The 144,179-nt window shown below is 40.0% G+C and overlaps 1 protein-coding gene and 1 long non-coding RNA gene across 3 annotated transcripts; one reads left to right on the forward strand and one right to left on the reverse strand.

Moving 5' to 3' along the window:
• Positions 1–19,993: 19,993 nt before the first annotated feature.
• Positions 19,994–73,372, reverse strand: LOC127563959 (uncharacterized). Of its 2 annotated transcripts, XR_007954161.1 has the most exons (3): positions 72,907–73,357; positions 20,424–20,535; positions 19,994–20,297 (listed from the first exon to the last, which is right to left on the reverse strand). It is a non-coding gene; the product is annotated as an uncharacterized LOC127563959 (long non-coding RNA). The 2 variants fall into 2 exon arrangements; XR_007954160.1 differs by lacking the exon at positions 19,994–20,297 and having other exon boundaries at positions 20,356–20,535; positions 72,907–73,372.
• KRT80 (keratin 80) lies at positions 70,323–104,686 on the forward strand. The gene is made up of 10 exons (XM_052000144.1): positions 70,323–70,528; positions 70,626–71,490; positions 85,440–85,648; positions 92,975–93,035; positions 93,680–93,775; positions 96,470–96,634; positions 99,750–99,875; positions 100,769–100,989; positions 101,710–101,765; positions 102,478–104,686. The coding sequence occupies exons 2-10, from the start codon at positions 71,188–71,190 to the stop codon at positions 102,597–102,599; spliced, it is 1,359 nt and encodes a 452-aa protein (XP_051856104.1). The 5' UTR covers positions 70,323–70,528; positions 70,626–71,187; the 3' UTR covers positions 102,600–104,686.
• The last annotated feature ends 39,493 nt before the right edge of the window (positions 104,687–144,179 follow it).

Below are 144,179 nucleotides of genomic sequence, written 5' to 3' on the forward strand. Positions count from 1 at the left end.
TATGTCAATAGAACTATCCAATCCCTAGGCAAAAGGGGTCTAGTGAAAAAAACCATAGATTCTTCCTAAAAGGGAATTTAGAGATCATTCAGATCAATCTTTACTTTAGGAATGCTAACTTGAGTCGTGTAAGTAGCAAAGATAGGAAGACAGATCTGGAGTCAATAAGATTGAGGTGAAATGGGCATAGGAATGAAGGAATGGTGAATAGCAGAGCCTGGCAGCTAGATAAACAGAGGACTAGAAATAGAGTCAAAAAGACAAGTTCAACTCTAGCACTAGGTACTCACTAGCTCTGTGATTCTAGTCAGTTAAGCCATTTAATCTCCACCTTCCTCAGTTTCCTCATCTATAAAATGGGATTAATAATAGCACCTTCCTCTTAATGTTATGAGAATTAAGTGAGATAATACTCGTAAAACATTTTGCAAAGTTTCAAGTTCTATAAATTCTAGCAACTATTATTATATATTGGAGGGAAGTTGCCAGAGGAAAATTTAGGGGAAAAAGTTAGGAAACAAATGAGGAATAGGGGTCTCAGGTTGGAGGAACAAGTTTTGTGAATAACAGACAAAGTCATTTTCCTCTTTGGTGGGGAGTTGGAACAAGAGAGATTAAAAAATCAAAATGTTGAAAGAGGGTTCTTGGGAGATATCTACTCCAATTCCCTCATTTTCTTTTTTTAATTTTATTTTTATTATAGCTTTTTATTTACAAGTTATATGCATGGGTAATTTTACAGCATTGACAATTGCCAAACTTTTTGTTCCAATTTTTCCCTTCCTTCTCCCCATCCCCTCCCCTCAATGGCAGGTTGACCAATACATGTTAAATATGTTAACGTATAAATTAAATACAATATAAGTATACATGTCCTAACAGTTATTTTGCTGTACAAAAAGAATTGGATTTTGAAATAATATACTATTAGCCTGTGAAGGCAATTCCCTCATTTTCTAGATGAATATACTAAAGCCCATGCTCATAGTAGCAAAGTAGCAAATGGTAGAGCCAGGATTCAAATCCAGGTCATCTTACTTCTACTGTACTACAGGATGGTCCCAAAGTCTTAGAGTTGCTTTAGCTTAGTATAGCCTAAAACTACATAAAGCCATCTGCAACAGCTGGTATTTTGAGGTACATTCCAGCTTGAGTGAGGGAAGCTACTTTCTCCTAGCTGCTTCCTGAGACAGTAGAGTGGGTATGACATTTCCTCAGTCAAGCTCTTCAGTTTGAGATGGAGGCAGTGGGGATAGAGGAAGGGAGAGGGGCAGTGCAGAAGAAAGGAAGAATGAGCTTCTGTAATCTGGTGAAAAAAGAGGAAAATTTGTCCAAGATTAATACCTCAAAGAGGATTTTTCACCTTCTATTTCCCAAACTTCCTTTTGCCAAAACAATACTGATTCATTCATTTGTGTCTAACAGGAGGAGAAACAAGATGATGAGAAGAAAGAGGTTGGAAATCTCTGAACTAAAGTCATTGGCTGTTTAATTTAAGGATTCTTCATGAAACTCTTTGAGCCTCAAATTGTCCACAGTGGCACTTAACATTGTAGTGGAAGAAAGACTGAATTTAATGACAAAATCCATACATTCAGATTTTAGTTCTACAATTTAACCGTTGTGTAATCTTGAGCATTTTATTTCTCTCTTTCCTGGATCCCATAAATGGGAATGGAGAGAAGGTAGACCAGAGATCTAAAGTCCGTTCTGGCTTATTCTATGAGCCTATCATTGGTATGCAAAGGGGATTAGGCAGCAGACCTAGCAACAGGATTTACCAGTCAGCCCCTTTCCCTGTGTCTTAGAAGGCTTTAAGCTATGATTGCCTTAATTTGTTTAGAGTCTGGTTTATAGTTTCTATGATCTTTCTTATGGTTTGAATAAGAATAAAGTTGCGTCTTAGAATTTTGGAACCATAAATACCATCTCTCTAAAGTCATGTAAAGGTAAAGGAATTGATATTGCTTGCCAGGGAGGAAATAAGTATTATTAAGTAGCTACTGTGTGCCAGGTATTATGCTAAGTGTTTTACAAATATTAACTCATTGATTCTCACAAGAGTTCTGAAAGGTAGATGCTATTATTATTTATCATTATGTTATTATTATTTACAGTTGGGGAAACTAAAGCAAAGACTTATTCAAGGTCACACAATAAATGTCTGAGGAGAGATTTTTAACTCGTCTTTCTGACTCCAAGCCCAGTGCTCTATTTCTTGTGCCTTTTGAATGTTTTACTAGAAATCATTTACATACATATATACATATTTAGAAATGACTATATTAGTAATTGAGACCCTTATCCCATTTTGGTATATTAGGAATCTTTCTTTTAGTCAAAGACTGCTTTGGACTATATGGCTAGCAGAGGATTCTCTGGGTAAGGGTGTGAACCATCATAGTTACTTTATTTGAAGAATTCCAAATTGCTCTGCAGAAGGGTTGTGCTAATTCACAAATGTGCCAATGATGCGCCAATATATCTATCTTTTCACAATCCCTCCAAAATTGACTTTTCCTATCTTCAATTATCTTGGCTCATTTGCCAGGCATGAAGTAAAATGCCAGGGTTGTTTAGATATGGATTTTTTTTTCTTTCATTGTGTTAATAATTTGTAAATCTTCTTTTGAGACTTCTGCTTTTACCTCTAAAGTTAACAGAGAAGGTTCTTCTTGGTTTCTCCAATTATTGCTTCATAGATAAGTGTCCACCTTGGCCCAAACAGCTGCTCGAATCATAGATAAGATCCTTCATTCCCCTCAGCCAAACTTGAGTAAACTGGAAAACATTCCAAACCCATAGACTCATCCCCTTCGACCAGTTTCAATGCTTAAAAAATCCTCAAGTCTAGCTTATTGAAACAAAGATCATAGATAACATCTTTCCTCCTACTCATCAAAGTCATACTTTCTAAAATAGTAACATTTCAGTACTTTTAAGAATCTTGACATTTTATCCATGTGGACCTTCCTTTACTGACACAAATTATACTCTAGATTTTCTTAAATAGGTTTATGAACTACTGTGAGGGAAAAATATCTATCAAGTTTCCAAATGATAAGCCTCTTCGATTTATTTAATTGAGGTTTTGATGACAGTCTACTGATAGATCCATAATGAAAACTTTTCCAGTTTGATAGGATTCATAAGAATCTGCTTAGATTTTACTGACATGACTATTGAAAGCCTTCCACAACACAATGAGACATCACAGGAGGACTTTTAATTGAGGATTAATAATACTAATGATTTGTAGTAGTAAAATACTTTCAGATTTAAGTTCACATTTAAGTTCACAGATATTATCTGGGTTATAGGGATCTCAAAAATCAGCTGATGTAAGCTCATTTTACAAAAAAATAATAATAATAGCTAGCATCTATATAACATTTTATGCCTTACAAAGTCTTTTGCATATTTTATGTCATTTTAAGGGGGGAAATGAAGAAAGTGAACACAGAGAAATGAAATAATTTGTCCCAGAGCAAATTAAGAATCTAAGAGAATATGAATACTGGGCCTGAACTTAAATAGATTTGAGGTAGAAAGAGCCATACAAAGAGAGAGAAAGAATTATGAAGACTGAATGTGGATCAAAGTATAGTATTTTTACCTTTTTGATCTGATTTTTCTTACATAGCATGTTAAATATGGAAATATATTTAGAAGAATTGCACATTTATCCTACATTGGATTGCTTGCTGCCTTGGGGTTGAAGGAAAGCGGAAGATAGGGAGAAAAATTTGGGACAAAAGTTCTTGTGAAGGTGAATGTTGAAAACTATATTTGCATGTATTTGCAAAAAGAAAATACTATTAAAAAAACATTTAAAATGCCCAGTCCTAGGTAGACAAGTTCAAATATAACTTCAGCCACTGGGTGAATTCTGGACAAGTCATTCAAATATAACGTCAGCCACTGGGTGAATTCTGGGCAAGTCATTTAACTTCTGTCTGCCTCAATTCCCCCAACTGTGAAAAGGGAATAATAAAAGAACCGACCTCCTATTTTTGTTGAAAAACTCAAATGAGACAATATTTGTAAAGCACTTAGCACAGTATTTGGCACAGAGTAGGTGCTTAATAAATGCTTGTTCTTTTCAACCTTAGAACTCAAATGATCTGGCTCCATATGCAGTGTTCCTTCCATTACACATCTCTGGAATTTCCTCATTTAATCCTAATAACAACTGCATGAGGTCACTGGTCAATGAACAGCTAGATGACACATCATATAGACCATTTGAATGGTTTCTTCCCTGAATCAAAGCTAAAACAGAGAGAGAAGGAGGTGAAGCTCAGACTCCAACATTCATTATATGGCAGCTATACTTGGCCTCTAGAAGATGGTAAGGGGAACAGCCCAGAAAAAAAACTGCAAAAGGATGGTTAGTCTTTGGCATCCCTTCAATTTCTTTTTTTTTTTTCATCACTCCTTTATGGAGTCTGTCTGGTGTAGGGGAAAGAATGTTAAATTTAGAGTAAAACTGGGTTCATATCCCAGCACTGTCATCTACCTGTGTGACCCTATGTCATTTACCTGGGTAATCCTTAACCCCTTTGGGCTTTTGATCTACATAAGGAAGGAAAGGACATGTTGATTGAATTAGATGACTTTTCTTATGATCAAGAACTATTATTTTCATCTTTGTAGCTGGTATCATTTCATAAATGGTGAACTGAACTGAATGCTATTCAATCACAAACTGGGTAGTGCTAAAGGGTTAACAAAACATTAACTGATAATATAGTGCTATGATTCACACATACACACACACACACACACACACACACACACACACACACCCCTCCATTTCTTTTTTGCTTGTGGCTTCTGGATTTGGATCATTTGTTAGCACTGATCTGTGGTTTGGGAATTGAGGCGACTATGGTTTGGATAGTTGAACAGACTCAGAAGACCATGAAATTAAGAATGGGAAGAGACCTCATCATTATCACTGAGATCATCTATTCAACCCCATTATTTTACACATAAGAGAAAACTCAGGTCCAAAAAAGGAGTTCTTGATTAAGGTCAAGTGATTGGTAAGATATCAATAAAATAACAATAGTGCTTTTGTATAGTATCTACTATATAGCACTTACATATATTTTTTATATAGCCTCTATTATATATAGCACTTAAATAGTTATTATGCATAATATCTACTACATAGCACTTAAATTATTTATATAATATTTATTATATAGTGCTTATATATTTTATATATAGCATCTACTATATATATATATTTTATATAGCCTTTACTACATACCAAGTATGTTGGGTTAAGTGCTTTATAAATATTATCTTATGTGATTCCCACAACAACCTGGGAAGATAGGTGTTATTATTACATCTATTTCATAGATGATCTGAGGACAATTGAAATTGTGAGTTGTCCAACGTTATATAGCTAGTAAGTAGTGTCTAAGGGAAGATTTGCACTCAGATCTTCTTGACTCCAAACATAGTGCTCTATCCATTGCACCACCTAAATGAAATATGATATAATGAAATATGCTCTGATTTATTAGAAGACTGGAGTACTGATCCATGGGACACTGGACCTTTCTGAGTTAACTCAGTTAACTCCTCTATAAATACAGGGATTGAGATAGATTATGATGAAACACTAACAAAAGAAGAGATCAATATAATAATAACTCATATATATATATATAGCATTTTTGAAGAATTGTCCTCAGACTGAGGCTCTACAAACTTAAATGACTTGACTGTGATCAAGTGTTTGAGGTGGGAACTGAACTCAGAAAATCTCCAGGAAGTAGAGGGAACACACTCCCTCCTGAGGCAGCCCATTCCATCCAGGGACAGCACCAGGGCTTACAACTTCTCACTTACACCCAACTGACATCTCCCATGTTCTCTCTTCTAAGAGCAAACAGTACATGTCTCATCCCTCTTGCACCAGATAGTCCTTCAAGTATTCAAAGAGAGTTATTTGGTCCTCTGGCAAGTATGGAGACTCCTTATTCAGGCTCTGTTACAATCATCTGAGCTCACATTTGATAAATATTGACTCACATTAGCACAAAACATGTGCAGCTGTGTCTTAGTGCACGCTGAAGGCTGACCCCATCATACTAGCCCCAGCTGCAGGAGTTCTTATGGAAGATGGGGAGGGGATAATTGAATTCACAAATATTCTAAGTCTTGACCCAGCCAAAGTTTATCTAAACCAAACTTTCCATCTTCATTTCCCTTCTCTGATTTAGTGCCTTAGAATTTTACTTCGTTCCTACTTGGTTTTTATCTTATCTTTTATCTTCCTATAACTAGCCCCTGTAGCAAGATAGAAAGTAGGAGTGGAGTGATTCTACAACATTGATTTATGTTCTTTTTATGTCCAAATAGAACCCTTCTGACACATTATTGTCATTGAATAATAACAACTAGCATTTCTATAGTGCTTCAAGATTTACAAAGCACTTTATAAATAATATTTAATTTTATCCTCTCAACAATCCTAGGTGGGAGTAACATCTATTATAATTCCCATTTTACAGTAGAGGGGACTGAAATAAAAGTGAGTTGCACAAAATTATACAAATCCAAAGTGTCTAAGAGCAGATTGGAATTCAGCTCTTCCTGATTCCCAGGTGAACACTATCCATTGCACCACCTAGAGTGGAATGATTGGAAAATTGATCCACCAGTTGCTATCCTAATGGAGTCTCCTGACATTATCAAAGGGAAGCATACTAGTGAGAGCTAACAAATTACAGTCTAATGGTCAGTCAGTCTATAAACATTTATTGTTCTACTACAAGCAAGGCATAGTGCTAAGGGCTGGGCTTACATAGAAAAACAAAAGATAATTCCTGTCCTTGAGGAACTCACAATATAATGGGGAATATAAGGTGGATGCCTCTCTTGGATAGATACCTCCTCCCCTCCCTTAACTCACTTAACCCTGATTGCCTCAGTTTTCTCATAAGTAAAATGAGTTGACAAAGGAAATGGCAAACCACTGCAATATCTTTGACAAGAAAATCCAAACGGTGTCACAGAGAGCCAATGCAACTGAAAACTGACTTAATTTTTATATGTGTGTATGTATAAAATATATAGCATATACACACATAGAGAGGAGTTGGAAGGTTTTAAGGAATGTCCCTTTAGATGGAGATGACTGATGTCTCTCTTCCTTTTGTCCTTCTGTTATAAATTTGCAAACTTCTGTATGGATGGAGAACTCTTTGGAGTCTACATATATGTTCATTTCTCTTATAATTAACCTGGTTTTCACATAAGTTTTGGGAAGTTGTAATTGCTTGTTGACAATGATCAGCAGGGAAGAATTTAATTAAAGGGGAAGACTTTGTACTTTTATCTCCCCACTGCATCCCTAACAAGCACAGTTTCCAGCACATTTATTGTTATTCAGTCATTCAGTTACAGCAGACTCCTTATGATCCCATTTACCATTCTGTCCATGTTGTTTTCTTACAAAGATGCTGGAGTAGTTTGCCATTTCTTTCTCTAGCTTCTGGCACATAGTAGAAGCTTAATATATATGTACTGATTGACTTATTAAATGAAGGCACTCACTAGCAGTCCCGGAAAAGCTTCCTACAGAGGGTAGTATTTGACCTAAGTGAAAGCATTGCAAACATGGGGAAGGTCAACCAGTGCTGAAATTCAGAAACCACAGGTGTAGTAGTGTGTGGGAAGAAACAGGGAGTTAAGAATTTAAACTACTAGGAGCCCAGCAGGCTGTGAAGTATGTGTAAAAGTATTCACATACTTTAAGTATCAAACAAAGGGAGGGAACAAACATTTATTAAGTGCCTGCTATGTGCCAAAATACTTAATATATGTTATATAATTTGATCCTCACAAGCTAGAAGGAAAATTCTATGATTATTCCCCCATTTTACAATTGAGGAAACTGAAGCATTTAGAATTTTTAAGTGACAAGTCCAGAGTTACACAGCTAGTAACTGTTTAGACCCATCTTTGAACTCAAGACCTACCCATTGGACCACCTTAGCTCCATCTAACAAAGAAATTTACATTTAGTTCTAAGGATAATAGGGAGCCACTGGAATTTATTGAGTAAAAAAGGAATCTACCTGCATTTTAGGAAAATCATTTTGGCTCCTGTGAAAAATGGATTCTAATGGGGAGAGACTTGAGACAGGGAAATTCAATAAGACATTATTTACATTCCAAGGCTTAAATTATTTGAAGTTTTTGTTTGTTTATTTGTTTTCTTAGCAATAGGCATTTTATTTTATAGAGCCCCAAGTACATCCTAGACCTATCTAGGTAGCAATTGTTTGGTCCAGTTAGACATTTCATGCTTGATTTATATGGCTGACAAAAGAGGGCTGGAAAAACTAAAGCAAGCCAAATTCTCTGAGGGGAGCTTGCCACAAATGCAGGCACACATCTCCATGGGCCTCACATGAGTGGATATGCTTTTAATTAAATGGGAAACCTCAGAGGAAAGATTACAGCCTTCAAAGTTCAAGGTGCAGTTTAGGATAACTGAAAAAAAGACTGTAACCAGTTACTTCAGAGCCCCAGAATCACATTTAAATTTCATTTTTCCTGAGCTGTTGTCTCAGAGTTCATGGTCTATACTTATCTCCACTCTGACTAGGTTTCAGTGAGTTTGACAAAGTTTGCTGGCCTCATTGAGCCATTTTTCAATAATGTCTGACTTTTCATGAGCCCATTCTGGGTTTTCTTGAAAAAGATACTGGAGTGGTTTTCCATTTCCTTCTCTGGATCATTTTACAGATGAGGAAACTGAGGCAAACAGGATTAAGTGACTTGCCCAGTCACATAGCTAGTGATTGTCTGAGGCTGAATTTGAATCCCAGAGCTAGCACTCTATCCAGCTTGCCATCTACACTATAACAACCAAAACAACCAAGTGATTTAAGCCTATATCTCCACACCTAACTTTATGGACCAAACCAACAGGATCAATGCCATTGAACTCTGGTCAATTTGATGAGAAAAAAAGAGGCAACTAGTTGTCTGACTGAATTCATTAGGTGGAATCAGGCAAACAGCAGATGACACCATGTGTTTTGGTTTGTTTGTTTGTTTTTCCAACTGAATTGACCAGTTGGGCAGTATGCCCAGATTGGAAAAAACCCTAATTTAATTTGATAAGACACGTTGTTTGCCAACTGACTATTGTACTTAACTGACAGGGAACTTAGAGACTATTTAGCACTTAGCATAGAGCCTGACACTATGCAACAGGGGTTGGCAAATTATAGCCTTTGGGCCAAATGCAGTCCATAGAGTATTTCTGTATAGCTCTAGAGCTTGAGAAAGATTTTGAAATACAATTAAACTTTACAAATCTAGAGGTAGCTAGGTGGTGCAGTGGGTAGAGCACCAGCCCTAAAGTCAGGAGGACATGAGTTCAAATCTAGCCTCAGGCACTTAACACTTCCTAGCTGTGTGACCCTGGGCAAGTCACTTAACCCCAATTGCCTCAGCAAATATATATATATTTACAAATCTAAAAATAATTCTTAGTTTAGACTGTACAAAAACAGATGGCAGACATGATTTGGCCCAGAATTTGCTTAACCTTGCTATATAGTGGATTAATGATGAGTAGAAGTAAAATTCAGATCTTGATTTGCATGCTCTTTACAGCAAAATAAAAGTCCATGAATACTCATAAATGGCTTGTCTAACTGAGCTGAATTTCTACCACATGACACAATCATTGGATAGCATTCAATAGTTTTCTCTGCTCCAACCATCTGCTTCCATGTGGATGTCCAAATCAATTACATGTATGGCTATAGACTGGCTCTGTACTGGCCTCTCAAATACTTGAAAATAGATGGTTAGATATAGGTAGTAAAGGATAATGATTTGAGAGTCAGTCCATGAATCAGAGAAAAATAGATTCAAGTTCTAACTCTGACACACGTCAGCCTGGATAAGTCATCCTGATATTTCACAGTCCTAGACAAGTCTCTGAGAAGATGAATTGTCAGTCTACATTGGTAGTATAACTATTTTTTATTGGGGAATTCCCTAGTACTGATGAATTATACATCTGGATAATTTAATAGAGAGATCAAGAAGAGAAAGGAGGAGATAGAAACAGAGAAATGGAAATATAGGTGATATATTTACATATATTTCTATATTATATAGATGATATATTGATCTATGAATACATAGATATAGTTATATAAACAGAGTAATGGGGTTGGAATCCTGACTCTGATTCTGCCTGTATGACTCTGGGCAAATCATTTATTCTTTTTAGTCCTTAGTTCCTTTATCCATAAAATTAAGAAAATGTAATTGATGAACTCTGAGGTCTAATTCATGGCTAATGTCTCTTAAAAGCACTTTTATGCTTTTATCTATTTATTGAGGAGTTGAGGAAACAAAAGGAGGGATAATAGAGATATATTCTAAGATATTGATACCTCTGTCAGAAAAAGAAAAGAAAGAAGAAGAAAAGAGGAGAAAGCATTTTAAGGTTTGAAAAACTTTTGACACGAATTATGTGTAATAATTTAATTTACAATTAATAAACAAAATAAATAATTTTCCTCTTTCCTGCCATCTCCTCAGAAATAGTTTTTCTATCCACAGCTGATCAAAATCCACAAGGGTAGAGAGGAAGTAATTTCACATGACAAGAGCAGAAGAGAAGAATCTTCATTTTCAGAGAGGACCAATGACATCACAGGGCAATGTCTTGACTTGCATATGAATTGGATATAAGGCAAAGTTGTGCAAAGTCATCAGACTCATTCTCTCTTCCTGAGTCACTGAAGTCCAGGGGCAGGACAAAAGTCAAGAGGACTGGTGATGACCCGGAGTGCATTCGGTCACTTGGTGTCTTTAATGGCTAACCAAGCTCTAAGCAATCCGCAATGCTTGTTTTGGCCCCTTCACAATTGTACACTGAAGAAGGAATCCAGACCTTGGATGGGAAGTGGAGGATAGGGAAAGAAAATAAAGGTAATGAGTTTTATAGAATTAGAGAAAAGGAGGGAAGGCCAGAATATTCTAGAAAACAGAATCAGTGATCCAATGGCCAGCAAAATTCCCAAATATGTGTAACAGCATTGAGCAATGATAGATAGCCCTGCAACTCTACTGTCTGTAATTCCTAATTGCCTGAGAATGTGGAGCATGCATGCTTTATATCTGCATGAAGAGAAAAGGGATTTCATCATATAACTGGAGGACAAAACTTAGAAAAGGAGCTGGGGGAAGGCTCGTGGAAACTTTGGAATGGTAGGCTGAAGCTCTGAAGTTGAAGATAAATGGGAAGCAGGTTCTCAGTTTGTCGCTGGACTTCCAAATACCTGCGGTCCTGTAAAATGCTGAAAGCAAACTGCTCTTGGTTGAAATAGTTCCCTCTTTTCTTCCTCAGGCGGAGATACTTTATCTTACTCCCCCTGCCAAAGAACTCCTTCAGGATTATTCTTTAGTCTCATCTAATCTGTATGATTGCGCTAACTCTGGTTAAAGTTTTGCTTAGATAAATGGCTATTTGTGAAAGTCTTCTGTGTAATAAGCATTTGATGTGGGAAGGAATTGTTATTACTTTTTTCTTAGATTAGTCAGAGAAAGCTCTTTTCATTCTGAATCAATTATACCCCTACCTGGGGGGGATGGGAGGGAATTCATATAATTCTATTCCAAGATCCTTCTTGGTAATGGGCAAGAGAAAGGGTATCTGCCCAACACAGCCTCCCTCCTGCTCCCTGAAAAGGTGGAATCAAATTCTCTTTTGGAGAGGAACAGGCCAGATCTCATATCAGATATCTTTATCCATACTGCATGCAAGCTACGCTATCTTTATATTCAGACAGCAACCAGACATATATATCTTACCTATTTGGGGAAATATATTGCATTTCAGGCTTGGCCAAACCCACATGCTCCACCTTTATCTCACTGAAAGCAGAGGCTTTAGCCAGTGAATTGACCAAACCTGTTGGGCCTGCCTGCCTTCCAGCCCAGAGCTGACTGATGAAAGTAAGTGGCAGAGCATTGCAAATGCAGGTCTCTGCTGCCAACAGAGCTGGTGGCTATGAAAGGCTTGAATGTAAATGCTTAATACTTAGGCTTATGGGACTCAATAGAATCTCTAAGCACTTGGGTTTCAGTCTCCATCTTAAGTATATCCCTCTTTGCTACAGGTAGGAAAAAGAAAGGAGTCAGACTGGTTTTAATCCACAATCCTAACCATGTCCCCAGATATCTGGGGATTTGGAGAGGGATGCAAGAATGAAATAGACCAATGAATTCAACAACATGAAAGCTCTCTCCACCTATGCAAAACATCACTTTCTCTTCAGTATTAATAGTTTTAGAAAGTTGTCCTAAAATCCTGAAATGTTAAATGACTCATCATGTGAAATGATCAGACAGTGTATATCAGAAGTGAAACTTGAAGGTAGGTTCTCCTAACTTCAAGGTTGAATCTTTCCCTATCAGAGAAGTAGGGAGTGAAAAAGTTGAGAAGACAGAAATCATGTAGTATTAGAAGTATCATCTAACTGGAATATTAGGAGTAGCTAATTCTAATTAGAAGTATTATCTAATGCAACTTTTCCTTATTTTGCATATGGGTAAACTGAGTCCAAGGGAGATAAAGTAACTTGTTTCCAATATGCTGTCCCTGATTGTAATGTCAGCTTTCTCCCCCCAATAAATGCTTGTTACACAGAAGACTATGAGAAAAAACAGCAAACACATTTATCTAAGCAAAAATTGTAAATAGAATCAGGGAAGACACAAAGTCAGGGTCATGTATTCTCTGGAAACAGTGAAAGTGGAGAATTAGAATGTTAGTTCTTTCTAGTTCTCAATGAGAAAGGGAGAACTAGTGTTCATTCTTCCAGTCCTCAATTATTTGGGAGAATAATTTTACAGAGAAGCCAAGAGAAGTGCATAAAAAAAGCTAGACAAACTACCAAAGAGTAATCCTAAGAACTTTGTTCTAAGGAAGTAACTACCCAGACAGATGGCAAATTGTTGCTTCTCCATATGAAGTCATGGAATGTTGCTAACAATACTGCATCAAGGAGAATGAGGCAGTTACAAATATGAATGACATCCAATGGAGCATGAACTGGCTGAGGGTCGCCAAGATCTAATAGGCAAAAGTTCTTTGTGCCATCTGCCCTTTAGCTCCATAAAAACCAAAAAAAAAGCTTTTTCCCATTGCCTATCTGATTGCATCTCATTACTCCTCTGCTTTTAGAAGCAGACTCTAGGGAAGAAAGCAAAGAAGTCCCTGTATATAGTCCCTACAGCCTGCAATGGAACGGCTGGTCCCTTTAATGTTTTTTTTTCTTTATGGCTGTGCTATTCAGTACTGTAACATTAACCAAAAACCATATTTGTTTGCTATAATTAGTGTCCACATTCTTGAATATAAAGTTTTAGAGTGAGAATAGGTACCCATTCCTTAAACATATAGGAATCCCAGGGAGCCTGATGGTGGAAGCCAGATACAAAAGAAAGAACGTTTATTAAAATTAATTATCTTCCAGATTTTGTATGAAGAATACTTAAATAATGTGTGTAATAAATATAATTGGGTCTTTTCCCTTTCAGCTCAATAGGAGAAATGTTTATAACTATAGGGCATATAAAAAGGGATTTGGTGGCTTGAGCTTACCTAGTAAACGGGGAGGTAACAACTCAGAGCTTACCTCTTAGCCCTAGAAAACATCTCTGCTACTATATTACATTTAACCACACTAATTGAAGCACAATACAGGACACACTATGGATCTCCATTGGAAATTGAGCAAGCTGCAATTTGAGTTCATTCGTTACAGTCTCATATCAAGGCATTTTCATTACAGAGGCACAAAGGAGAAGAAGTAAGTAGAGTGAGAAAGAAAGAGGAAAAATAGAATTTGGGATAGAAAGGCTGTGTGATCTTGGACCAGACATTCTTGATTTTCTTATCTGTAAAATTACAGTTCCTGGCATTTCTAAAACATGAACTTATGAAACAGGAAGGAATGGATGAAAGGAGAGATTATTGGAGAAGTGAAAGGGAAAAAAGAGAGAATGAAGGAGGGAAAAGGGAAAAGGAAGAAAAAAGCAGAGCAAGGTAGGGGAAGGATGAGAAAATCAAGAAAAGGGAAATAAAGAAAAGGAAAAGGAGGGAGACTTTCAGGTGTACTCTCTAATATTCCAGAGTGGGTATAAATAAAGCACTTGAGGAAACAATGATCATGGGTGTGCCTTGGGACATCCAGAGTCCAATCTATTCCATCTCCCAGTTGTCTTTGTGGCAAGAGCACAAATATGATATACAAGACAGCTAAAGGATGAGATAAAATAGTCTCCCGGGGGGACAAGGACCTGACAGCTAGGCAAAATGTGGCCAGTTCTACAAGGGGTTGAGTAGTTCCAGATGGATCCCTCTTGCTCCAAATTCCCCTTCAGCCCTGAGATGGGCATTCCATAACTCTGAGTCAGTGGCATTATCGAATCTGTAAGAACCTAGTATCTCTGAGAAGCATGTTATTTAATCCTCAAAAGATTTCATGATTTTTCAATGTTATTGCTGCTTGATTTCTCTGTGTATGTGTGCATGTATATGTGTGAAGAAGTTTGATAGCTGTTCCAAGAAGGATTTATAAAGGAAATTGGTGTGATTCTATTATGAGGGTGGGTATAATAATGGTGGTAGTGGTAATGGGTGGGAAGGAGGGCAGAGAGGATGCTACTGGGAAATGATTGTGGTTTAAAAACCAATGCAGTAGAATTTTTTTAAAAGAAAAAGACTGGTTTGAGTATCTCTGTGGAGACTTCTATTTTCAAGGAACCAATTGAAATCAACAAGCTTAGAGTTTTATCTCAGTGGGCATCTATCATTCAAGACCATAGTATATGAGTTCTAGAAGTTGGATTTGGAAAGCAATAATGAGATTAGTGATAATAATCAATAAATAAATATTTTAAAGTCTCTACTATGTACCAAGAATTGTGCTAACTACTAGATATAATAGCAATAACAACAATAACGTTTATGTGGTGTTTTATACATTGTCTTTTTTTATCCTCACAACAATCTTGGAAGTAGTTTTATTATTATCCCATTTTACAGATGAGAAAATTGAGGATGAAAGCAGTTAAGTGACTTATCTAGGATCACACAGCTAGTAAATATCTGATGTTGCATTTAAACTCGTTTTCTTAACTTTAGGCTCAAAACTCTAGATCAAAATTCCAAAAATATGTTCATGACATAAATTGGGTCTGCTTAAGGGAAATGGAACCATTTTTGGCATGTATATCCTAAATGGGAGAGTCAAGTATCTGGAGGTTCAACTATCCCCTATTTTCTCCTTGGATGCAACAAAGAAATCATACCAGAGAAAAAGGAAAGCTTTGTTCTGCTTTTCCTGGGTCACTGAAAGAGTGAGAGTAGCTTGTTTTAAATAAGTACAGGAAACTAATTACTCACTCTACAGCAGACATGGGAAAATAATCGTAACCTTGCTATATGTGATCCCCATGAGAGGCACACTTGAGACTTCATCCCTGGATGTTAAGTTGTTCCTATCCTGGTTCTCCTCTCACCCAGAAGATGATGGGAGTGAACCCTGGGCCTTGATCTTCATGCCCAGACTATAATAATCATAACTCCCATGTATGCTTGGGATTTGTAAAGTGCCTGATTTACATTCTCTCATTTAATTCTCATAACAAGGTAGGTTTTAGAATCCTCATTTTACAGATGAGAAAACTGATATATCCAGCAGATGTCTGAGCCAGATCTGCACCTACCTATTCCAGAGTCTATTGACTTCCTGCCTTGACTCTATCTCTTGAGATTTTGTGATTGGTCAGGATCACTTTAATAAAGAGAACAACTAGAAGTACCAGTCTGTTGGGATCTGACTACCCCGACTTTCTAGAATCATAGATTCAAAGTTAGAAAGGATCTTAGAGACCATGAAGCCTATTACAAATGAGGACACTGATACACGAGGGATTAACTAATTTGAACAAGATCACACAGGTATTAAGTATCTGAGACAGGATTTTAATTCAGGTCTCCCTGATTCCAATTTAAAGCATCTATCAACTAATTCTATCTACCTTCATTTTAAAGTATCTGTCAACTATCTATTTACCTCCTATGGTAACTTCCTTAATTGTGAGTCAAAATAATGATAAATATTATATATATATACATATATGTATGTATGTGTATATATATATATGTATATATATATATATATGTATGTATATATGTGTGTATAAAGATGACAAAACTGAGGTCCACAGAGGCAAAGTGATTTTCTCAACATCACACAGGAAACAGAACTTGGGTTTTCAATCAGGCTCTTCTTTTTATAGGGCAAGAACAGAAGGAGATAAAGAGTCTGACACTAGAACATGGAAACTGGGAATCTCTCAAGCTCACTCTTAACAAAAATGAGGGTCAGTGGGCAGTTTTGCTCTATATTGATGAACAGGGATATAAACTACTGCATTTGAATCATCACTACTAGATACCTAGTCTATCACCACAGGCACCTTATCTATCTTTGTATTCCTATTCTCAATATCCCAATTCATCTGACCAATAGTCTTTCTTATAGATAGATAAAGGATAGATAGATGGAGACAGAGGAAGATAGATTATGTTTGGATAAATTGATGAATGAGTGGATGAATGGATGGATGGATGGATGTATAATAGATGAATAGAGAATAAAATAGTCAGTAGATAGGTGATAGGTAGATAGGTGGATAAAGAGAGAGAGAAAGAGAGAGAGAAGGATAGATAGTTAGATGGATAAATAGGTGATAATTGGTAGATAAATAATAAGTAGATGAAAGATGGATAAATAGGTGATGGTAGATAAATAATAAATAGATGGATAGATGAAATATGGATAAATAGATGATGGTAGGTAGATAATAAATAGATGATACAGAGATATGTAGATAGTAGATGATAAATAACACATGGGGGAAAGAGAGAGAGATAGATGAAAGATGGATAGAGATGGTTAGATAAAGATGGATAGGTAGATGGATGGAATGAAAGATAGATAGTGGGTGGAAAATATATAGATGAAGAGAGAGATGGATAGACAGAAGTATTTTTAAGCACTTATTGTGTAAAGCACTAAAAATATAAATGTAAAAAAGTAAGATAGTGCCTGCCCTCAAGAAATTTATTTTCCAATGGGAAATCTAGCACATAAAGTGGGGGAGGAGAAAAAATAGTGAGGGTGGCATACAATGGCATGCTTAGGAAATGATCAGAGAGTAGCATAGTTCCCTGGAAAATAAATAAAAAACTCCCCTATCAGGGATAGGGAGAAACCCAGTCTAAGTTTGTTTTAGGGGGTCAGGGGAAGGGGCAGATGAGGAAGTCTGCTGTAATATAGACAACATAGTGAGAAAATGGCTAAGAAGATCTGTTCATTTTACTCCTCTGCTCTAGTACCTCCAATGGCCCCTAGTCACTGCCTAAATAAAGTTTAAAGAGGATTCCCTGGTATTGCAAGCCCTTTGGCTATTTAAAGCAATCTGGCGCCACTCTCAGTTTTTTCTTTTCTCTCTCTTTTTAATTTTTTTTTTTGTTAAAGCTGTTTATTTTCAAAATATATGCATGGATAATTTTTCAACATTTGCAAAACCTTGTGTTCCAGTTTCACCCCTCTTTCTCCCATCCCCTCCTACCCCTCAGTTTTTACTTTTTTTCTCATATCACTCCTGTTATGCTCTAGCCAAGCTACATTACTATCCCTAGATACTCTTCCCTCTCCTTCCCTTTGTTCACAATTTCTACTCAGCCTTCAAAGTTTAACTCAAAAGTGAAGAAACTGAGGCAAACAGGTTTAAGGGACTTGCCCAGGATCACAAAGCTAGCAAGTGTTTAAGGACAGATTTGAATTCAAGTCTTCCTGACTCAGGACCTAGCCTTCTGTGAACTATCGCATCTCCTAGCTGCACCTCCAACAACAACACATATTTATAGAGAGAGCTATAGATAGATAGATAGATAGATAGATAGATAGATAGATAGATAGATAGATAGAGATAGTTAAAGCTATATATCTCTACTTGTTCTTGCCTTTAGGAAAATGTGATATCTAAACTTTTATTTCATCTAGTGCTAAGCATAATGTTATGTATACACTATGTTCTTAATATTTGTATTTTGAACCTAATAAAGGAGTGTTGAATTTGAGTTTGGATTTAGAAAAATCCCGGGCAGGTTTCTGCTAAGTGTATATGTGTGTTGAAAATAAAGAATGACATCACTATTCTCTCACCTAATCTTTTGGGGCCCCAAGGCAAGCAGAGGAGGTAGGGAAGGAAGAAGGGATGGAGAAAAGAAAGGAGGAGCAGGAGAGAAGAAAGAAGGAGTGGGAGAACAGAAAGAAGGGGAGGGAGAAAAGAAAGGAGGGGAAGGAAAAATAATGGAGGGAAGGTGGGAGGGGAGGAAGAGAAGAAAAAAAGGAGGGAGAGACAAAGAGAGGGAGGGAAGGAAGGAAGGAGGGAGGGAGAGAGGGAGCCAGGTGGTAGATGCTGCCATCTTCCAGTCCAGTGACTGCAGGTGCAAGGGCTAATGTCAAGCCCAAATAAAGCGTGGGATCCACAAGTCAGCGTCTCTTTGCTTTGTCAGGAAATACTGACATTTTTAAAAGCTTGTAAAATCACTAAACATTTCCCTTTTCAGGGAAGTCAAAACCTCACCCAGTTACCGACTTCCGAGGACACATGCTTCCACACGTACACATGCATCCTTTCTTCCAGTTCAGTCTACTACACATGTGTTTCTGTCCACATGCCCACACTCACTTAAGGGAACATATACCTATGTATCCCCACATTTCTCATATATATGTTGACACATGTCTCCATGTGTCACTGAGTTAGAAATATAAAAGCAAAGGGAAATACTCAAGTAGATATACAAATATACTATATCCAGCACATACATAGAGCACCCTCAAACGTACAAATATGCCTTCATCTGTCACTCCCAGAGTCACCAACATGGACACCTGGTTACAAAAAGCAGTTACAACAAACATATGTCATTTTCCCCAAAACCTACCTAGAAGTATACACATAACCATTCATCTTTGTTCCAAAGGAACTCTGGCATGTTGAATAAAGGTGGCTAAGTGGTCTTGTGGATAAGGGCACTGGGTCTGGAGCCAGGAAGACGTGAATTTAAATCTGGCCTCAGACACTTCCCAGCTGTGTATTTCCTGGGCAAGTCAACCTCTGCTTGTCTCAGTTTCCTCATCTGTACAACAGGGGTAATAGTAGCATCTACTTCCCTGGGTTGTTGTGAGGAAGAATTGAAATAATAATTATAAAGTATTTTGTGAATCTTAAAGCTCAATATAGATGTTTTTGTCATTTATTGTTCACTCATTTTTCAGTCATGTCTGACTCTTGTGTCCCCATCTGGGATTTTCTTCACAAAAATACTGGAGTAGTTGTTTTCTCCAGCTCAATTTACAGATGAGGAAACTAAAGCAAAAAAGGGTGAAATGGCTTGTCCATGGTAACACAGTTAGTGACTAAAGCCAGGTTTAAACTCATAATTTCCTGACTTCAAGCCTAGCAATCTAATCACTATCCCAGCTAGTTGCCTTTATATAAGTTGTGTGTGTGTGTGTGTGTGTATGTACACACACATATATACACCTGCATGTATATATGCATATAAGTATGCATACAAATATATGCATATGCATAAATGTGCATATAAATACGTGTGCATTGACTATATACACATGTGTGCATTGTACATATATACATATATGCATATGTGCCTGCAATCTATATCATACTTACAATACATATATAGCAACATGCATGTACATGCATATAGGATATATTATATACTACATATATTATATATACATACACAATACATATATACATGTGTATATAACACATATAACAACATACGTGTGCACACATATATTTTATTTCCAAATAGCTGATGTACTTAGTATTATATAGATATATGTTATATATTATATGTATTCTTTATCTTCTATATACACATCTATTGCAGAAACCTGAGAACAAATAGGAACCTGGATTATTTCTTCCCAGAATATCTATACTAACAGAGGCAGGGAGATGAGCAGCATGGTTTCTGGAGGCCCCTTGGATCAATGCTTGCCTTATTGGTCAAAATAAAGAGATGAATCTCATCATGACAGTCCAGGCAGGGGATTCTTCACCTTCCCTGTATCCCGGATCCCTCTGACAGTCTAGTAAAGCACCAGGTCCTTTCTCTGGATGTTTTTAAATGTTGAAAATAAAATATACAGAATTACAAAAGGAAACTAAAGATTAATAAAAACAAAGATTTAATTTTTCCCCATCCATGTTACCAAAATTCCTTTTTAAAAAAAATCTACCCATGAATCCTTTCAATTCTGTGGTTGACTTCCAGGTTGAAACTCCCACAGCTTCGTGGGCCATGATGGCCAGTCCTCTGGACTTTTGTCTTGCCACTGGACGGTGATGGCTCTGAAAGAGAGAGTAAGGCTGATGATTTTGTGCAGTTCTGCCTCACTTCACCCCAATTCATGTAAGTCATCACGATCTATGATGTCATCAGTCCTCTTCAAAAACCGGGACAAACCACAACAGGTTAAGAAACCCTGCTGTAACGTACATGTACACATACAAGCACACGGCCCAAAGAAACCTCTCGTGCCCACAGAGAAGTAGCAGCAGGGTAGGAGACTCAAAGCTGATCCAATTATCAGCTCTGTTTCGGGGGCAGCTCCAGGGATAGCAGGGGAAAAGCAGAGGCGGCAGCAGCAGCAATCTGCATAGACAGAAGTCAGCTTGGTCCAGAGCCCGAGGCAAAGTCAGCCTGGGGCAGCAGGTGGCACCATAGGGCTGCCAAGTTGGGGCCACCAGAGCAGAGGACAGGGGAGCGGAGTCCTCCAGTCCTTAGACCTGGGCATACCAGCTTTATTATCCTTATGTAACTATTACCATTGTATATGACAGGACTTGGGGTTCCAGAGGAAGAAGCTGAGATGGATGAAATAGGGAGGCAGGAGGAGATTGAAAAATGATCGATCAGGAAAAAAAAAGGAGGATATAGGAGAAGATTGAGATGGAAAGAGGGGGAGATTAGAAGAGAAGAGAAGGAAGACTGGCGTAGGAAAGAAGGGGAGAGAAAAAGAAGGAAAGAAAAGGAAGTAAATGCAAAAGGAGAAAGGGAAGGGAAGAGGGGGAAATGGGGTGGGGAAACGAGAAGAGGAAGATGACAAGAAAAGGGAGAAACTAAGAAGAAGGGGAGGTTGAGGTGAAGAAGACATTGAAAAGAAAGGAGAGATGGGATATGGAAGAATTGAAGGGGCTAAAGGGAGACAAGAAGGGGCTAAAGGGGGCAAGGGGACAGAATGACAAGAATGAGATGGAAATGAAAAGGGAGAAAAAGAAAGACAGAGTAGAAGAAAAGAAGAGAAGAGTGAGGGAAAAGGGCAGGGGAAAAGATTGGAGAGAAGGAAGAAGAAAAGAAAAAATGTACGGAAAAGGAGGAAAGAGAATAAAGGGACCCAGGTCTAATTAGGGATTGAGGAGACAAAAGGAAATGTAGAAAGAGATCTGATTCTCTACATCTCTCTTCTGCTAGGGTTCTCTAAGATGCGGAGCACAGCTACAATTCCAAAGATGGAGGCTGATTGGCCTGGGACCAATGCCTTTATTAGAGTTGGAATACATAGAGCAATTGTATGTAAATTTTTATGAATGAGCATGCAAATATATATTCCCTTGATCATCCCAGAGAGATGGAAGGAGCATTCCTCCTCCAGTGGCAGCCCCTAACTTAGCTCAGGCTTGGCAAACAAACCAAGTCCCCACATGCAGTTGTCAATCTCACCAACATGGAAACGCCCTACCAGACACCCACATGGGAAAAACAATTCCCAGCAAGAGCCAGGTGACAGCAAGGCGAGGGAATCCTGGGAAGGACAGAAGGGAGTCCAGACACTAAGCACAGAATCAAATAGGGCAGAAGCTACTTGGTCCAGTCTTGTCGTGGACAAGGACCTCTAGTTTTCCCCGGAGGAAGAGGAAGACAAAACCATTAGCTGGACCTACTCTAGAAAAGTGGCCTCCCTGAGGTGGAGACTAGTTAATTGTTTTCCTAGGCTGGGTCAGCTCAGCACTGAGACAGTAAGACAACAAGGTCAAGGAAACAAGGGCAGGGAGGTACCTTAGTTTCCCACTTTGGAAGCCACTTCCTTTAATTTGTAGACCAATGAGTCAAAGTATCCTCCTTCTCTGAGTAAAAGTCATATGCTAAGAATTTTAGAACAAACCCAGTTAGGAAGGTTAAGCTCATTCCCTGCTACATCAAGTAACTCCTTTTTATGTTTCCTAAATAGATTCATCTTAAGCTTCACATACTAATCTAGTATATTCTGATTCCCACTTTGAACTTCACTTTCCTCATGTGAAAAATGAGACAGTTGAACTAAGCAACTGAAATCCCATGGTTCTTTTGTGACCAAGACATAAAACCAAAGAATGTTAGAGTTAGAAAAGATCTTAGAGATCCAACTCTTTCATTTAACAGATGAGTAAACTGAGGCTCAGAAAGGGAAAATAATACACATAGGGAATTTGTACCCCTTCTCTAGATGAAAACACCATGATCCTTCTTTCTAGTTTGTTCTGTCTTCTTCCTTAACCTTTTCATCATCTTTCAGCCCTGTCTGCTTTCCTAATATTTCTTTCCTAATAGAAGACCCACAATAAATGACAACCCTTTGATTAGTTTTCTTTTGTCCCTAATCCAATATTCTTATTGTGTTTTCAACAAAGTTCACTCTTTCTTCTCTTCCTTCTCATACACTTAATTGTACAAAGATCTCCCACCTGGCCATTGTAAAGCATTGCTCTTCTCCAAGGCTAGAAAATTCACTTGCTCACATGGGCCCTGCCCCCCTCACCCTTCCTACTCAGAACCCTACTCCAGCAGGAAGTTTTCCCTAATTTCCCATTCTGCTGGCCCCCATTGCCTCTCCATACTCCCCTCCATAGTATTAGTCTCTAGAGCCTTATGCAGCTTCTCCAATTTCTAACATATCTACCTATCTTTCACTGAATCTACAGCCTGGTATATGTGTCTCATTCCCTTTCTATCAGACCTGCAAGTTTCTGGGAGTATTTTCTCTTACCTTTGGGTCTCTACCTCACCAGTGCATAGGTCAGAGTAGGATCTAGGATATGAGCTACCCACTCAAATTTATCTCAGCCCTACCTGATTCCTCAGACCAGCTCCTATTGCCATTTGGGAAATGGAGCTTCAGCAGAGCCTCTGGCTGGCATGCAGAGACAGGTAATTGGCAATGGTGGCTGAACAGCCCCAGAGGAAATATTCATGGGGAGGGCTGGCTTGATAGTCCAATGATAAAGAAACACTGTGTTGACATGCATTTCCCAAAGTATCTTTAATCCCCCTTACACACCAGGCAGGGCTGGGAGGGGCAGAAACTCCTGGACTGATGATGTCAGGGTCTAAACCCTCCTTGTGGGGTCCTCTGGGAAGCCCCAAGGCCAAAGCATAGAGCAGAAAATCTAGATTTGGAGTCAGGAGACCTGGATTTGAATTCAGTCTTTGGCCTTCCTAGCTATGTGACCCTAGACTCAGATTACTCATCTATAAAATGGCAGACTAGAAAACATCTTATGTCCAATTCTTCCCTAAATCCTATGGTCTTTGGAAAGACAGTGAACAACTAGAATAGGTCTATATGTTGTTATTGTTGTTATTCAGTTGTTTTCAGTCATGACCAATTCTTCATGATCCCATTTGGAGTTTTCTTGGCAGAGACACTGGAATGCTTTGCCATTTTCTCCTTCAGCTCATTTTATAATTGAAAAAAACTGAGGCAAATAGGATGACTTAAGTGACTTGCCCAGCTAGTGTCTGACAACAGTTTTGAACTCACAAAAATGAGTCTTCCCAACTCTAGACCCAGCATTCTACCAGCCATTTAGCTAGTCAATATAGAAATATAAAAAAGTATTAAATTGTACATCACAAATTCTTATATAATAGTCCTGGTGTTGGTACAAAGAAGGGCTGATGATTGTGGGTTGAAAAGTAACTTAAGAGTTAGTAAAGAGCTCAGTGAGAACTAATATTGAGAGTAGGGGAATGAGGGCTCAATGGGGGTAGATGAGGGGCAGTGCAGGCATTGGAAACAGAATATGGAACAGAGACAGCATAGCCAAAGTCAAGAGTGGAAATTGAGGCAGGGAGGGTGGGGGGGAGAGGAATGGCAACGTATCAGAGACAAGGCTCCCTAGAAAAGGGAACTGAGTCTCTTCTTGTCTGTCCCAAAAAAGATCATAAAAAGGAGAAAAGCACCCACATGTGCAAAAAAGTTTGTAGCAGCCCTTTTGTAGTGACAAAGAACTGGAAACTGAGTGGATGCCCATCAAGTGGAGAATGGCTGAACAAGTTAGGAGATATGAGTGTAATGGAATGTTATTGTTCTATAAGAAACAATCAGCAGGATGATTTCAGAAAGGCTTGGAGAAATTTGTATGAATTGATGTTAAATGAAGTAGGTAGAACCAAGAGAACATTGTACATACCAACAAGATTATGTGATGATCAACTCTGATGAATGTGGCTCTTTTCAACAATTCCAATAGACTTGGAATGAAAGAGCCATCTGGATCCAGAAATGGGACTGTGGGGACTGAATGTAATTCACAGCATAGTATTTTCACCTTTTTGTGGCAGGCTTGTTTTTTTTTTTTTACTTTCTCATTTTTTTTCCTTTTTCATTTGATTTTTGTTGTCCATGATAAATGTGGAAATGTGTTTAGAAGAATTGTACATGTCTAACATATAATGTTGATATTATTTTATTGTTTAACATATAATGTTAATATTAATATAATATAATTAACATGAACATATAATGTTTAACATAATATAATCACTCACTGTCTGGGGAAAAGGGGGAAGGGAGGGAGAAAAAATTTGGAACACAAGGTTTTGCAAGGGTGAATGCTGAAAGCTATCTTTGCATGTATTTTGAAAAATAAAAAGCTATTATTTTGAAAAAGAAAGAAAGACTATGAAAAGAATCCTCCATTTGAAGTCACAAAAAACTTCATTCAAATCCTACCCTTAATACAAATTAGCTGTATGACCACAAACAAGTTCCCAAAAGTGGGAACACTGATATGTTGTAGTATCTGCCTTCAAGGCTAGAGATAATATATGCATGGAGATAAGTAAATAATTAGAAAAGTTTAAGTGCTATTAAACATCAGCTACTGATATTATCATCTTCTTCATGAATTGCTGTATGGAGTCTAGTAATTTTTATTTTTTTGACCACTTTTGTGATTTCATCAGTATACCAAGCTCCCAGTGAGGAACTTTCTCACTCAAGCCAGAAGAGGTCATTTTTCTGCAATTTAGTCTTATAAAGTGCCTTGGCGCATGGAAAAATTAAATGGTTTGCCCAGAATCCCACAAACATGTCCAGACTTCAAGAATGGCTCTCAGTCTATTATTGCCCCTGTGTCTGTCACAGACTATTGGGTAGTGGGGTGTCAACTGATGACTTTGCTATTTTATCCTTCCCAGGATCCTCCCTCCTGAGGAATACCTCCCAGTAGGCCTTCTTCCTGCAATAGTCAGTTTCAAGCAGTAAAGATTTATAGACCTCTTACAATGTGGCCAGAATTAGACTAAGCAATGAGAGGGAGCCAAACAATATTAAACTTGAAGAGCTTGCTATTGAGTTAAGGAGATAACATTTATTATAAACGTCCTAAGAATGGCCTCTATCCCCTTTTGCCCTCATCCTGCCCCCACGTATAATTTTATTTAGTTTGTAACAATATTCTAGCCTATTGAGTTATATAGTGTCACCCAGTTTCCATGTCCAGTGCAGGAACATTTTTTCAGAACTTGGCTCAAAGCATGCTACTGTTTCCATGAGCCTGAGGAATGTTGCCCAGATCCCTCTGGTTCAGTTGGGTTTGCTATGATTTCTGTGGGTTCTTTGCTTTATATACTTTGCTGGCACATCTCTTGTCTAAATAGAATTCAGTTTTCTCCTGAGCAGACACTCCTTCAGTTTTCAGAAAAACTATGTGTTAGACCTTAGCCCAGACTCCAAGATGCCAGAAAGCCCTTGTTTTCCTTCTTTGCCTACTGAATTCATACACTTCCTTTACATTTTCAAGGCTTCCCTGGTCTCTCCTGAAATACTCTTCTCCCTCAGATCTCATTCACTGTTTTCTTTGCTCCTAATGCATTTATCAAGCCATATTGCATGTTATAGTCACTTATATATGTCAGTTAATTGGTGCAGTGGATTGAACTCTAGGTCTGGAGTCAAGAATATTCACATTAAATTTAGCTTCATGGGGCAGCTAGGTAGTGCAGTGGTTAGAGCACCAGCCCTGAAGTCAGGAGGACCTAAGATCAAATCTGGTCTGAGACACTTAACACTTCCTAGCTGGGTGACTCTGGGCAAGTCACTTAACCCCAATTGCCTCAGAAAAAAAAAATTAGCTTCATACCTACTAACTGTGTAAACATGGAAAAGTCGATTATACTTTGCCAACCTCAGTTTCCTCAGCTGTAAAATGAGGATGATAATAGCATCTACTTGTGAGGGTAATTGTGAGGAACAAATGAAATAATATTTGTAAAGTACTTAACTGGGCAATAATAGATGCTTAATAATGTTTGTTTCCTTCCTTCCCCCATCATTGTTTAGTCATTTTAGTCATGTCCAACTCTCCATGACTCCATTTGGGGTTTTCTTGGCAGAGATACTGGAGTAGTTTGCCATTTTACTCCAGCTCATTTTATAGGGGAAGAAACTGAGTGCAAACAGGGTTAAGTGACTTACACAGGAGCAGATGGCTAGAAAGTGTCCAACACCTGCTTCAAATTCAGGTCTTCTTGACTTCAGGCCTTGTTGCTCTTTTCACTATGCTTGTTAGCTACCCCTTTTCTTTTCCCCTACTAGACTGTAAGCTCCATGAGATCAGGGATTGGATCTTATTCTCCCTTTTTTTTTTTTTTTTTTTTGCTGAGGCAATTGGGGGTTAAGTGACTTGCCCAGGGTCACCCAGCTAGAAAGTGTTAAGTGTCTAAGGTCGAATTTGAACTCAGATCCTCCTTACTTCAGGACTGGTGCTCTATCCATTGCATCATCCAGTTGCCCCTTGGATCTTCTTTAAAGTCTGTATCTACCCCAGCCCTTTGAAGAGTGCTCAACATACAGTAGGTGCTTAACATTTATGAAATTGAATTCTTTAATGATGCACGTGAAATAGGCAGCTAGCACAACGGATAGAACTCCAGATCTGAAGCCAGGAAGAGTTGAAATCTGTCCCACACATTTACCAACTGCGTGGCTCTGAGCAAATCCCTTAACTCCATTTTTCTCAGTTTCTTCATTTGTCAAATGAGGTGGAGAAGGAAATGGCAAACTACTCCATTATCTTTGCTGAGAAAACTCCAAGTGGGGTCACAGAAAGTCAGATAATAATTGAAATAACTGAACAACATCACTACCACATGAAATAATTAAGACTCAGAATAGGTTATTATAACTGCATAATAAAGTGCAAAGTTATGCATTACAAATCCCCAGAGAGGAAATCCAGCTGAGTATGGTCAGTCATTAGAAAGTGAGTAAAGAGCTCAGTGCTGGTGTGTTGGACTGGCTCTTTGGAGGAAACTGAGCTCAGATCAGCAGAGAAGGGGAAAAGCTACTTCAGGCAGGAGGAAAAATAGGGACCCAGGTGTGGAGCATGGAACCAGGGAGTGGCTTCATAATAACAGCTCACATTCATACAAGATTTTAAGCGTCACAAAGAAGTTTTCTCATGACAGCCCCATGAGGTTGGGAGAGCTAGACAGCCTCGGAGATGAAAAGAAAGTGTCAGAACAAGACCCTAACTCAAGATAGCCAGTAAGTCTTCCACTTCATGATTCAGGAGAAAAACTGCAGGCACAAAGAGCAGGAGACAGAAGGTTTCTAATGAGATTTTGGGGACTTCTACTCATTAGTGTATCCTCTCCCCTCTTGAATACAGGGACACACCTAAAGTCCTTTCCAGCTCTGGCTTTCTGTGACTTTCTGACCAATGCAAGCTGATGCTTCTGTAAATTGAGAATTCTCCAAACAATTGCAGGTCCTGACTCTGGGGGATTCTATCTCAGCAGGACATGCTACCATTTAGACAGAAGCTGAGGTAACACCCAAAAGGCAACCAACCTGTTTAAACCCTGAAGCACTGAAGCATTAATATCTCTGTCAGGTTGAAGGGAATATGGATTGGGAGGAGAGCAAAGGTAAGGTGCTTCTTTGTACAATCCCTGGCACACAGCACGCAGTTAATCCCTATTGGTTGTACTGAATTAAACAGAATGGAATTAAAACATTGATGGGAGAAGCAAGAGGGTTGGAGACTCACAGAGAAACTGTAGATTGTCCTTTGACCAGTCCAGAAAGTCTTCTTAGCACCACAGTATTTCAAAAGCCGAAAATGATGGGAGAGGCGTATTTGTTTAGCAAGTGTGAGGAAGGCAGAAGACACACTGCACATTCAATAGATACTCAAAGAAGGGAAATGAAAAAGTAGCTAATAGCCACATCAGGTCCCCAAATTTGAAGTAGAAGACCCAAACTTTAATCCCACCTCTCTTCCCCTGTCCAGTTTTTAATTTTTTCTGTTGGAAAATGAGGGGTTTGGACTAGATCAACTCTAAAGTCCTTCCACCTCTTCTTTTAAACACTAATTTAACAGTGATAGAACCTCAGCCAAGTTTCTTCATAGGGTTGAGCATCCTCATCTGTAAAATGAAGGGTTTTAAACAGGCAGGATGATCTCAAAGATCCTAAATCTAAATCTGAAATCATATAATCCTATGACTTTGTGACATCTCTGCCTTCCCTGACACACCCCTGCCTCCAGGAAGGATGATGGTAACTCCCTTCACGCTTTTCTTAGAACTCCACTGGAGGGCAAGAACCATGGTTTACTTACCTTTTTATACCTTTCCCCCTCCCACGCACCCCAATGACACTTCTCAATGGTTTGCACATTTGTTTTTGTTGTTTTGTCAATTAGTCATGTCCAATTCGTTATGATGTTTTCTTGGCCATTATGTGAGAGTAGTTTGCCATTCCCTTCTCCATTTCATTTTACAGATAAGGAAACTGAGGCAAACAGAATTAAGTGATTTGCCCAGTGTCACACAGCTATTAAGTATCTGCAGTTAGAGTTAAAACCAGGCTTTCCTGACTTCAGGTCCAGTACTCTATTCACTGAACCATCTAGTCACCCAAGTTGCACATAGTAGGTATTTAATAAATGTTTATTGAATGAATGGATGGATGGATGAATGAATGAGTGAGTGAGTGAATGAATGAATGAATGAATGACAAAAGAAAGGAAGACCTTCTAATGGGGAATGCTCCTCCTGTTCTAGTTCCTTTGGCCCATCACATTGTGTTGAGCACCTTGCACCCCCGGGGACCTATGGCCTTGGTGGTCAAGAGAGATTTCTATGACATCCTCACTTCACTATAATCCCAGTCCATTCCTACCCATTTCCAGAAATGGAAAAGTGATGTTTACTTGCTTTCTTCTGTTCAACCACAGAACAGACCACAATTATTAGCTGTGTCTTATTCACAATGTTATACATAGAATGAATGACAGCTTTTTCAATGCATGCATGAATTAATAGATGAATGTGTGAAAGTGAATGAATGACTAAGTGAATGAGAAGGTCTGATCCTATAAGTGCTTCCTTCCTCCAAAAATTATTTTGTAACTTTGCATTTTCTTTTTATTTACATGTGTACATATTGTACACATATTGTAACCCTCCTCTTTCCCTTCCCCACACTGGTTCAGAATATAAGTACCTTAAAAACAAGAATTATTTTGTTATTTTTGTGTCCCTACCACCTAACACGGTTCTTTCCACATTTTAAGTGCTTGATAAATGTCTTTGGGGTTGCAGATCAGTGCTCATGTCAGAACTACATTCTTCAAAGCTCTCCCCTCTCTGGACCCTTAATTTCCAATTAAGTCAAATGAGAGATAGCTTGCGCAAAGTTTGCAAACCTTAACATGTGCTATCTATTGTTATCTTTGGTCATTCTCATCACAATCATTCCTATACAATCATAACTTCTCCCAGGACTGGATTGAACCTTAAAACCTTACTGCATTCATCTGAGGCTGGCAAGGGCTGGACTAGCTGGTTTCAAAGGTCTCCTTCTTTGCTATCAGACTTCTCCTCACTTAGATGAATCTCAATTCTCAGAGAAGGAAGATCTGCCCCATACCACCCAATGTCTACTCTTAGGAATAGGAAACATTTCCTTAAATTTAATCTCAGTCTCTCATATCCTAGCATCAGCCAATTTCCTCTGATTTCATATTCTCTTCAGGAAACAGAGGAAAATGAGGAATATGAGGAAGCGGTGGCTGCTTTTGAGGATCCTCCTTCTATGTGAGATCAGAGCCAGGAGGGATTAAAAAGGCTCCTGTTCCAGGTTTCTGCCATACACCTGCCACAGATCTTAGCAGGGTTAGAGGGCCTGCCAGCTTACTCCTCCCCATGAGCTCATGGGTCACATTTGCCAAGTTGCTGGCTCAGAGATCAGGTGCAGACAGCAATGTCTGGGCAGAGAGCCGAAGAGGAGAAGAAGGTGGCGAAAAGCTATGGAGCCCAGAGGGATGGGAGGGGAGGGGCAACATGGCGGTGGTTAGGAGGGGTTCACTGAATCCTGCTCTTTGTAAATGCACATTTTTCCTTGGAGAAAATCTCACTCACCATGACATGAACATATATGTATATGTATACATATATATATAAGTATATATGTGTGTGTGTTTTATTATTCATTTATTATATATCTTATTATAAGCCAGGACTCTCAGTTAAAGGCTCAAAGGCTCCAATGCTCAATAACAAGATGGGTAGGTTCCATCCTAGAACATTAGACATTCACTGGAGTCTCTTTTAACTCCTTTAACTCTTTCCATGATTCTGCAAATCTTCCATCACCTCAAAAGCTAAACAGCATCTTATTGGACGGTCTCTGACTAGTGGCTGACCTTTTCTGTCCCTTCTGAGATCATGAGATCATCGATCTAGACTTGGGGAAACCCTCCAAGATCATCCCATCTCTTCATTTTGCAGATGAAGAAACTGCAGATAAAGAAGATGCCCAAAAGAGTGAAGGGACCTTGCCAAAAGTCACTAATCCAGTAAATTGCAGGGATAATTTTAAAACTCCAATCCTGGGACTTTAGATCCTCTTACCTAGTAAGTTCAATTTAATACTGCTTTCAATTCTCATCAAGAGCAATCCTATGGGAAGAGAAGACTGCTTGGTGGCCATTGTGCTTATCTCTGTTGCTCTTCTTCTTTTTACCAAGAACTTACATTTGTATAGCACTCAAGCTTTTACAAATCACTTTCCTCACAATAATTCTTTAAGGTAGGTCATGCAAGTCTTTGGGTTTGAGAGTTTTTTGTGGGGGATTTTTTAGCAGATGAGAAAATTGAGGCACAAAGTATCTAAGGTAACTTTCCCCAGCTAGTAAATGATATAGATGAGATTCAAACCAAATGTCTTGACTCTAAATCCAATGTCCTTTTTACCATAACATGATGCTTATCTTAAGGGCCTCGATTTTCTCCCTTTCCAAAGAGGAAGATGGAATTTTCACATTGTCACACTGCTAGTCCAGAACTCAATGACAAGTTGGAAAATTTTTTTTAAATCAGGTTAAGCTTGTTGAGCATGAAGCTTTAGGGGAAATGGCTAAAGATAGTCATTACTGAACCTTTATACACTGAGACCCAAAGTGCCACTTATGATGTGAGCATCACCTAGGAATAGGGACTGGAGCAGAAGAGCAAATGATCAAATGAGATAACATATATGACATGCATTGCAAAGTGTGAAGTGCTAGAAAATGCCAGTTATCATAAATATTATTATTTCATCGGTTTAAAGAATATTTGTAAAAGGTTTTGAAAATCTTTTAAAACTTCTTCTTGTTCAAATACTTTCAGCTGTGTACAACTCTTTGTGATCCATTTTTTTTCTTGTTACAGATACTAGAGTGTATTGTCATTTCCTTCTCTAACTCATTTTTCAGATGAGGAAACTGGGGTAAACAAGTTTAAGTGATTTGCCCAGAGTGACACAGCTAGTAAATATCTGAGGCCAGATTTAAACTCAGGATGATGAATATTCCTTATTCCAGGCCCAGCATTCTATCCACTGTACCACCCTACAAAGTATATGAATACCATTATCATTATTATTATCATTACTTCATTTATTTAAGGAACTCCCAGATAGAAAAATTCCTCTACCAGTACAGATTGGCATCCTCTCTGTTGCTCAGAGCAGTTACTACCTAGAGCACTGAGAGGTGGAATTTTTTGGCCAAAGTCACACAACCATCAAGTACAGGGACAGGACCAGAACACAGTTCTTCCTGGTTTTTGAGTTGAGTATTTTTACATCATACCATCTCCCATTACATAAGCATCAATATATACAAGAGTTGCTTTTATGTGAGTTTAAGGGTGAGCTCCCTCGGAAGGAGCTATTCAGTTTGATCTAAAGTGACTTCTCCCATCAGCTCAATGATACTTCAGCATTCTCTCTCACTGTCCCCAGATCAAAAGTTGCCAGAACCATTCCACAGTCTTTGCCCATTGTTTTGACAACAGTTGACATCCTGAGAAATATCATCACCAAAAGTCCACAGGGAAGAAAGGAAGGAAGGAAGGAAGGAAGGAAGGAAGGAAGGAAGGAAGGAAGGAAGGAAGGAAGGAAGGAAGGAAGGAAGGAAGGAAGGAAGGAAGGAAGGAAAAGAGAGAAAGGAGAAAGGAATTCTTTCCACCCTCCCTTCACCAGCTACCTTTCCTCTGTCCTAGGGAATCTAGAAATTGATCTCTAAGTCACACTGCCATCATGTCAGATTCATGCACCCCCACATTCTCCAGGGTAAAGTTTACCTGATTAGGCCATTAGGAAGATCCTGGGACAGAGGATTATATCTGCGTTCTGTGGTTTTCTTCAAAGGTTCTGTTCTATCTCCCAAGCTCGCAAGTGTCTCTCTTTCCTCAAGTGCAGCCCCTCAATTTGGTAATGTTGGAAATCTGCTAGAGCTAAAATAGTCTTTAGTGAACATTTAGTTCCAGGAGTGTGCTAGTATATATTTAACAGCCAGCTTTGGGTGTGGGGTGGAGGTATATATGCAGGACACACTTTAAATTTAAACCTGCACTATAACAATTTCTCCCATGGCTTTCTTAATTCTAGACAATCAACAAAATATTTAACCAAACCCTAACTGTAGTATTTGGCAATTTCCAAGGAGTAAATAAATGTTCATACTGAAAATTTAACTATCAGCTTTTGTGACCCCTTAGAGCTGGCCCCAGAACATCATTACAATTGGTTCAAACCCCTAATTTTATAGATGAAGAAATGGGGGCCAAAAAGGGAAAAAAGATTTACTAAGATCACAAAGCAAGTCAATAATAACTAAAGTAAAATTTGAATGATCAAATTTGGCCTCAGTTACTTATTAGTTGTATAACTTTGAACAAGTCACTTAGCTTATTTGCCTTAGTTTCCCTTTGTAAAATGGGGATAAGTAATAGAACCCACCTCCCAGAGTTGTGAGGATCATATGAGACAATATTTATAAAATATTTAGTGCTGTGCTTGGCAATTAGTAGGTATTTAATAAATGCCTCTTCCCTTCCCTTTCCCCTTCCTTTCTTCCATCCCATGGGTATACAGCATGGCCCAGTGGAAAGTGTCCTATATTTAGAATCAGAAGACCTAATTTCAGTCACACTACTCCTGTGATCTTAGGTCACATTTATAAGAAAAGGAAGATGGATAAGATGTCCTGCAAGGTTCCTTCTAGTTCTCAATCTATGATCCTATATTTTTATGGAGTCTCCTCTTCTCTCTCCGCCTCTTCCAACTCTAGTAGGCTACTCCTAATTTGGTTCTTGTCTTTCAGCCCTGGGCCTGTGTCCATTGCTTGCCATCAAACTAAAACTTTGAGTTCTTTCCTCTGAATCTCTCCCCAGTCTGTGAATCAGATCAGGCTTGCAGTATAAAAAGGTTTGGGACAAATGTGGAGACTTACAATTGACCGACCCTGGGAGAAGTGTTCCTCCCTCTGTGTTAAGGAACCCAAGAGGCCCCAGGCAAAAAGATAATTGGGGAAAGTATCATTATTATGAGTATCATTACCTCCCAGACTCTTTATGTGCCTCCACTCCACCTGGATGGATCTTTAAAGTGAATCTAGCTACTCTCTCCAGCTATTTCCATAGAGAGAAACATGGAATGTGTCAAGAGGCCTCATTTGGGGTCAGTACACTAATGGAAAGAATTCTGGATTTGATCACCTGGTTCTTAAAGTCATCCTTAAAGGGAGAAATTACTGTGACAAAAGGCCCACATTCCTAGACACCACCAAAACCAACCACTAACCAGCTCCCAGTGATGGGCAGATAAGCCCTGGAGCTAAAGCAAGGCTAGTGCCCCCCACTTCACCCCAGAACACTGGCCCAAACCCTCAAGATATCATCTGAGGAAGTAACTACTGTGAAGAAGAAGCCAATGTTCCTCATTGACTGCAAATCAGCTGCTACCCACAGGACAGGTAAACTAGCCCAGCTACAAAAAGATAACCTGAGGGAAAGAAAGAAATATCACCAGATGAGTCAAACTACAGCTCTCATCCACTTCTCAGACCCTGATGGACTCATGCAGCACTCAATTTTAGAGGCTGGGAATAAGAGCACACGCCACACATACCTACCCAGAGAACCAGGACTCTTCTAGCTTTTTCCCTTCAACCATTATTGAAGGGAGCAATCCCCTTTGGAAAAATTCTCCACTAACTTACCCTTGTGAAAATCAACCATTGACCAGAGACTGCCAATAGTGAGGCAAACTCAAGAGTCCTGGGAATACCAGTGTCCTCTAGACCACCTAGCCTCTGTAGTCACCAAACAAGCTCCCTGGGGATGGAACCTGGGAACTGCCTCCATGCATTGCTGCAAATTCTTCCTCCTCAACAACCACAGCTACTGACGACTTAGAAAAGAAAGTTCTCACAACTGAGCCACTGTCAAGTGGCTCAAAATCAGAAATAGAACTTTATCAGTGGAAACAAATTTTTAAAAGAGATGTTAGCATTTGCTTTGTTGCTACGTGGATGGGATCTTTCCAACTAACTGCGCAACTGAAACTTCCTCTATGTATTGTCTATCCTGTAAGAATGTGAATTCTTTGAGAGCAAGGATTGCCTCTGCTGTATTATTTTTATCCCCAATGTTAGCATAGTTCTTTGGACATAGTAAATAATAAATGCTTTTTCATTGTTTCAGTTAGTCATTCATTCATTCAGTTGGATTTTAGGAATCGGGGTGCAATCCCAGTAGGTTTACTAATTCATATGATTAGGCTACTTCTTTAGACAAGGTACTCCATCTCTCCCTCCTTCTTTCTCTCTCTCTCCCTCTTTCCCTCTCTTTCTCTTTTCACTCTCTCCCTTTTCCTCTTTCTCTCCTTCTCTCCCTCCCTCCCCCACCTCTCTTTTTCTCTCAATCTCTTTCTCCCTCTTTTCCTCCCTCTCTCTCTTTGTCTCTCTGTCTCTGTCTCTCTCTTTCCCCTTTTTCCTTCCTCCCTCCCTCCCTCTCTCTGACTGTCTCTTTGTCTGTCTCTGTCTTTGCCTGTCTCTGTCTCTCTGTCTCTCTCTCTTTCTATCTATGTTTCTTAAACTTAGTTTTCTCATCTGGAAAAATGAAGATATTAAAGTAGATAACTTGAAGTTCTCTTTACACCTCTAGATGGAAGAGAGGGAAATAGTTAAAAGAACATTTATCTGCATATAATTTGTACTTTGATTGCATTGGGTCTCACATGGATAGAAATAGTTTGGATGGGGCTTTACAAATTTCTCTCAGGATATGAAAGCCTAAGCAAGGCTGGTCCTCCTCAAACATCTTTGAATGATGTCACGGATACAGACTGGTGGGAGTATTTGGCCTCTGGTATCCACTGTTTCTTTTGCTGCCTATTTTCACTCTATCCCTATGAACAACTTATCTCTCTCCTCTTTCTAAATCCTTTTACAAACAAGGTACTACACTGGTATTTTCATTAAATTGTTATGGTGCCATCACTCTGATAATCATACATGTACAGTAGTTCTCTTCCACTGGCCCCTCATGATTTGAAATCATTCACAGGAGAAGCCTGACACTGAAGATTCTCACATTGAATCAATAAACTTTTACTCATAGGAGGCTTCTTTCAAGTTCACTGCTTCACAAAAAGAGAAGTAAATGAGTACACGATTCAAATTGGGACTCATACACTGGCAGAGCTTAAATGGAATAATATCAGTCTTGTCTCTGCTTCTCTGACTCTGTGTTTCGGAGCTTTCCTATGGTCCAGTCTCCAGCTCAGCTTTCCTGAGGAAATAAATAGTTCCAATCTTTGAAAGGGGAAAGCTTTCTCCTTATCTCTATCTGCACATTCAATCACACAACAAACACCTTGAGTTTTGTTGGCCAAAAAGTTTTATCAAATTTTAAATAGCTTGGAAATGATAACAACTGTTTAAGAAAAGAATAAAATTCCCACTGTTAGTCAGATGGTCTAAAGAAGGATCATGGAAAGGATCAGGAAGCCTGGATTAAAGTAGATTGACTAGCAGAAAAATTCATTTTGGGGGGGATGGGATGGAAAGGGACAATAAGATCACTCTCTTATAGCTCATACTTAAATCATTGATCTGTATCTGGTTTCCACAACTCCTTACCTACCCTATCAAATCCAGTAGCCAGAACCCCTTTCCACCTCAAATTCAGATACAAACCCCTTACATGCCAGACATGATGGATAAATTGCCCAGTAAGCAGGTCTGTTCCCTACCCTCCCCTCCCCCCCAAGGCCTCCAAATACAATGTTCCTATGGGTGGGGCCAAAAGACAGGTTACTCCAGACTTAACCCCACCCAAAGCTCACAGCTCTATTATCCTATATCCCCTTAGCATTCATGTCTCCATATTTCATTATGCTCATTCCTATTCATTTATTTACATACTGTTTGTAAATATTCTTACAAAGCTTGACTTTTCCCATTACCTCATTACACTGGGGATTCTCCACTATTTACTAAGCCCAATGAGCTGGGGGATTAGCTTGACAGAAACACAGTCCCTGCCCTCAAGGAGCATCTGGTCAGAATTTGTGTCTATACTCAATCTATCTTGCTACCAGCAACTGGCCTTGGACAACTCAGCTACTTGACAGTAACCATTCTGTCAATGAAATTCATGGCTCTGAGCCAATTTCTGCCTAAATTTTAGCTACTCCCTATTTGTCATGTCAAGGAAGCCTGGATTAAAGGGAGTTTAACTCTATTGCAGTCCAATACACATTGGCTCGGATCAGATCAAAAGAGATAAAACTGTGACAGAGCTGTGACAAGCCCCCTCTTTTGACTTTGGTTTACTAGGCTGGAAACTAAGGCATTGCACTAGATCTCAAAGTTTCCCTCCTATACTAAAATCTTCTGCTTTTGGAGTAATGGAAGGCACTGAGGAGTAATAGCTTTCTGATGATGAGTCAGTTCCTCCTGCTTTCCTTTTGAAATTACTTAGTATTAATTGCTTATAAATTGAATTTACCTATCAGAAGTATATTATATTCCCCCAGCTGAATGTTACCTTCTTGAAGGCAGGATTGTATCATGTTGTATCTTTCGAATAACATTTTTTTAAAAATACCTAGTGTTGTTGATGCGGGTAAACTCTGTAAAAATTGTGTAAAATAATCACTGTAACCATGTCCCCTTTGATCTGCAAAAGAAGAGAGATCAGGGTCTCCAGGGCTCCAAAGTCTAGAAAGGCACATCCTCTCAGGATGAGATAAGCAGCATTATTCAAGGGCAAATCAACAACTCCCATTGATCTTTTGGGGAATCACATCCTCATTCAGGAAATTTTAAAACCTTCAAGGTAATTTTCATTTAATTGAGAAATCCTGGTCTGATTATCAATTCAAACTGCCCCAGATTTGCTCATAAAGTGGGTCTTTTCCAATCATTCTTTGCAAAATTTTCTTCATTAAGAAAATATGCCCACCAAAGGAAAGCCTGTTAATGAAAAATAAAACTTCCTCTTTTTTGCCACAGAGTTGGGGGTTATCAAATTCTTGAATTCTTTTGCTTCTGAACCTGCATCTCCATCTCCAAGCAGAAAAGATCTCATTTATTCACACATCATCACTGTGGCTTGCACATAGTGGGTGCTTTACAAATATTTGTTGAATTGAACTTTCTTTTCCAGTATTTCACTGTAAATGCTGTAGTAATAAATTCTGGCCATTGGGAGCCAGTCCATGTACTGAAATTGTCGCTCTGTCATTTAGTGACTAGATAGTTTGACATATAGAAAGAACCCAAGTCTCAGAGTCCAGTATTTGAATTTGGGTATTAGATGTGTAACTGTGAGCAAAGCATTTAATTTCTCTGAGCTTCAGTTTCTTCCTCCATAGAATGGATTCTAGCACTGCCTATCTCATAGGGTTGTTGTGAGTTACCAAATACTTGTAAAGTGTTATCTAAGTATGAATTATTATCATCATTCCATGAATCTTAAGGTAAAAGCTCTGACAGACATCTATCTCCTACCCCTCAAATCACACACATTTATGCCTTTGGCATGGGCTGAATGTCCTTCAAGAAAAGAAAATTAACTCTAGGTATAGTATTTCTTGCCTTAACAATGAGGGGGAGAGAGGTAGAAAAAACAGATTATAAAATGAAAAATTTTAAATTAAATAATATTTTGTATTATGTATAATTTATTATGTATATGTATAATTATGTATAAATTATGTATAAAAACAATTTTAAACTTTTTTTGGTTTTGAGTTCTATCTCTTCTTCTTCCCTTTCCCCTTCTCTGAAATAGTAAGCAACTTGATATAGATTATTTATGTACAATCTTGCAAGATATATAAGAAAAGAAAATTAACCTTATGGGCTTTTAAGCTAGGGCAGATCTACCAGGACCTGTTTGATGTTGGCAAGATGGAGCCTAGGAAGACATTTATGAACACAGGAATAGATTCACTCAACCATATGCCATCTTCCATTTCTGCCTCATAGAGTATAAAAGACTTCTAATTCCTTCTACCCCAAACCCAAATAGGGTTTGTTCCAAATAGAAAAGTCTTTCCATTCTTTAAACATCTTCTATAATCCTGTCTCCTCTGGGAAGCCTACCTAGATTCATCAGAAGGAAAGTGACCACACTTTGACCAAACTTTATGTTATCTAAGAGGAATCATAGAATTCAGAGCTAAAAAGGACCTTAGCAAACTCATCAACCCACAACCATTTATTAAGTACTTACGCATGGAAATAACAAACATAAACTTGGACAGACTTCAAAAGATAGTGGAAGATAGAAGGGCCTGGCATTCTGTTCCATGGGGTCACAAAGAGTCATACAGAATTAAACAACAACAACAAATATTCCTTGGATAGTGATAAGACCTGAAGATTAAAACCCCAAAAGTAAAAAAGTCCCCTGTCCTTAAAGTGCTAACTACCTGGGAGGGGAAAATAGGCATGGACATATACAGGAATAGAGAAGATATTTTTCAAAATAGATACAAAGGCATTTGAGGAGGGAAGGAAATAGTGAATGGGAAGTTCAGAAAAGGTTTCCCATCGAAAGTTGAGGTGAGCCTTAAATGGAATTCTAAAAGGCAGAGGGTATTCTGGAAGAAGGGCTTTCCAGGCATGGAGAGACAGGAAATGTTTGAGCTTAAAAAAGGGGGATAAAGAACAGTGACACAGTCAGTTTGGATGCACTGTATTTTGTGTGAAATGGGAGAAATGCACAATTCAACTGGAATGGTAAGCTAGAGCCAGTTGACAAAGGGCTTACATGACAGAGAAAATTATATTGAGCCCTGGATTTGTCAGCCCCAATAAAGAGATAAAGGACAAAATGTCTCTGAAGGGTTCAAGTAGAATCTCAAAGATCAGTAGTTGGTGGCATCTTTTGAACTTGACTTTCTGGAATTTTGTGTTTTGGAGAATACTAGGAAAGAGGAGCCAAAAGAAAAGAGATCATTCTCTATATTGGGATGCTCAAGCAAAGAAGAGTGGAATCTCCATTCTCCAGCTGCCACATCACTCCAGTCTCCAGGTACCAACTCCCTAGACTCTATTTTTCTAAAATGGGCAGAGAGGTTGGAGTTTGCAAGGTGGCAAAAATATTGCTGAGAGCACAGAGTGCTGACTGGTGAGCTAATTCAAGTACATGGAGATATTTCCCTCCCCTCCTTCCATTCTGGGTAAGAAAGCAGCTCTCCATTTACTGCCCAATTCATCAAAGTTCTGTCCCCTTTCCGATGGTGGGGAGGGTTTCAAATGAGGAGAATCAGATTCTTCCTCTACAGCCAGAAACATGAATCACCAACTCCTTCCTATACAACAAGCTATCCCCACTTCACCCCCATTATCCTTTCATTGTTATCATCTTATTCCCCTTTATAAAGAAAATCTGGCAGTCATTATGTCCCCTGATGCAGATAAATATTAAGGTCACTAGTGACTCAAAATGAGATTCAATCCAGAGCTGATTATATCATGATAAGTCCAGGGGGACCAGGAATGATTAATAGGAGCCACTTCCAGTCTATACTTTCCTTTGTGTAGCTCAGTTCAATAGGACTTTGGACTCAATAGAGGCTTAAAAGATGAAAGGAGAACTATCTTCATTCCTGGCTGCACTTTCTTGACTACATTTTAAACTGGAGTGAAGGAAAGAGTTGGGGTCAGGAAGGCTCAGAACCCAAAGGACTTTCAAAAACAAATCCTAGAGGAAAAGGTTATCAAGCAAGTTCAGGGAAAGTGTATCAGTGGAATCTTGACCTGGAGAAAACAGTCCAAGTGAAGGTTGGGTGTGGGACCTTCCCAAGTTGGCTACCCTCTGCTCTGTGTTCCTACATTAACTTTAAAGAGAGATAGTCTTGGGAGAGAATAGGTGACTCAAGTCACCTACAAGGTATCTCTGGAGCTCAGGATAGGAGCCATATGCCCTCCTCATCCATGCTGATGGCAAACTTGTGAAAAAGTGACTTTTATTATTGGGGAAACACTTGTGTGGAAAGGTGAAGAACTTACAGACTAAGCACATATTAATCAGAGACTGTTAACTAAAGTAGATTTTAGATGAGACCTGGACTGCATTCCATTGTCCAAAGAAAGAATTAGGTGCCGAAGCTGTACATCACCTTTTTCACTGCATTCCACTGACCAAATAGGGAGATAAAGGTTTATGTAACCAATCACAGCCTGTAAAGGGTGGGATTTTGGGGGTTCTTTGTTTAAAATGTATAAAAGTTGTAAGCATCTTCAAGTGAATGATTCTTCTGTTTGCTATCCTTTTGGGCCCACAGGCCAGGACGGTCCGCTTCTCGAGATTCTAACAAATTCTTTCAGGACATCATTTGGAGCGACTCGTGAGTAATCAGTTTGGGTAGGTGCAATTGCCCCAAACACACTGGAAAACATGATGTCCATGTCTCTAAATCCCTGAAAGCTTATTGTTTAGAAGAGAAATTAGACCTGGTCAGCTGGACCTGCATAGGTCAGAACTAAGTTATATGAGCTTAAAGATAAATAAAAGAGGGATTTAAGAGAAAGTCTTCTAACAATTAGGGCTGTGTAGAAGATGGATGTATGGACTACTTGCAGGGCAACTATCCCTCCTTCTTTGAAGATACTCAAGTGAAACTATATTAACTATTGCAGAGAATCCTGGTTAGCTATGAGAGTCTGGGAATTGATGGCTCCAAATCCAAGGGTCTTTCAAGTACTTTACAAATTGTCATGTTTTGTCCCCAACTCCTCTACAGGTCTACTGGCATTTGTGCCCACAGATTGGCATTTGATGAAGGCTTTGTTCAGTGGCTCCCTATTGCCTCTGGGATACAGAGATATATAAGCTCCTTAGTGTGGCATTTTGTAAGGAATACATTAGCCAAATGAAGAAGCCCAGAGGGCGCTGAGTCACTCTGCTGGAGTTGTTGTTGTTGTTATTAAGTCGTGCCTGACTTTTCCTGACCCTATTAGGGGTTTTCTTGGCAGATACTGGAGTGGTTTGCCATGTCCTTCTCCATCTCGTTTTACGGATGAGGAAACTGAGGCAAAGAGGGCTCAGTGACTTACCCAGGGTCATATAGCTAGCAAATGTCTAAGGCTGGATTTGAACTCAGGCCTGGCTCTCTTTGTACTGCACCATCTAGCTGTCCTCTTTGTAAGTAAGATTAGCAGTAACAAAGCCCCTTTTGCAGCTTATGGAAAATCTGAATATCAGTTCCCCAGGAGTCTTTCTTTTCCCTTCGAATATGAATCGGCACAGTCCCCTAGTTGAGGCTCCTGGCTCTGATACCCCTATGCATAGTCCTGATGAGGTTCAGCTCCCTTCGATTCCCAGTCAGGGAACCAAAAATGCAGAGAGTTGTAGGAACCCCCTTCTGGTAGGTGCAAGTCCTTCAAAACTGAATTTATGAACCCGAAAAGTTAAACTGGCAAAAGAAGTTTATTGGCACTGAGAAGTCAGCTTTTGCAGGCTAACTTCCTTAGTGGCAAGGTCCCAACAGAGAAGTAAAGGTCTAGCAGAGAAATCCTGACAGAGAGATAGAAAGTTCTTAAGAGAGAAAACCCAACAGAGGTTTACAACAGAGAGGTAAAGAGCGGTATGGTCCTGTTAGGGAAATGTATGAGAGAGACAAAGAGAGGTTAACACTGAAAAGAGAATGTCATTTTAGTAGGCAGAGAGTCCCTCACGGACAACTACACCAAGGGAGGTCCCTTGGCCTGGCACGATTCCTGCTTTGGTCCTCTTCAAGGTATTGAGCCCAATTGCCCAGTTTTATCATTGAATTTGGCTAGAGGTGGGGGCAGTTTGAATTGAAATCAGAATAGAGAATCTCCAAATTGAATAAGTAAGCCTAGAGTAATCTTCAACTCATTGGAGGGCGTAATCAATAGTGAGTGTTATCAATGGGGGTATGCATGTCTAACAGAATGAAACTACTTGTTTTGATTCCCTGGGGTGCATCTTTTGCAAAGGGAAAGGTTGGAAAAGAGTCTCAAGGAGTTTCTACCTCATGGCCCCCTCCAAATCAGAGAGAGTTTCGGGGCTCCCCTCAGCAGTCCTGTTAGATCCAGATAAAGGATCCTCTCAACCCAGACTTTACTGATTTGATAAGAAGGTGCCACCTTCCCTCCAGAGTCCCAGTAGAGTGCTCAGTTCTACCCAGGGACTCAGTGGATCTCTCCAGTTTCCATCATCTTCCTTGACTGCTCTTCATACATAAAGCATTTCCTTTTCAATAAAGCAGGCTGCTATACTGCCTTTTTGTGAGCTCCATGTTGCCTTATGCTGAACTTTGGTCTTCCAAACCTTCCTAAATCTATATTAAAACACATATAAAGCTCTTCATCATATGGTTTCAGTCTCCACTTCCAAGCTTATTGCAATTCATTATTCTCTTTCATGGACTCTATTTCCTAACCAAACAGGCACATTTGCTTTGTCCCTAATTCAGAATTTCTACTCCTACTTCTGTGATTTTGCATGTCACTCCACTTGCTTGGAAGGCACCCTCTCTTCAGCTCTTAACAATCCCCAGCTTCCTCCAGTTCTCAGTTACCATTCTATCTCCTATCCAGAAAGTCTATCCTGTCTCTTCAGTTTTTTACTCTCTCTTCCTCCTCCTCAAATTATCACATATGCATTATACATGGTGTTCCCCAGTAGGCTCCTTGAAGGCATGATTCTTTTCATGTTGTCTTTGTACCTTCAAGACCCAGAAAAAAGATCTTGAATGCTGTAGGTGGTTGATAACTGGTTGTTAGATTGGAGGAGAAGAGAAGGGCAAGAGGAGGAAGAAGAGAGAAAAAGGAGAAGAGAAAGAGGAGGGGGAGAGAGCAAGGAGGAAAAGGAAAACAAGATGAGAAGAGAAAGAGGACAAAAAAGAGAAGAAGAAGGAAAGGGTGAGGAGGAGAGGATAAAAAGGCAAAGAGGAGGAAGAAAGAAGGAAGAGGAGAAAAAGAAGAAAAGGAGGAGAGAACAAAGTATAGAACCTAGCTTCTTAAACTGTAGCTTGCGAGCCCATATAATATCTCATAGCTGAATGTGAGGATCACAAAATTATGATTTATTATCAATAAATGTTTGATTTTTATACATGTGTGTGTGTTATCCAGGCTCACATAAAAATTTCTCAGGCAAAACGGATCACAAGTGGAAAAAGTTTAAGAAGCTCTTGCATAGAGCATATAGTTGGTCAGTCCTGCGATATTCACATTGTAGAGCCCTCTCTTAGGTTAGGGAAGTGGGTCATAGTGAGCTTTCCAGAGGAAGAGATTTGGTCTTTGCCTTTGGGGAGCTTCCATTTCAATGAGAGATGAGGCAGATGAGGCACACACCCAGGACAGATATATGCATAGGTTCATGTCTAAGCAAGTACTTCTGCATGGGAATATATGCAAGAGTCCTCAGAGGATGAAGAAGGATTCCTTAACACTGTCTGTCCCAAATCATTGTAGTTGATTAGACTACAATGATTCTTAGACCAAGAAAGACTTCCTAGAGAAAGGGAATGGAGTTTGTTTGGATGGAGAAAAGGAGAAAGATTGGGCTTAGAAAGTGTGAAGCAGTGGCTTATGGAAAGGCTCCAGGGTGGGAGAAATTTTGGTGAGAGCTACAAGAGGTAGAACTCTAGGTGTGAGAGATACAGAGGGTAGGGATCCAGGTGTGAGAGGGTAGAGATAATAAAGGTACAGGTATAAAGGGCAACGATACAGGATACAGAGGATAGGGACACAGATGTAAGGAGTAGGGAGGAGGGCAAACTGGTTCATCTGTTTCTAAATGAGAATTACCAGAGATGGGAGTTTTTGAGACTGGGTGGCTACACACAACTGGTAAGTACGTAGGGCTCTCCTTGCCATGCAGTGGATCCTAAGTTTCTTTCAAAGTTCCACCCAGGCACCACATCTGGTGGAACCTACCCTGATCCTCCAAGTTGTTGGCATCCTCTAATCATTTTGTATTTACTGAACTGTGGACACATTCCATCTTCCAATAGAATGTAAGCTTCTTGAGGATAGGAGTCCCTCGTTTGTAGCCCCCATGTTTCACTACTATAGATGCCATGCATCTATTGACAGAACTGATGGACTCAGGGTAAAGAATGAGACAAATCCTTCTGGACAAGAGTTGTAAATGCCTAGGGAATGATTGGTTGGTTGGTTGGCTGTTGTCCTACATTCTTGAAGAGGACCAAGATGACATCACTCTCTTAAAGTCAAGTTACAGGGTGTCCAACTGTGACTGATCATACCAATATAAGCTCAGAATACTCTGCCACAAGTCAGGTACTTTCAGATTCTCTAACTCTTGCTTACATTTCTTCTGAGCTACTTCAGTTCTGTTTTTCGCATAAAGCACAGCACCTTCCCTGATGAGAGAATGCTGTGTGGACCGGTCCTGTGCCAGTGTCTCCCATATTGTGAAATCATTTCTAAAGTTCTTAAGAGAAACCTTCAACTCCAGTGGATGAAGTAGTTTAAGATAATCACTTGCTTTCTGGGATCAGTGTTACTCTGAAAGATTAAATAAGGGGAAGTAGATAATAGTGGGAAATAAAGGTGGAGCACCTGGGGATTGAGGGCACACTGTTGAGTGGTGCTCAAAAAGACTCACCAGAGAGCAATGGAGCCCTTGGTGTCAGTGTTTGAATGAATCTGCCCATCTAGCAACAAACACCTGTCTTTCCCCTTCTCTGCAACCATCCTTTTCTTTCCTTTCCTCTTCAAGGTCAACCTTTGTTCTGTTTTCACCCACCTCACAATGCATGATGAAGTATTCTCTATCCATCTTCTAGCAAAGGAAATGGACTCAGGTTGCAGGAGGAGACATGCATTTTGGTCATGGCCAATGCAAAATTTTCTTTTTGCTTGACCAGCCATATTTGTTTCAAGAATTTTGTTCTTCTTTCTCTATTTTTTCCTAGTGAAGGGTGAAATGAGAGGAAGAGAAAATGGTTATTTATTGATTGAAAATTTAATTGTTTAAGTGGACAGAAGGAGGGGTTTTGGCATTCACTAGATTATTAGCCCCAGGATTCTCAAAAGCCAGGGGACATGCAAGATCCTTCGCTAATTTAGGGAAGACAGATTGCAGAATGCTGAATGGAGCTGGATGGAAGAGGCATTAGATGAGACCTAATCTAAAACTTTCATTTTACCATTGAAGAAACTGAAATGATTCATCTAAGTTTACAAACCATTAAGTTGAAGTGCAAGGACTCTGACCCTTATCTGCAGATTTTTGAGGAGATTTTATTGTTGTCCAGTCATTTTTCAGTCATATCTGACTCTTGTAGCTTCTTTGGGGGTTTTCTTGGCAAAGATATCAGAGTGGTATCTCTGGCTCATTTTGCAGATGAGGAAACTGAAGTAAACCAAGTTAACTGACTTGCCTATGGTCACACAGCTACTGTGTGTCTGAGATCAAATTTGAACTCAGGAAAAGGAATCTTTCTGATTCCAAGATAGAGAAAGCTTTGTTTATTATGGAGGGGGACACAAAGGAGAGCAAGAGGATGGGAATAGGGAGAAATAACCCAGACACCAGACACAGGCAGTGGGCCTCCCAGGAGACAGAAGGCAGGGCATCCAAAGGTTCCTCAATTCCCACCCAGGAATGGAATTAGCCTGGTTTACCTCCCAGTGCACAATGAAAGAGCTTAAGAGTTATTCTTCTGCTACCACCCCCACCCCACCAGGCACTAATGTCTTGAGCTTGTCAACATCTCTCCGGGCTGCCTGAGTGCCAGGCAGCAGCTCTCCAAATGAAGGGGAAGGAGCGGGTCATTAGCCACAAGAGAATGTATCATTAGGGAAGATATGTTGCCATCTCTCAGACAATGGCAAACAGTCATTAAGGACTGTGTCATTAGGATGAGGCAATGTTGGGCCAGCCACAGAACCCACCCAGGGAGCTGCCCCAGCTAGCACTGCTCTCCCTCTCTCCCCCTCCCCCCGGAAGCCTGCCACATAAAGACCCAGCTCTCCACCCTCTCCCAAGATCTCAGACATACAGACTGACACAATATCCCCAAGATCTACCCTCCCTCCGACTCCAGAGGCCCAACATACAGTCACTCTGCCTAAGAACACAAACCCTATCCCAAAAGAGACCAAACACACAATCTCCTCACCCTGCACCATATACAGATAGCCCGCAGAAGGCACACAGCCATCATCCCCAAGTCCCCAGACACAGCGACTTCCATCTAGAGACTCAGATACATGATTATACATCTCCCCAGGGTCCCAGACACCACCAGCCCACATCATTAATTCATACATCTGCACTCCTAGAAAGCTCAGACATACAAATACTTCCACCAAAGGACCCTAACACAGAGACCCTCTCCAGAAGGACAGCAAGCAAGCACCGACTTTCTCCCAAACAATTCAGATATACAGACATCACTACCTCAAGGGTCTAGACACACAGACTCCTTCTCAAGGTTTGCAAGGACCTCTTATTTCTAGAGCCAAAGGAAGGTTCTAGGAACCAGTCTGAAATAAAGGCTAAATAAACTCAAGAGGTTAAAGGGAATAGAGGAAGATTTTACCAGCTTTCCTTGCCTAGAACAGAAAAAGACACAGCCATGACTTTAGTCCCTGGACACCCTGCCCCATAGCTTGGCCTCCCAGGGTGTGGCCTCCAGGAAACATTAGAGCTTTACCTTTGTCCATATAGGGAATTAAAGCATCCCAGAACTGGAAAGTACCTTCCAAGGCATCTGATCCAACCTCCTACTTTTAAGGAGGAAAAAATGTAGCACTCCTTAGCACGGGACTTGGAGTCATTACACCTAAATCAATAAATTAACAAACATTTATTAATAATCACTACATGGCAAGCATTATGTTGGATCTCACTGGTACTGAGGAGACCAAAACAAAAGTGAAAATGTTCTGCCCTCAAGAGCCTTACCACATTCTGTGCCCATCCATACCCTCTCATCTTGTTCAACTCTTATCTATCCACCATACTGCAGATGGTCCTCTCAATGTGTTTCTTCTCATCCTTCATTTTTGTCATATGACCAAAGTAAATATAAAGGCGTTAAGGGGAGAGGTGCTAGCCCTTGTGGGGAGGGGTCAGAAAGGACATCAAATAGAAGATGGTGAGTAAGACTTGAAAAAAATTCGGATTTTACGACATAAAAATGAATAGGAAATATATTTTATGCATGTGCAACAGCTATACAAAGGACCAGAGAGGGGAAGTGGAGAAATAGTACAAACTATACTGTGGTTGAACTGTATATATGTGTGTGTATGTGTGGTGTGTGTGTGTGTGTGTGTGTGTGTGTGTGTGTGTGTAGGGGAGTACTATCTTCTAAGACTGGAAATGCAAACTGGATCAAATGGGGTCACCAAGAGTCAAACACTACTGAATAACAACAACCGCCAGTGCCTATCTACTAAGACTGGAAATGCAGACTGCTCTGGGTTTTGAAGGGTTTTAAAAAGAAAACAGAGGATTTTTTTTTTCTGTTCCTAAAGCTAATGGAGAGACATTTATCTTTTCCCCAAAATTTTCCCCATTTCACTTGAGAGTACCATCATCCTTCTAATGACCCAGTTTGACAATATTTACTGGCTCCACATCACCCATCAGTTTCCAAATTTTGTGGATTCTACCTCTAAAGCAATCCAGGAGTCTGTCCCCTTCTCTCCACCCACACAGCCACTCCCAATTCAGGCCCTCATTACATCTCTCCTTGACTATTGTAATAATCTTCTCAGTGGCCTCCTGGCCTCAGATCTCTCATCATGCCAATCTACCCTCTGCACAGTCACCCAAAGGATTTTTCTAAAGTGAAGTTCTGACCCCTACTTAGTAAACTTCCCTTAGCTCCCAATTATCTCTAGAAGCAAATATAAGATCCATGAGTTGCCATTCAAAAAGCTCTTCATGATAGGACCCCATCTTAGCCAAATTAGCCTCTTACTCTTCCTCATGAACCGCTTTCCATTTCCTCTCTCCATACTTTTATACTGACTGGAATGTTCTTCTTCCTCATCTTTTCCCTTTGAAATCCCTAATTTTTCTTTCCTTCTTTCTTTCTTTCCCTTTTTTTCCTTCCTCACCCCCTCCTTCCTTCCTTTCTTTCTTTCTTTCTTCTTTTTTTTTCTTTCTTTCTTTCTTTCTTTCTTTCTTTCTTTCTTTGATCCTAAGTCCTTTATTAGTTTTTTCCAATAGAAAGATAAATAAAAAGATTTCTTCTAAGCATTAGCTCAAGCTCCTTCTGTATGGGGCTATTCCTGGCTTTCCCAGCCTTCTCCTCCGAAGTTACCTTGTATCTGCTTTATATGTGGTTTACACCTAGGTCTATGTGTTTATGTTCAATCTTTAGGACAGTGATTGTTTCCATTTTGTCTTTGTATTCCCCAATACCTGGCAACTATGTGTCAAAGTAGATACAGTGCTGGGCCTGGAGTCAGCAGGATCTGAGTTTAAATTCAGCCTCAGACATTTACTATCTGTATCCCTAGGCAAGTCACTTAACATGTTTGCCTTAGTTTCTTCATCTGTAAAATGAGTTACAAAAGGAAATGGAGAATCACTCTAGTATCTTTGCCAAGAAAACCTCAAATAGGTCACCAAGAGTCAAACACCACTGAATAGCAACAATCCTCAGTACCTTGTGCAGTGCCTAATTAATTGAGGTTTGATTTGGTTGATTGATTGACTGGCTGGTTGGTTGGTTGATTGATGGATCTAGAGAAGTAGGGCCTGGAAAGGTGAGTCAGGGAAGGCTTTCTGAAACAAAGACCTACATCTCAGTCTTGGGGAGGGAAAAAGAGCCAAGATTTCTGGGGAAAGAGATTGGGAAAATAAACTGAGTAAAAGTCAAATTTCTTCCACTGAACAGAAGAATTGAAACTGAAGAATTCCAGAAGACAATAAAGAAAATGAATGGAGAAGCCATGAAGTCTGACTTGAAGACATCATCTCCAGGGCAAAGGATACGTCATTTAGTTTCCTTATCTGAGAATGATTTCTCTCTAAGCTCCTGAGAATCTTTGCTATTGCCACGCTCTATTTTGTATTAAATGTGTGTGTATGTGTATAAACACATATATTTATACATGTATGGCTATAAACATATATATTTACTCATTTACATGCATATATATGTGTACATATATATGTATGTGTATATATATGTATATGTAGGTACATATATATGTGTGTACATATATCTATGAATGTGTATGTGCATATGTGTATGTACTTATATGTATACCTCTATAAATGTGTGTGTGTATGTGTGTGTGTGTGTATGTGTGTGTGCGTGTGTGTGTGTGTGTGTGTGTGTCTTGTATATACATATTCAGATTCTCCCCCAAACTCCTTAAAGACTGAAACCGGGTTATTTCATTTTTATATCTCCAGTGCCTAGCACGCAATAATGACTTAATCACTGTTTGTAGAATTGGATGGTATTGCATTGAAGTATGTGTGTTAGCTTTGGGGGCCGGGCCTGGCCCTTGTCCCCAAGATGGGAGTGAGACTCTTATTTTTTTCCTCCTTTGTTTATATTGCCCTGAGCTTACTACCCACGACCCAGTGAGCTGCTATTAGCCTTCAGTAAGTGCAGGCTGTACAATCGATGACCTGGGAAGATAAACTCCCTGAATAGAGGAATCTGTCCCATTGAAAACAATCATTAGATCCCCAATCTGGCCCTGGTGTTTGTTTGCTTTCCTGGCAGACCTGCCCTCAGATGGCAGATCAGAGAGAAGCTGAGGTCATCAGATTCCTACCAGTGCCCGCCCAGCCTCCCATGAAACACCCCCTCACAGATATCTCCGTGACCACCTGCTCTAGCCTCCCCCTCCATGGCAACTCTCTGCACCTCCATTCCTCTCCACCTCCATATTAGTCTGAGTCCACACATCTGTCCTCCCATTCATATTGGTTACACCCACATAAACCATGCTTTCCCCAATAGATTACCATTGCCCTCATACCTGTTTTTAAAGCTTCTTCTGATTCTTTCCAGCTGCACACATCTATTCTCCCACCCAACTTTCATACCCAGCATGCCTCACTTAGTGCTTAAGTCTTTAGTTCTCAGCATTGATCAGTCCAGATAGTCCCCACTGCTGCTCAATTATCCTAGCCTCAACTCTCACCATGGTCAAAGTTCTAAAGTCAGTTCTATTTCCATTCCCACTGACCAAAACAATCAGATATCTTCCACAAGAAATTAAAGGAAATGAGAAAGGGGGAGGATCAGACCCTAAGGGAGACTTCCTGTTCCTGCTCTGACCCTCCCCAATCCCATCCCATCTGCTCATGTCACTTTTTCCTTTTCTTCCCCCCCAACCTGCTCCCAGCAATAACTTCCTCTTATAAACCCCACATGTCTTAGTTCTTCACCACTTATATCAGATTATACTTATCCACTATACTGCAACATATTTAACATATATAGGACTGCTTGCCATCCGGGGGGGGGGGGGGGGAGGAGGGAGGGAGGGGAAAAAACGAAACATAAGTGATTGCAAGGGATAATGTCGTGTAAAAATTATCCTGGCATGGATTCTGTCAATACAAAGTTATTATTAAATAAAATAAAATTTAAAAAAAAAAGATTATACTTATCCACATTGACATCTTATTTCCCAGATAAACTACTGGTCCAAACAGCAGGGACTATGCCTTAATCTAAATTTTACATCATGCCCCTCAATGCCCAAGCACAGGGCTCCACATGCAGCAGTCTCTAAACAAAGGTTTGGTGAGGGAAAGATTCTTCTCCCAGCCAGTGCTCCAAGCTGCACCCCTCTCCTAGAAGTAGAAAAGGCCGAGGCCATTGCATTATGGGGATTCTTCTAAAGTCACATACTCAGCACTTAAAACAGTGCTCAGTACATAGTAGGTGCTTAATCAATGTTTATTGCCTGACAGATGACAGGTCACTAGCAAGGCTAAATGATAAGTATTTATCTCTTCAATCCCAGATCAGTGTCCTTTCCACTACCTGGAATATAATAGGTTCTTGAATGAATAAATGTGTTTGTTGATCATTAATTCAACATTCATCTCAGATCCCCCTTCCTACATGAAACCTGTCATGATTTCCCCACCCTTTCGCTCAGTGATTTCTCCCTTCTCAAATTTTCCTCAAACTATTCATTTAATTTCTCCTTTGCCCTATAATGTTTTCCTTGACATCATATTTGTGTGTGAGAGAGAGAGTATGTGTACATCAAATACATTTCCCTATAGACAATAAGTTCCACTAGGACCCTTGGATCCTTAGTACAAAGCACAATGCCCTCCTCCCTCCTCGCACACACAAGCATTCATACTTATATAAGTAGGTGATTTTGTTGTTGTTGCTTAACAAATTCATATTAAACTGCATTGAGTCACAGATCCTCACATTTGGAAAAGAAATTAGATGCCTTCTGTTCTAACCCACAACTGTACAGGGATCCCCGATTAGTGACACTCACCCTTAAGGTTAAAGATATCCAGGTAAGAGGAACCCACAGTGTGGTGACAAGGAACAAGTGATGGATCACAGGTTAAAGAATTCAAGACCTAACTCTATCCCGGATTGAACTCTCCCCTATGATATTTACTACCTATGGGACCTTGGACAAATAATTTACCCTTTCTCTACCTCAATCTTCTCACCTCTAAAGTGAGAAACTAGACTTGAGGCAGCTATATGGTATATTGGACTAATTCTAAACCTGGTCAGTAAATCCTAAATTCAAATCCATCTTCAGGCACTTACTAGCTGTGTGACCTTGAATAAGCTATTTAACCTCTGTTTGCCTCAGTTTCCTTAACTGTAAAATGAGAATAATAATAGAACCTACCTTCAGGGGTTGTTGGGAGGATCAAATGAGATTAATTGAAAAGAGTTTAGCACAGTGCCTGGCATATAATAAATGCTATATAAGTTATTATTATTACTATAAGGTCCCTTCCAGTTCTAAAGCAATGATTCTTCTATCCATTACTCCCAACTCTTCCTGCCAGTCACATAGAACAAATTTAGTTCCTTTTCCACATTTGAATACCTAAAAATAACCATCAGACATATTTTCCTCTAAATCTTCTCTTGTTCCAGTAAAATATTCCCAGTTTTTCAACCAGTTCTCCTGTCACAATCTCCAGATCCTGCCATCCAGGTTAAGTTAAATTGATAATGAAGATGATTTTATTTATTTATTTGTTTTGTTTTGTTTTTATTTGTTATATATAGCACTTTATGATTTGAAAAATGTTTTTCACACCCTAGATTTGGAATCCCATCCTAATTTTGTCACTGCGTGAGTTTGAACAAGTTCCTTGTTCACTATTCCTACTCTGTGTCCTACTCTGATTCAATTTCTTTATATGTAAAATGAGGAATTTGGATCAGATGATCTCTAAAATTCCTCCAGCTCTAAATCTGTCATCTTCAAATGGTCTTAAGATTTTGGAGACCACCAAATGAGGCAAATACAATAGGTCTTACTATTCTCATTTTACAAATGAGACTGAGGTTCAGAAGTTATGACTTCATAGAATCATAAATGTAGTACTGGGAAGGATATCAGAGGCCAATTCCCTCACTTTACAGATGAAGAAACGGAGACCCAGAGAAGTTCTCACAGGGAGTATATATCAGATGGGGAGATTTAAATGCAGATCCTTTGACTTACTGTTATCTCGCTCATGGTTAAATAGTTATTAAGTATTGCAGTTGGAATTTAAAATCAATTTTTTCTTAACTAAAAGTATAACAATATTTTCTATTATAACAATGGAATTTAATTGATTTGAATTTAATTTAGAACTACTGTTTGGCTGACTACAAGATGGCTGGCTGGCAGACTGGATGGATGGATGGATAGGTGGCCCCAGGAGCAAAAGATCTCAACTCACCCTTAGAGCTTCCTCCCAGCTTCTGCAAAGTTGCATTAACTGATGAGACAACTACAGTAGGACCTGACAGAGAGATTGGCACCATTGTTGGAGTCTAGGCTGGGTGTGAAGCTGAAGCTCCCTAGCTACAGAGCAGAAACAGCTCTAGCTGTGGTTTCGGTCCATTATCAGGGCAGATAAAAGAAATGTCAGATTGCTAGTGAAGGAGCGGTTGTTAGTTATTCCCTTATTATTCATTGGCATCTACCCTACCACTCCCCTGGCCTCCTTTTGACAAATTACTGCATTTTGAAGCTTTCTTTGTGCCTTTTCTGAGAAGAACTGGGAGGGACTGGAACCAGCACTGCTTTTTGTCATTTGTTGTAGAAGGAAAAGGAGGTGAGATGGGTCAGGTATTATTGTCTAGTGTAAAGGCAAGAGACTTGATGAACTAGGTTCAAGATAGGGGTATTGTGAGGGAGAGGGGATAATTGCATGGGTTTCTGATCCCTAGTAGAAGACTCAAGATCCAGCTCATATATTACCTCCTAAATGAAGCCTTCCCTCACCCACCACCTACCCCCAGCTAAAAGTGATCACCTCCCTCCTTAAATTTTTCTAGATATCTTTAGCTACATTTCTCCTTGGCCCCCATCACTCTCTACCTTGTATTATATTTATCTGTAGACATTTCATATTTCCTGATGGATTGTAGTCCCCTTAAGGGGAGGGTTTATATTAAAAAAGGATCATAGATTACAGGCAGCTATGTGCTATAGTGAATAATGTGAAACTCTAACATTAGGAATATCTGAGTTTGAATCCTGCCTCAGATATTACCTGTGTGATCCATTCACTTCACTTCTCTCAGCTTCAGTTTCTTTATCTGGAAAATGGGTATAATGTAATAACACCTATTTTACAGAGATATTTCAAATGAGATAATATATGTAAAGTGCCTTTTAAACCTTAAAGTACTCTATAAAATTGCCAATTATAATTATTATCTAGTCCAATCCCTTTATATGACTACTCAGAAAACTGAGATCCAGAAGTGACTTGCCCATTGCCACACAGGTAGTAAACAGTAGAACTGGGATCTCAACCCAAGGTCTTTGAAGCCAAATCCTGTTTGCCAAACCATTCTGCCTTCCTCTAAAAATATTGTTTTTGTCTGGAAAGACTTATGTGAACCAATGCTAAGTGATAGAAGCAGAACCAAGAGAACATTGTCCACAGCAACAAGAAGATTATATGATGATCAACTGTGATGGAGTTGGCTCTTTTCAACAATGAGGTGATTCAAGACAGTTTCAATAGCTTTGTGATGGAGAGAGCCATTAATATCCAGAGAGAACTATTGAGAATGAATGTGGATCAAAGCATAGTACTTTCACCTTTTTTATTATTGTTGTTGCTTTTTTTTTTACTTTCTCACGTTTTTTTTTCTCTTTTGATCTGATTTTTCTTGTGCAGAAAGATAAATGTGGAAATATGTTTAGAAGAAATGCACATTTCTTTAACATATCAGATTGCTTGCTGTTTTGGGGAGAGGGAGAAAAATTGGAAAGCAATGTCTTGCAAAGGTGAATGTTGAAAACTGTTTTTGCATGTATTTGGAAAATAAAAAACTATTTAAAAAGAAAAAAATTAAAATGTTGGTTGTTATCTTTGTATACTCAGTACTGGAAATCAGGCATATAGGAGGCATTTTATTATTCATTTATTAAGTTTGTTGCACATTGAGTTGAATTTTAATCAACAGTAAGTGTTCCATGCAGTTTCTGGTGTTGGTTTTGTTGGGGAGAAGAAAGGAGAAGAGAAATAAGAAGAAGGAAAGAGAGCAGTACCTGCCCTTGGAGAACTCCCATACTGAAGGATGGATGACACAGGACACACACCCAAGGAATAGACAGCAAACTGGTGATATATGACAAGAATGTAGATTACGTATGGAAAAGCTAGAAGAAAAAAGTTGAACTGGGTGAAGTCAGTCAGGGAAGTCTTCCTGGACAACAAGCAAGATTAGAGGGAAGAAGAGTTCTAATGTTGCAGGGCACTAGCCTGGTGCTGGTTCCATTGCGACTAATCTCACTGGGGATCCTGAGAACTGAGGAGGCTGCAGAACAGGAGGCGGTGAGTGGGGAGATGGGCCAAGAAGGATAAGCTAAGAAGTGAGGAGAGCAGGTTCCAAGGCAGACTGAGGTGAGAAGACAACCTCCTCTGTGGCCTGGCATTTCCTGCAGGGGAGTAAAAACAAGAGGATGGAAGTATTTCCCAGGGAAACAAAGAAGGTTTTGGCTACCTCCTCAGAGTCTTGATTTCTTCTTCTCCCTTTTCCCTCCCCATGGAACCAGACATAATAGTGTTGGAGTGGGAGGGAGAGAGGAAGCTAGCCAGCCACCCTGCCCCCAGTTTCCCCCTTGTGCAATCCCTTTTCCTGCTCCTCTCCACCCAACAGCAGGCAGGGCCCACATGCCTGAAGTGCCATTGGCATGAACCCAACACCCACATTCCAGAACTGGTGATGGCAGTGCCTAGGTTGGGGCTCTTGAAGGAGTGATGGAGCCAGGGCCAAGGACTGCTCTCTGTAAACTTCCTGACTGTGGCCTCAGTTCCTTGACCTGATCTCCTGGGGACTTTCCAAAAGAAGCTGGCTCATGGTATCTATCTTAGTTATCTTCTATTCACAGTGACAATTCCAAGGATTTGATTTATGAGGAGGAGGGAGGAAAACAAGCATTTATTGAGCACCTATTATCTGCTTGGCACTGTGCAGAGCACTCTGCAATATTTTCTCATCTTATCCTCACAACAACCTATGAAATAAGTACTACCTACAAACAAAACTGGAAATTTAGAGTTTAGGGGAATAGCAGTAATCTATGACAGTTCTTAAACTTTTTCTACTTGCAACCCCTTTTCATCCAAGAAATTTTTACACAACCCCAGGTATATAGGTATCTAAAATAGGTAAACAGATAAAACATATATTGATAATAAATCGTCATTTCATGGCCCCCATATTCAGTTATGTGACTCTACATGGGGTTGCAACTCACAGGTTAAGAAGCTTTAATCTATGAGATATCATAAGAATAGGTAGGGGGATTAAAATGTGATGAAATTGGAAATGCCCTCCTACATCAATCCTATGGTCAAGCCAACCCAAGATTATATTTACAATGAAGGTACTAAAAAACAATATGGTCCAATATGAGAAAGAACACTGGATTTGAAGTTGGGTATATTCCAACTGTATGATACTGGTTATGTAACCTAGAACAAGACCACATCTCTATGATGCTCCATGTTTTCTACCCAGAATATAAAAAGGCTGAGCTAAATGATTTCTAAGGTTTCCTTATGACCTAACTCCTATCCATGGGACAGCACATAGAATAGATTGTCCCACCCTTTACTGCTAATCTAAAATTTAAGAATGTACTCCTAACTTTTCATTTAATAACTCATTCTCAACTGGTCAGACAGGAATTTATCTCAATCCTTCTTGATCCTAGAAACATTCTCATAATAACAAATATCTACCTCACTGGTCATTTAAAGCTTGCAAAGCTTTTTCCTCATATCAGCCCTGGTATGTGAATAGTGTAATTTATAGCCATTTCACAGGAGAGGAAACAGAAACCCAGAAAGCAATGAAGTGACTTGCCTAGCATCACTGAGCTAGTAAATATCTGAGCCAGAGCTTGAACTTAGATATTAGAAGGTTGGAAAGGGAAAGGAACCTGTGGATACTCCGTCAGGTTTGCAGATGTAAAGACTGGGGTCTGGAGAAGGAAGGTGACCTAACCAAAGTAACTTAAACATCAAGGGACAGTGTCTCCTAGCTACCAATCCCTTGAGTCACTCGACTATATGAGCTGCCTCCAAATCTTTATCCATCCCTTTAATATCTTCTTCCCTAATAGATTTTTCATGTAGAATGAAGCATCCAAGCAGGTTTCCCTCCATCCCAGGATATTTCCTTTTCATATATTTGTCTGACTAAAAGAACTCAAAGTAGTTGTCACATTCATTCCCCTAAACCTAGGGATGACTGTGACCACAAGGCCTTGGGTAGTTAAAATTGTCCTTGTGTTGAAGATTCCAAAAGTTCCCTTATTCACAACATTGCTCTGTTTCACACTTCTTTCCAAAGTCTAAAAAGTCTAGAACTAGAAAATTTATCCCATTTCTGCTTGATTTAGCTTCCCCTTGAGGTAATAGAGAAGAGTAGAACTTCTGTGCTATTATCTTCAGAAGATTGTGACTCTTAATCCAACCCAATTTTCTCCATCCCTGGAACTTAATCCCCTACTTCTTACATAGTACAATAGAAAGAGGACTGGACTTGGTGTCTACAGATCCAAGTTTGAACCCTAGATTTCAGATTTCATACATCATAGTTGTATGAATGTAAGCAAGATCCTTACTTTTTTGAGCCATAATTTCTTTACCTATCTGTACTTCCTTGAGCTCAATTCTTCATCTTAAATTGGTCTCTGGGTGCCCAGAGGTGGGACTTGCTACCTCAAGTTCTAGTGAGAATCTAACTAATCAGGTTCTGTGATTAATACTTAATACTAGCAAGTCCCCACCAGTGTGTTTCCTATTAATAATCAGTCAGTTGACTCAGTTCTTAGAAATCTCATTTATACAAATAGCATGATAAGAGCAATAGTTACAAAACATTCTCCCCAGATCCTGGAGTATATTGTGTCATAAATACATTCAGATACCATGGAGAAGAGTGCACATAATCATAAATTACAACATATGGATGACATCGATGGCTAAGACAACTCACAACTCTGGAACTTCAGAGCTTTGATGTAAATTCTCCAGAGTTCTCATGAGGTTCACTGTAGAGCAAAGTATAGGTGATGCTTTATTTGTTCTTAAGATTAGCTGGTTCTTTGAAGGGCACAGCATCTCAGTTGGGTGAACAGATCAACTGAGCTTTCTTCACAGAGGACACAGAATGTCTCATGGATAAAACAATCCACTCCTGGGCTGGACTGAGAGGGTTAATCAGCTCTTCATAATTCCTGCTAAGATAGTTCTTCAGAGGATACAATCTCTCTAAGGAAGGGTCAATTGCCTGGACTTCCTAACCTCACTTTTAAATGGCAAGCTATCATCTCCACTATATCCAATTATTGGTTTAACTGGGTATTACAGTATCCAGTGAGTATAGTTTTTAGTTCCAGCTAGAATACAATTATAAATTTTGAAAGATAAAGAGAACTTTAATTTTTAGTCTTTAGACTCTCTCAGGTGGGAGAGATATAGTCTGCCCTGTTTTGATTGTTTTTCCTGGTTCATAGAAGGGTTTCCTCAGTAAAGGACTACACCCTTATTTAGAGTTTACATTTCCTAGATTCTTGTAGGGGTCCTATGGAAACCAAATAATTAGAGGCAATCTGTGCTTTGAGGCAAGTTTATTGTTGCCTGGATTTTTCATCTGCAATCTATTCAAAGCCTCTGATCCCTTCTGAGATTTTTTGTTTATATCTGAAGTGACCTTACCTTTCTATTTTATCATTGTTTTCATCCCTTTAGAACTTTTAACTTTGCTGAAGTCTAAGCATGTCATACTTTCATACTAAAATGGGAGCAATTATATTTGCCTGCATGTCTGTATGTTGTTTTGAGGAAACTAAAAAGCACCATACATACAGAAGCTTTTGAATTAGTACCAATTCTGACCCTCAGACTTCCATGCATTTATTCCCCCACCCCAACTATCCTTGGGAATTTTTGTCTATCCCTTGAAAATTGGCATCCATTCCCCCATTCTTGGCATTGTATTATTAAAAACAAATAAACTCCTAAATCTGACGTTTAATCTTCTTACTCATGGACTCCTCTAATACCTTAGTTTGTAAGCCCTTGGGAATATTCCTTACCAAGCTGAGCTGATTTTCATAAGAAAAACTTTTCTCGTTAGAAAGTTCTCATCACTTAGCTCATCTCCAAATCATTGATGACCATAGACTCAATGTATCCCTAATATGTAGTTTTTTGGGGGAAAAAAGACATAATTCCTGCTCTCCAGGAAGTTTCCAATATAATCATTCTATAGAATGTAAGCTCCTTAAGGACAATTTCTTTCTTCCATCTTTATATTCCTTCACAATGCCTGAAAAACAGTAGGTACTTGACAAAAGTTCATGAAATTTGAATTTGTTGGTTCATAGGGATCTAACTCTGGTAGTTATGAGAATTATTCAGATGTGAACAATGAAAGAAAGGATCCAGTATTGTTCTGGGACTTGGAGGCAGGGGACAAGGTAAAGATTGAGTGAGATTAATCTGCAAAGACTTCCTGCAGGTGGTACCTGGATTTCCCTATCAATTAATGAAGGAATTTTTAACCTTTCTTTGTGTCCTAGACCTTTTTGGCACTCTGATGAAATCTATGGAGCTGTATTCAGAATTGTAAGCTGTTGGTTTTTAATTTATAACAGAAGAAAATGTTCATTTCAGTTAAAGGTCAATTTCCCATGATCTTCTGAAATTTAATTATGATCTCCAGTTAATAAGCTCTGATTTAATGAATCACAGCCAAAATTTTTCTCCCTCTCCTTCTGAAACCTTTATTTTACTCCATGGGCTCCTTTTCTTTCCCCCACCCAAATGACAGTCTCCATACATTTTAGTTCCCTCTCACTTTGGAAACTCATCCTAAACTGTGTTATGCCCAATCATCACACAAATATTTACTGAGTGCCTACTGTGTGCAAGATACTGGTTTTGCTTTTATGAGCTAGATCTCTGCCCAGCTGAGGAAGCAATGTAAGGAGGAGAAGCTGAAACTATGACATAAGGAAATAACTTTTCCATTCACTCCTCAATCCTGATGAAGGAGCCACCTTCTCCACCCCCAGACTGTTAAATCTGTGAGACTCCTGTCTATAATATCTAGGTGGCCATGACTGAGAAAGAGAGGAAGTAAAAAAATTATAGAAAAATCTAGAGGCAGAAAGAGGAGGGGTGTGGAAGAAAGGAAGAAAAGGAGAAAGAGAAAAAGGAAGAGGAAGGGGAAAGGAGATAGACAAAAGAGGGGGGAAGGGGAAGAGAAGAGGAGAGAGAATAGGAATCAGAAGACCTGAGTTCAAATCCTACATCTCCCTAAACTTAGATCTTCTTCTCATCTGTAAAATGAGATCATTGGATTAGATGACTGATAAACTACTTTCTAATTCTATCAATCTATACACTGAATAGACTTTGACAACAGTAACTTGGTATGGCTTATAATGGAGGCATATCTCTTCCCAGATTGTAAACTCTGTGAAGCGGGGAACCATATTAATCTTGTGTGTGTGTGTGTGTGTGTGTGTGTGTGTGTGTGTGTGTTTCTCCGTTTCTATCTCTGTGTGTCTCTTTCACACACACACACAATGCTCAGTACTCTGGTGGGAATATAGAAGGATCATGTCTAAGCTAAACTCTATATTAAGGGCCTAGCATAGTGCTCTTCACACTCTAGTCCCTTACTAAATATTTACTGGTTCAACAATTACAGTGATCAACTTTGAATGACTTAGCTCTTCTCAGCAATACAAAAATTCAAGATAATTTCAAAAGATTCATGATAGAAAATGATATTCACATCCAGAGAAAGAATTGATGGAATCTCAATGCAGGTCAAAGAATACTAATTTCATTTTATTTTATTTCATGGGTTGGTTTTTTTTTTCCCCTTTGGACCTGTCTCCTCTTTCACAATATGACTAATATAGAAATATGTTTTGCATGATTATACATATATAACCTATATCAAATTGCTTATCATTTTAGGTGGTGAGAGAGAGAGGGAGAAAATTTGGAATTCAAAAATTTTAAATGAATATTAAAAATTTTTCTTTACATGTAATTAGAAAAATAAAAATATCATTATAAATAAAATAAATGTTTACTGTATTGCATTATAGCTATTAGATTCAACTAAATTAATTATTAATAATTCATTAAATTATTTATTTAATATTTATAATTATAAATATTGTGTGTTGTTATAATATTAATATTATATATTATTATAATATTTCTATTTATTAAAGGGCATTTATTAAGCCCTTTGCTGGGGCAACAAAGACAAAAGCAAAGTAGTTCTTATCCTCAAGGAACTCATGTTACATTGGAAGGGTTAGGCTCTATGATTCCCTTAAAAACATAATCTATTTAAATTATTTCTTCCATTTCATGACTTTCCTCATTGGATTTTAATATATCACAGGTCAGCACATTTAAAAAATTAAATGGGAATTTTGGAGAGATTTGTGGAAACTACAAATGACATATGAAGGCCAGCAGATGACAGAGAGCCTATGAACAAATACTTAACCCAAATTTAAAATAAGGAACTATAAACACTCCCCAAAAGGAAAAAAATCAGATTTCTTCTCTGGTACAAAGGAAAAGGCAAAAAAAAAAAAAATGGGTGGACTTTCTGGATCATAGGGGCATGTTCCTAACCCCTACAATGTGAAAGGGATAACTGTAGTTTCCTTTATCTTGATATTCTTGGTTGCTAGCTAACTCAGTGAAAGAAGGCAAGCAGACCCAGGGACTAATGCTGGCTTTGTGTGGCCCTAGGCAACCTCTCAATTATCTAGGCAGCTCCCTAAGAGCTTACCTTGCTTAGCAGTGGTTCTCAAACTTTTGTTCTCAGTATCTTTATGTTGTTAAAAAAAAAAAAAAACTATCAAGGATCTGTTCAAAGAGTTTTTGTCCACATGGGTTATATTTATAGCTATTTACTATATTAGAAATAAAAAATAATTTTGAATTTATAGACCCTCTGAAAGAGTTTCAGAGACCCCAACAATTCTTTGGATTACACTTTGAGGACCACTGTGCCTACCTGCAAAGGTGGAGGAAGTTTACTCCTCTGGGAGTTCCCTATATCAATTAAATCAGAAATCTAGACCCAATTTTGTAAACCCAATGCCTTCCAAAGAACCTTGAAAATACTATGCTTGGACTGAAATTCCATCCCTAATGTTCTATGTGTTTCTGTAAGGGGAGGAGAGGGGACAAGTCCTCAGGATTTGGTAGGCTTTTGTTTATTTTGGGCTTTTCCTCCTGCTGTTCCTGTTTAGCAGCTAGAACAGGCCAGTGCAACACCTTCCTTAACAGCATCCAAAGAGGACTCCACCAACCTTGAAGAGAAAGCCACAAACATTGGACTCTGGTGTTAACTCCATATGGCCCAGAATCATGGCTCTAAGGTCCACTTGTAAACACCCTTCGCCAAGCCCAGGACTGGGACTTGGAAAGGTGGGCAAGTCACAGACCTAACAGGGCACTGGCAACAGAACTATATCAGCAATCAACCAGGAAGAGGGAATGATGGGGATTGGGCATAATAACCAATGGAAATCAGATATCAGAACAGCTAGAAGTCACATAAAATGGAATTTAAGAGACAAATCTAAGTCCTATCCCTAAGTTTATAAAAATCAACTTTATAAGATAAAATAGAAGTTGCATTGTCTTCTGATGAAAAAGATGGACTGCAAACTCATGAATAAATCAAAAAGCTTTTAAGTGCTTATTATGTGCCAAGCTTGATGTTGTGATGGATGGAACACTGGGCCCAGACTCAGAAGGACTGATTTTCCTGAGCTCAAATCCAGCTTCAGACACTTAGCAGCTGTGTCATCCTAGGCAAGACATTTAACTTCTTCTGTCAATCTCAGTTCCCTCAACTATAAAAGAGGGATAAAATAACACCTACCTGGGTTGTTTTGAGAATCTGAGGATCAAATGAGATCCTCATATAGATCAACTATCTATAAAGAGAAAATTCCCAGAGCTAAGAGGTAGAGTGTCTTGTTCACAGAACAGCCAATGTCACTAGATTGAAGAGCACCTATAGGGAAATAAGGAATAAGAAAACTGGAAAAAAAAAAAAAGGAGCAGGGCTAGGTTATAAAGGGGTTTGAATGCCAAACAGATCATTTTTGCATTTGACCATGGAGGCCATGAGGAGTCACTGTAGTTTACTGATGGAGGTGGGAAGGTAGTGAAATGATCAGTCATGAACTGTAAGAAAATTACTTTATTATCAAACTGTGCATCCTTTGACCCAGCAGTGTTACTACCCCAAAGAGATACTAAAGAAGGGAAAGGGACCTGTATGTGCAAAAATGTTTGTGGCAGCCCTGTTTGTAGTGGCCAGAAACTGGAAACTGAGTGGATGCCCATCGATTGGAGAATGGCTGAATAAATTGTGGCATATGAATATTATGGAATATTATTGTTCTGTAAGAAATGACCAGCAGGAAGATTTCAGAGAGGCTTGGAGAGACTTACATGAACTGATGCTGAGTGAAATGAGCAGGACCAGGAGATCATTATATACTTCAACAACAATACTATATGATGATCAATTCTGATGGAAGCGGTTCTTTTCAACAATGAGATGATTCAAACCAGTTCTACTTGTGTGGTAATGAAGAGAGCCATCTATACCCAGAGAGAGAACCATAGGAACAGAGCATTGAATACAACATAGCATTCTCACTCTCTCTGTTATTATTTGCTTGCATTTTGGTTCTTTTTTCTCAGTTTTTCTTTTTCTTCCTTCTTGATCTGATTTTTCTTGTGCAACCAGATGGCTGTGTGACTATGTATACACATATTGGATCTGGCATGTATTTCGGTATATTTGACATGTATTGGACTGCCTGCCAGGTAGGGGAGGGGATGGGGGGGAAGAAGGGGAAAATTTGTGGCAGGGGATTATGCAGGGATCAATGTTGGAAAAATTACCCATGCATATGCTTTGTGAATAAAAAGCTTTAATTTAAAAAAAAAGAAAGAAAACTACTTTAGTGGCTGAATGGAATTTAAATTGGAGGAGGGAGAGACAAGGAAGACAGACTCCCCAGCAGTAATCAAGACATGAGGTTATGGGTGTACATTACAGTGATAGCGATATCAAAGGACAGAAGGGAACATATTGGAGAAATATTGCAAAGATGAAATCAATAAGACGTGGCAACAGTTTGGATAAAGGAAGTGAGGGAAAGATAGTAAGAAATCCAGGCTCTTTGGATGTGATTCTGATGGACTGGGAGGATGGTGTTGCCCTCAATAGTAATAGAGAGAGTAGGAGGTAGTAGGGTTTAGAGGGAAATATAATGAGTTTTTTTTGAGATATTGAGTTTAAGATATCTGCTGGACATCCAGAGTGTGGCATTTAAAAGGCAATTGGAGATGAGAGATTGGAGGTCAGCAAAGAAACTGGGGTAGATTTGGGAATCATCAATGTAGAGGTGGTAATTAAATCTATGGGATCCAGAATTCTGAAGAAGTTAAAAGGCATAATCTGGAGGAGGATTTAGCAAAGGAGAGAGAGAAGAAGCTGTTAGGTAAAAGGAGAACCAGGAGAAAGTAGTGTCCTGAAATCCTAGAGAGAAGAAAGCATCATAGAGAACAGAATGAGCCACAAAAGCTACATGCAAAGAGATCAAGGATCTTTTGGCATTTGGCAACTAAGAGATCACTGGTAACTTTGGAGAGAATACATTCAATGGAATGGCAAACTGAGAAGTCAGATTGTAAGGGTTTGAGAAGAGAGAGGAAAGGAAGTGGAGACACTTATTATCAATGGCCTCTTTGAAGAGTTTACCTACAAAGGGCTGAAGAGAGGATTATAGTAAGTGGGAATGGAAACAAGTGGCAAGTGGGAAAAAACAAGTGTGAGGTTTTTTTTTTCAAGATAAGAGAGAGATGGGAATATTTTCAGGCAATAAAGAATGAGCCAGTGGAGAGGGAGAGATTTTTAAAAAGTGAAAAAAATTGGGATGAGAGAAGGAGAAATCTCTTGAAGGAGATGGAATGGAATGAAATCACTTGAATAGGTAGAGAGATTAGCTTTAATAAAGAGTAGACTACTTCAGCATGTGAAATGGTGTGATGGAGAAGAAAGTGGCAGAAAGTATCTGAATGATAGGAGATGATAAAGAAAGGAGAAGAGGGAATTCATAAAAAATAGCCTCATTTTGGGGGTAAAGAATGAGGTAAAGTGGGGCAGCTAGGTAGCACAGTAGACAGAGCACCAGCTCTGAAGTCAAGACAACCTGAGTTCAAATCTTGTCTCAGACACTTAACACATCCCAGCTGTGTGACCCTGGACAAGTCACTTAACCCAATTGCCTCAGGGGAAAAAAGAATGAGGCAAAATTCTCAGCTGAAAGAATAGAAAGATGATAAGCTATGGGAAGTAGAAAGATGAAGTAGACCAAGATGGGAGGTTGCGGGGCTTAGATGAATATAATCTGCATGATAAAGAATGATAAAGAATTTGAGGGAAAAGAACTATGTAGGGTTGAATTGGGGAGAAGAGAAAAGAGTGGCTGGTGCAGGAAAGCTAGCCTGGAAGAGAATCGAAGGGTCAAAGGACGTGAGATCACAGAATAGTTTTGAAAGGGAAGGCAAAGGGAGACGTTACAACCCGATGTATTATGTGTCCCTTTTATCAATAAAGACAAAAGTATGAGTTATCAAAAGGGACTTTACCAACAACAAAGAGAAATGAAATAATTTTTAAAATTGTAACTGCATAACAGAATTATTAAGTGCTAGGTAACAGCCCATGCAAAGACCAGAGGAATATAAAAGATGAACAGAGCAAATTTACCTTAAGATGTCCCAATATTGCCTCACAGTCTCATACTAACTATTGCCTGAACTAACTAAAGGAAGAGGGAGAGAAGGTCTTTTTGCATCTCTCATTGCTACAATCTATAGCTCAGCAAAGTTGTCCCATGTATCCCTTTTAATCACTGAAGACAAAGATGGAATTATCAAAGAGACGTCACTAGCAGGTAGGGGTTGCTGGTAAACTCCCAGTCCCATATAGCAAGACACAGGACCATAACATTTTAATCGGAAAGAGATTTTAAAAGATCATTTTAGTCCCATCAAGATCAAATGATATGCTTAGTATAGTACCCGATACATATATGATAGGTGCATTTATTAAGTGTATGCTTAATAAATGCTTATTCCATGCTTCCCTCATTTTATACAGCAGGAAACTTGGGCCCAGATACATCCAATGACTTGTCCAAATTCAATCACTTCAAAATCTCCACTCATACTCATTAAAAGTCTTCAATAATTTAGTCCTATTTTTTCTGGATCTCTTTGGCAGTCTGGTGAAAGAAATGGACCAACCTTCTTCAAAGAATAATGCTTTTAAAGTCCACGTATTCTAAGTTCAGAGCCACTGCTCTCGGAGGGTCAATTAAATTTAATTCCATAAACATTTTGTGAAGGCTGTAACCTACAACTTGAAAGTTCTGTAATGTGTTAAGATTTGTTAAGTCCTTCCTATGTGACAGGCACTGTGCTAAAAACGAGGGATACAAATAAGAAAAAAAAAGTCTATACTCTCAAAAAGTTTTCAATCTAATAAGATGATCTTCTCAAGTTTTAGCAGTCATGTTGGTACTGAGACTCTCTGAGTTCACCTGGACTTAACCTCAGAAGAAGACCTACAAGAGGACTTGCTGGAGCTCTCACTCAGCTTTCGGAATCTGTGCAAACTCTACATCACCTCTGGGCCATAGGGAGACTATGGAACAGGAAGGACATCAGCAGAGTTCCCAAGGCCAGGATATAAGCTTAGGTGTTACAAATCTGGTGCCATTCCTACCATGCTATTCTGCTTCACTGTTGAGTTAAGCTGAAACCAGATATAGGGCTATAGGCTTGAGGCATCATGGCAGGTGGCCAAGTCTAAAGTTCTGATTGAGAGAAACTGTGAAGAAGTAGAAAAATCACTGTATTTGAAGTCAGGACCTTGGTTCCATTCATATCTTGGCAGCTTATGAACAGTAAGACCTTGAACAAATCACTTCTATTTGGATTTTAGTTTCCTTATTTATTAGACTGAATGGCTTATAAAATGGTCACATTTGGGGCAGCTAGGTAGTGCAGTGGATAGAGCACCACCCCTGAAGTCAGGAGGACCTGAGTTCAAATCTGGTCTAGACACTTAACACTTCCCAATTGTGTGATCCTGGGCAAGTCACTTAACCCAAATTGCCTCAGGAAAAAAAAATGTTCACAGTTCTAAATCTGAGACCCACCTTCCTTTCTCTTCTAAGTTGCAGTCTTTAAATCTGGGTCCTCCTTAAAATTCCCAGGATCAGTGTTTTTAGATATCATCATTCCACCAGGCTAGCAAGGTTCTGTCCCATAAACAACAAGGAAAGGATTATTTTTTCACAAGTTGTTGCGTCATATCCAACACTTCATGGACTTATTTCAGAGTTTTCTTAGCAATGATACTGGAATAGTTTGCCATTTCTTTCTTAATCTCATTTTACAGATGAGGAAACTGAGGCAAACAGGGATAAGTGACTTGCCTAAGATCACAGTGTCTAAGACCCAAACTTCAGGCTCAATAGTCTATGTAGCTCCCTCCTTAGCTTGGCCATGTCCATATGATATGAATTTCAATCAAATTTAAACTCCTTGAGGGAAGGGGATTATGTCTCTTTTTAAGGCCCAATATAATTATTTGCATGTAATGATCCCTGAATAACTGTTGAATGAATGGAATTAAATTGCATTGAAGAAAATGAGTGTCCAGCTACTTATAACAGTGAGATATTCACATCAGTGAGAACTGGTGTATGGTATGATACCACAATAAGGGAAACAGGGCACCTGGTTAACAGCTGATTTTAGAAGTTCATTCACACTCTCTCAGCAAACAGCTCACACTCTCTCCTACTCTGAAGTGACCTTCACATTTCTTTTTATTATGTGTACTCTTGTAGGGAAGTCTTGGGTTATAGGCTTTGTAGCAAGTTATCTGAAGTCTTAAGCAAAGATAACACTAAAGAGTTTAGATGACAATGAATGTGTGTGGTCAAATAAGGGTCTATTTTATCTTAGGAAATACTCTGGGTTTTTCCATGCTTTCTTGACATGTTGGAGTTGAAAGAGTTTGGTTTCGGTTAAAGCCCAAGCAACATCTACATGAAGCCTTTCTTTGGCATCCAGATGCCAGTCTTTTCTCCAACAAAAATTTTCCTTTCTTTTATTTTGTATATATTTATTATCTCCCCTAATGGATTGTAAGCTCCTTGAGGTCAGGGGCTACTTCATTAGCATCTAGTACTAGAGGACACTTAATAAACAGTTGTTGATTGAATAATTGACCCTGACACTGGCATTCATTACCTAAAGCTTACATCCACTCTACTACATTAAGAACACAACAGCTCAATGCCAAATCTGACACTCATATATGTTTCTCTTCTCATTTTAGAAAATGGCAAGGAGTGATATAAGCAGCCAGGTAACCTAGTGGACAGAGCACTGAGTCTGGAGTCAGAAAGACATGAGTTCAAATCCTGCCTCAGACATTATACTAACTAGATGTGTGACTTTCTGCTTCCATTTCCTCAAGTGTAAAATGAAAATAATACAAATGTGCTGGACTTACCTCTTCTCAACAATGAGGTAATTCAAGGCAATTCCAATAGACATGTGATGGAAAAACCTATTTGCATCCAGAGGGAGGATTATGGAGACTGAATATGGATCAAAGCATATTTTCATCTTTTTGTTGTTTGTTTTTTTCTTGTTTTTTTTCCCTTTTGATCTGATTTTTCTTGTGCAGCATGATGAATATGGAAATATGTTTAGAATTGCACATGTTTAACCTATATTGGATTGCTTGCTGTCTAAAGGATGGGGGAGAAAAATTTGGAACACAAGATTTTGCAAAGGTGAATGTTGAAAACTATCTTTGCATTTGGAAAAATAAAATATTATTTTTTAAAAATGAAGATAACTCTCACTTCCCAAGATTGTTGTGAAGATCAAAAGAAAGAATATCTGTGAAGCAATAGCATGGTGCCTGGCACATAGTAGGTGCTTAATAAATGCTTGTTCATTTCCCCATCATTAGGCAGAAAGGCATTAGAGTTATGAGGCTGAGTTTCCCTGTTTTGCAAAGTAGCCATCCCAGGCTCTTGGACTGAGGATGATAGATACAAGTTTCTTAGGTGTTGTATCAATTCATCTGAAGTATGTTTTTTTCTTTGCATTCAAACATCTCCTTTCCTCATGAGCACTTTTATGATCCAAAAGAGTTTCTGGACTGGGCTGAGTTCAGAGCCCAGCCCCTGCTATGAACATGTGGATGATGACATTTTTAAAACCTCAGCAGGAGTGGTCAGTGAAGACAGAGTAGGGACACAAAGATGGAAGCAAAAGAAAAATGATAGAACGAAGAGAAAACATCCAGGAGGGGTTGGGCATGATATTTTGGTCATCATTTATAAACTCTAAATTCTTTTTTACATATATTTTACTTTCAAGGTATGAGTATGGGAGGAAGAATAAAAGGAGGAAAAGAAAAAGAGAAGACCCTGACAGTGAAAAATAAATCATTTTAGAAGCTGTTTTTCACTGTCAGGCTGGCACCTGAGGGGCCACCATCCACACCTGAGAGCCCAGGGCCAGGGCACAGTCTTGCCTCAGCTTTTCCAGAAGTATGTGAGTATTAATACGTCACCTCTCAGGTATGCTACTGAGGTCTGTGGTGAGAGCTGCTCTCTTTCTCCTTCCTTGTTGTGTCTGCCCTTCCTCTCTCCCACCCGCCCACCTTAGGGCCCCTCCCCTCCCCTCCACCCCCGTTCAGAGCCTGACCTGGGTTTTGTTTGGGAGCCTAATAACCCACTCATAGCGTACTACCTCAGGAGGGGAGGGGAAAGATTCAGGGAACTGGGGGGGGGGGGAGGAAGAAGGAGGAGGGAGAGAGAGCAACATCATCTAACAGGTTGGTCTGGCTGGGAGGCGTCACGCCCTCCCCGAGAAGGTAATGAGCACGGCACAACAGGTGTTTGCTCCTCATTATCCAGCTCTCTCCTCCCTGGTAGAGAAGACAGGAGGCGACTGCCAGACCCCGGCTGCCATATCCCTCTCGCCCAGGGTGCTCCCCCGGGTGCCCGGTCTCCCTGCCCCCCAAGGGGGGCAAGATGGCCTGTCAGTCTAGCGTCAGCTTCAGTAGCCTCAGCAGCTATGGGGTAGCCTCGGGATGGAACACTGGACCAGGGTCCCCGGGATGGAATGGCTGTGGAGGGCCCAGCTCCAGTCCCAGCTTCAGCTCTCGAAGCTTGACCAGCTGTGGGCCGAGAGGTACCTTCCAGAAGGTGACCGTAAACCCCAGCCTCCTGGTGCCTTTGGACATCAAGGTGGACCCCACCATCCAGCAACAGAAGAATCAGGAGAAAGAGGAGCTGAAGACGCTCAACGATAAATTTGCCTCTCTGATTGGGAAGGTAAGAGGAGGCAGGAGGGGAGCTTTTACGTGAGTCGGCTTCTTTTGTAACCTTATTTGGGGATAAAGTGTCAGTGACGGCTAGTCTCTAGTTGACACTTGGAGATTTTGCAAAGTGGGATGCATAAAACAACCGACTGTGGGTTTATTTTTACCTCCTGCTCCTCCTCCTCCCCATTGCCCTGGCTCGGAGCATCCCCGAGGCTCCCTCACCAGCCAATGGGAAGGCAGGATACTTAGCCGAGTTAATCTCAGAGAAGGGGCGGGACTTTCCCAGCTGCATCCAAGCACTTTGCAAGAACAGGGGACAGTACATGCTGTCCCTGAAGGATGTCTGGAACAAGGGAAAACAGGTTGAATAAAGAAAAAAGTGTACAGGCCATTCTACCTGAGCATAATGGATGCAGTGGAAGAGTGTTTATAGCACTTAGAGCTACTCTCCAAAATACACATCCTGGGTCAAAGTCCCTTCTGCCCTATCAGAGTTTCTTCTGCATGAGGGTCTTAGAATATCCTCTCTTAACAGACGAAAAAACTGAGGAATAAAGAGGCTAAACAGCTTCACAAAACAGAATGGGATTCAAATCCAGGTTTTCCTCATTCAAAGTCCTGACCTTGAGTAAAAGTAGAGGTAGAGGTTTATCAAAGAGGGCAAAGAATAACTCAAGCCTCCTTCTCTGTATATCCATCTCTGGCTGGGTTCCTGTCCCTTTTTCATAATCCTGAAGAGGTATAATATCCTTCTTGGTCCTTTTTGGCAAGTCCCTGTGATTTCCTGGGGAACTGAGGTAGAGAGGATGGGCTGAGGCAGGTCAGGAAGACTGAGTGGCCAGGAAGACTGAGGCAAGGAGGAGAATGAAGGACCAGATGAAGATGCTGCCTCGGGCATATCAGGGGATAGGAATGTTGATGTTAGTATATAGGAGACAGCCTAACACGCGCCTTCCCAGTAGCACAGCTCTCCAGCCAGGTCCCCAGTTCTATTGAGATTACAGCAGAAACCCAGCCTTCTTTGGCTCTAGGTATCTTCAGCACCCACATCCATTGCATGCAGTTGGCTCTCTGGTCTTAACTCTATCTTTGGGAGACCCAGCTCCCTTGTCAGATCTGGTCTCTCACAGTAAGGACCCTCATTCTAAGAAGCCATTTTTTCCTCCTTCTTCCTGTTTCAAATATCACTAACCCCCACTTCCCCACCTCTCCAAAATCCTTCTCTTGCTAATCCTCCCCCAGCTCTGTCCCCCTGTCTTCTCAGCACTGATGTCCAGAACTGTCTGCCTGCTCTCAAAAGTTTATCTCCTTCTCCATCAGATTCTCTTCTGCTTATATTCAAGGCAGGGAAGGAAGATTGACCATCAATAATAATAATTAGCATTTATCTAACTTTTTAAGAGCTACAAAATGCATATATACATACCTCATATCCTTATAACAGCATCCTGAGATGGGTGCTATTGTTATCTCCATTTGACAGATGGGTTTGACAAAGGTTAAGTGACTTGTCCAATGTCTTACAGCTAGTAAATGTCTAAGACAGTTTTCAAATTCAGATATATTTTGAATCCAAGTCCCGTTCTCCATCCACTACTCCACCTAGCTGTCTTCCTGAAGAGCAATTGTCTAGCTAGGTGAGAACTTTCTGCCAACTTCTAACAACTGATAAGCCCCAAAACAGTAATTTCCCTCCAATAACAAGCAATTTGTGGAGGGGGCAGGTCTCTGCAGAGCTCAGTTCTCCAATCCTCTGACTTAATCCCTTAAAAGTATTGCTTCACAGAACTATGGAATTCGGCCAGGACGGGTGACTTTCCTCCCTTGAATGCCAGGGCTGATATCACTTTGAGCTGTTGCCATAGTGGAGAAGGAAGCTGGAGTTTTGTTTATCGGGCACTGGGCCATATGACCCCAAAAGTGCTCCAGAAACTGGGGTTGAGGAAACTGCCTTTGGAATGCTTTTCCTGGAAGTTATGCCCCAAACTCCCACAGCCCCAAAGTTCTCTCCAAGATTATGAGTGTTGGGCATTTGGCCAAGAAGGGGCCCCCACTGGTGCTACAATTCTGGAAAGAAAATCTGTTTACTTCCTATGTTGACTACTTTCCTCCCTCCCCCCTCTCTGGATGACAGGAAAAAAAGGTCTCTACCTCCAGAGCTTAAATCTGATACGGAAAATGAACAGAAGCCCAAACAAATGGAAAGAATACTAAATCATTGTAGGTTGCGGGTGGAAATGGGGGGCCAGTCAGGGAGGATTTCCTAAAGGCAAGAATATTGAGAAGGGAAGGGAGTGGGGAAAGGACAGTTATGGAGAAACACTAAGAAGATACTAAAGCTGCAGGAAAGCTCAGAGAGAAAGGAATTGCTGTATTATTGCAAGCTAGAATGAAGTTCCTTGCTGGAGACTCATGCAAAATGGAGAGAATGAAGAAGGCAGCATAGATGGTAAAGCTAGACACCAGTGATAAAGCTAGAAAACACTTAGGAATCAACTAATCTAACTGCCTGCCACCTTTTAAATATGAGGCATCTGAGGCATTTACCTCCATCTCCTCCCTCATGGTTAAAATAACAATAATAATAATGTACATTTATATGGTGATTTCAAATTCGTAAAATATTTCCTGGGAAATGTTTTATCCCCACAAACCTGGGAAACAGGTGCTCAACAACCCTCATTTTCCTACTGAGGAATCTGTGGCAAACAGAAGTTAATGGCCTGCCCAGTGTGACCCAACTAGAAGTGTCTGAAGTTGGATTAAAATTCAGAACTTTTTAGAACTGTATTAGAATTTAGAGCTGGAACTCATAGACCTTCTTGCTCCAAGTCCAGCGCTCCATTCACTGTGCTACCTGGCTACTTTAAGCTGAGTTAAAAGTTACAGAATTAGTTAGGCGAGGGGTAGGAACAGAGAGAAAGGGGGGACATCAGTGATGATAAAAGAGGAAAGGAATAGTAGCCAGAAGAAGAATCAGAGCAAGGGAAGATCATTTCTTCTAGAGATGACTGGCTCATGGAACAATGATCATCAAAATAATGATCACATTCACTATCTTTAACACTTTAAAGTTCGTAAAGCTTTCAGATATATGCTTTCATTCGATCCTTACAACAACCCTATGCTATAAGTACTATCTGTACAATGGGAATGTTATAATCCCCATTTTACAGATTAAAAAATTAAGACGGTAACTTTTGAGGGATCAAAGATGTAAAGCCAGAAAGGATCTTAGAGATCAATGAGTACAAAGTCCTCACTTTACAGATGAAGGAACTGAGGCTTCCTTCCTAAATTAAGTGATTTGTCCCAGGTCACAGAAGCAGGAAGCAGGAGGGCAAGGATTTGAACATATATTCTTTCTGCTTTTCCATTATACCCACTCTGCCTGTCAGTCAGTGAAAGGGGCACTATTTGGGGGAGGGAAAAAGCTGGTTCATGAATGGATCCTTATTATCCCCTGAGAACAAGGCAAAAGGAAATGCATTGAGGTGAAACAGTAGGAAGGTCTGCCAGGATAAGGAGGAGATGGAAGGAGATTGTGAAATGTCAGCTTCTAGAGATAGGAGCAAAGAGGCAATCACTTCTCATCTGACCTGCCTGGAGGCAGAGAGATGCCTGGGATAATTTCTGCTAGTCCCTAGGGAACTCCAGGGTTAGGAGGGAGCTCTGGATATCATGAGTACTATCCCCCTGTTTTCAGGCAGGCTTGCTAGTAGACACACCATCAGAGAGTGGGCTTCTTATCCTCCCTAACAGAGCATATTCCCACCTAGAAGCAAAGAGATATATTGACATGTCCAAGCCCCCCACTTCCACCCACAACCTACAAAGATTTAGTATTCTTTCCAGTTGTTCAGGCTTCTGTTCATTTTCCATATCAGATTTAAGCTCTGGAGGTAGAGACCTTTTTTTCCTGTCATCCAGAGAGGGGGGAGGGAGGAAAGTAGTCAACATAGGAAGTAAATGAGTCCTTCAGATTTTTTTCAAGCAGGTGGGGGTGGCTGGGTGGGGGGACCTCACAGCTTAGGAAAGCTGCCAAGCCAGAAAGTCACAGAATGAAGAGCATGGCTAGATAAGGGCAGGGAATGGGTAAGAAGAATTCTAAATCCCCTTGTCTTTGACTCCCAACACACACAAAATCTTATAACCAGAGTCAGATAGGCCAGGCTATGGAACAAAGTGTTCCAAGAAAGTCTACAAGATCAGTTTCCCACCTTGGCCTGAGGGAATTAAGTATCCCCCACTCCCTATAGCCCCCTCCTTTGGCCTGCATCCTCCCAACCCTAGAGAAGGACCACCCAGGCAGAACCTAAGCTGAGCCTAGGGCTGGGGAACAAGGGATTGTACCTTCGTGAAAAAGGCCCAGAGGGTTGGCCCATCCCTGCTTGGAGTGAATTCCTTTGGCCTATTGGAGACAACTAAACTGGCACTTCATCTGGCTCTGGATTAGTTGCCCTTCCCAGCCCTTTTGTTCCCAGCACGGGCATCAAGGGAGGAGGCCTCCAGAAAAGAAGATTCTTTGGGGAGTTCCTGGGTGGGGGACAGACTTTCACATCCTGATTCCCTCCCCACCCACTATGACAACATCAAGGGGGGCAAATGGGCTCCCAGTTCCAGGACTGGAGGTCTCTTCTCTTTAGAGCACCTGACTTCATTTACTGTCTTCATGAGCAAAATTACAGCACAAGAATCTGAGATTAGAAACAAGGCAAAACTTCTGGGATGGAAGATTTATCTATACACCATGGGTGGAGGAGAGAGCCTCATGTGGCTCCTCCCTCCCCACTCATTGCATAAACATGGAACTGCTGCCCAGCTGAGAATGGTGGGAAATCAGTATGGTGGTGAGAAAAGCCATTTCCCTTCCTTCACTCTACTCTCCCCAAATCCTCTATTTCTCTGTGTCTTTCTGTATGTTTTCCCTCTCTTCTCTCTCCTTCAGTCTGTCTCTTTTTCTCTCTGTGTGTATCTCTCTCTATCTCTTTTTGTCTGTCTGTCTCTCTCTCTCTCTCTCTCTCTCTCTCTCTCTCCCTCTCCCTCTCCCTCCCTTCCTCCCTCCTTCCTTCTCTCTCTCTCTCCCTCTCCACAGACACACACACACACACACACACACACTCTGATGCATTCTGATGTCTCTGAACTAATCTAGTTATGCCCATCACAGAAAATAGACTTGAGAAAGAACTTAGATAGAACTTCCTAGAAGCTAGAATATTGAGATAACCAAACAGCATCAGCTAAATCTGATCCCCATAGTCTTCTTGGCATAGACACAGAAAAAATTATTATCTTGCCCTGAGACCAATTTGACCTCTAAAGGACCAAAGGTCACCCAACTTGTAAAAGAAAGCAGAAGAAAAGGGAAGCAAAGAGAGATCCATGGGGGAGACACACCCACTCCTAGCCCCAGAGTGGAGGGGAATCCATAGAAGATCCTAAACTTGAGAACCACAGTAACCTAGACCTAAGCAAGGAACCCCCATGGGAAGGAGGAAGGGCAACATTAGTTGACTGGGCTGCCAAGGCCCAGGGCTTGAACCCAAAGAACATCATTGGATGTTCTTTTGTGTTATTTTGTGAAAATAACAACCAGTGCCTCATGACAAGAGTCTGGATTGTCTAAGAACTAGGAGCTCAGCTTGCCTCTGTGATAAACAATTTTGCCCTATCGCTCTGTAACCCTAGTTATAGATCATATGGGGAGATCCAGAAGTGAGAAGAAATATAGTTTCTGCCCCTAGGGAACTTTCAGTCTGATGAGAGAGACAAGGCTCCTGCAAAGATGAGCAGAAAGTCAAGAACAGGGCATGAAATGGAAGCCTTTGGTACTTTGAGGAATACAGGTCATTAAGGCAAATGGGACAAATCAGGGAAGGCTTCCTGAAAAAGGTAGACTTTTGAAAAAATAGAATATGAGCTGGTAGAAAGGAGATGGATGTGTACCCAAGCTACGAAGAAATATCTGTAGGACAATCAGAGATGAGTAAACTGGGAAAAGAGAATGACAGGAAACAAAGACTCAGCTAGAAGGGAAATTTTCTGCCAACTCGTCCAATAAATCAGGAATCTGAGGCCTAAAGAGATACATTGACATGTCCAAAGAAAAGTCAGAATGCAAATCTGAAGCCAGCTCCTGTGGCCTTCACTGTACCTCACTGCCTCCCCTCTCTGGGTTTGGTTTCGGGGGGTTCAGATGGGAACATGGAAGGATGATTGTAAATCTCAGGTTTGGTATGCTGGACAGATATTAGCCAGGTGAGGAGCGGGATCAACGAACAGACAACAACAGCCATCACCTCTATAGTCTATAGGAGCTCTGGGAGCTGAATGTAACTCAGTGGAGACAAGCAGTAATCCAAGAGTGAAGAACAGTAGAGGTGGGCGAAGGATAAAACAGAATAACCCCAATTGGACAAGTGTCACTAGGTGACAGGCCTAAGGGGAAGCCTACTCATGGCCCAGTAATGAGAAAAGCTACATCTCCTTGATAGGATAGGAAGGTCCACATCACCACTCCTGAGAACAAAGCTTTGGTTTATTCCTATTCCTATTCCTATATTCCTAGGACTTATTCAGTCCTATTCCCAATAATCAGTCTCCATCCCTATCTGTCAGTTTTTCATTAAGATAATGGAGGATGAGTAGGAAAGGGAATGTGGTGCTCACAGCATTACAGAGTCATGGATAAAACACTTCCCTGGGGGGTCAGGGAATCTCATATATATGTTGTCTTCTATTTCTTCTCACAGCTATTTTTCTTCATGCTTTCTCTCCCCAACTAGACAGGGTAAGTCAGGGACCTCATTTTATTCTTTGGATTGGAGGAACTTAGCATAATATGGTGACGCCCACCCATAAAATATGCTTAAGAAATATTTCTTGAGTTGATGTATTGGCAATCCTAATATATAGGATTAAGTTGGCTTTCGTGTTATCTTGTTAATTTGCCACTGATTTGAACTGTAATAGGTTCACATTTTGAGTTCAGACAGACATTCCTATGCATAATAACTTGACATTTTTATAGCACTTTAGACAGTGGATAAATACTTAGGAAGCTGTTTCAGTCATGTTCAATTCTTTGTGACCCCATTGCAAAGATACTGGAGTGATTCACCATTTCCTTCTCTAGCTCATTTTACAGATGAAGAAACTAAGGGGAACAGGATGAAGTGACTTGCCCAGGGTCACACAACTAGTAAGTGTCTGAGGCTAGATTTGAATCTAGGAAGATGAAAATTCCTGAATCTAGGATCAGCACTCTATTGTGCACTCTAATTGTCCCAGGCACTGTGCTTAAAAGGAAGCAAACAGCCCCTGTCTTCAAGGAGCTTACCATTTAATGGGGGAGAAAATATGCAAATAAAAATGTACAAATAAGCTATATGTGGGAAATGATTGAGGGGGGAAATGGTGTTAGAACTAAGAGGGGTTGAGTAATGCTTCCTGAAGAAGATGGGATTTTAGTTGGTATTTAAATCTGTGATGCCATCGGATCTCCTAAAAAATGAAGAATGAACAACAATAACAATTAAGGAAGCTAGGGAAGATAATAGACAGAAATAAGGAGAGAGAGCATTCGAGGTATAGGAAACAGCCAGAGAAAATATCTAGAGACTAGAGATGGAGTGTCTTGTTCATGAAACCAGTGAGACAAATGCCTGGATTAAGAGCTATGTGATTAGGAATAAGGTGGAAAAGACTAGCAAGGGGGACTAGATTATAAAGGGCTTTGAATGTCAGAGGATTTTGTATTTGATACTGGGAGTGATGGGGAGCCATTGAAGTTTATTAAGGGAGGGGATAGCATGGAGGGACCTGAGCTTCAGGAAAAATCACACTGATGATGAAATGGAGGATGGAGTGGGAGAAAGTGGTAGCAAGCAGACCCACCAGCAGGCTATTGCAATAAACCAGGTGTGAGGTGATGAGGGTTTGCACCAGAATTCTGGCAGGTTAAGAAGAGAAAAGAGGATATATTTAAGAGTTGTTGCAGAGGTGAAATCAGCAAGTCTTGGCAACAGATTGACTATAAGTGAGGGGAAAGGAAGTAAGAAATAGAGAGGAGTCAAGGATGACACCCAGGCTGCAAGCCTGAGGGACTTTAGACTGAAATTTGCAAAAAGGATCTATATATGTTATTTGCATTTGAATCTTACAGTGACCCTGTAAGTTAGTCCCACAATTGTTATTCCCATTTTACAGATGAGAAAACTGAGGGCCACAGAAAAAAAGTGCCTTGCACAAAATCTCACAGCTAGTAAGTGTCAGATGGCATACCAGAGGCCTCATTGGAGAGCAGCAGGTTTCTAGAATGCAGTGAATAAAATGTGGTCTGTGAGTTGCTTCACCCTGTCTAAAAGGGAAGATATGAACACAACAGCTATGACACAAAATAAAGACTAGCAAGTGCTTAGCATATACACAAATCAGCATCTTGAAGAAACCCATGGAGAAACAGCCATCTCCTCCTCTGGGCCTTTAGCACCTGCCAATCCTCCATATGGGAAAGGTACAGAAATAACCCCTGCCTGAAACAGAGAAGAATCCTTAGTCCTCAAACTTCCACCCCCACCAGTATCGCCCGATGTATGGACTGAGCTGCACTGGCAGGGCCTCCTGTCCCCAGCGCCCAGCAGCCCTCATCAGCGGTCTCCAGTAACTGCCATCTTCCCCCCTTCCCTGGGAAAGCCCAGGACAAAGGCACTCTTGAGTAGTCTTGCATCCCTCTAGCCAGAGGTTTCCATATCATAGGAACCCACCACTTCCCAGCCTTGCCCAGTGAATCCTCCCCCCAGCCTCCCTACTAAACCTGATCCACACCTCTCATCTGTCACCTGAGTGAGCAAGACAACATGCCCAAATGTGGCCGATGTGTTCTGGCCCTTCCTCTTCCTTCAGCCTCCTCCTTCCCTCTTTCACTATGCACCCCCCAGGAAAGTTTCCCTGACTGATGCTGCCCCCTCTTAGAGGCTGGCTACATTGTCAGAATGACAAATGGACATTTGCCAAAAAACTATTTTATGGAGAATTTATTCAGGGCACTTCCTCACAAGATGGCCAGAAAAAGTGATACAGAACTCCCTCGAGGTTTCTTTTAAGAACTTTAGAACTGATTGCATAATGTGGAGACACTAGCACAGGACCGTCCAATATGGTGTGCCCTTATCAGAGAAGAAAGCCTAATTGAATTAACTCAGAAGAAATGAGACGCACAAAGTTAGAGAAGCCCCACCAAATGTTCACACGGACTATTTGTGTCTGGCCTGTGGCTGAGCATTCCAAACTCATATTAGCTTGATCAGCCACAACCAGACACATTGTAACTCAACTCTGACTGAGTGATGTCACTTGCGCCCTCTTCTAGAAGGACAATTAATTAACCAAACAAGCAAGCAATTAGTGCTTCCCTCTGCATCTCCTCATCCCCAAGACAAAGTACCCTTAGGATCACAACTTTGAAGTTAGAAGGGACCTTAACCCATCTCATCAAATCTCCCTGTTTTGCAACAAGGAAACAGACCAAGAGAAATGACCAGAAGTAGATAGTGACAAAACTAAGAATCCAACCCTGAGCTCTTTCCTCTGTGCCGCATTCCCTTCCTATTCTGTACTTGTTGCATAAACATCTAGAGGAAACATTGTATAGACATATGTAAACAAGCACTGGGAGCTGTCATAAGGGAAAAGGAACAGGTCGGACACAGAATCCCTGCTAAGAACTCTTGTTCCTTCTCTGGAACCTCAATTACTGCAGCCAGGACTCTAGCTCTCAGGGCATGGCCCACTTCTCCTCTGGACTCTTCTCTGTCTCCTATAGTCACGCATGCTTCCTTTCCATTTCAGATACAACCAGAAGTGGGGTTTAAGAGAGTTTACCCTCCATTAAAAAGGGGGTGGATAAAAAAAAAAAAAAAAAAAACTTGCAGACAGTCGCAGAAGCACCAAGCCCTGGGATCTGGCCCGGAGAATCATTTGCTAAGGTCTTGCTCTAGCCAGTCTTGCAGACAGGTACATGCTGTCCAAAATCCAATTCCAAAGAAGGACATGGGACTGGCATTGCTGAATAGGAGGAGCCACCGGCAGGCGCCAAGGAAGGAGCCCTCCTAGGGAAAGGGTGTGGTGCACCTCCAAGACAGTAAACAGGATACTAACCAGGTCAAGGGAGAGTTCAACAGCAACTGAATAATAATAGCCCACATTTATATAGTCTTTTTTTTCTTAAGTCTGTCTTGTGATATCATTGATATAGGGAGCTCCAAGGGATGAATTCCCCCTACTAATGCATGTCAGCACCTTTTCTGTTACAGAAAGCCAGTCATCAGGGCACGGAGAGGTTAAGTAATTTGACAGGGTCTCTTCCAGGATTGTCAAAGGTAGGGTTTAAATCCAGGTCTCCTCCCAAGCTAGCTCTCTATCCACCGTGCTTGCTACCTTATCTCTGATATAGCCTTTAAAATTTATTACAAAACCCTTTTTTGGAGCAACATGGGGTAGCTGTAAGGGAACTAGATCTGATGTTAGAAAATCTAGATTTGAATCCTGACCCTGAAACTTATTAGCTTTGTGAATTTCAGCAAGTCACTTCTCTTCAAGTCTCTTTGTAAAAGCCTCCATTATCACTAGGATATTTTCCAGGTCTAAATCCTATGAACATAGGTAGATGATATGAATATTATTCATCCCATTTCAAAGATGAGGAAATTAAGAGTCCAAGTACAGAAAGTTTAAAGACAATTCTTAGTCCAGTATTGTTCCTGGGAAAGGCTAAGACTTGGTGGATCTCTTGACTTTGGGAATTCTGAGCTGCAGCTGGATTAAAGCCCATTGAGTATTCACAGTGTCTGGCACTCATATGATGAGCCCTCAGCAGAAAGGGCCAACAGGAGTGAGTCAATTGGGATAAAAACCTCCCTATCAATTAGCACTGGGTTTGAGGCTGTCACTGGTGTCTGCACTTCCAACCTGGATGAGAGGGAAATCCAGCCTAAGGAAGACAAGGGGTGGGAAAGGAAGAGAAGAAAGGGGAAAGAAATACAAGGGAAAGGAAGGAGGTAGAAGAAAAGGGAGGAAAGGGAAGGAAAAGGAAAAGAAACTTATTTCTACACAACTCTGAAAACCTGACACTTCCATTCTACCCAATCCACCCCGTCACCCTCAGCAGCACCTAGCCACACCATAGCAAATCCATTGTCACTAGTCCCCAGAAATCCCCATCAGTGGTCTCTCATAACTGTAATCTGTCTCCCTCTCCTACTCATATAGTTGGTCAAGTGTAGGAAGTAGAATCCAAGGAGTTATATCAGAGGCAGAAAAAGGAGTTTACAACAATAGTCCAAGGCCAGGGAAGTCAGCACCAAATCAGAGATACTCACTATCAAGAGTAACAACAAGCCCGGGGAAATGAGATGCTATCTCGAAGCTTCTCTGCCCAAGATAAGTTTCTCTTGCAATAGTAGCATGGCAGCCATTGTGCCTGCCTTGTGTAGGCTTTCCAGTCATAAGCGTAAATGGCCACAGTTAACCCTTCTTTTATGCCCAGAGTCTCAGGCCTTGGTCCACAGAAATGACAGGGATCTTAAATTGAGTCAGCCAGGCTAAATTATCCTATCCCAACTTTTTAGATTTCCAGGAATCCTTATCATGTCTCTGCTTCTAATAGCCAACTTCTAGAGAAAGAACTTAGAAAAAGCAGCATAGTACATGGGTTCTGAGCTTCTCTCTGATGCTTACTAGTGATAACCTTAGAGAAGTGACAACCTTTCTGAATTCCATTTTACCCCTTGGTAAAATGAAAGTGGACAATTTGGCTGGCCTCCAAAGTGCCTCTGAGTTCTAGCTTGCTAATCTATGAGTTCTAGTAGCCATGATACTACTTCATAAGCAATGCTCCCCCAGTAACATTTATCATTCAACATCCTGCTTCACACAGTGACTGATGATCATCATGCTATCCCACAATAGGGAGATATATGCAGGTTGGCAATACATATATAATACATTTTCATTCTCTAATAATGCAAGCATATGACAAAAGAAAAATGTAATTTCTATCCCCAGTTATAAGGGAAAGGCAATTTTTTGGGAGGGTATGAAGAGAGGGAATTGTGCAAACGGTTGTGGGGAAGCAGGGGATGTGGAGCCCTTTTATAGAAGAATGAAGTGAGAGCTTGCCTTCTAACCACTGAGCCTAGAAGTTGGGGAGAAAGCCTTAAAAGGGATTTAACTTTCACCTTGAATCATGAGTAAACCACATTTTCAGAGAACTCTAAGATTAATCAATAATTATTCATCAACACTTATCATGTGTCAGCAACTATGTTAGATATTGGTGATAGAAGCACAAAGACAGCCCAGGAGGCCAAATATGTTTCAAAGGAAGGAAAGTTTGGAACCAAGTGAAAGGAAGAAAGGAAAGGAAGGGAACAAGCATTTATTCAATACTTACTTCGTGTCAGACACTTTACAAATGGAGCAAACATTTATTAAGTGCCTAATATATTCCAAATCCTTTACAAATGGAGCATGCATTTAAGTACCTACTATGTGTCAGATACTTTTTGAATGGAGTGAGCATTTATTAATGTCTAGTATATATGTCAGACATTTACAAATGGAGCAAGCATTTATTAAGTGCCTACTGTGTGCCAGACACTTTACAAATATTATCTCGTTTGATCCTTACAATAACCCTAAGAGACAGGTACTATTATTATTCCCATTTTATAGCTAAGAAATTGAAATAAACAGAGGTTTAACTAATTCTATATTGCCCAGGAATATATAACTAGTAAATCTGAGGTAACATTTGAACCCTAGTCTTCCAGACCCCAGGACCAGGGATCTATTGAGTGAGCCACCTAGCTCCTTAGAGAGAGAGATGAATTTAATAGAAAACAGTCAATGAACCTTACCAACACCTAACTTGGGATTCCTGTGTTCTATAACTCATAAATTCTCTTAAGACTGCTGCATTTTATCCTCTTTTGTTTTCATTCCTAGTAAAGTTTTCTCTTGAAAACCATATCTCTGTCTCAAAAACAAAGAAAGCAATGCCCACATTAGGCCAAGAGCTTCTGGGGCAACGAGAGGACCTGGGAAACAAGAAAAATGTGGACAGTCCCACTTCACATATTTGCCCTGCCAGAACCATGTCTGCAGTGTTGTACTGAGATTTGTCCAGACTTCACATTTTAAGAAGGACAAAGCCCAGGGGACATCAAGGGAAGAGCAACCTGTAGAGTTGGGAGAGGCAGAGAGAACATCCCATTAGAGGGTCAATTGAGAAAACGGGAGAAGTTTGAGGGGAACATAATTGCTCTCCTCAAATATCTGAAAGGCCATTCCATCATAAATTCAGCTTGGTCCCATAGAACAAAACCAAGTAGAAGTTGTAACCACAAATATCAATGGGATATAGGGAGAAACTTCCTGAGAATTAGACAATAATATAAGACTCAGAGTGCATAGGTAATAATTCTTTGTGGTTTGAAATTGAAATTGAAAAGCACATTTGAAATGTGGTTATAAGTCTGACAACTGAGGTATTAGTTATTTATGGGTATTGATATATAGGTATTAATTCAGAGGGTTCTCTGTCCCTAGGGGACAGGTTGCTATTCAAGTAAGAGTTAGACCATAAAACCTCTAAGGTCCCTATATGCCTGTCAAACTGAATTTTAAAATAAAAATAATAAAAAATAAATAAAAATAAAATTAATTTTAAAAAATAAGGGCAGAGGGTGGTATAATGAACAGAGACCAGGATTTGAAGCAGGGGGATTTGAGTTGAAATCTTAGCTCTCTCAGTGAATTATGATCTGCGACATGTCCTGAATCTTCCAGCCTAAGATTTCTTTTCTCCTCACTTTGGATCTGGAGCTCCCCAAATCCCATCAAGCATCCCAGCCCTAGCATCCTATCTTCTCACTACCCATTCCCTAACACTTCTAGGTGCAGTCCCTGGAGCAGCGGAACCAGCTGCTACAGACCCGATGGAGCTTCTTACAGGAGCAAGAATCCACCTCCGTTGACTTCAGCCACATGTATGAGGAGTACTTGAACCGGCTGCAGCAGGAGCTAAGGACAGTGAGCCAGGAGCGAGGTCAGCTTGAAACCAACCTGATGCAGATGCTGGAGAAGGTAGAAGAGTACAAGATCAAGTAAGTCTCTGTCCTGTGATCTAGGCTGGGTCGACTCTTCCTGAGCACAGGAAGACCTGAGAGAGACATGATTTTTTCCACCTCCTCTGGAGGTTGAAACAGCCTGAATTCCTGTCTGTTCTGCTTCCACTCAGAGCTCCCAAGGTCCCAAGGTCTTAGGCATCCTATCTTGGACCACAACTTTCCTCAGAAGCTGTTAGTACAACAGCAAGGAGAGCAAGGCAATTAAAATTCAGGACAAAATGGTGGCAACAATTGCCCTTCCATGGGCACTGCCTCTTTCCACTTGGATGCTATCTGTAGCTTTTTTATCAAAGCAAAATTAGTCCAAGGATCTCCATAAACTAACTGTTAACAGGAAAGAGAATACGAGCTCCCAGAAAGATTTCTCAGGGGCAGAAAAAATATAGTCCTTGGAAGTCTAAAAGTTTGAGTGGCTTTCTGAATGTTTCTTCATGTCTTCAAATCCTAATATCTGATAGCCTAAGACCCTATAATTCCACCCAATCTGCCTAGCATTATCAACACTTTCACCCCACAGCCTCCCTAACTCACTAGCCCTAATATCCACTTTCCCCAACAACTGACCTTCAGAGTTGCCATCATCTACCCCAGACACAAAATTGAATAGAAACCAACACAGAGAGGACCCAGAGGAAAGACCAGGGAGATTCCATTTCTCCTGTGCTTATCCCCTCATTCCACAGTTCACCGTGGGATTTCTCTTTAAGTCTCCACCTAAATTCCATGAGGCCTTTATCTGAATTCTATTAGGCCTCTTGCCTAGTTTCTATTCAGCTGTCAGATTTCTCATTAGGCCTCTCCCTGATTTTCGTTCAGTTTTCTACCTGATTTCTCATAAGCCCGTTGCCTAATTTCCATTAGACTTTCCACACTAAATCTGTAAGGTCCCTTCTCAATCTAAAAAAAAAAAAAATTGTGATGAATTCTATTTGATCTGGCACGCACTCTCCATTAGATTCACTGCCAAATTCTACTCAGTCCTACGCATAGGCATGGGGCCTATGGGCTCTTGTCTGGTTTTATCTGATGTCCCAAAGTCCAAGAAACTTTCAAACTGGACTCCATTAGTAGCCAAGAGAAAGAGAATAAGATAAAAGGAGTGGATAGATGAGAGAATGAGAAATGTCAGGTCTCCGGAAGCATGGAGAGTTTTTTTTTTTTTATCTCCCAGACCCCCCAGGTTGCTCTGCATTTTGGAGGGGGTGCCCAGGTGACTTTAGGCTAGGTCCCAAAGCAGAGAAGAGGGAAGGGCTAATCCTTGGCTACAGAAAACTGATGAGATCAGCTGTTGCTGTTGCTGTTGCTCTTGACAAACAAACAAGTTGGGGAGGGGAAGGAAGTAGGGGGGCAAGGAGCCCTGAGAGGTATATCAAGGCAGCAAATTGAATTAAAGATATTTTGTGGAGGTAGACAGAGGTGGGGGAAGGAAGGCCAAGGAAACATAGTCACCCAGCTTCAACTTTCAATCCAGGAAGGGGCAACCTCCATAGAACACAAAAGTACAGAATATAAGAATTGGAAGGAACCTTAAAATGCATCCAAGTTAACACCCTCATTTTCCAGATGAGGCCCAAAAGAGGGGAACAATTTCCCCAAACTTATTTATATAGGGAGCTGGAAGCCAAACTGGAAGGCCTGATTCCTAGTCACAGGCTTTTCCCACAACTTGAGGAAGTAAGGACTTGACACCATTGCTTCCCTTTCACCTGGAAAAGGGACCAAAAGTCAGTCCTGCCTCCTCACATTCCCAGCTCTCATCTCCTTCTGGGCCATCTCTATGTGGTCTAGGCTGATTCAGCACATGGTCTAATGGGCATCCAGTGAAACAGACAGGAGAGACTCTAGACAGAAGGAACACAGCAACAACTCTTGGAGACATTAAGTTATCCCTCCTTCAGTGTTTGCCCCTGACCTGGTCAATAATACTTGTGAGCTTCTCCCTTTGTCTTCCCCAAAGAGTTCAACAACCTTCATTCTGTGCCTTATCTCCCCCTTCTCTCAGACACAGTCCTGGGAGAAAGGCACAACTGGGGCAAGAGTTCAGACAATGGAAATATTATGCCTCCACAAGGACCAGCTAATAATGTTTTCCCCAGACTCATCCCCTACCTGGTTTCTACTGAAATTTACTGCATATTTTTAAATTAAGTTTTATTTTTAATTTTCAAGCTATTTTTATTTTTCCTCCCCCAATGGAAAAAAAAAAAAGAAAGAAAGAAAAAGAAAGCCTTGAATCCAAGTTAAGCAAAACCAATTTCCATATTGGCTATGTCTAGAATTGTTTTTATTCTATTAGAGAGCTGTATGGAGGCTCAGGGGTTAGCAAGGACCCAGGTATGTTCCCAAGTTCAATCCTTTGCCTTCAAGTCAGATGCCTCCTACAGCTCAGCCTTAGTATCAATGTCCAAACTTCCACAGAAGCCATACTTGGGATGTTTCATTCAGTCCAGTGAGGAGAGGCTGAGAGGAACTAGGAAGGGAAGAACAGGGGAAAAGAGGTGGAGAATCCCATATGACCTCAGATAATGTTAAAACATCACCACCCTGTGCCCCAGTTTCTTCCTCTAGATAATGAAGGGGTTGAATTCAATAATCATTAATGTCCCTTCTGGGCAGCTTGGTGGCCCAGTGGATAGAATGCCTCGCTGGAATTGGGCACATCTACTTTAAAATCTGGCTTCAGATACTGCATGACCCTGGATAAGTCACTTAACCCTGCTCACCTTAGTTTCCTCATCTATAAAATGGCTGGAGAAGAAAATGGCAGATCATTCTAGTATCTCTATCAAGAAATCATCAAATAGGATCACCAAAAGTCATATTGGACTCAAAAAGAGTCAAGAACCATAAAAACTATTGCTCTATTGCCCGTCTGCTCTAAACTATAGGACACCTCCCAGGTGACCTTTCCTTTGAACCTGGACCCTTCTCCATTTGGAAACAGGAACTGGGGAGGAGAGAGAACATGTGGCTTTCAGAATATAATGTCCCTGACATTCAAACAAAAAAGGAATTGGGCAGCAAACACAGAAGAAATTGGGAAATTAGGCAAGGAGAGCACCAGATTTGTCTGAGTCTCAGATTCGTCATCTGTAAAATGGAACAGAGCAAGAAGAGTGCTCTTGGTGTTGCTGTTTAGTCAATTTTCAGTCATATCTGACTCTGACTCTATTAGGAGTTTACTTAGCAAAGATACCAAAGAATTTTCTTCTCCGGCTCATTTTACAAATGAGGAAACTGAGGCAAACAGTGAAATGAGTTGCTTAGAATCACACAGTCAGTGAGCATCTGAGGTCAGATTTGAACTCTGATCTTCCTGCCTGCCGGTCTAGCCCTCTATCCATTGCTCAGTTACCTGCTCCTATATGTAATATGTACAGTGCAAGGGAAAGATAGTTTTAGAAGGAAGGGTTTGCAGAAAGACCTCTTGAAGAAGATGAAATGTTGAATATTAAAGGAAGCCTACATAGCTGGAGGTAAAAAAGAAAAAAAAAAAAAAAAGGAAAGCATTCCAGAAATGAGGAACAGCCACTGAAAAGGCACCACAAGCCCTTCATCTTATGGGGAAACTGAGACCCATAGACTAAGAGACGCCTATATCGTGCAGAGAAGTTAGGGGAAGAGCTGAGGATAGATCCAAGTCTCCTGGATCTCAGCTCAGGACTTTGTCCCCCACAGCATCTTCTATGGGAGCCCAGGACACAAGGACAGCCAGGGGCTTTCTTTCCCTTCTGACCAGCAGCCTCATTTCCAGTAGACCTGGTTTCTCCCTCAGACATGCTTCTGCAGAGCTATAGATGGCAGAGGTCAAGATTGTGGGTAGATACTCCCACTCAGGATCCCTATGGGGCCTGGGGAATCATGCCAGCTGGTGACATGGGTCTGGGGCAGTCACTGGGACATGGCAGGGAGGACCAACTATAATTACCACCAGAAAGTGATTCGGGAAGTGCAGGGGGAAAAACAGAGAAGAGAAAGAAACCATCTCTTAGGCAACTCAGAAGTTCCGACACAGCTTTAATCTTCAGGTCACCTGAAGAATGCCCAGAATGGAGGGGAAGGGAAATACCAGAGATCTCTGCACGATTGGGCAGAGGTCATAGCTGGTACAGCCACAGGCAGCATATCAGGGGGCAGGTGGGAGGGAGGGGAATAGCTTATGAGCAATCCTCTGCTCCATTATCCAAGGGGAGTCAGTTACACAAGATCAGAGAGTATTGGGTGGGGCAGAACCAGAATGCAGAAACCTAATGGTGCCTTGTCCATTGGATAGGGTCCCCATTCCAGCCCCATTCCAGCAAAGAACACTTGGAATGACAGCAGCAATGTCCAAGGACAATTCTTCACAGGTCAATCTATCTAGTTCTTACCTTCAAGACCTCCCTAAGAAGAGAGTCTACACCACCCCCCCCCCTCATTTCTGTTTCTGGTCTATTAGGAGATCTCTTTGGCTGCTTAATTCTAGATACTTGTAGCAACAATTAAGTCTAGTAATAAAATAGGCAGCCAAGTAGCACAGTGGATAGAATATGGACCTAGAGTCATGAAGACTCAGGCTTCCTGAGTTCAAATGTAGCCTCAGACATTTGCTAGCCAGGCAAGTCACTTAACCCTTCTTGCCTCAGTTTCCTCATCTGTAAAATGGAAATAGTAAACCATCCCAGAATCTTTGCCAAGAAAACCCCAAATGCAATCACAAAGAATGCCATACCACTGTAAATAACTCAACAATACACAAAGTCTAAGACAGAGGTTAGTCCCTAAATCCTAAAGAATTAGCCTTAGGGAAGGGATCTTCCTAGAGAACCCTCCTCTGCCCTTGAAGAACTCCCGTCCTAATGGAATATATAAACCTAAGGCACACGTATGGACGGACCAGGGAATAAAGTGAAGACATAAGAGCTGGGAAGATGAAGGAAGGATCATCAATGGAATCAATTAGGAAAGGCATCCTTGAGAACAGACCAGAAGAAAGAGCAGGATGAAACAGAGAGCTCCAGATTTTGAGTCATAGGATAGGGGTTCAAGTCCAGACTTTTTCTTAATTGTATGAACTTCAGCAAGTCATTCATTTCTATTACTCTCAATATCCCCACCTGTAAAATGAGGTACTCATACATTATTGACTTTGCAGGGTTGTTGTGAAGAAAATGCTTTGCAAACCATAAGAAAATTTGTTGTTATGCAATTTGCACAGAGTTGGGAAGGTAAGAGGAGTGGGGATAGTATTGGAATAAGGAGAGAAGGAGGAGAACTGAGAGAACTCCCAATGGAAGTAGGGACAAGGTTATAAGCAGCCTGTGTGAAGAGAAGCTGAGGTGTAAACAGGGTGCTGGAGGCAGGTTAGACAGGCTGGGACAGAGTGAAACCAGAGTCATGGAACAGGAGGAGGGGGTGAGATGGCAGGACCTCTAGGGAAGTTTGATTAAAAGACAGATGGGGAAAGGAGATTGAAAACCAAGTTGAATGTACAATCAGGAAAGATTTCTCAGAAGAAAGAGGCTACAGGAAGAGGAGAAGCAGGTAGTCCCAGGGAGAAAGAAGTTTAATGATGATAGGGAATTTGGATAATGGGAGTGGTTCAGCAGCTTCCCGGAGAATCCAAGCTGGAGAGTTATAGAGAGTCACAGCATGGGGGTGGGAGGAGGGGCAAGAAAGTGACCCTGATTGTTAGGGTCATTAACTCTTTTATGAGCTCACTGTGTAAATATGGAATATGAGTCTCCCATTTCCATTTCACAAGAGAACTTAAGTGAACCTGGGCAGTGGAAGGGACATATAGGAAGGAAGGAGAATTGAGGATGGGGGCATCGAGGGATTCCTCCCAGTAATGTGCTAGATGGAGTTGGCAATGGGGTTCAGGTGGTCCTGCTACATGCTCCTCTATCTCTCAAGCTCTGAACTTGCGATAGTTTTTCAAATACTCTGAAATAGAATCTCTCCATACTCTTCCTCCTCGCACCAATTGGGAAGTTTGAAATTCAGGGTTCACTTCTGGCCTTATCAGCTGGAGTCTGCCTCAGGGTCAGAGTTAGGTTCTACTCCAAGCCTAAAGGACCTGTCATCCCTAGATGGATTGTCCTCATCCTTCTTGGTCCCTGAAGTTACTTAACTCTATCCTTCACAGGACATCTTTTCCAACCCATATATTCAGCTAGCATAATCCTTCCTTACCCATAACCCACCATACACACACTCCAAATACAAAAGGTAACCCAGAGCCAGAAATAACTACATTCCAAATGAATGTGGGGAAAAGGTCCTTGAGAACAAATAATGAAACATATATCTCTCTCTTCCTTTGTGAAAGGCAGAATATTACATACCTTGTCAGATGAACTCATGGTTCTGGGTGAGTGGCAAGGAGGGTAATATCCAGAAATGACTATATAAAAACAAAAGGCTTTAATAAAACACTTAAAAGTATAGTTTGCAGGAAAGTAAAACTTACAATTTGTTTTCTTATTTTTGGGTTATGTAGAGTATTTTTAAAATTTGGTTGTCAAGACTTTGCATTGGAACTGTCTGTTCCTACTTTTTAACCATTTATCTATTTAGGGACTGGCTCTTGGGGTTATAAAGTTGAATGAATCCCCTACAAATCTTAGATATTCGAGACCTTTATCAGAAAAGTTTGTTGCAACAAGATTATACAATGATCGATTCTGATGGACATGATTCTTCTTAACAATAAAATGATTCAGACCAGTTCCAGTGATCTTGTGATAAAGAGAGCCATCTGCACCTAGAGAGAGAAATGTGGGAATTGAGTGTGGTTCATAACATAGCATTTTCACTCTTTTTGTTGTTGTTTGCTTGTATTTTATTTTCTTTCTCATTTTTTTCCTGTTTGAGCTGATTTTTCTTGAACATCAAGTATAAATATGTATGCATATATTGGATTTAGCATATATTTCTACCATGTTTAACATATATTGGATTACTTGCCATCTAGGGGAGGAAGTGAGGAAAGGGGAAGGAAAATTGGAACACAAGGTTTTGCAAGGGTTAATGTTGAAACATTATCCATGCATATGTTTTGAAAATAAAAAGCTTTAATTAATTTTTTAAAAGCTAATAAATAAATAAATAAGAAGTTTGTTTCAAAGATTTTTACTCCATTAACTATTTCCCTTCTAGTTTTAATTGCACTGACTTTCTGTAAAAAAAAAATGTTTCAATTTTATGTAATCAAAATTATCTATTTTATTTCCAGTTATCCTTTGGGAAAGGGATTTCTGAGCAATATACTTACAGCTTGAATAGAGGAATTGAATCTCTTTTTGTTTCTGTCCCTCTCAGATATGAAGAAGAAATTACCAAGCGAACTGACATGGAGTTCACCTTTGTCCAATTGAAGAAGGTACTATGCACCCCCACCCCACTACCTCCAGAACTTACCTCCCAAGAATTCTCAACCTTGAGTTTGTTCTAGACCACACTGTCAATCTGGTAACTCCTATGAAACCCTTCTCAGAATAATACTTTCATAACTGGAGGAAATGATAAATCCAAAATAGACTTAATAAAAACAAAAATGTAAATTTTTCCTATTCAAAATCATGGATCCTCAAAAGGTTTATGGGCCCCAGATTAAAAGCCCTTCCCCAAACCCATGGCTTGATTTTTCTTAATCCTGCTTTCTGGTTTCCACTAGGTCCATCTGGCTTTTTTTTTTAATACTTTTTTGCAAATGCATCAGCATTTATCCCAAAATACAAAAACAAATAGGCATATATATGAATAGGGAAAAATCACATAACAGGTAGATTGAGCACTGTTCTTGTCCCATTCCTTTTTCCCAGAAGCCTTTTAGATTCTTCTCACGGATCCTCTTCCTCCTTCCCGTAGGACCTCTCCTAGGAGGACACTTTCACTCCCTAGAGTTAAGAGACAGCCCCAATATCTGCCCTTTCATTACCCTAATACCCTTCTTTCCTCATTTCAATTCAATCCCAATGTACCCCTCCTACATCTTCTTCCTCACTGATCACTCCCTTCCACTAGGATCTGGATGCCGAGTGTCTTCGAAGGACAGAGCTGGAGGCCAAACTCCAAGGACTCCAGAGTTTCGTGGAGTTGATGAAAACCGTGTATGAGCAGGTGAGGAAAAAAAAAGTTCTCTGGCAGCCTCATGAGCATGAAAAGAAGGGAAAAAATGTCCTACTAAAAATAAAGTACAACAAAGGCTATCCCTCTCCTCCCGCAAAAGAGATCAATATCAGTATCACATGATCTAGTTAGAGGATATTGCTGTGATTTCCATCTCTGTTACTATATTTGTGACTTCGAGCAGGTAACTATACTTCATCTATAAAATTAAGAGATGATGTTAGATGAGTTCCAAGGTTTCCTTCAGGCTCTTCTTATAAAATCCACTTCTGGGTGATGTTAAATTGATCAATAACTTCTCAGTTTCCTCATCTATAAAATGATCAGGTCAAAGAAAAGCATCTCTTAAGTCCCTTCCAGCTGTAACATTTGGAGTCTAGGATTCTTTATCCTGGTTTTCACCAGAAAGAAAAATGGAGGAAGGTCAGGTGAGAGACTAGGGAATAAAATGCTGAGTGAATGTAATAATTCTTGGCCATTCATCTGTCTGGCAAAATGGGGAGCTCCCTGGTCACAAAATAGCTCTTCAGAAGACTAATGCATAACAAGGACAGAAAGTAGAAAGATCAGAACAAAGGAGATAAGGTGGGAAATGATAATTGTGGATTGACTACTAGAGGTCCAAGCCAAACTCTCTAAGATCAAGTCACAATGGCAGAGAAAACAGATATTTTAGTCATGTTTGACCCTTTGTGATCCCATTTAGAGTTTTCTTAGCAAAGATTCTGGATTGGTTTTCCTTTTCCTTCTCCACGTCATTTTAAAAATGAGGGAACTGATACAAATAGGGTTAAGTGACTGGCTCAGGATAACACACAGCTAGTGTCTGAGCAATATCTGAACTTAGAAAGATGAGGCTTCTTAAACTCCAACCCTGATGCTCCATACACTATGGCCCACTTACCTGCCAGGGAGCCAGCCTCAAAAACTCTGAAGACCTGAGTTAAAGTAGCCTTTGATATATTGTCTGTGTGATCTCAAGCAAGTTTCTTAAGTTCTCTGGCAACTCCAGACAATTGTGTTGCAGAAAAAGTCCTGACCCATTTCAATAGAGTTTTCTTAGCCTAAAGTTCTACATATCAGTGAAAATATAGATTCAGGCCCGATCCTATCTCTATATGTAAAGCACTAAGAAGATCTCATTGTCTGCAGATCTGGCTAGGCCCTTCCCATCACCCATCTATTAATTTGAGTTCATGAGCTCCAAGACTGGAAAGAATCATCAAATCATAGAATTGAGAACCAGAAGGACCTAAAAAACAATCCCATACAATCTTTCAACTTTGCCAGGTTTATGCCTCAGAGCAAATCTGGAGAGAGATTGTCCCATTCTAGAACCAAGTTCTAATGTTGTCAATAAAGAAATTAGAGGCTGCTATCCCTGAATGTATCCTGGAAAAAAAAAACGAAGAGTGTACCTCTGAGCTGGAGCCATACTATACTAGTCCTCCAGCCAGCCCATGAAGGAAGGCAACCCCAATTACTGAAACTCTTAGTTAGTCTCTGAATATTTGCCATTGGTTATGGAGTCTCTCTCTTCCAGGATCTCCATGTCTGGCACTTTCCCAGCCTTTATTCATATTATTCTCATCGATATAAATGATTCTCTGGTTCAATTGGACTCCTCACTCTTCTCCATATTTTCCAGTGTTTGTGTTTTTGTCCATGTTATTCTCTATGTCTGGAATATAACCTACCTAAACCACCCGACTTTGCCTGATGAATTCTCACTCATCCTTCCAAGTTGAATCCAAATACCTCCTCCTCCATAAAGTCTCCCCTTCCCTCAATAGCTATTCTGAATAATTTATAGTCAGACAAACAAATTAAATAACAAAAATGTGTCATATGCCTTGTCAATTGTAATTTCCATAAGCTGAAGGAATGTGTCTCATATAAATTTCATATCCTCTCCCAAAACACTGTACACAGTGGTCCTTAATAAATAGTTATTGTTTAACTCACCCTTCACTAGGATCCATCCTTAACTGAGCTCTAAGGAAGAAAGAGACACAGTATCTCCTCTTGTGGAGCTATCAGTCTTCTGGGAAAGACACGAAGTACTTAGGGAGGATGGGATAAATATAAAGAAAGGATGAGAAACAGATGAGCAGAACGCTAATCTTTAGTGCTGAGGCAATGGGGGGAAAGCAGAAAAAAAAAATGGAATTAGGAGAAGGTAATCTGAGAAGACTTCCTAGAAAAGGAGTGTGTAGATTGGATTAGAAATCCAGGAGGGAAGGCTTAGGGGCAGAGGGGATGAGCGAAGAAGGAAAAAGGAAAGGGAGGAAAGGAAAAAGCAATGATGTAAGAACTCTGACACGTGAGAAATATTAATCATAGGCTTCCTAGCTGGAAAGGACCTTACAGGTCATCTCGTTCAAATCCCATCCCCTTATTTGGTAGAGAAAGAAACAGATGCAGAAAAGAGAATTGATTTTCCCAATATCATACAGAGCTAGGCTTTGAATTCAAGTCCTCTCTTTCCATTCTAGTGTTTTGTGTTATTTTTTTTTAAATACCACAAATACTTTCATTCTCTTTTCATGGAAGTGGACATGCTGGGACATCCCCTATTGTAAAAACAAAGGAGCTGAGATAATAAAGGATGGACTCCCCAAATGGAATCTCTTGCATTCTTCCTTTCTGTTCAAACCTGTTCTTTCCCTCCTTCCCTCCTCCTAGGAACTCCAGGACTTGATGGCCCAGGTGAAGGACATATCAGTGACTGTAGGAATGGACAGTCGCTGCCACATCGACCTCAGTGGCATCGTGGAGGAAGTGAAGGCCCAATATGATGCCATTGCTGCCAGGAGTCTGGAGGAGGCTGAAGCATATTCCAGAAGCAGAGTAAGGGCTGTAGTAAGGGCAAACAGAATGGTAGAAGGGAAGAGGAAAAGGGAGATTTTGCAGATGGATTATCACTGGCTATGGACTGCATCTCATGAGGTTGAGAGGGAGAAGTTGGGGGTTGAGTCCAGGAGGCTGTCCTTGCCTAAGAATGGGGAGGTAGCTAAGTGACAGAGAAGGAATGGAAAGGTGAGTGTAGGAGATGAGGAAGGTAAGCTCGGGAATACATTGGAAATTTCATGAAAAATCTGGACCAAATGTGAGAGAAATTTGGGAAGTGGGGAAGAAATAAAATGCATAATACATGATGAGAAGGAGAGAGAGCTCTAGACCAGAATCCAGTTGACATTTCCACTGACTTGCTCATTGACCTAAAACAAAAATAATTTCTGAGCTACATTTTCTTGGGCAAAACAAGATTCCTTCCAACCTTGATAGAATGTGTTTTTCTTGGGGGACGCTGCAGAGAGGAAACAAATGAATCCATCAAGTATTGCTTCTATTATATGGCAGTTGAGGAGGCAAACACAGAGGTCCTTGCTCTCCAGGAGTTTATGATCTAATTAGGAAAATAAGGCCTCTTATATTTCCATTTGTACTGGTCTCTATTTTCAACATGGCCAAAAGTGACTCTTCACCTTTACACCTCCCTCTCCCCACCAGTTCCTCTTTCCATCACTTCATCTTTTTTCATTTAATTTTTATATTTTTATTTGTACTTGCATTTAATATTTTTCCAGTTTCATGTAAAGAGAATTTTCAACACTCATTTTTGTAAGATTTTGAGTTCCAAAATTTTCTCCTTTCCTTCTTCCCTCTCCCAGAGAGCAAACAATTCAATACACATGTACAATCATGTTAAACATATTTTAGTCATGTTGTGAAAAAAATCAGAACAAAAGGGAAAACCACAAAAAGAAAAAAAGAAATTTAAGAAAGAGAAAATAGTATACTTCATTCTGCATTAAGACTTCATAGTTCTTTCTCTGGATGCCTATTGCTTCATTTTAAAATATGGTATATGACTTTGATTCTCTCCTCTGACCCTCAACACCCTCTCAATCTCCAAAGGCTGTACATTCTACCTCTGCCATATCTTTTCTCTGTCCCCTTCCCACTGCCAGCCAATCAGGCCCTCATTAGCTTTCCCCTGGATGATTATACTAGCTTCATAATGAGTCTTATAGTAGCCTAAGAGCCTAGATCTAACACTGGAAGGATGTCAGAAACCATCTAATGTCCTCAGATGAAGGGACCAAGGCCAAGAGAAATTAAATGATTTTTCCAAAACACACAAAAAATTATAGCATTTATCTGAAGACACACAGGTAAAGGTGGGATTTAAACCCGTCTGCTGATTCCACTGTATTATCCTACTTTTAGTCTTAACTTTTCTAAATCCAGGCTTCCTTCACACTTCTGACCAACTAACCTTCCTTTAATCATGTCTCCTCAAAAGCTTTCAGTGGGGACAGCTAGTTGGTACAGTGGATAGAGCACTAACCCTGAAATCAGGAGGATCTAAGTTCAAATCTTTCCTCAGACACTTAATACTTCCTAGCTGTCTGATCCTGGGCAAATCACTTAACCTCAATTGCCTCAAAAAAAAAAAAAAAACCTTCAGTGGCTTCCATTTCCTTAGTGAAAAAACTATAAACTCCTGACCATTGGGGCATTCTAGACCTTCCACAATATGGCTCTACCAAACATAAGCAGTCTTGCCAAATACTGTTCACCATGGATGCTAGATATCAGGCTATTGACTTTTCCACCATTTTCCAACCTTAGTCGCTTTTCTATCTCCACTCCTTTATTTATACCATCCCATGTAGTTGGAATGGACCCCCCCCCCCCACTATTTTAAATAAGTTGCCTTCTGGTAAGGCTTAACTCAGATACAACTATCTCCATGAAGGCTTCTCTTATGCCACTAACATCCCTTTATTTTTTTTTACCTGAGGGTAAAAGGGACTCCTTTTCCTCAGTTTCTCAAATTGCTTTGCCCGATATTCTATATTCAGTTCATTCTCCCTATCACATGGGGATTCAAATTCATGTGTTCCCCTCTTCCTGAACTAAAGACCCTCATGAGCAAGAACAGTATTATACTTATCTTTGAACTTTTGTCCAATGTCTTTCATTCAATGGGCATTTAATTAATGTTCATGGAATTGAAGATACATATACTTGAATCCACATCATCTGGTGGTATTCAGAATCTAAACTACAAATTTCTGGGGAGAGAAAAATAGGATGAGCAGAAGGAGACAGAGAAGGGGAAAGAGAAAAGAAATGAAAGGATATATTTGAAAGGATAGAGAATAGAAAGTGGGGGAGAGGATAAGAGAGAGAGAGAGAAGGATAAAGAATGTAGGAAGAAAGAAGACTGGAAAGAGAGAGGGGGGAGAACAGAGAAGATGGGGAAGAGGGGGAAATAAAGGCTAGGGAGAGAGAAGACATGGGGGGAATAGAGAATATAGACAGAGTGGAAGCAGCTAGGTAGCACAGTGGGTAGAGTACCAGTACTAGAAACAGAAGAGCCTGAGTTCAAATCCAGTCTCAGACACTTGACATTAGCTTTGTGACCCTGAGCAAGTCATTTAATGCAATTATCTTAAAAAAATGAACAGAATAGACATTGGAGAAAAGGAGAGAGCAGAGATGGAAGAAAAGAGAGGAGGAAGGGAAGAGATAGAAATCTAGAGAGTGAAGAAGAAGAAGAAAAAGGGAGGGAATAAATTTGGGAGAAAGAAGACAAGAGAATAGAAGATGAGTGAAGCAGCTTCATACAGTGGAAAGATCCATGGATCTAAAGTGAGAATAAGAAAATGAGGGATAAAAGAAAGGCAAGATATTAAAGAAATTGGGATGGGATGAGGAGAGCAGTGGAGGGAAATAAGAAGAAAACAGAAAGAAGAAAGCAGAAGGTGGAATGAAAAAAAAACAGAAAAAGAAATGTCAGAGAATAATAAAGAAACTGTGGGAGAGGAGAGCTTTAGGGGAAAGGGGGAGGAGAGAATCACTGAGGATACAAAAGAGAAGGATGGGATGAAAAAAAAAGCAGAGAATCTTCCCTCACTGGACCATATCTCTCACTGACTTGTTTAATTCTCAGCTGGAGGAGAGGGCAGCTCGATCTGCTGAGTTTGGGAACAGTCTTCAAAACAGCCGAAGTGAGATCGCCGACTTGAACATCCAAATTCAGAAGCTAAGGTCCCAAATCCTCTCCCTCAAAAGCCATGTAAGTAACTTAAATGGGAGATGCATGCACATCTAAACTTCCCCTCCCAGGTTTCTCAACCAGTAAAATTGGACTAGGGTTCATTAGTTGAACCAACTGGGAAAAAAAGCATGTCAAAAGTTCCTGGCCAAAGGTTTAATATTCTTAACCATAAGGTAGTCAACAAGCATTTCTTAATTGGACCTAGACTTGGAAGGGCTAAGTTCAAATCTCATTTAGATCTGTAAAGAATGATAGAGGCCATCTTATCCAAACTCTCTGAGTGAACAACAAAAAAGTCTGTTAGCCTTTAAAGGTCTTAGAGTACATTTCCTCCTCTTATTAGTTGTGGCATTGGATGTGATAATCTCTCTGGTTCTCAACGGGAAAATAAAGAAATAAGCATTTATCAAGCACTCTCTCATGCCACTTAGCTGCTTCTAAATGAGCTTATTCATAACCTTTTCTTGCTTATCCCACAGGGTTGTCATAAATCTCAAATGATAGAAGTGATAGGGATTGAACCTATAATTTCAATGATATAGGGATTACCTAATACAGAAACTCTATCAATGAGGATGAGAATCTCCTTTGTAATTTATAGTCTTAGAAAATTACTTAGCAGCCAAGTGATTTGCCTAGGGTCACACAGTCAGGATGTCAGAGATGGAACTTGCATTCAGATCTTTCTGGTTCCAAAGCCAGGTCTCTATCCATTATAGCACACTGCCTTTCATTGCTCAAGCTCTTTATTTTAGGAATTGTAAAGCACTCTACCATCACATTTAAGCTTCTCTTTATCTCTAATTGATTCTTCCACACCTAAGGGATACCCTACTATCTTTCTACCCAAGTTGTCCAAATTGAGCTGCAATCCCTCTCTCTCTACAATCTCCTCATTTTCCTGGTTGTAGTGTCTGCATCTGGAAGAGAACATCAAGGCAGCAGAGGAACAAGGAGAGTTGGCCTTCCGGGATGCCCGGGCCAAGCTGACCCAGCTGGAGGAAGCCCTGCAGAAAGCCAAGAAGGACATGGCCATCCAGCTGCGGGACTACCAGGAGTTAATGAACGTCAAGCTAGCCCTGGACATTGAGATTGCCACCTACAGAAAGCTGGTGGAAGGAGAGGAGTGCAGGTGAAGAAAGGGAACTGAAGCAAGACCTGATAAGATGGGAAGATCCTGAGAATTACAGGATTTAAAGCTAGGTCATCTAGTAGAACTCCCCTCCCTCATCTTACAGATAGGAAAACAAAGAGGTCACATACTGTAATGGAAAGAACACTTGCTTTTGAATTGGAAGGTCTTTTCTCCTTGTTCTATGTGACTTTGGCAAATCATGTGATCTTTTTAGGCCTCAGTTTCCTCATCTGTAAAATGAGGAAATAAAAATAATACTTGTCCTTCCTATCTCACATGATATGAGATTCAAAGAGATTACATATGCTCCTTGTAAGCAAAAAAAATTCTATAAACATAAGCAATTATTCTTATTAAGCAATTTGACAAAGTTTATGGTTAGTGATTTATCTAGACCTATAAATCAGAACCCTGTTTCCAGCTGAATATTCTATCCACCCTCTGTACACTCTGTCATTTTTTAAAGTACAAAAAAACACTTCTAGCATATGCTATAGAGTGGGAAAATCCCTACGTCCAGGAATTGAAGCCTTAAATGAAATTAGGCAACAGGACAGTAGAAATTAGAAAGCTTACTCGATGGTAGAAGAGACATATTACTTGCCCAGATTAATACAGCACAGTAATAGGAGGAATCCCCATAAATTCTTCCCCCCTCTGTTGGAGTCACCAGAGGAGTTCCCTTCTCCACCTGATCTCCTGCTTTTCTCTCCCCAGAATGGACTCTCCTTCCTCTGCAGTTGTCAGTGCTGTCCAGTCCCGATCCAGACCTGGTGAGTTTATTCATTTTATCTTGTATAGGAGGAAAGGTGGACAGTGGTTGGGATCCCTGGGTTTGAGACCTGATTCCTTTTTTGGAGGGCTCTAAAAACAGCTCCAAACAATTTAACAAACATGTACTATGTGCCAATGGCATGTATGGGGCTGATAGGCACGGGAAAGCTAAAATTAAAAGGAAACTAACCTCAAAAAGTCTATATTCTGCTTGAGAGTCTAGAATCTGCACACAGAGAAATAAATACCAAGTATATTCGAAATAACTTCCAGAGATAAAGAAAACTAATAAATGGAGGGATAGGAGCATTTAGGAGTGTGGGAGCTAAATAAGATGGGGAAGGAGTGCATCCCAGACATGGTACCAGTCCAAAATGGCATCTAAAGTATTAAAAATAACGGCTAATATGTCCATTTGTCTGCAAATAAAACATATAAAGTGAAATAATAGGAAATGCTGAAAAGATAGGTGGACAATCAGATGGGAGTGGGGAAACCTTAAATGCTAAGCTAAAGATTTTGTATTTTGTCTTGGAGGCATAAGATTAGGAGCCATAGAAGATTTTTGAGTAAAGGAGCAAGATAATCAGATGTGCATTTTTAAAATATCCATTTTGCAGTTATGAAGAAGGTAGATTGGAGAGGAAGAATAGATTGGGACGGGACTATGAAATACTACCCATTCACCTCCCATATTTACTTCCATTTCAGTTGTCTCCAAATCAGGAATCTCAAAGAGCCCATCCCGAAGGAGGAAGAACAGAGGTCCAGTGATCAAGATAACAGAGATGTCTGAGAAGCTCATCTCTCAGGAATCTGAGGCTACTCAGTAAGGCAGTTGGCCCCCCCCTCCCCCAGCCCAGCTCGCCATTTCCACAATAACAGGAGTGACTCATGGAAGAAGAGGGAAGCAACAGCCTGCTACAACGTCAACAAGAGATGTCCAGAGGGGGTTAATGATCATTCCACTCTGTTTCTCAACCTCCCGACAGCATCACTCATTTCTGGAATTTCCACCCAGAGGTCAAAGCCATTTGCTTCCTTTCCTGGACATACTAAATGGACTTCAGGATCAATCTTGCCTCTATTCCTTGTCACCTCTAGGACTTCCACTGATTCCTTTCCCCCACATCCAGTTTTTACTTTAGGTTTGGGGATCTGAATGACTGATCTGTCTGGCAGGATCCTCTGTCCTGGACATGTCTCTCAAGTCCCTGCCTCAGGACAGAATGAAATAAGCAAGTCTGCCATTGTTCCCTGGTCTGGTCACCTTCATGTTGTTTGTCCCTCCTCTGGCACCTCCAGGGGATGGGTGGAGGAAAGGAAGCTTGGGTGCCACTGATGAGCCAGATTAGCAGGGAAGATGAAAGCCCACTGCCTTCCTGGCCACCAACCTTTACTTGCTCCCCAAACACTTAACAGTATTAAAAGTAAGCAGGGTGTGGGGATATGTGGGGGAGAAATTAGATGTTTTTCTGGGTGGGATGAGGGAATTAGCCTCAGGGCGCCTGGGGGCTCAGCTTAGGTGCCTACCTGTCCCTCCCTTTTCCTTCTGTCCCTGATAATTTGCTCAAATGTAATCACCCCCAGGAAAGGAACAGTGCGCTGGCCTGTTCCTGAGCTTCCCATCTCCTCATCAGGGAAGTTTAGTTGGAAGTTGCCATTTAGTTGGAAGATAGGGTTAAAGAAGCACCCTTCTCCCAGCTAGTTCCAAGTTCTCATGGATGTTGCTAACACTTAAGCCCTACTTACACGACTAGAGGAAAGTTAACAGAATCTCATCTTAGCTTATTCAGGTGCAGCTACTGTGGAGCCTAGCATGGACCCCGTGTTCAGAGTCCCTGCGCTTTCACACTCAGAATTCCTATTCTTTAACGATGTACTCTACCCAAAAAGGCAAAGTTCTCATTATCTCTAATATAGCCACATTGCCAAGATTGTCCTCTTCCCATCCCCCCAAGAGAGAAGCAGAAATGCCTTGAGCCTCCAATTCTTGGTCATCTATGACTGGATTTGCTGCCCTTTTCCTTCTCCCAGGACTAACATCCTATCCCTTGCCTCTTTGCCTTCCTGCCTTCTTTCTCAGTGGTCCATGATGAAGGTTTAATTAAATCCCTTTGGAGCCCCTGAGAATAGAGAATCTAAGCACAGGTGGGTAAGAATTCTCCTTAGCTACTGTCCTCTACAGCTATGCTACAGCCCCAAAATGAATGTCTTAAAGAGACACAAGAGGAAAAAAAATCAGTATCTAAAATAGGAGTATTCGAGTCTGTGACACTAATAGTTCCTTTCCCCTTTTCCTATCAGATTCCCCCTACTGACCTTTTTTCAGTTTGAAATCTCATCAACAAGGCATCCCCAGCCTTCCTCCAGCTTCTCCCTTACTCTGTCCTCTTCTCTAACCTGTAACTCCATAATGCCTCCAACCCTAGTTTTTTCACTCTTCCCCAAGACCCATTTCTTAAGTGTCTAGACTCTGTACCTTTCTTTGGTCTTTGATCTTTATTACTCCAAGCTGCCAAGCAGAATAGAATGCCATCCATTACCTGCGTCTCAGCTGAGAAATCAAGGGGACACAGGCTTACCCACATCTCTGTCTGGGGAGCTGTCCAACACTTTCCCAGACCCAAACAAAGACTCTAGCTGCTGTTTTTCATGCTATTTATTGGTTTCTAAGGGTGAAACACATCAATAGGATATGCGATACATAGAAATATATGTATTATTTTTTCATAAGTTATATGGCTCTTAACTTATTGCCTCCCTCCCTCTTTCTGCCTACAACATCAATACTCTGGACTGTCTTTGTGGACAGCACTTGTCCTAGCCACTGTACCTCATAGACTGAACTCTCCTAGGACAATACCCCTTCCTCTGCCAGGTGGGGTGAATAAAGTGTGCTGAGCATCATTTAAGGATGGAGACGTGTCAGTTTCTATGTTCCCTCTTATATTAACTAATGGAATAGAGAGACAGTGATAGAGCCAGGACTGGATCTTAGATCTAGCTAATAGAAGCCAGATACCAATAACCAATTGGGAGTAATCCAGGAAATTTTACCTTTGACCCCTGCTCTATTGATTTTCAGTTTTCTAAAAAAATTTGGTCCCTAAGCTCCCCATTTAAAGCACTTGAAGGACAAAAAGAATACCATAAACTTTCCTGTTTCCTAAGGCTATTCGACTCCTTGCATCTGGCTACATGCTGAAGATAAGCCTATGGGACTTGTCTCCCTTATTCCATCACCAACATCACAATTAGATGCATGACTCTAGGATTTATTCCTTCTTTCCCTTTATAGCTCTTGTATCCTCACAATGCACACCACAAGAGAACATTTGCTAGGGTTTATTTAAAAGGAACAAGGGGCAGTGTAGTGCAGTGAATAGTGTTGGATTTGAAGTCTTGCAGATCTGAGTTTAACCTGCCTCTGATGCTTTTAAATTGTCCAATCCAGGTAAATCATTTGAGATAGCTCCCAGCTCTACTAGGGTACTACTACTAGCATACCTCTATATCTATTAACATAATCATAATAGGATGTGATCTGCTTGGTGGAAAGCATTCCCATACTAATGGATCCCAAATCATTTCTGTCTTCAAAGACAGAAAGAGACAAAGGAAAAAAATATATACAAATTCCACTTACTAGGGCCAAGTAAACAAGAAGTGGGAGTGAAAGAAAATCTATATTATCCCAGGACAGATTTGGATCAGATGGGGCCACAACTCTCTCTAAACTGGGAACATCTGGCTGTCTCATAGTCACAGAAAAGAATGATGTTTTCTGCCTGGGACAACCCAATGCTGATTTTGTATTTGCCAATTTGGGATCAAGATCATTGGTTTGATTATCTCTGAGTTCATTGTCATTGAATCACAAAGCCTAATGGGATTGGGGTAGGGAAGTATCCTGTCACTTACCCATCCTTCCTTCCATCATTCCTTCCCCACCACTGATGAAGGCATGCAAGATGCAATATAGTGCGACAGAAAGATTTCATCTGAAATCAGAAGATTTGGACTGAAATCATGGCTTTGTTCTTTCTTACCTGTGTGACCTTAGACAAATCATTTCACTTTACCATGCTGGCTCTCATGTTCCTCTTCAGAAAAGTGAAGGGCTTGGACCAGACAATTATAAATCTCCTTTCCTCTTGTAACAGTCTATGATCCAGGGAAGTACACACATGATGATCGTTCCCACCATTACAAAAGTAGAAAGCCCTATTGAAACATGACTATCCATTTCCGAATCCTCATTTTTTGGAAGTAATAAAAATAAATAGTAAGAACTCAAAACAAAAAAAAAAATGAGGTAGCACTGGTAGCTAAACCCCAGACCATCCTAGACCAACCAGTATTCTAGGAAACCTCCCTTAGTCTTAGATCTAACAATTCCAGAAGGTCTGACAATCTCAAAATTAGAGGAGATTTCAGAGGAGATCTATAGCCCAATGCTTAGCTGAGAGATGCATCCACTCCACAGCCAGTATGCAATTTTCCCACCGAGAGCTAGGGAAGTCATAGGAACTGGCCCCAGTTTCAATCAGACAGTCCTATATGAATATACAATCCTTCTGTATTATTCTAGCCCCATATGTGGCATTGAGTATCCTAAAAGGACAATCTTACCAACTTGATCTATGCTATTATCTCCAACATTTCTATATGAGTTGCCTTGTAAAAATCTATACAAAAAGAATTCCCCAAATTATCACTGCATCTCTCTTTTCCAAATGTTCCTACCTACTGTTAACAGTCAGGTATTGAGCACTTTTAGGTTCCCAGTGCTAATAAATTTAAGTCATAATGTCTGTCCTCAAAGAGTTTCAGATTTTGTTGGGCACTAATAATAATAATTCATATGTTACACCTTTTATAATTTTCAAACATTATTTCATTTGTGCTTAACAATGACCCTCTTCTGTAGGTATGACAGCGGCTATTCCCCTTCACATGGTCACAAAGCAAGGTATCAAGGGTGGGGTTTGAAGCCAAGTCTTCTGGTTCTGAACTCACTGCTCATTCCACTATAACATATATGGGATAATTAGAAAACAAAGCAAAACAGAATACAGGCACATCTTGTTTTGTTGCACTTCATTTTATTGCTCTTTGCAGATAATGAATTTTTTTTTTTTTTACAAATTGAAAGTTTATGGCAATCTTTCATTGAGCAGCCTATTAGTGCCATTTTCCCAACAGCATGTGTTCACATCATGTCTCTGTGTCACATTTTGATAATTTTCACATTTCACATTTCATATTTTCACATTTCATTTCATTAGTATGCTTATTATAGTGACCTGTGATCAGCGATCTTTGTTGTTACTATTGTGATTGTTTTGAAGCACCATGAACCAGGGCCATATATGAATTTAATTGATAAATGTTATGTGTGTTCTGACCGCTCTACCAACTAGTCATTCTCCCTCTTCCTGGGCCTCCCTTTTCCCTGAGACATAGAAATATTGAAATTAAGCCATTTAATAACCTTACAATGGTCTCTAAATGTTGAAGTGAAAGAAAGAGGCAAAGCAAACTTTATTATCATCTTGTATAGAGAAATTGCCACAGCCACCCCAGCCTTCAGCAACCACTATCTGAACAGTCAGAAGCCATCAACTTTGAGGAAAGACCTTCTACCAGCAAAAAGATATTATGACTTACTGAAAATTCAGATGACGATTAGTATTTTTAGCAATAAAATACGTTAATTAAGCTATGTACTGTAGAGGGTCACAGACAGTGGGGAAACTCTGGGTGAAGTATAAGACCCTTCAGCCCAGAGGAAACCTGATAACAATGTCTGGTTCAGATCCCCATCTCCCCTAAGAGCTCTCAGCCTGCCTGAGAAGTCAGGGGGCGGTGATAACCTGTGTTGTGATTGAAGCAGAGTGATACCAGGTGACAAAGAGTGATACCAGGTGGCAAACTATATACAGTAGCAAGTTGTTTATGTGGTCCCACTTGCACAGTATCTACTGGGTGCATGCCCAGTGTTTTTGTTACATATGAAGGTATAAAAAGGGGAAAGTCCTTGGAATAAGTGGACTCCATTTTTCCACTATCCTCAGGAATCCCATCTCATCACTTCTCCACTAAGACGGTATATTTTAATCACCCCAGTGTGAGAGCTCTAGAAAGCATGGTATATTTTGTCTCCCCAACTTGGGGGCTCTAGAAAGCAGGACACAACAATGTATTTTTTTAGACATAATATTATTTCACACTTAGACTTACAGTACAGTATATATAGTATATTATAGTATAAACACATATATACTACATATAAACTTTTATATGTACTAGGTAGCCAAAATTATTGTGTGATTTGCTTTATTGTGGTGATTTGGAATTGGAACCCACAATTATCTCCAAGATATGCCTGTGTAGCCAAGGGCAAAGATTTGTATTGTATAAGAGTCTGGACAAAAAGGATGGGTGAGTGCTTATTGTTATTCTCTGGCTCAAAACTATTACAGAATCTCAGAGTTGGAAAATTCTTCAAAGGCACCTAATCCAACCCCAAACTGAACAAGATTCCCCCATACAACCTTTCTCCTAAAGGGCCATCAACCTTTTTTTGTAAAGTGTGTCACTCTAATGAGCTCTGATCATTACCTGCAGATACAGCCCATCTCACTTTAGGCTATTGCCTTTCATTTGACCCACTCCTAGAACTCAAATGGCCCAGAGGTTAGCCCAGTTTTGTACTGTTTGTACACATTTTTGTTAGACCTAAGTCTTGTCTCCCAACCAGATTGTCACCTCCTGGAGTGCAGGGCTGTCCAAGAGGGCAATGTGAAGAAAGCCTAGGGGAAAGTGGGGCAAGGAAGCCAGGCTTGAAATCCTGGCTGTATCAAGTCATTTTTCTCCATGTATCTGCTACCTCTTCTGTAAAATGGGGATACTATTAGTTGTACTACCTACCTATCTCTTAGACTTGTCCATGAGATCAAATGAGTTAACAAAGCACATTGCAAAGGACTCTACATATATATAAACTACAATATGATTTCTGTTGTATTTTTGACAGTGCCTAGCAAATGCTTCCTGCAAATATACCTTTGCTTCCTTTTCTCCTGTTCTTCTTCCTATATTCATTCATTCATTTAGCATCCACATAGTAAGCAATTTTTCTCTGTCAACATAATCCCTACCTGTCTTTTAAGACCCTTTCAAGAACTTTTTAGGGGTGTTCAACAATAGAATAGTCTGCTTTTTGTGGTAGTGAGCTCCCCATTGCTGGAAGTATATCATTGAATACTGCTTCTTGATGATCTGTCATTCAGCTATATCCGACTTTTCATGACTCCATGGACCATAGCATGCCAATATTGCCCATGGATTTTTCTTGCCAAATATTGGAAGTTTATCATTTCCTTTTCCTGTGTGCCTGATTCAGGTCTTCCTGACTTCAGGTCCCATACTTTATTCATTGATCCATCTGGTTACCTCTGTTTGTTGAATAATAAAAATAATTATTAATAACTAATAATTTATCTAGTCTTTACTATATGCTAAGCCTTGTGCTAAGTAGTTTTCAATTATCTCAACTGATCCTCATTTTACAGATATGGAAACTATGGCAAACAGAGTTAAGTGACTTGCCTAAGGTCACACAACTAGTAAGTGTCTGAGGCAAGATTTGAACTCAAGTCCTCCTGACTCCAGACTTACTCTATCTACTGTGCCACCCAGCAGTTTATATTTATATACATTTGCTATGTACCAGGCCATGTGCTTTCCATTTGACCTTCATTACATTCATTTGATTTTCACAATAAATTTGAAATGTAGTTCTTATCATTAGCTATATTACAAATGGAGAAATTGAGGTCAAATAACTTAATAAGACACACAATTAGTGTCTAAGAAAAGATATGCATTAAATCTTCCTAACTCCAGGCCTGTTGCTTTCTTCACTGTACCACCTAGCTGCCTGAAACAACAATTTCTCCTGTTTCACCCCTGTAGTCTGGAAGAAAAGCATCCAGTATTCCCAAAGAATGTTGCTTTTTTTAATAATAGTCTTTTTTCAAAATGCATACAAATATAGTTTTCAACATTCACCTTTGCAAAATCTTATGTTCCATAGTTTTCTCCCTTCCTCCCTACTTTTCCCTTCCTCTAGACAGCAAATAATCCAATATAGGTTAAACACGTGCAATTTTTTAAATATATTTCCATATTTATCTTGCTGCACAACCAAACTATTTCTACCAAGCTTTGGTAGTCTGATGATTTGCCTTGTACACTCCACAGATGCTAAATTAAAAGTAATAACTTAGAAGTGGAGCCTCCTCTCTTTGAGAAATTACTGGATTAAAAAAAATTGCAAAGTCTTACTCAATTGCTCTTTCCGAATCAACTTTTAAATACTGCTTATCAATTACCAGCATCTTCTGTCATTATGGAATGACTTGCCATATGAGATCCCAAAACTGTTGTTTATCTTGCACTAGTTACATTTCAGGGTGGATGCTTCCTGGTTACAAAGAGGGAGACACCTTCCCCTGCTGCCTCTTATCTCTCATCCCAGACTTGTCTGGCTCATTCGAATCCTCCCTAATAAATCCTGGATTTAGGCTCTCATATATTTTGCTTTGAGAACCTATAGTGGAACCCAGAATAGATTCAGAATCTAATTTTTTTATTTCTGGCCCCCTTCCTTCACAGGGCAGTTAGGTGGCATAGTAGATAGAGCACTAGATATGGGGTCAGGAAGACTCATCTTCCTGAGTTCAAATCCGGCCTCAGACTCTTACTGGCTATATGATCTTCAGCAAGGCACTTAATGCTGTTTGCCTCGTCTTCCTCATATGTAAAATGAGCTTGAGAAGGAAATGACAAACCACTCTGATATCTTTGCCAAGAAAGCCCTAAATGGGGTCACAAAGAGTTGGACATGACTGAAAAACTACTGAGCAGCAACACCCTCTCCCTCAGCCTAGAGCTCTCATGGTATGGTCCCTGCCGAGGTCCTAGCTTTCTGAGGAGTGCCTTTTTTTAAATCCTCTCGGCTTAATAAAAATAACACAGCTTTCTAAAGCAATTAAAGGTTCACAAAGTTCTTGGATCACAGAATCCCTATGAGTCAGGGAGTACAAATAATAATATCCCCATTATACAAGTGAGAATAAAAATTAATTATTTGATTGATTTATACAAATATTTCTTTTCTCTCCCTCCTGCTGCCCATCCCATAATTGAACAAAAAGAATGAAAAAGAAAACTCTCATAATTAACATGTGCAGTCCCACAAAACATATTGCACATAAGCCATGTCCAAAAGTGTATGCCCTTTGCCTCACCTTACCCCCTCCTTCCCAGTGAGTGCAGGAAGAGCTTCATTCTGCATTTTAAATTCCTCCCCTCTCTGGCAAGAGATACATGCTACTTCTTTAATGCTCTGGACTTTCTGTACTCATCAGAGTTCTCAAGTTTTTCAACATTATTTTTCTTTATAATGTTATCATCAAAATCATCCTTCTGGTTCTACTTACTTCTCTCAGTAATGGAGGAGAAAATTGAGACCCAGTTGTTATTGTTCCATCATTTTTAATGTGTCCCACTCTCTTTTTAATGTGTCCCACTCTCTTACCCCCTTTGGGATTTTCATGGCAAAAATGGAGTGGTTTGCCATTTCTATCTCCAGATCTTTTTATAGATGAAGAAACTGAGGCAGGCAGGGTTAAGGGACTTGCATAGGGTTACACAGCTACTATGTATCTAAGGTTAGATTCAAACTCAGGAAGATGAATCTTCCTGACTCCAGACTTTGCACTGTACACATTGTAACACTTAACTATCTACCAAGAATTCAGAGAGACTAAGTAATTTTCCCATGGTCACACAGTAAATAAATATCAGATGAACTCAGGTCACTTGGCCCTGAGTCTATGACTCTTTCCTTCCCTGCCTCTTCTTCTTAAAAAGGAAAAGAAAATTTTTTTCCTGACTTTTTAATCCTCTGCTGGCGCCCCAAACATTTGCCTTGGGACTCTTTCCCTTTCCCCTTCCCCTTCCCTTGTGGATGGGAAGGTTTCCCATTTCCTCTACCGCAGGAGTGGATGGCTTGTGGTATGCATTCCATAGTGACAGGCAGATGTGTGTTAGCAATAAGCCTTAAGAGAAACTATGACATCATCGAGATTTGTCTTTGGCTCTCCCTCTCTGGCGCCTGCCCTGAGTCAATCCCTGGATTATGGTACAGTTTAGATTAATAAGAGTTGACATTCTTATAGCACTTTTATGACTTGCAAAGTCTTTCAGGCATTATCTCATTTGATTCTCAAAACAACCTGGTGAGAGAGGTGCCATTCTTATGCCCATTTTACAGGTGAGGAAACTGAGAATTAGAGAGGTAAAATTATTTATGCAGGATCACACAGCTAAATAAGTATTTTGGGAGGGATTTCAATACTAATATTACCAACTCCAAATCCAGCACTCTAGTTCCTATTCCATGTTTCCTCTGTGACTTAAGAATTCAAAAGAGAGATAGTGCTTAGGCTCAAGAAACTCAACTAAGTAAAATTTATGTATATGAAAACAACAGCATGTGTGCGATTCTGTGACACAGTTATCCTGGGTCTCTCATCCCAACCTTGGATAGAACCCAGCACATATGATGTCTAGCCAGAAGCTGGCCAGCTAAACCTAGGACTTCAGACTAACTGTAAGCAACACCAATCAAACTCTCCTCCATCTCCCATCCTAATACATAGAAAGAGAAAGAGAGAGAAAAAGGGTTTTATAATATATATTATTAATGGTAATTAATAATATATTTGATATATAATATAATAATGTAATAGAGCACAAGAAACTTTAGGAATGTCTCAGTCTAGAGTAAGATAACCTAATGAACTGCAAAAGGACCAATCATAAAAGAATGCTCAGTAATATGTGGACAAATTCTTATTTAACTCCTTTTTTTCTATACTCCTTTCCAAAAACCCATGCATGAATTGTTATTATTCCTTTTTCAATGTTAATGATAGATTCCCAGTTACTCTGACTGTTTCTGTCCATTGGCTCCTCCCTTGAGTTTGAGGGAAAAGGCCAAATCTAATTGCCCTGCTAATAACATTGATATTGATGTTGACTACTAAGAGATAACCAAAGGGTTAACAGATAATAATAATTATTATTATAGCTCTGTTGGTGACATTGTGAACTGGTCCAGCCATTCTGGAGAAAAATTTGGAACTCTGCCCAAAGAATTATAAAACTGTGCATACAGTTTGACCCAGAAATACCACTATTAGATCTGTATCCCAAAAAGAGCAAAGACAAAGAAAAAAGACTTGTTATGTACAAAAATATTTATAGCAGCTCTTTCTGTGGTAGCAAAGAATTGGAAATTAAGGTCATGCCCATCAATTGGGGAATAGCTGAACAAGTTGTAGCATATGATTGTGTGGCATATAAATACATATAAATAGCTATAAGAAATGATGAGGGGAATAATTTCAGAAAAACCAGGGAAGATTTATATGAACTGATATAAAGTAAAGTGAACAAAACCAGAATATTATTGTACACAGTAAGAGTAATATTGTAACGATGACCAACTGGGAAATATTTGGCTAATCTGATGAATATAATAATCCAAGACAATTCCAAATACTCATGATGAGAAATGCTGTCCACCTCCAGAGAGAAAACTGATGAATTCTGCATGCAGATTGAAGCATATTTTTTTCACTTTCTATATTTTTCTTGCTTTCTTTTTTTAAAGCTTGGGTTAATGTGGAAATTGGCTTTGTATGACTTCTCAATGGGTGGTAAAAAGACTAGAGTAAGAAAGGGAATTAGGAATTCAAAATTTAAAAAAAAATAATATAGCTCCTATTTCCGTAGCACTTTAAGGTTGACAAATTGCTTTCCCCAGAAATCTGTGAGGTGGGTAGTGTGTTACTGATTCCATTTAAGAGACAAGCAAACTGAAGCTTAAGGAGGATAAGTATCATCCCATGGCTAGTTAGAAATGAGAGTCACATTTCATGACTTCAAATCCAGTGTTCTTTCCATTCCAGCAGCCTAACATGAAACCTCCCCCAAGAGCTTTTGAATTTTAGTGAGGGACCTTTGAAAAGTACCTTTCCTTGGGAGAAACATCTTCCTTCTATGACCCCAATCTCTGTGGGTGAAGGAAGACCCTCAAAACAGTTGTCACGTCCTGTTCTACAAATATTTATTCATTTATTCAAAAACATTTTTGAACAGTGAGGTAAAATTACTGAACTTTGAGTAACAGATTTGATTCCAATGCACATTAGCCTTATGGCCCTGGATAAGGATTTCTGAACCTTAGTTTCTTCAACAAAATGAGAAAGATAATTTTCTTCTTAGTCTGCTATCCTCCCACTCCATTGCCCAGTCCTGGTATGGAGGTAGCCTGGGGAAGTTACAAAAGCTATGTCACTAAGTCAAGGCCATTCCAATAAACTTGTGATGGAAAGCGCCATCTGCATCCAGAGAGAAAACTATGGAGATCAAAGCATAGTATTTTCACCTTTTGTTGTTGTTGTTTTTTCTTTCTTGTGTTTTTTTCACTTTTGATCCCATTTTTTCATGTAGTATGATAAATATGGAAAAATATTTAGAGAAGAATTGCACATGATTAAGCTAGATCAGATTGCTTGCGATCTAGGGGAGGGAGGAAGGCCAGGAGAAGGAGAAAATTTTGAAATACAAGGTTTTGCAAAGGTGAATATTCAAAACTATCTTTGGAAAAATAAAATACTATTTTTAAAAGCCAATTTTAAATTTTAAATTAAAATTAAAAATTAAAAAGCTATCCAGTGGAGGGCAAACTCTGGGGGATCCTCAGAGACTAAAAAATAAAACTCTGAGAAGAGATCAGATCATCATAGGATTGTTAGAAAGGTCATGGACCTGAAGTCAGAGATCCTCAATACAAATCAAGAATGTTAAGTAATTCACTTAATCTCTATGGTCCTCCTTTTCCCCATTTGTCGGTTGGTTTCCCTGTCTCCAGTCTCTCCACGCTGTGGTTCATGTTCCGCTCTGTTGTTAAAGCACAAGTCTGACCATGTCTCCTCAATTAATTCTAGAGACTCCCTATCACATCTAGGATCAAATATAAAACTCTGTGTTTGGCATTTGAAGCTTTTCACAACTTGGGTCCCTTCTACTTTTCCAGTCTCATACATTGCTCACCTGCACATATTCTAATATCCAGTGCTATTGGTCTTCCTGCCAATCCTCAAGCAAGACACTCCCATTTCCCAAGTCCAGACATTTTCACTGGCCTTACTCCACACACAGAATTCCTTGCCTCCTTATCTCTGGTTCTTGACTTCCCTCTCTTTCTTCAGGTCTCAGCTAAAATTCTACTTTCTACAAGAAACCTTTCCCTATTCGCCTTAATTTTTGCACTTTCCCTTTGGGATTATCTTGAATCTATTATGTATAACTTGTTTATACACAATGGTTTATGTCCAGAGCCTCTCTATCGCTTCTAAAATCAAATATCAAATCCTGTGTTTGGCATTCAAAGCCTCTCACAATCTGCCCTCCTCCTATTTTTCTATTAGAATCTGATCTCCTGGAAAACAAGGATTATCATTTGCTCAACTTTGGATCCTCAGAACATAGCACAATGCCTGGCACATAGTAAGGGCTTAATAAATATTTATGGATTACCTGACTGATCTATAAAAATAAGGAGATCAGACTTTTTGATCTTTGAAGTCCTTTCATCTCTGACTCTCTGCTCCTTTATTAATATATATGTGTCACCTGGAGATCAGACTAACTAAATTTGAAAAGGTTCATCTCTATACTGGCTGTAAAATGATGCATTTCTCAGCCAAAACAACTCATGGAGACTTGCTTAATTAGAGAAGGATTGTAATCTATATCAGTAAAAGGAAGGTAGATGCAGATGCAATCTTAGATCCTTAGGTAGCAAACCAAATACTAGTATTATAGTGTGAGGTCTTGTTGGTTAACTGTTGTTTCTTGTTCTCAAAGAGGACTTAAATGTCATCATTGTGTTGGAATCAAGTTACAGTGTGTCCAACCATGGCTAATCAGACCAGTACAATCTTAGCAAGTTCTACTACAGGTCGGTCACAAATAGTCCATGTGAACATTTGGAACAGATTCTCTAAATTTGTAATCTATTATTATAACTCTTTGTAATGCACTGAGCACCCAGAGTCCTTTGCTCTTCGAAAATCAAAATGCATTTCCTTTCAGATTATCCATCTCCTATTTCCTATCCTTCTTTGGGGAGCAAGTCACTCACATATCCCTATACCAAGAGTTCTTAACTGGGACCCCAGGAAACTCTTGAACAAAAATGTACATCATTATTTTTGCTAACTTTTGGTTTCCTTTGTCATTTTACATGTTTTATATATTTAAAATAATTAGGACAAGAGGACTATAGGCTTTATCAGACTGACAAAGGGATCATGACACAAGGGAAAAGGCATTTACTAAGTGCCTGCTGTATGCCAAGCTCTTTGCACACATTAAATTTGATCCTTGTAACAATCCTGGAAAGTAGATGCTATTATGAGTTTTATTTTACAGTTGAGGAAACTGAGGCTGATAGGAATTAAGGGTCACACAACTAATAAGCGTCTGAGACCAGATTTAAACTCAGATATTTCTGATTTTATACTGACTCTATCCATTGTGTCTCGTCATCATCATCATCACTATACAATTAACATTTATACAGCACTTAGTATGTGCCATGCATTGTGCTAAGTACTTTACAGTTTTTTTATTTCATTTTATCCTGACAGCAACCCTAGGAGGTAGATGCTATTATTATTACCACTGTAGAAATAAGGAAACTGAGTCAAACAGATAAGTGACTTGCCCAAGGTGATACAGCTAGTAAGTTTCTGAAGCTGCCTTTGAACTCAGATGTTCCAGCGCTCTGTACCACCTAAGAATCCCTGTGCTGTAACAAAAGTGTACCAGTCATCAAATGTCTGCTCAAAATTTAAGGACACAGAGTGTCAAAGTATCATTTCTTTGGAGAAACTGTCAATTAACTCAAGCATCAATACACACACTCCCTTCCTCCTTGGCTCATAAATTTATTCTTAGTACTGAGAAGGAGGATATAAAGAAAAACTTCCTAATAATTATAGCTGACCCAGCGTAGGATGAACTAGCACATAGTAAGTACCCTACTTCTGGACATCTTTGAATAGAGGTCAGATGTCAACTTTGGGGTAGATCTTTAAAACACAGCTCTCCAAAAATGCATGATACACTTTTACATTTTATCCACATTACTAACATTTTCTGAATGTTAATTGTCTTAAGTCCAGACAATTGACAAAGCAATAAATTAAGTTCTAATTTGTAGCATTTACTGATTCCCAAGGTGTAAAAATGTTCATGCTGAAAATTTAACAATTGGCTCTGGCAAGCCAACATTATTGGTGGGCAATATGCTATTCAATAGAAGGAGTCCATATTTCAGATAATGTTGAATTGGAGCTCTTGAAGCTGAAGAGTGTGAATATGATAGAAAAGATAACTAACACCTTTGAAAAGGTAGAGAGTGACAGGGGAGAAGCAGTAGATGATTTAAAAAAAAAAAAAAAACCACTAACCAAATGTTTCTAACTGTTGAAAAAGAAAAAGCTGCATTATCCTAAGCAAGTCACTTAAGTTCTGTCTGCCTCTGTTTTCTCAATTGTAAAATGAGGATCATAAAAGTAAAGATGCAAAGATCATAAAAAAAGATGCATAAGGATCATAAAAGTAAAAATGCAAAGATCAAGTGTAATATGTGCAAAGAGCTTGACACACAGTAGGAACTTAAATTTCTTTCCCCTCCTGTCATGGCCCTCTTTGGCTATCTGATGAAGCCTATTGACTCATTCTCGTAATCATTTTTAAATACATAAAATAAAACACACAGGATTACAAAGGAAGCTAAAAGTTAGTGAAAATAATGATGTACATTTTTGCCCAAGAGTTTATGGATTCCCTGAAAGTGTTTAGTGAGTATCTACTGTGCTAATTAAGCACTGTGGAGGGAATACAATAGGATCATAAGGTGGCACCTGCCTTCAAGAAGCTGTAGTCTGGCAAAGAGTGTGCAGGAACCTCTCCTGTCCCTACTATGGGGAGCCCTTTCTCATCATCATCCCCTATCCTATCTTTACTCTTCCCCCTTCCCCTCCTTTCCAAATAGCACAAGGAAGGCCCCCTCCAATGTCCTCAATTAGGGGTCATTTAGCCTCTGTTTGCATACATTCAGGAACAAAAGAATCTTTCTTTTTCTTCTTCTTTTTTCTTCTTTTTCTCCTTCCTTTTTTCTCTTCTTTCTTTCTTTTCTTCTTTTCCTTTCTTCCTTCTTTTTTTCTTTTCTTCTTCTTTTTTCTTCTTTTTTCTCCTACTTCTTTCTTGTTCTTCTTTCTCCCCCTCCTTCTCCTTTCTTCATCTCCTTCTCTCTCCTTTTCTCTCCTCTCTTCCAATCCCTCCTGTCTTTTGAGCCTGTCTCACCCAGGCTGGAAGTGCAGCATAAGCTTGACCCTACTGATTCACTCCATTTCTGGAGCAAGCCAGTTTGCCTTTCTTAGGCAGCCTGGTCACTTCCTCTTCCACCCACCTCAATTCCCCTTGGTCTCAAAATTATTATTATTGTTGTTGTTGTTGTTGTTACCAGACATCCTACAGTAGCTCAGAACCCCCAAATTCAAGTGATCCAGTAGATTTAGCACCCCTTAGTAACTAGCAGGGATTACAGACATGCATTACCATGCCATCCACCCCTTTTTATTGTTCAATAATTTCAGTTTTGTCCAACTCTTTGTGACTCCATTTGAGGGTTTTATTGGCAAAGATACTGGAGTGGTTTGCTGTTTCCTTCTCCAGGTTATTTTATAGATTAAAAAAAAAACTAAGGCAAACAGCATTAAGGTATTTGCCTAGACTCATACAGCTAGTAAGTATCTATGGTTGGATTTGAACTCAAGTCAGGAAGAGGCCAGCCAAGCTGAGCTGTCTATCCACTACACCACCTAGCTGCTACCCAGGTTTTCCTAACTCAGAAGTCAGCTCTCTAGCCTTTGCCTCTAGACTTTCAGGAAACTAGAAAAGACAGGAAGCATCAGTCTTGGTACTGTTTTGTAGGGCATGAGGAGTGAAAAGGAGCAAGGAGTATGAAGGCAAATAAGAGAAAACAGGGGAAGAGATCTTCTTCCCTTCTCCCCTCTGTCCCAGGCAGACCAACTGGGTCACATTCCATCGTGAGAAGGTCATTCTCTGGGCAGTATCCCTGTGATTCAGCCTGTCTGCCTTACTGCCTCTCATCCTTTCTTCAGACTGCAACTAGCAGCCCAAGAGTTCCTAGGATCACTAGGAAGCATTGTACTAGGATAGGAGTTCAGATTGATGGAAAGGGGCAGATGGAATAAAAAGAGAAGGGAGTCAACCTTAAAAATCATAGGTTCAGAAGATTTGTAGTTGTAAAAGACTTGAGATTACACATTTTAGAGAGAAAAAATGAGAAGCCCAGAGAGAATAAAAACCATTTCTAAAATGAGACAGGAAGAAGTGAGTAGCAGCAGCAGTAGTAGATTTGAACCCATCTTCTCATGGTAAAACCAAAGCATCAATAGGCACATAAGTAGGATTATAAGAGCAAACATTTAAAGATGGAAGAAAATGTAGGAATTATTTAGGCCAGACCCCTCACTTTACATGAATAAAAACAAGGGTTAGTGGTAAACATAGTACATGTTTAACAAGAAGGTTTCCAGAAAAGAAAAGAGGGAGGGAGAAAAAAGGAAGCATGACACACTTTTAACCCTAACATTCATTATTAACATTTTCTCTGTCACCTTTTCCAGTCTCTAGCAATCAACAAAACAATAAATTAAGCCCTGATTTATAGCATTTGCCGACGTGTATATGCTCACGCTGAAAATTTAACAGTAGGTCTTTCGAGCAGGTTTGAGCTGGCTCCAGCATAACTCCAGGTCATAACACAGGCTAGCAGGTTTTAGTGTTGTAAGAAAACCAATTAAGTGAGACTCTAGTTCAGGGTTTCTTCACCTCAGGTAAGGGGACTGTGGAGAGATTTCAGAGGTTCTATGAACTTGGATGAGGGGGAAAAAACCTTTCAACTTTAACCAACCTCTAATTAAAACAGCATTTCCTTCAGTTATGATAGTAGGAGACAAAGCATAATCCTGAAAAGTCCATCCAAAGGCTTTCCTGGACTGCCAAAGGCATCGGTGACAAACACACACACAGTTAAGAATTCCTCCTCATCCAACAATTTGATTTTACAGATGAGGAAATCAAGATCTAGTGAACTGCACAGCTAGTTCTTAGTACTCTCTCCATGATAGAATATTATAAGAAATTCCACATTATAAAAAATTCATTGGCATCCATGACCCATGATCCGTGTGGGTTTCTGGGGTCTCTAGAGGCTGTTTGCAGCTCTATCATTTTCTTCATCAGCTTATTTTACAGATGAGGAACTGAGGCAAACAGGGCTAAGGGACTTGCCCAGGATCACACAGCTAGTAAGTGTCTCTGAAGTCAGATTTGAATTCACAAAGAGGAGCCTTCTTGACTCCTCTTTAAGGGTGACTGAATCATTCATCTAAGCTGGCCAGATTCTGGGCTGTAAAAATGTTCAGAGAGCTTCTGCTGGGCACAGATCAGGGCTCTCTGACTCCTTGGATGCCTCTAGGAGTGGGCATAATAGCAGGAGCTCTCAGACCAATGGGGCAGAACTAGCCTTTCACCACCCTTCTCTCAGCTATTCCCCCCAGAGACCCATATTGGAAGTGGGGTCATAGACCCCTTTGGCAACCTGGTAAAACTTATGGAGTCTTTCTCAAAGTGTTTTTAAATAATCAGAGAAAACTTCTATAATTCAGTTAGTGAAAATAAAGATGTCAGTTTTTTCCATATTAATTCAGACCCCCTGAAATCTGTTCCCAGGCTCTTTGAAGTTCCCTGAACCCCAAATTTAAAAAAAACCTATTCTATGGGAACATGCTTCCAGCTTCCCAAAAAAAGTGTCTGTGTGAGTGTCTGTGTATGTGTCTATATGTCTGTGTGTCTAAGTCTATGTGTTATATGTGTGTGTCTGTATATATGGGTATGTGTCTGTATTTTGCTGTCTGTATGTATGCCTGTGTCTGTATGTGTGTGTGTTTCTGTATATGTGCCTGTGTCTCTGTGTATCTGTGCGTGTCTGGGTATGTGTATATGTATCTATGTCTGTGTGTGTATATCGGTGTCTATGTCTATGTCTGGGTGTCTGTGTATGTATGTATGTGGATCTATATGTATGTATTTGTGTGTCTCTCTGTGTCTCTATGTATTTTCTATTCTGTATGTTTGTATGTGTGTGTCTATAAATGTCTAAGTCTGTGTGTGTCTGTAAATGTCTCTGTGTGTCTTTGTCTTTATGCATGTAATGTGTGTCTATGTCTCTGTGTATATGTCCGTGTGTATCTATGTGTGTTTGTATATGTCTTCTGTGTCTGTGTGTATATCTATTTGTGTGTCTATGTGTGTGTCTGTGTATGTCTATATGTTCTATTGTGTGTCTGTATGTGTGTGAGTGTGGCTCTGTCTCTCTGGGTGTCTGTATTTTTATATTCCTTATTATGTGAATGTGTGTGTGTATTTGTATGGGTATGTCTCTGTGTGCCTCTAAGTGTATGTCTGTGTGTATCCATGTGTGTCTGTGTATATCTCTGTGTTCTGTATGTGTGTGTGTGTGTGTGTCTCAGTGTATCTTGGGTGTGTGTCTTGGTGTGTGAGTATGTGTCTGTATGTCTGTGTATGTGTCTGTGTGTGTCTGTGTGTGTGTTAGAAGATGTGTCTGAACTACCTATTTGTGCTTTTTTGAGGGGTGGGGCATTCAGTCTGTATAGGGGGGCTTCAGAAGGGCACATGTACCTAAACTCCAAAGAGCGAAAAAGGCAAGGGGCACTTGGCCTATATACGACCTCTTCTTTAAGACTCAACTCTTTCCCTCTTCCCCTTCTCCAGCCTCCACCCTCTCTTGAGTTCCAGATCAGTTCATTCTTGAGAAGGGAGCACTCCCTGCTGGTTATACTGCTCCACACTCTCCCTCATCCTGGACTCTAAGGAAAACTGGATAATAGCTCAGAAGGAAATCTGGAAGCCTTCAATCATAGCTAGGATTAAGTGGGAAGTCCCTGTGGCCTGGAATTTGGTGAGGGAAGAAGGCTGGCCTTTTGTTTTGTTTCTTTCTTTTTTTTTTTTGGTCTGATTCAAAGTCTCAAATCAAGAGTCCTTTTGTTCTAATGTCTCTCCCCAATCCTAAGGTAAGTAAAGATATGAGGAAGACATTCAGGTACAATGTGGGAATGTCCTTTTTAAAGTTAAACTACTTTCTGTTCCCACTTCTTCCCCTCTCTCCCCCTGCAGGAAATTCAGGAGAAACAGAGAACCTGTCTGGAGACACTAAGCAAATGGAAAATAGGGAAGCAAGAACTTTGTTCCCAAATCCTCCCATTACTTCCCCAAGTTCAGGAGCAGATTTGTAAAAATAGATACTAGCTCACTGGAAGCAAGCTTTTTCAAATTATCCCAAATAATTTATTGATTGGAAAGTTAAGAAGGAAGGAAGGAAAGAGGGAGGGAAAAAGGAAAGAAGGGAAGGAAGGAAGAAGGGAGGGAAGGAAGAAAGGAAGGAAGGAAGGAAGGAAGGAAGGAAGGAAGGAAGGAAGGAAGGAAGGAAGGAAGGAAGGAAGGAAGGAAGGAAGGAAGGAAGGAAGGAAGACCTAGACTTGTTTTCCCTTTCTTTATCTTTCTCTCTGCCCTTCCCAATATAATCCCCTTTTCCCCCTAGTACCACTCCTTAAGATGTCAGAAATTTGGCACTCCCCAGACCCCAGAGCCATCAGCAAGCTGCGTCAAGAAGCACCCCCACCCATGGCTCCCACACAAGCCTAATAAGGACTTGATTTCATTCAAGGAATTTCATTCAGAATGTGAATGTGGATAATAGAATAATGAGGCCTTCTCCACTCCCCAAGGGAATTCAAGTACACACTTGTATGTGTAAATACATGCAAATTATACACACATCTAGACATAAATAGAGACATGTAAGATCCATGAGAGCTATCTTTTCTAACTGTGGCTCCCCCAATAACCAGAAAGTGGGAGGTAAATAGAGAGAGAGAGAGAGAGAGAGAGAGAGAGAGAGAGAGAGAGAGAAAGAGAGAGAGAGAGACGATAGATTGATAGGTGATAGGCATTTAGAAATAGATGATACATATAGAGCAAGATGAAAAATAGGTGATAGATCATGTATTAATAAATATAAGCACTTTGCTAAACTAAGCATACACATATAATATAGTTTCTGCCCTCAAGTTTGTTTTCCAATGAAAGAAATCTAGAAAGGAAAGAGATCAAAACATTCTACATCATATGGAGTTGGCAGGACTTGGGGGGTTTATTTCCAACAAAATAAGACAAAATTCTCACCAATCAGAGCCTAGGGTTTTTTTTTTATTTAAATGAGTTAATAAGTGAATTTTAATAAGTGGATTCCGTAGATAGATAGATAGATAGATAGATATAGACAGATGGGTGAATGGACAGATAGATAGATGGATGGATGGATGGCTATGGGTATAGATATCTGGGCATTAAACACATTTATGAATCCAATAACACGTGAGTACAAGAACAGGCCCACACAGACTTGCAGCTGCTCAGTCATTTTCCTCACTAATCACTAACCACAGGCAAACATGCCCATACACACACATCCATTTCCACACTGTACACATGTGTGCATGTAAACAGTTCTACTATTGCTCCCCTGCATTTCTCTGCTTTATTTACCTGGTTTCTTAACTATCCTTGTTGTGACCATGAACATACACACTCCTAAAAGGCTTTAAGCTAGTCACTTGAGTCAAATGAAATAATATCTATAAAGTCCTGAATGTAGTGCTTGGCACACAGTAGGCATTTAATAAATGCACATTCCCTTCCCCTGGCTGTGATGTAGTAAATACCTTTCTAGATCTTGGAGCTCATGAAGACATAGGTTCAAGTCTTATTACTAACATGTAGCCTGGCTGTGCGATCCCCAGATAAATCACAATCTCTTGATGCTCAATGGAACCTGAGCTACTACAAGTTGTAGGGCATTGATAGAAGCAGTTTCCTCACCAGGTCATTCCTTTTATAGTGAAATCTTACCTAGCCCTGGCCTGATAACACATAACATAAAGCACTTGGTAAAGGGATCAATAACCACCAAAATGTCAGAATGTCATCTTAAAGCTGAGGAAACTGAGGCCCAGTGAGATGCAGTAGTTTATGCAATATCAAACTGACAAATGATAAATCTGGGATTTGAAGCCATGAATCCTGATTCTAGACCCCAAGTCCTTTCAACTACACCAAGATGCTTTGCGTCATTTCTCCCCAAAATGCCTCGTCCTACTCCAATCATTCATCTTGCTAGAGTAAGAGAAGTATATAACATATAAACTGCTGGGTCAGAAGTCAGATCTGAGTTCAAATTTTGTCTCAGATATTTACACTTCTGTAATGTAATTATGTTGGTTATAGTATTAATCATGATAATTATCTAAATTAATTTAATTATATTAATTGTATTCATGTTATTGATTTAATGATTTCACTATTAATTATTAACTATTAATAGTAATATAAATACTTGCTATTATTATCTATCTTCCCCCAACAAGTCACTCATCTACTTATTCACTCCTACACTATTATATGGTTATGGATCATAACCTATCTCCACTTCATAGGATTATAAAATATTAAACACGAAGGGCCTAGAGACCATTAAACCCAATTCCACCCCCATTTATTTTAAGAACTGAGGCCCAGAATGGCTAACTTTCTGAGCATTCTGAGCAATTCTTCTGAACATTCAGGATTAGTCTGCCATTGTGGTTGGAACAATCATGAATCTATGCACTCCTTTCCCTGCAGAAAAAAGGAAACCCATCAGGCAGTTATTCAGAATCTAGGTTTGGAAGAGGGAAAAAAAAAAAAAAGAAATGGTGCCATCTTATTTCTCCTTGCTATATCTCATGGGCTAATGTCATAACACTATAAATACCATTCTTTTGACAAGTTCAGGATGACTCAAGGCCAGGACCATAGTAAGGAGAAAGCTGGTATAACATCAGACTTAAAGTGAGTTTGGGAAAAGGAAACCAGAATTCATTCTTATCTCTTTTGTCCAGTCATTTTTACACTAATCCCTGGAGTCTGGAACAACTCACTAGACCAGGGATCAACAGAATTATGTTACAGAGTTTTAACTCTACTATTTACTAGTTGTTCACCTCAGTGGCCTCAGTTTCTTCATCTATAAAATGGGAAGGTCAGATAGGATGAGCTTTCAAGTTCCTTCCAACTGAGATTCCAGAATTACAGAGAGAGAGAAGGGTAAGAATAAGAAAAGGGGAAAATGAAAGAAGGAGTGAGAAATAGGATCCCATCCCAGCATCCAAACTTATTCTGGGGACTCACTGTGTCTTGGGAGACAGCTATGTGTATTGAAACCATCCCACAGGACCCCAGTGAGCATCAACCTTGATATCCCAGGAATGTATCCCCACCCCTACCTCACAGACATACACACACACACACACACACACACACACACACACACATTTCCCCCTGGCATTATGAGTCACTAGAAACTGAACCAGGATTAAATTCACATACCATACACCTCTCTCCTTGCTTTGTTCTCTAACTTCAAATCCTAAAAGATAGGTTGGAAAAGAGGCCACAGTCCCATTCCCAATCATCATTCTTTTGTGGGCCTGAGTTTGCTTATATGAAAAATGAGGAGGTTGGACTAAGGTCCCTCCAAGTGCCTTCCAGCTCTGAATTCATGGCTCCGTAATGGGCAAAAAACAAGTATTTTCATCTCCCTTCTTCCTGAATCCCTGATGTATAGGAGAGAGCCACAGAATGCTGAAGTAGAGGAACAGCCAGATTGTGCAGTGGTCACAATGTGGCTCTGAAAGAGGATCTGAGTTTAAACATGATCTCAGACACATATTAGCTGCATGACACTAGCAAGTCATTTAACCCCATTGCTGAAGGAAGGAAGAAAGGATTTGAAACTAGCTGTGTCAGCTAATCCAACCTTTTCACTTTTCAGATAAGTCAAATATCTTGCCCAGGGTCACACAAGTAGCAAACTCTCTTAACTCATCAGTTACAGATCATTTTTAAAAGTAATTAGAAGGGGGGAAAGAATATGAGGCAATTTAGGCAATGTAAAAATAAAAGATACCACTTTAATTAATTTTTTTAAAGTTGGAAAATATAATCTCAAATTTTCAAAAGCATTCTAGAAAAACATTCTTGGCTCTCCATTCCCCAAACTCTACTGATTCCAAATCTAATTCTCTTCACACTTCCTCAAGGGAGGGGGAATTGGTAGTAGTGGGCAGGATTTGCAGTCAGAAAGACTAGGTTTAAATTCTGTTTCCCTATGTAACTATGTTTCCCTAAACAAGTCACTTAACTATTGTTGTTATTATTGTTGCCATTATTATTATTACTAACATAACTGTCACTATAAACTCAATCTCATTGAATTGTCTCAAATTACTGAACCCCCAGCCCCTGAGCTAAGCTAAAATGCCAGATGTGGTGTGTCCTGCCCAAACCCTCCACCCACTCCCAAGAAGGAGGGTCCCCTGGCAGGGTTTATACTCTATTCTCCTTTTCTCTTTCTACCAACACACAATCAAAACTGTGTGCATCTCTTCAGATTCACCAGGGGAAAGAGCATATAAATTCACAAAGATTAAGTAATTCATATGTGTGTACATCTGGGGTTGGATGGTGCATCAGAGATCATCTGAAGAAAAATCACTACAACTCTCCAGACAAAAGCTATTCAGTCTCTTTAGGGACTTCCAAAGATGAGCAGCTCACTTCTAAAGAAGTTCATCTACTTTTGGCATGTGTTTAATTGTGAAGATCAAGAAAAGTAATCTCTAACTTCAAGGAAATTACAGTGGAAGGGACAAGAAGAAAAAGGAGGGAGAAGAGTCAAATTTGTGTTAATTGGGAAAAAAGAAAATTTCATTCTTTTTTTTTAATCTAAGGAACTCTATAGTCTGCCCTTCCTCTTCTATCTACATTCTTCAATACTAATTGTGTCATCCCAATTTATGTATCTCTCCCTATTAACTTTAGTCACAGGATCATATCATAGGATCATTTATTTCTAGATGGGGAAGGGGGGAGACACCTTAGAGCAGTGGTCCTCAAAATGTAGTCCAAAGAATTGTTGAGGGTCTCTGAAACCCTTTCAGAGGGTCTACAAATTCAAAATTATTTTTTATTTCTAATATAGTAAATAGCTATAAATATAACCCATGTGAACAAAATCTCTTTGAACTGATCCTCAATAGTTTTTTAACAATATGAAGATACTGAGAACAAAAGTTTGAGAACCACTGCCTTAGAGGCATGAGTCTCATTTTATAATAAATAACTGAGATGAAGTGATTTCCTCTGCTAGATTATATACCTACATGTATAAAAATGATGAGGTTTGTATCCCCTCAGTTCCTGATGGTGATGAGCTTAGTGGCAATGAGAGAGCTGTTAAAAATCCTCTTTTAATGAGCCACAGGTTTAAAATGAAAGAATTCACTTGTTCCTGGATTATTAATTGGAAAATGAAAGTTTATTGTTGGATAGAAATCAGTTTGCTAAGACATTGACTTCTATCGTGGGAAAGACCTATTAGGGAAATGGAATTTTACACTGAAGGAGGAGGGTCCTAGCAAATTGCTTGGCCCTCTGCAAGGAGTTGAGCTGAAGGAAGCTTGTTACATGGGTATCTTGGTGAGGGGCTGGGACAGCCTGAGCTGATCAGACCAGGATTTCTCAACTGAATGAGAATTTAGAATTTCAAAAAGATCTATGAGAGTTGATTTGCCCTTGAATAATACTGTTTCTTTCATCCTGGGAAAACGGGCCTTCTCTAGACTCCTTAGAGTCTGGGAGATCCTGATCTCTCAGATCAAAAATGGGACACACTAAAGGGAATCTTAAAGAGAACACAGATTCAGTAAAGGAACCATTTTCCTCCCTCTTCAAAAGGACATTGATTTAAGTTGCTGGGTTTTTTTTAAGAAAGAAAAAGGTTTATTTTCTTTGTCCGATTTCCCTGACATGTTTCTCAGATCATGTGCCTAAACTGGGAACACATATAGATAGATATTTTTTAATTTAAAAAAAAAAAAGTCTCCATGGCACTTTCCAAACCCCCTGTTTGAGTTGACCTGCCTGTTAGCCAGGTCCTAGTTGCAGTTAACAAATAATACCATACAAGGAAGAGTCCACTGTGTACACTGCTTTGTCCTATGAGCCAGAGGAACGGCCAAGTGGGGGAAGGGGTGGGGAGAAGCTAGAGGAAGGACAAAGTTCTACCCTCCTTAAACTTCTAGTCTGAGACAGGGACACAATGAAAGTAGCCTAAGGACAGACTAAAGAAGAGGAAAACAAAATCTCTGCCCTCTGAACACTCTTGTGGAAAGATGAAAGTCATAATGATGATGATGATGATGATGATGATGATGATGATGATGATGATGATGTCGTCAGGAGGGCAAGGAAGGTAGCTCCGTCCCAAGATCTGACCCTGACATAGGTTGCAGGAGCTATAAAGGTCCAAAAGGGGGTCTTAATGCTCTGCCACCGCCCCTCCTAAGTAGGAGTCAGCTAAGCCTGTGGTCTTTGTGGATACAGGCCAGCTCTGAACCCTTGATGGCTACTTGGTTCACCAAATGGTACCCATATGCAGGAGTCCTCAAACTACGGCCCGTGGACCAGATGTGGCAGCTGAGGATATTTACCCCCCTCACCCAGGGCTATGAAGTTTCTTTATTTAAAGGCCCACAAAACAAAGTTTTTGTTTTTATTATAATCTGGCCTCCAACAGTCTGAGTGAACTGGCCCCCTATTTTAAAAGTTTGAGGACCCCAAAAGACTGGATCCCAAAGGGACATGGCTCAAGAATCCCCAAGCCCACCCCTTGTGGAAGCTCCTGCTCCTGAAAACACAAACATCTGGTGCCCCATGCTCATGGGACAAAGAACAAGCCTGGGCAGGAAGGCTGCTCTCGGCTTCAGAGATTCCGGGCAGGGCGGGACCCAACTCCATCTGAGCCATGGCAGCATTCTTGGGCCACCCCGCCCTGCCCCCACCCTCCATTGCCTTGGGGAGCAGTTGAAAAGCTGGTGTCCATCTCCCTCTAGTGGTTGTCACTGACCATTACAGTCCCGTATGTTTAGACTAGAATAATCTTTGTTAATTTTCTTTGTTAAAATTTTTTTGACTCATCCCTTACCTGCCCCCCACCACTTCACAAAGTATGTGTTAATGAGTATGCATTAAGTGCCCACTCATTGTACTATCTATTCAAAGGTTATTATTAATTACTGTGGGGGACACCTCTCTCAGAGCGCCTATAAGAAATAAATTTATATAAATAAAATAAATAATTTCATGAAATGCTTTAAGCTTTGCAAATCCCTTTTTCATATGTTACTTTACTTGCTCTTCACAATATGCTATGTGATAGGATATCACAATACCCCATTTCACAGATGAGGAAACCACTGACAAAGGTTAAGTGGCCTGCCCAAGTTCTTACAACTAATGTGAGGCAGAATTCTCACTCTGTTCTACTGCACTCAAAAGTTTAACACTATTCCCTATGCTGCCTAGCTGCCATTATGATGCTATGGAAAGAACATGGAGCCTGGAATAGGAGATTCAAATCTTATTTCTGATGCTACCTTGAGAAGGTCACTTAACTTCTTGAGTTTCAGTTGTTTTAGGTTTGGAGGTTTATTATTATTTTTGGGTTTTTTCATCTGTAAGATATAGGAGTTAGATGAGATGGCTTCTAACTTTCCTTCCGACTCTGTACAGCTACATCATTCCCAGCATGGCTCTAAATTTATGATCCTTTGTTTTAGCTAAAGACACTCACCTGGATTCTTAACCCACTCTCACCCCAGAACCATATTAATCCTCAACACACTCTTGGTCTTTAACCCTAAAAGCCACACCTTCCTCAAGGTTCTATTAGGGCAATGGAGGACTTGGGTCTTAAAACCTGTCACTTTCCGGTATCCATCTCTGCACTGAGATTAGTCCAGGCTAAAGTCTCACACTGACTGCTTCCTCCATCTTCAGACCTGGTCTGTCCTCTCATTTCAGTCACTATCATCACCCCCAGCTTCTTTGTCCCAGACACACTAGACTTTTAATCTCCTTTTAATCTTACCTCATTTGCCCTACATAAGAAAAGCCTCCCCCACAGCGCATTTTTCCTTAGCAGCCCAAAGAGATATCTCAACCAGGTAAAGATATCTCAGTCCAGGACCACCCCTACTAGCCCACCTACACAAATACACACAGCTGTGTTGTCCATCAGGGCACTCCTATATTCTTGTGCATGTACTTCAACTAATTTCCTGTCTACTTGTCATAGAATATAGCTTAAAATATAGCTTCTTGATGGCATCAGTTGGATGTTATCCTGTATTCCAAGTAGCAATATCACCAGTGGGTTCAAAAAATAATAATCATCTTCTAGGCAGAGACTATTTCTTATCATTTTGCTCTGTAGAGTATCACTGACTTCAGTCCAAAAATAAATAAATATCACCTTTTCCAGCTTTCCTGATCTCCCTCCCTTTCCTCTAGGCAGTTATCAGGGCTCTTTCCCTTTTTTGTTGTTGTTTCATTCTTTCGCTTTAAAAATTACTTTGTATCACATTTAAATAAAGTAAATAACTTCATTTTGTATCTCTCTTCCCAGTACAATGTAAGCTTCTTGAGGTCAGGGACTGTTAAGTTTTTGTCATTGTATCCCTAGTATGTATTACACTGCAAGTGCTTTTATCGAATTAACTCCGTGTACATACACACTAATAATGTTCTTGCAGGCATATGCACAACTAGACAATGGATAGATATAGAATTTCTAATACTCATTCATAGGGTTAACAAGGCCCTTAGAGGTCAGCTACTCTAAGGCTTTTGTTTTCTAGTTAAGGGAACAAAAGCATGACCAACAATATATCTATCAGAGTACTGAATAACGCAAAAAAAAAAATTGTTAAATGAAGGTAGTGAATGAATGGAATAATGTTCTCTGTCTTCTGGCCCAACTATTACTGCTTGTTCCTACCATTTTTCAGCTAATTGGCACAGTCATTAGAGAGCTGGGCTTGAAGTCAGGAATATCTGGATTCAAATGCAGCCTTGGATATTAACTAGCTGTATGATCCTGGGCAAGTCACATACCTTCTGTTTGCCTCAGTTTTCATCAACTGTAAAACCAGGATAATAATACCACCTACTTCATAGAGTTGTTGTAAATTTCAAACGAGACAGTATTTGTAAAGTGTTTAACCAGTACCTGGCTCATCGTAGGTAATTACATAAATGTTTATTCCCTTTTCCATCATTGTCAAAAGTTAGGAAAAGTATGTGGATCACAATATAGCATTTTCACTTTTTTTGGTGTTTGCTTGCTTTTTGCTTTCTTTCTCGTTTTTTTTCCTTTTTGACTTAACTTTTTTTGTGCAGTATGACAACTGTGTAAATAAGTATAGAAGAATTACACAAATATTGCATTACTTGCTGTCTAGGGGAAGGGATAAAAGGAAGAAGGGAGAAAATTTTGAAACACAAGGTTTTGCAGGGGTGAATGCTGAAAACTATCTTTGATGTATTTTTAAAATAAAAAGCTATTTTTTTAATTAAAAGTTAAGGAAAGTATATGAGGAAGGAGAAATGAGTTACCAACTCACTTTCAAATTTATCTTCCCAAAACTTTCAATGGGTAAATATTTACCTGACCTAAGCTAGACATTACTCATAATGGCTAAAAATAATCACTAGCTTTAATGTGTTTAAAGCATTTTATATGTTATCTCATTGGATTCCCACAATAACTTATAAGGTAAGTGATATTATCTTCATTTTACTAAAAAGGAAATTGAGGCTGACAGACATTAAGTGACTTCACACAGCTAGCCAGAGGCAGAATTTGAACTCTGTTCTTCCTAACATTAAGTTCAGGAGTTTCATTTAGAAACTGTTATGCCATCTAACGTCCTCTTCAGCACTTTATGCTCAACCACAAAATGATGCAAACACAGTCTATTTCACACAGATACACAGACATATTGTACCCTGGAGAAAAACCAGCATACACAGGACACCCAAAGAAATGGACTGACCTTGGTTCCAGGCCAGACCTGACTCAGGCAGGCCACATAGCTCAAGTTTGATACTAGAACAGAATGAGAACTTTGTAAGCCATACAAACAGCTGAGGTCCTTGTTAATTCTATGAATAATTCTTTGAGATTCTGTATCTGTTCATTTATGTCCAGTTGTACATATGCTTATATGAATGTTGGTGTGTAGCCATAGCATGGAAAGGACATTCAGCAAGAACCCAATATTGTCCCAAATTGGGGGGGGGGGCCCTTCCTTATCTCCACATCTGCCATGATGGCCCAAGTCAGGAGCTTGAGTCCAGTCCTGTCAGGGAGGAGCCCCTGAAACCCCCTGAGATAGCTTTTTAATTTAGTCAGCAGAAAGCTACCTCAATTGATAAGTCTTTTATCCCTGTTCAATTAAATCTAAAGTATGGTTTCAATATTTAAGGAAAAACTAGTTTTGGCTACACAAAGTTGGGATTTCTCATACAGTGCCTGAACTCAAGTCCTGCCTCAGACACATACTAACTGTATGATTTTGAGCACCTCACTTCATTTTTGCTTGCTCAAGGCAGAAAGGCTGCCCATCTGCATCAACAAAGGTAGTTTCCACATTGGAAGTTTCTCACATTGATGAAATCAAACTATCTTCCTTTCTGCCCCCTACCCCCCCTCAAAAAAAAAAAAAGAATCTCTGCTCTCCTCCCTCAAATAATATCTGTCCTGTCCTACTTTCAGGTTCCTTTTGGAGACTCAGCATCTCAGGAAACTTTCCCTGATTCACCCCACCCATCTCTTCATTCATGCTGCTTCAGCATTAAGAGACACTGTTCCCACTGGCTCAGCTTCTTCACAGTTGTGTCTCTCTTTCCTGTGTTTTGGGTGTGCATGTATCTTATTTTCCCCATTAATAGAGAATTCCTGATGTCCTCCTCCTTCATGTCTTCCCTCATCATCCACCACTGGCTTATATCTACAGGCTAGTGAAAAGAAACTCAATTAATCCCTCAATTTGGGATCCAATTCAGCTTTGGACATATGTTAAATCTGTGAGCAAGTGACCGAGTTCAATTCCCTCAACTCTAAAGGGGGAAAATAATATTTGATACACTCAAATCACAGAGTTGTTTAGACTTGAATTGCATGTCAAGTACTTAGTAGATTTGAAAGTATTTCATAAATACAGAGGTCATGGATTATATTCAAAGGGCTTGGGAATTATGAGGAAGGGGCTCCTCATTAGAGGCTTAGATAAGAAAGTGTCTATTCTCATCTGTCTTTAAATATTTGCTGGATAATCATGTTGCAGAAAGACTTCTTCCATGTCACTCCAAAAGGCAGAACTGATAGGTTCATAAGACCATAGAGATCATTTAGTCTGACAGCCTCATTTTACAAATTGAAGGCAGATATAACAAGAACTTTCAAACAATGAGAGCTGTCTAACAATAGAGGGATTTGTCCCATGAAGAAATGAAGGAAGGGTCTCTAGGGTTAGAATCCTTCAAATTGGAAGGGACCTCATAAAACATCCACTCTAGCTCTCTCTTTCTCTACTTCTTTTAGAGATTCTCTGGGTATTTCAGGAACTACAGAGAAGGTACTCTAGAAACATGAAGAAACAAGGAAAAATGGATGAAAAGGCTGGAAGATGTATGTCATCACTCCTATCCAGAATCAATCATGATCCTAGGCGCTGACTGATGAGCATTGTAGCTTATCTGTCCCCACCTCAAGGCTGCCATGTTTCTTCTTGTCCATCTTCATATCATCTGCCCCTCATGAGTCCCATCAATCAGTTCTAACTCTGAATGATCCAATTAAAAATTTGGCAAGAGACATGTCAGTCTTCTCCAAATACCCACCATTCCCATTGACTTCCCTCTCAAAACACTCCTCCCTGGCTACCATTTCCCAATATGTGTTGTCTTCCTCTATTAAAGGTAAATTCTTAAAGGATAGGGATTGCCTTGATTTCTTCTGATTATATCCTCAGTACTTAACACAGTGGATGGCATGCAGTACTGAATGGATGGTTTTTCATTCATTCATTAATTCACCTATAACTAGAAGGGACCTCAAATGCTATCTATTCCAACTCTACCATTTTGCAGTAAAAGAAACTAGCAGGGAGAGGTAAATGACCCAGGAAGTAGTCAGAGGTAAAACGTGAAACCAAGGCCCCCAAAGCCAGCATTCTTTCCATAATACCATAAAATTGCTTTTTAGTGAACATAGACCCCTTCCTAGCTGAGTGAGAGTGTGCAAGCCACCAAAAACTGAACTGAGGCCCAAAGTACAGACCAAAAGCTCTCTCTCGATCAAGGCCAGTTCCAATGATATTGTGATGAAGAGATCCCTCTACACCCAGAGTGAGGACTATGGGAACTGAGTGTGGACCACAACATAGCATTTTCACTTTTTGTTGTTTGCTTGCATTTTGTTTTCTATTTTTTTTTCCTTTTTGATATGATTTTTCTTGTGCAGCAAGATAATTATGTAAATATGTGTGTGTGTATATATATGTATATATATTGGATTTAACATATATTGGATTACTTGCCATCTAGGGAAGGGGGTGGGGAGAAGGAGGGGAAAATTTGGAACACAAGGTTTTGCAAGAGTCAATGTTGAAAAATTATCCATACATATGTTTTGAAAAGAAAAGGCTTTAATAAATACATAAAACTCTCTCTCTCTCTCTCTCTCTCTCTCTCTCTCTCTCTCTCTCTCTCTCTCTCTCTCTCTCTCTCTCTTTCTTTTGTTCTCCAGGTCAGAATCTAGAGAAATAGATCAAAGATGCAAAGTCCCATGCTGGTCCCATGCCATAGCTGTAATAAAATCTTTGCCACTTGTTACCATTCCCATAAACACTCTAGTTTCATTCCATTGGACCTGGACTGTGACCTTGATAGCTAAGTTTGGAAAATGACGCAGAGGCCCCTTAGTCTATGAGAGAGCTAGAACTCAGGCCCAAGACATAATTTAGATCAGCCAGATGGAACGCTGGACTTCAGTGAGTAGGGGAAAGGAAAGACAAGTGGAAGACAGAGAGGCCTTCAACAGGAGAAGGAAGAATTTGAGATGATGGGGAAAACAACAGCTTACATTTATATAGGGCTTACTACAGGTCAGAACTGTGCTAAGGGCTTTATAATTATCTCATTTAATCCTCAAAATAGCAACCACAAAAACCCTGGGAGCTAAATGCTATTATTATCTCCATTCTACAGATGAGGAAACTGAGGCAAATGTTAAATGACTTGCTCTAAATCTGAGGCCAAATTTGAACTCAGGTCTTCCCCCACCCTTAGCTGACAAAGCTAAAAAGACAAAAAAAAAAAAAAAAATCAGATTAGGCTTGAATCAGAAAGATCCAAATTCAAATCCTCCCTTTGATACATTCTCTGAGTCTCAGTTTCCTCCTCTATGAAAAAGTGGGTCTTGATTGTGGTGTTCTTTAAGGTACCTTTCAGCTCCGATCCTAATGATTCTACAAACTCCTGTTCATAGTGCCTTCCTAAACCTTGCAGGTAGGAAATCAGAATGGAGTCTAGGGCTATCCATTAACTATGCCACAGATCAATACAGAAAATGTGAAGAGCCATCTTAATTATATTCCTCAAATACCTAAAGGGCTTAGACACACAGGAAGGCAACCTGATGATTTCTGTCTCCTCTAAGAACAGAAAAGATGCTCTAAATGTAACATGAGGGACTATAGTCAGACTTGAGAAAGATCTTCCTGTCAGGAAAAACTGATGGATTTCCAAATAAGAAAAGGAAGTAAGTGATAGAATCATTTAATATGAGAATTTTCAAATAAATTAAGTCTTCTCCAGCATAGCATGAAATAGGATTCTGCTCAGAGGCAGAGGAATGGACTGAATGACCTTTCATAGTCTACAATAGCCAAAGGAGTCTGAGGCTATGAGACAGCTAGGACTCAGCTCTTGCCACATGCCATCCCTGCCTTTCCTTTCTGCATTCAGCAACACAGACTTGCCTAGTCAGCCACCCTAGCAAATCACCATTTGGTGAAATGGGTTGGGCTGGAAGCTTCCAGTTAATTAAGAAAAGAAGCCAAGAACCCAGGACAGAGAGCTCAGCAGCACAGCAGGAAAAAGCTAGATCCCCTCCAGGGGACTCCTAGTAGTAGAATCCTTGATCTCCAACCTAGAGCATTTTCCTTCCTCTACACCCAACCTTTAAGGCTGAAATATAAATTAATCGATTTTATTCAGAGTACACTATATGCCAAATTCTGTGCTAGGATACAAGAACTAAAGGCAAACAGTCCCTGCCCTCAAAGAGCATGAAATCTTTGGGGAAAACAATATATATTTGTGTGTGTATATGTGGGGGGAAGGAGGGGGTATGGGGGAGGGTGTAAATATATATGTGCATATACATATATTTTTATATTATATGTATGTATGTATATGTGATGTGGACAAATTAAATACAATTTGATGCTAAGAATTGGGCCAGAGAATATAATTTGGGCAGAGTTTTGAAAGAAATTCTAAGAGGCAACGCTGAAGTGGGGGAAAGCCAATGAAAAAGCAAAAGGACAGAAATCTTAAAAAGACCATGTGTTTGAACCACAGAATGCAAGAAGGGAAATAATTGTTGATAAGGATGGCAAGATAGTCCAGGGCCAGATGGTAAAGGGCTTAAAAAGCTAAAATAGAAGAGTAAGTTGGGAACCATCCGAGTTTGGGTAGGGATAAGTTAACCCTACCAAGGAAAATCCCTTGGGAAAGAGTGGTAGGGCATGGACTGGAGTAGAGAGAGAAGAGTGACCAGGAGACCAGTAAAAAAGCTTTTTCATTAGTCCAGACAAGAGGTAATGAGGGCTTGAACGAGGTAATATGAGTAAAGAAAAAAGAATGGCTACAAGATGACTGATTAGAAGTGTGGTATGAAGGAGACTGAAAGGGTCAAAGATAAGGCCAAGCTTATGAATGTTAAAAGTGATACTTTCAGTAGAAATAGGGAAGTTCAGAAGAAAAGTAGGCTTGGGAGGAAGATATTAAGTTCTGCTTTTCATGTTGGGTTCAAGCTAATTATGGCACATCAAATTTGAAATGTTCTACAGGCAATTTTGGTGATGTGGTGCAAGACTTCAGGAGAGAGATTGGTGTTGGATATACTGATCTGGAAGTCATCTACACAGAGATGATAATTAAGGCCATGGAAGCTGATCAGCTCACCACATTACAGAGTTTTAGGGGTATGATATAAAAGATGAACCAGCAAAGGAGTGATCAGACCAGAAAGAGAATAAGAAGAGAGTTGTCATGAAAACCTAGAAATAAGAGACCCTCTGAAAATCCTCTTCACAAGTATTCATTTGGCAAAAATAGTACACAGGTCACCTCCAAATAGCTGACATATATATATATATATATATATGTATAAAACACTTTAAAATTTAGAAATTCAGTTTTACATTTATGTCCTGGGGGGAGGGGGAGGGTAGGTATTATAGGGGTGTCAAAGATAGAATTTAGGTATTAGAGCTCAAGGTGAGGGGAAAAAAAAGGATCTGGGAATCTCCACAAGCCGAAAAAAGGACTAACAAAGTGATAGCGAAGTTCCCAACTATCTCATGTTCAAGCAGAAAATATCAAGGATATTGTTAAGGAGATTCCCACACTGGATTTAACTCATGAAATAACCAAAAAAAGGCCTGAAAGACCATCTTGTTCAATACCCTCTTTTTTGTTGGTGATCCAACTCTTCATGCCCCAATTTGGGGTTTTCTTAGCAAAGATACTAGAATGGTTTGCCATTTCCTTCTCCAGCTCATTTTACAGATGAGGAAACTGAGTCAAAACTTGCCCAGGATCACACAGCTGATCTGATTCCAGGCCCAGCGCTCCATCCAGAGAACCATTTAGCATGCCCTCTTTTTACTGATGAGAAAACTGAGTCCACAGATAATGTCTTGTCCCAAATTACACAAACAGGAAGCTGCAGAATTGAGAGAGAATCCCTACCCTGCTCAAGCTGACCCTACTGCTGATCAGCTTAGAAGCTTTGATCTGTTCCAGGTCCAATCTGGCTTGGTTTGCCCCTATTCTTTAGAAAGCTTGGTGACCCTTGAGGATCCCTATTGGAGATCCAAGGCACTACAACAGCTCAAATCTTCAAAACCTTAGGGATCCCCTCAAGCTCAGCCTCCCCAGAAGCAAGGACCACAGGTCCACCTCACTCGTTGGAACACCCCCTTCAAATAGTGGAAAGATTGTTCTTTGGGAAGAGGGTCCAAATGACTCCAGTCCTGGGGCCAGGGAGGGGTGGAAATACCAGGATGAAAATGGGAATAGGCTGAGCCAGAATAATCTGGAGCAGGAGGTTCCCCAGCTGGGCAGGGTAGGGCAAGGCCTGGAGGGAGGAGCAGTGGGCCAGAGCTCACTCCACTCCCAAACCGGCTTTTGTTACCTTATAAGGTGATCTCCTGCATCCTCCACCCCCACCCCTCCTCCTCCTAAAGGAAAGACTCCAGCTCCCAGAGCCACTACTCAGGCCCCACCACACCCACCCATTTCTTCCCCGGGGGAGGAGGAGGGCCTCCAGGGACTGCCTGAACCTGTCAAATCAATCAGATGGAAACACCTTTAGTTGGCCACAAACTCCAGGTTTCTGGGGCCTTTGATCTTTTGAGCCTACAATTGACTTAAATCTCTACACCCTCCCTCGGGGTAGACTAGAAAATCTTCCCATACAAGCCAATTCTGACCCCAGACCATCTCATCACCAATAGGGGGGTGCCTTCCATGATCTCCCCCCCCCAGGACTCCTTCACAGATGTTTAAACAGTGTTTCCATTCTCCTTCACACACCCTGACCTTGTCTTTCTTTCTGTTCATTCTTTCCACACACATGATAATTAATACTCAGGTTGGTGACCAACTCTCAGACCCCTATTAGCCAATGGGGATAATGGCTTAGAGGCAGGGTATGGATAGTGGGATTACGGTTTGAGAGAGGAGGGGTAATTTTCCTGAAAGCTTGGCTATAATAGCTGGAGCTGTGACCTGAGCCTCCTGGGATTGTGTACTAGAACAACCCACCTTGTCAGGTGAGTGAGGTTGGCACAAGTCAGTAGAACTCTCCTTGTAATATATCTCCTATGAGGAGAATGCTTTGTACATTATAAAACACAATGCAGATAGGGTCTATTATTCCCTTCCCACAATGCAACAGCTTCCCCAGCTCCCACCCACCCCTAACATTCATTTCCTCCAGTGCCCAGCCTCTAGCCTTTCCTTCCATGCTCCACATAGTACTATCCCCATCACCTTTGCATGAGATGGGCATGTTCCCATCATATGGACTGAGCTAATTGACCCAGGTTTTCCTATTCTTTGGGGCTCCCACAATAGTCCCTCCTATCATACACTCATTCCTGGTCCTCTCTCTCTGCTACTCTTCTTTCCCAGCATGATCCTCCAGTAAAAGCTATGGGGACAGCCATGTGCCATTGGGACCTGGAAGGCTGAACCTAAGGCAGGGAGGACTTCTATTACTGAGGGTTATTCAGGGAAGGTGGCTCAGAGCAGGTAAGTTTTAAACTAGCTGCCAAAAGAGGTAATGAGCATCAATTAGGAAGAGAGAAAGGCTGAGAGGTGAGGGAAGAAGATTTAATGTGGCATTGTGGTTAGTTAGCCTCAAGGGAGGGGGATGTGGCTTTTAGACCTGCTTCTGATGTATGATCTTAGGCAAATCATTTAACCTCTGAGGGATCTCAAGAGTTCTAAGACTATCAGTTACAGAGAATGGGTTAACTTGTATTGATGGAAAGAATTTCTATAGGTGGGAATTTTCTCTATCAATGATATCATAGATCAATTCCCCCAATTATCCCCTATCCCCAGAAGAATGTAGGGGTTAAAACAAAAAAGGAAACTAACCATGGGGGAATGAGTTACAATCATGGAATGCCTTCAATAACCCAAACATTTCAAGGTCAGGATTGTTGATCCATTAGTCCTTTACCAACGGTTATCCAGCAAAGGTGATAGTGATTTCAGGGGCCTGAGGGTTGGAAAGGTTGGAGACAGAAAGCTAGATCTTGAGGTCCTTCTGATGCGATTAGTGGCAGTGCAGAGAGTTGTGGGAACCCCTGTTTGGTCAGCACAGATCCACCGTGAAAGGATTCACGAACCCCAAAATATTAGACTGGTAAAAGGAAGTTTATTGGCACTGAGAAGTCCGCTTTTGTTAGGAGACTGACTTCTTCAGTGACAAGGTCCTGATAGAGATAAAGGTCCTAGCAGAGAAATACTGGCAGAGAGATAAAGAGGGGTGAATGCTGAGAAGAGAATGTCTTCACAGTGGACAGGGGTCCAAAGAGAGGTCCCTTGGCATGGCATGATTCCTGCTTTTAGGCCTTTGCAAAGAAATGAGCCTCCAAATTACCCTTTAAAGAGGAAATCTGAGACTGAAGTTTCAGTTGAATGAAATTACTTCAATGTTGTCAGTACCCCCAGGCCTTGATTTCCAGGAGAATGAGACCACTTAAGTTTGAGCTAAGTTAGGAGTGGTCCTGGACCAATTTTCAACTCAATAGAGGGTGCAGCTAGCTATTCAATAGCAATATCAGGTCCAGATCTCTAGCTCAATGAGACCACTTAAGTTCAAGCTAAGTAGACAGTGGTCCTGAGCCAATCTTAATGAAACCACTTAACTGCCCCAAGGGTGGGTTCCTGTCAGGAGAGTTTCAGGGCTCTCCCCAAAAGCCAAGGACAGTTTCAGGGTTCCCCCATCACATCCAGATATTGTTATAGAGAAAAATCACAGAATCACAGCTTTGTAAGGTAGCTCAGAGGCCACTTAATTCAACAATCCCAACTTGACCTTCCACAGCATACCCAATAAGCCTTTTAGAACTTTCCCATGAGGGGGAACTCACAATCTCTCAAAGCAACCCATTTTTAACACTAATTGTCAGGATTTTTTTTTTCCCTTACAAGAAGTCTAAATCTCTGCAATTTCCCTTCCTAGTTCTTTCATTCTGGAGCCAAGCAGCACAAGTCTAATTAATCCTTCCATTAAACAACTCTTTAGGTAGCTATGGTGCTCCCTCCATTCCTAAGCAAGTAATCTCTTCTCCAGTCTAAACATTACCAGTTCCTCCGGATGATTATCCTATGGAACAATCTTAAATCTTTCCCCAATCTGGACGCTCTCCTCTGGACATGTTCTAGATTGTCAATGTCTTTCCAAAATCATGACACCCAGATTTGAAGACAAAAACTTCAAATGTAACCTAACTAGGGCACACTGGTACATAGGAAACAGCCCTGGATTTAAATTCTACCTCTAAGATGTATTTCCTTTGGCATGTCCAGAGCATTAGATTACATGACTTATAGCTCTGGATCTATGATCCTGTGACCATCCCAGACCTAAGCATAATGCCACATAATATTAGTTTTTTTGTGGCTGCCATGTTGCACTGTTGAGCAAACAAGAATGTTGATTAAAGATAAAAGTTGAAGAGAAAGAAAGATATTCAAAAAGGGAGAGGAAAAAGTAGAAGGAGTTTCAGGAATTAGTAAAGGTTATTGCATTACAATGACTTTTTATTTAATTTTTTGGATAATTTCACAGATACAGGCAAAACAGGAAGTTGTCAGCCCCCAATCTCTTAAATTTTAGGTGTGGTGGTACTATAAATTCATAGCTGAAGAGCTAAGACCAGAGATAGGCGCCCAGCAATAGGCACTTAAGTAAATTATTTGACTAGTCCTTAACAATACAATGACCTGAGACAATTCCAAAGGACTTACAATGAAAAAATTCTATCTACTTCTAGAGAAAGAACTGATGGATGAATGCAGATTGAGGCATACTATTTTTAAACTTTATTATTCTTTTTTTAATAGCTTTTTATTTACAAGATATTTGCATAGGTAATTTTTCAGCATTGATAGTTGCAAATCCTTTTGTTACAACTTTTTCTCTCTTTCCCCCCCACCCCTTCCCCCAGATGGCAGGTTGACCAATACATGTTAAATATGTTAAGGTATAAGTTAAATACAATATATGTATACATGTCCAAACAGTTATTTTGCTGTACAAAAAGAATCGGACTTTGAAATAGTGTACAATTAGCCTGTGAAGGAAATCAAAAATGCAGGCGGACAAAAATAGAGATTGGGAATTCTATGTAGTGGTTCATAGTCATCTCCCAGAATTCTTTTGCTGGGCGTAGCTGGTTCAGTTCATTACTGCTCTATTGGAACTGATTTGGTTCATCTCATTGCTGGAGATGGCCACGTCCTTCAGAATTGATCATCATGTAGTATTGTTGTTGAAGTATATAATGATCTCCTGGTCCTATTCATTTCATTCAGCATCAGTTCATGTAAATCTCTCCAGGCCTTTCTGAATTCATCCTGCTGGTCATTTCTTACAGAACAATAATATTCCATAATATTCATATACCACAATTTATTCAGCCATTCTCCAATTGATGGGCATCCACTTAGTTTTCATTTTCTGACCACTATAAAGAGGGTTACCACAAACATTCTTGAACATACAGGTCCCTTTCCCTTCTTTAAAATCTCTTTGGGTTATAAGCCCAATATAAACTTTATTATTCTTAGATTTTTTGGTCTGCGTTTTCTTTTGTAACATAACTAACATGGAAATAATTTTGCACTGTACATGTATAATCTATATCAAATTGCTTGTTGTCTCAGGGAGGGGAAAAGAAAGGAAGGGAAAGAATTGAGAGTTCAAAATTTAAATATATATATGGAGGAGAAGGAGAAAAAGAAAAAGTAAAGAGACCCAGGCCTTTATTCTGTCTTCAGTACTGATGAGCTTAAAGCTGTAATTTCATCTGTAAAATGGAGACTTTGGCCTAGATGATTACTAAAGGCTATCATAAATATAAAATCTATTCAAATTCTCCTGCTTGTAGAAAATCTGGTGATATCTATTTTTTAAAAAGGTGAGAGAAAGAATCTAAGTAATAAAAAAATTTTAAATAGTAAAAAAGCAAAAAAAAAAAAAAACAATTGGCACAGTGACTGAAAAGATCTCAGGAATTCTCCAGTCTCAGATTGTCTTGGGATCAACATTATATAGTACTGACTATGTGCGAGGCACTTTGCTATAACTGATTTTGTGAGTGACACTACCCAGCCACTCCAGACCTTTGCTTCCAAGAAGGAGAATAGCTGCAGCACTTAGTGGGACCAAGCTCCAGCTCCTGAGTTAAGAGCTTTGGTGAAAGGTGAGGGAAAAGTGGTTATTGTTGTTGTCAGTTCTTCATTCTTGAAGAAGACCATGACATCAAGGAAGTGATGTCATGACATACAAGTGAATTGGATTTAAGTGAGGGAGAGCTGTGCAGGGTCACCTGTCTCACTTTGCCCTCCAGAGCCAGCTGGGCCCAGTGACCAGATATAGATCAGGACACCTGGAGATGGCCCTGGATGCAAAGAGGGACCTGGCCTTTTTAAGCTAAAGTCTTCAACAAGACTCAGTTTGATCGAGCTTGAACTCATTCAGTGATTAAAGCTGGGAATCAATTGAAGCAAAAAAATTTTCTCTTTCACCTAATCCAAAAAATACCTAAATAAATAAAAAGGAGGAAATAATAGTGAGTGAATCTTAGCAGTTAAAGCAGAGGATTCGTGATATCTGACTAGCACCTAAAGTAGATTCTCTTCTTTACTTCTCAAGAAAAAAGTACTAAAAGTATTATTTCCCCATTTTATGGATGAGGAAACTGAGTCTCAGAGAGATTCGATGATTTCATGTTTATTAAGCTACTGTCAGCTATAAGCTTCAAACCAGATTTCTGGCTGACCCCACATCCAGAGGCTTTTCCTACCCAACCACAATGTCCTAAAGTTTATGTGTCTGAAATTCCCATTCTTTCTATGTAGAATTTAAATTCCTTAATGCAACATTCAAGCCCCTTCACAATCGGGAACCAATGTACATTTTCAAAATTTATTTTACTTCTCCCTTCCACACTTGCTATACCTAAATCAAAAGTTCCCTGGTCTCTTTTTTCAACCTGTTCCCCATACCTAGAATTCTAGTTCCCTCAGCCTCCATCAGTTGAAGTTTAACT

This window comes from Antechinus flavipes, chromosome 5, assembly GCF_016432865.1.
Source record: "Antechinus flavipes isolate AdamAnt ecotype Samford, QLD, Australia chromosome 5, AdamAnt_v2, whole genome shotgun sequence".
Taxonomy (NCBI): Eukaryota; Metazoa; Chordata; class Mammalia; order Dasyuromorphia; family Dasyuridae; genus Antechinus; species Antechinus flavipes.

Excerpts from the sequence above, each read along its gene's own strand:
- KRT80 (XM_052000144.1), top strand. The coding sequence starts at position 71,188 with ATGGCCTGTCAGTCTAGCGTCAGCTTCAGTAGCCTCAGCAGCTATGGG. Across the intron at positions 71,491-85,439 it reads TTGCCTCTCTGATTGGGAAG|GTGCAGTCCCTGGAGCAGCG; the intron begins GTAAGAGGAGGC and ends TAACACTTCTAG. Across the intron at positions 93,036-93,679 it reads CCTTTGTCCAATTGAAGAAG|GATCTGGATGCCGAGTGTCT; the intron begins GTACTATGCACC and ends CCCTTCCACTAG.